General features: G+C 41.2%; 2 protein-coding genes across 2 annotated transcripts; both read left to right on the plus strand.

Moving 5' to 3' along the window:
- The first annotated feature begins 14,359 nt into the window (after positions 1 to 14,359).
- RIPPLY2 (ripply transcriptional repressor 2) lies at positions 14,360 to 17,687 on the plus strand. Its single transcript, XM_032806078.2, has 4 exons — positions 14,360 to 14,631; positions 14,819 to 14,894; positions 15,236 to 15,300; positions 17,506 to 17,687. The coding sequence occupies exons 1-4, from the start codon at positions 14,555 to 14,557 to the stop codon at positions 17,669 to 17,671; spliced, it is 384 nt and encodes a 127-aa protein (XP_032661969.1). The 5' UTR covers positions 14,360 to 14,554; the 3' UTR covers positions 17,672 to 17,687.
- Positions 17,688 to 20,144: 2,457 nt separating this feature from the next.
- On the plus strand, positions 20,145 to 89,193 carry CYB5R4 (cytochrome b5 reductase 4). Its single transcript, XM_075063825.1, is given in 17 exon segments — positions 20,145 to 20,232; positions 20,234 to 20,255; positions 22,691 to 22,844; positions 31,704 to 31,804; positions 33,655 to 33,739; positions 38,736 to 38,777; positions 42,078 to 42,132; positions 43,556 to 43,613; positions 43,756 to 43,849; positions 48,587 to 48,619; positions 49,451 to 49,573; positions 58,865 to 59,005; positions 71,332 to 71,484; positions 72,132 to 72,282; positions 77,498 to 77,584; positions 87,340 to 87,504; positions 88,557 to 89,193. Coding segments are annotated over 17 exon segments (1,572 nt in total). The 5' UTR covers positions 20,145 to 20,179; the 3' UTR covers positions 88,612 to 89,193.
- Positions 89,194 to 144,179: the final 54,986 nt, after the last annotated feature.

A 144,179-nucleotide genomic window follows, 5' to 3' on the forward strand; every position in this document is an offset into this window, starting at 1 on the left:
ATCTTTGGTAACCCTCATAGGGCTTTGGCCAGAGCCTGATGGAGTCGGGGGTGGGAGAGCCAAGCTCCCCTATCAACCGCCTTCTGCATTAAGAAGGGACTGACTCCCCGCAACCACTAGATGACACTTCCAACATACACTAACTAACATATCACATGAGGAACACACAATTAGTGACCACCTGTGAAAAATTTGGTGTAAGCAACTTATCTAGCATGACATAGGAACTCTGTGGCATAGGCAGGGATAGCATCCAATTTTCCAGGGCTGCACTCAACTGCCTTAACCATGAGTCTGTCCTTTCGCTTACTTCAGTTTTCTATTTTATTGACTATACACCTTCCAATTTCTGCAACAAATGAGACAGGGAGTCCTGCAGAGAACATCCTTCTTTGCTACACAACCCAAATTCATCCCCAAACCATCCTGTGCACAAGCAACCTTAATTCTGACATTTCCTAACTTTTGAGAGCTTGACTTTGCAACCTTACTACTATTCTTTAAACATAGTTGTTTTGTGAGTAACTTCCTAGGTTTGCAGGGGGGATATTGACACAAACACACACGAAATTCCATTTCATGACATCATATTGACACCCAGATGGTTCATCAGCAGGGTTTGACCTTTAGATCCACTTCATAGATTTCTGTCACTTGAACTAACAGACTAAGTGATAGCAATAGTAGTTGTCATCCTTTATATGCATGAGCACCAGAGGGGGATAAAACATACACTCTGCCAGTGGGTTACACAGATATTTGCTGACTGCCGAGGAACAGTGAGACTCAGGGATCTTTGATTCCATTCCAGGCTCTGGAGGGGAGTGTGTTCTAGTGAGCACAGACTCTTCTGCCTGTTCCCTCAAAGTTTGAACCTTTCTGCCACATCTTCTCCAAGCTATCCCTGTCCCACTCTTGTCTCTTCCCATCCCCACCCCTGGTTCCTCAATCCTAATCCCATTCTATTCACCTAGCCAGACTCACTCTCCAATCTTCAGGCTTCTCATCCCAGTCCTCAGCAAGTCCTTGTCTGACCCCTCCAAACTCCAAGTCCCAGTCTCCCCCTTGTTGCCCAATTCTTTAGTGGTTATTGATTATTAGTGATTTCCAAATAATTCTGATTTAAAGAGCTGGGGAACTGTAGAGTTCTAGTCACACAATCAGGCACAACAGAATCAAGGTTATCCCATTCGATATCTGGTTGCGAACCCTGGTGGGCACAGTCTAAACACCTCACAGTGAGGGTAAAGCAAAGCTTTAACAACTTTTATTAGCACAAAGCAGGAGTCAGCAATCTTTCAGATGTGGTGTGCCAAGTCTTCATTTTATTCACTCTAATTTAAGGTTTCACGTGCCAGTAATACATTTTAATGTTTTTAGAAGGTCTCTTTCTATGTCTATAATATATAACTAAACTATTGTTGTATGTAAAGTAACTAAGGTTTTTTAAATGTTTAAGAAGCTTCATTTAAAATTAAATTAAAATGCAGAGCCCCCCGGACTGGTGGCCAGGACCCAGGCATTGTGAGTGCCACTGAAAATCAGCTCGTGTGCCGCCTTTGGCATGCGTGCCATAGGTTGCCTACCCCTGGCACAAAGTAAAGACATAAACTCTCCAAACCACAAAAAAAATAGCACAAATACAGATTGAATGCAGTATCTTATGCCCTTCTCACATATATACTCACATATACTTAGGAATCTGATGGTGAGAGACAAAAATCCCACTCTGTCTCTGGCATTCCAAAGAGGCCCAAATGATCCAGATCACGACTGACCGACTGATCGACTGATGACCCTTCTTACATGGTGGTTTGATCTAGTATAGGGCTTCGGGCCTGTCATGAATATTCATTCAAATGGTCAGCCTCCCTTGTCCATATCCAACTTCCTCACCCTAAAAATGTTTGAGTACCTTTATCCTATAGGTTAGTATATTAATGATTTTAGCTTATTACCATATATGTCAATTCATTGCCAAGAAAAGTTCATGGTTAAGCATTTGCCAACATTTCATCCTAAAATATCCAAGCCTACTATTAATTCAATGATCTTGTGGGTACCTGGTATAATTTCATACAAACTTCTCCTTAAACACACCTTTCTCAGTTCCCTAAAACTTAGGGTAATTGTCAGGCCATTTATCTGTGACAAAGTTCATAGGCCTCTGAGCCTTATGCTAGGTTCTTAAGCTCATGCCTCACAGGACACAGGCCTGTAGGTTCCTTATGTTACTGCTGAGTAAAAGAAAATGCTACAGCTAGCTCTATGGGCTATACTCTCACTCCCAACCATTTCTCTAGTGTCCTCTATCTCCCAGCTCTGTGTCTCCAGTTTCCTCACTCATCCAGTTCCAGTTTCCACCCCACCTCCTGCTCCTCATCTGATTTCAGCAGGGCCACCCATGGGAGGGGGGCAAGTGGGACAATTTGCCCTAGGCCCCACAGGGGCCCCCACGAGAGTTTTTCGGGGCCCCTGGAGCAGGGTCCTTCACTCACTCTGGGGGTCCCAGAGCTTCTTCCGCTCCGGGTCTTCGGTGGCGGGGGGTCCTTCTGCTCCGGGACCCGCCTCCAAAGTGCCCTGAAGACCTGCGGCAGGGGTCCTTTCGCCCCGGGACCTGCCGCCGAAGTGCCGGGTCTTTGGCGGCAATTCGGTGGCAGGGGGCCTGAATCCTCTGGATCTCAGTCTCCCCCCACTGCTTACTCTTCTCCTCTCTGGTTCCTAGCATCAATTTCCATGCCCAGCCAGTCTCATTCTTTATCCATGGATCCTAGTCTCAGTCTCTGCCATAGCTCTGAATCTCCTTGTCCAGCCAGTCCCATTGTCCCAGCTCCCAGTCCCAGTTTCCCTTTCCTCATCCCTGCCAGATTCCAGACCCAGTTTCCACCTACATCCCAATCCAGGCTCTTTTTCTCAATCTATTCCTCTGATCCTTTCTCTGTCCCCTTCACATTTGAATCAGGGCAGGCTACTTCCTCCTCCACACTGCCTGGACCCAGTGGTAAGTGGTGGTGGGGAGATGAGAACACATGAGACAGGCCTCTTGTTCTCAGTTAAGGTGTCCGGACCTGGGCTCAGCAAAGCATGCAGCAGCCCAAAGCTGCAATTGCAGGGAAAGTCTTGCTCAGCACTGAGTTGGAGCATGCCCAGTATAGATCAAATGTTAGGAGAAGTCTCTATTGAATATGTGAGAAATGTGATTTTTCAAAGGCTTATAACTTAACTAAATTTAGGTGGATTTTTAAGGGAATAGCAAAACAAATGCCACCCTTTGCCAAATTTTAATTCTAAAGCATGGGGTCACTAGAATGCATTGAAGAAAAGATTACCAGAATTTTTTAACATGGGCTAAACAATGTATTTTCCCCTAGCCTCATTCTTGGAAATGCCTGAAATTTTCCAAAAACATTCAGTGTGAGGCAGACACCTAGCATGGAAAATTTCAGACCAAAGGGTCAAAGTTTGGCAAAATTATAAGCTACCAAAAGCAGGACCTCATAATGGGAAGTATTGGGCAACCTTAATAATAGGCACTGCAACCATCTGTGTCTATAATTATCTCAGGTACACTGGCCATACACAGTTGTCTTAACTAGGACAGGCTACTAAACTACTACTAAACTGTTCTACTAGTTCTAGATTTCTTGTCTCTATTATGCTATAACTCAGGGTTTCTGGGATTTGAGTGTGAAAATAAGTGTTCAAATTCTGCTATGATGGAGTTTAGAACTTGAGGATATCATTGTCTGAATCAACTCCTTCTCTCTGCAGAAACAGGCAGGAAAGAGCAAAAGCACCAGCGAACTCTGCCAGAATTCCACTTATGGCTCCTGCAGAGAAGCTACTATAGCAAAAGCCGTAGTCCCATTGTTGGGGGGGCACTAGCCTGATACTTGGGAGCGTGGGGTTCAATACCCTTTTCTGCACAGGCTTCTTGTGTGAACTTGGGTGAGTCACTTATTCTCTTTGTGCCTGAGTTCCTCATCTGTAAATTGAAGATAATAGCACTTTACTACCTCACAGGGTGTTGAGAGGATAAATACAATAGAGACTCTGGGGTGCTCAGGTACATTGGTGATTGGCGGCCATGTAAATACCTTAGATAGAAAAGTTCTCTCAGCCTTTAAAATGGTACCACTTGCTCTTCTACTAGCTCGGCTTCTTTCCAGCCACACCAGGCACTTGTTGGCCACAGCTGAAGAAAGATCTGTGTCTTGATCTGTGTACTGGTTGTTGGTAATTCCCTCCTGCCGGAGGTTAAATACCACATCACAGGTTCAGTGTCATCATATGTGTTCCATGTGATGCTCAGTGCTATAGCAAGGTCACCAGAGCAATAGGGGAAAGGAGAGGACAACACTGTCTCTGTCACTGACTTTCTAGACAGAGAGGTTATAAATGAGAAGAACACTTAAGTGAATGGACCACTGGTAGGCTAAAGTATGACTTGATGCAAATATCAGTGACTGTTATAAATCAGAGCTGGAGTGGGATGGTCCTTCTATTATCTAATTTATTATTCTTTTCTGACTGAATTTGATGTGTTAGAATTAAATGTATCTCTATTTCATTTAATGTGGCTACTTTCTCACTTTTTTAGGGATTATGGGGCAAAGTCTGCCACGCCACACTGCAGGCATTGAGGGCCCTGACTGCAGCAAATACAGTATGATTACACTGTGTGGTGGGCCAGGCACTTCTGCTGAGGTCCAACACCAGTGATTCACCGGTATTTCACCACCCTCATTATCTTAAAAGGTCAGAAACAAGCAAGGCATTCTTAGCTGCTATTCAGCACCAATGCTTCTGTTTGTTTTTCTGTATGTTATTTAAAGTGCCTATAATCCCATAGCAAATAATATGCCCATTTAAAAAAAAAGTGGTTTGTTGCATTAAACATTCTTGATTCTGGAATGTGCTGCTTACTCGTCTGGATGCATTGTCTTTGCCATTTGCCAGAGTGTGCCTGGGGGCCCACAATCTGGTGTTTGGAGTCATATCCTGTCACATATCCTGTGCATGCACTGAGGGGCCTGCAGTGCATGCACACATTCTCTGCAGTCCTTGGCCAGATACCCAGAGTAGCAACATGATCACCATTTAATTTTCAGGTGATCGACAGGTTTAAAACACTGTAGAGCAGGGATTCACAAGACACAAAGGAGAATTTTGTATCTCAAACTACGGATATATCCATAGGGGCACGTTGGGAAAGGAATCCTTTCCGCAGCTCCACAAAGCAGAGTGAAATCACTCTGTAGATATTACTTCATATTTATTGCTGAAGCAGACTCTAGAGCCTTAGCACCTCTACTGTGCAGAATGGGGCCAGTGAATTCTGCCTACCAGTCTACTCATCCTGTGTAATTGCACTCAAGCATCTTCATGGAACTTGACTCTATGGCATGAAGAGGGTGCAAGGATAGGTGGCTTCCTGAAAATTTGCCCCTCTCCTCCACGCAGCAGGGCTGCATCAGTTTTGTTTTTTCTGTGACCCTTCATACCAACCAAGTAGATGGAAGAACAGATTTTTGCCCCTTAAGCAAAAAAAGATAGACTTTAAATAATATTACAGTCTAACTCAAAATCCAGGTGGGGTCTTTTACATTGTCTAAGAGCAATATAACATAGGATTGAGGGGATGCAGGATCAGGCCCTTTGCTATCAAAATACTGAGGTGACAATTTTAAACCAATACAGACATCCGCTGTAGAAAGAAAACAGCGTATTAGGGCCATAATAGTAATACAACTATATCTTGTACAAAATGTACATTTTGTTCATACACCTCTACCCTGATATAACGCTGTCCTTGGGAGCCAAAAAATCTTACTATGTTATAGGTGAATCCGCATTATATCGAACTTGCTTTGATTCGCTGGAGTGCGCAGCCCCGCCCCTCCCAGAGCATTGCTTTACTGCGTTATATCCGAATTCATGTTATATTGGGTCATGTTATATCTGGGTAGGGGTGTATTTTGCGAAATCTTTTTAAAACTTTGCACTAAGAAGTTTAATTTTAAACCTGTTCATACCCTGTTCTAACTTAAAATAATAATACTTTGTTATTCCTGCCAGCTTACAGCTCATAACCTAATTCTGTGCTTATGCAGTGCCCCGTTATCAGAAACTATAAATTGTGTTGTGTTTATTGGATTTTTTTTAATTAATGGCCCGCCCTTACTCATACACCAGTGGTCCCAATGGCCTGATCCAAAGCCCAGATCAAAAGGCTTTGGTTCAGACCCAAAATGTGAATCAATGTATGGGTTACCTCTCATACACTCACAATTGATTTTACTAGTGTAGAATCTAGTCCATTGTATTCAGACTTATGTCTTCAAATTTTATGCCACTCTGTTTCTGGTACTTATAGATGCCAATTACCATAGTAAATGAGCACCTTAGAATCTTTGTTTCATTTCTCCTCATAACACCCCTGCAAGGTAGGAGAGTGCTGCTATCCAAATTTTACCCATAAGGAACTGAAGCACAGAGAGACTGAGTGGTTTGCCCAAACTCACAAAGGAAGTCTGTGATGGAAGAAGGAACCAAAGCAATATTTCCCAGTCCCCAGCTACTGCCCTAATCACTAGAACATCCTTCCTCTCAAGCACTTTAGAAATAAGCTTTAAACTTGTTATTTTTTTTAAAAATAAGCATCTTTACCAATGGAAAATCAAAGTAAAGGGACATTCTTCTGCTAGCCGGTAATGGAGAAGCACTAGGCTTTCTCAGATGGTCTATGTTAAAGAAAATATATGACGAGGTTTTCTCTAATACTCTGAGAGATAGACTGTGCAACCCTTACTCACACACTTATGCGTACTGTACTCACACAAATAGTCCCATTTAACTTCAGTAGGACTACTCATGTGATTAAGTGCTTGCAAACATGAGTCAGGGTTGCACAGTCTTCCACTGATGTCAATGGGAGTTGACACCACTCATCATTCTGCAGAAGGCATACAATTGGGTAGTGCATTGAAGTTATTTTATTATGGGTAATGGTCATGTTGATGCTGTACAACTAAAGGGTATGTCTTCACTGCAATAAGGGTGTGTTCTTAAGTCACATTAGCTAGTACTGGTTAAAATAACAATGAAAGCACAGCAACTCAGGGTTTTACTTAGTTTAGCAGCTTGCATTCAAGTTTATAGGGTTTATCTGGAGGATTGCAAAGCATGATGAGATAAAATGAACTCTGTCTTATCCTCTGGACCTGAAAAATATCACTAGATATTTCAAAGAAATACATAAAAATGTGTTTCTATTATTTGTATCAAACAATATGTAAAATATAATGGATGACGAAGTGGGTATTAACCCACGAAAGCTCATGCTCCAAAACGTCTATTAGTCTATAAGGTGCCACAGGATTCTTTGCTGCTTTTACAGATCCAGACTAACACAGTTACCCCTCTGATAATGGATTCTTGATGTATCAATATATTCCAACTAACAGTAGCAGGCGTATTGAAACAAGAGGTCTTGACTGATAGAGTTTATGCTACATTAAGTCAAAGGGCATAAACAGACATCTTGAATCAGGAACAAGTGTTGACTTATTGAGGGCACTGTCAAAGTCATAAATTAGTAGGAGAAAATATAACAACAGCAAGAGGGCAAGTAAGCTCCTTACAAGAGGTATAGCATCAATTTACAACCATGAGTAACTTGAGTGGATTGATTTGTTGATTGAGTCTTATTCTTTTTTCAAAACCAAAATTATCTTTTAGTTTCATTAATGGATATAGGGCCAAAACATGATTTCATTGTACTTAGTGATAAAACTTCCACCTCATAGGAAATTCTGAGCATCACCTAGACCTTAGCCCAGTTTTGGATACTTTAATAATATTCTGGAAATGTTTCATCCATAGAAAATGTTTGTCAGGGTGGCAGAGTTGGTAACACATTGTGTGCTGTTCTTTGTAAATTCATATCTTGTTTTCAAAGTATATAGGAAAACTGCATTTATTTCCATTTCTGCAAATAAAAAAAAAAATCTGATGCTATGTACTTTAAAGACAGTACCAGATTTTCAGTCAGGCATGTGTAATTGCATAATACATTTATATGCACCTCATTTGTACATGCAAATCCCAGATGCGCAAATAAATCAAGAACTTATATGCACTTATGAGTCATGACTAACCACCTAAATGGCCATATGGGTAAATAAATGCTTTATTTGTGTACACACATTGGATAGCTGCATGCATAAATTTGGCAGACACCTAACTTTCAAAATATGTCTGTAAAATTTTTATCAAAACTGGCAACATGAAGAAGGAACTGGGCTATAAACTACCAATTACTAAGAAAGTGTTTTCCCCCGTTATCAGGATTTCCCCATCTGACTCAGTCTCAGCCAATAGAAAAGTGACAAGTTAATTACACTGGACCTGATCCTTCATTTCTAAATTGATATAGATCTCTGATCACAGTGTTGGAACTAGCTGTGCTGCCGTACCCCCTGACTTGAAGTAGTAATGACAACCCAAACACATGGTTTCTACCTTCAGCACCCCCACTATAAAAATTGTTCCAGTACCACTGACTCTGACTATATAAATAAGATCTGTAGGATCAGGCCCATACATTTCACATGTAAATTGGTACAGAATACTTTACATAATGCTTTATGTTTTATTAATAATCAAGAGGTATCCATTGCTGTTCACAGAGAGGCTTCTATGAAGCCAGCTGAATGTTTTCTGTCCAGCTATTCCCATGTCCAAGTGTGATTAGCACTGTGTTGTCAGATCTTGCTCTGAGTCATTTGGGAACACGTTCCTTGTTTGTAATAGCACACTCACATGCCCAGACCTCTGTGTTTGCTCTTCTATGTGACCTATTAAAAGTATATTACATTACTGGGTGTTGAACTGCTAAAAGGTATACAAGTACTCCAAATCAATTTCAGTGAGTGAATTACCCTTTGCTCCTGATAAATATCTACTAAATTGTGTTCTCAGTTGTATTGGTGTGAATCCAGAGTAACTCTACTGAGTGACTTATACTGCCCTTGACATTTTTTAAAATTAAATTTTAACAGTATTTTTTACAAAAATTACACTGTGGCTGAATAAGACTGAATCCTATAGGTTTACATGTGCAGCTACTTTGAATGGGATAGCTGTTAATAGTAAATAAATCCTTAATGCTGACATATTTTGTATATTAGAGACTTTTGGAAGATGTGACATTTAATATAATCCCTGAGTATGTTTTGTTGTTATTTATGAAAAAAGTAGAAAAGCTTCATTTGTTAGTTTCTGTTCTTTCTGTTTTTAAAGCAGAATGTATTAGATCATGACAATTAGAATTACTCTATTAGACTTACCTTGGAGTTACATAAGTGTAATTGAGAGCAACATCTGGTCCAATATTCATAGTGTGTATTTTTAAAAAGCTGAGCTACAAATATCTGACACAGAACTAGTATCTGAGGCATACAAAGAGAAAAACTGTGTTAAATTGATTAAGCAAGAATTAATGAGTGACAGCCTCAATCACAAAAATTCTGTTCGCATTGCAGTCAGAACTATACTAGCTCCCACCAAATTTACAAAAGTTTATTTATGTTTGGTTTTGTTAATCATACTTGACCACTATTTCTTAAATGGTTGTAGCATGGTTTTAATGTAGGTTAGTGTCTAGCATAGACAAGACATTGTTCTATATATGCATTGCTAGCTAACATTCCTTTGCTTCCTTCTGTGCTACATAAAGGAGGGAAGTAAAGGGGCCTATGACAGGAAATGAAGTTATTCTTCCGTGGTTCGTTTAACAATGCCCAGTCACACTCCAGTTTAGGTGGAACCTTCTTGCCACTAGATCAGTCATAGTAAAGTATTGCAAACATAACGTTCTCTTAATAAATGGGACTTCATTGCAAAACTACAAGGCTATGAATAATCATGTAGCATGTAAGCACACAGTGGCAACAACAGCTGCTAGTCATTATTTTCTCCTCATCTCTTCAACACCTCTGTGTTTCAGTTTGCTTTATAAGTGATAAGTCACTCTTTTCTCAAGAGTTTTTCTCATACAGGATAGCTATTAAAAGGACTTCTAAACTCTGGGGCAACTAAGGGTCACTAGCAAAGGAACTGAACTTTGTTTTTTTTTTTATTTAAACTGTGCATCCTCTTTTCAACCTCTCTGTAGTTAAGGTGGCTCACCTTGGTAAATTACAAAATAAAAAATGCTGTGGCAGTTCATCTCTGCTGTTTTGAATCTTTTCTATTTTTCTTCTACAGACAACCTGGTGCCCATCTTTTTATTCTGTTCCAAGGCTTGTGTTGATGATTTTCTCAGAACTTAAGTGTGAGCTACGAAAACCAGTTCTCACTTCAGTCATGCAAAAATGTATTCTACCGTCAGATAGTCTTCAGGCATCTGATTTTATGCACTAACTATAGGTTGTTCCATGCTGACAATTTGTAACAGAGAAATAAGAGAGAGAACTTGGGTTATGATCACACACTCAGATAACTGCTTTATGCTCTCATCTTATCCAGTCCCCTGCTTGAGGATACAGGATAGGTTTCTATTACAGTGTAGTAAGAGCACTTTGTCTAGTTTAGTTTTAAGAACATAAGAACAGCCATAGTGGGTCAGACCAAAGGTCCACCTAGTCCAGTATCCTGTCTTCCAACGGTAGGCCATGTCAGGTGCTTCAGAGGGAATGAACAGAACAGGTAATCATCAAGTGATCCATCCCCTTTCTCCCATTCCCAGCATTTGGCAAACAGAGGCTAGGGACACCATCCCTGCCCATTCTGGCTAATAGCCACTGATGGACCTATCCTCCGTGAATGTATCTAGTTCTTTTTTGAACCTTCTTGTAATCTTGGCCTTCACAACATCATCTGGCAAAGAGTTCCACAGCTTGACAGTGCATTCTGTGAAGAAATACTTCCTTTTGTTTAGTTGTTTTAAACTTGCTACCTATTACTTTCATTTGGTGACCCCAAGTTCTTGTGTTATGAGAAGAAGTAAATAACATTTCTTTATTTACTTTCTCCACACCAGTCATTATTTTATAGACTTCTATCATATCCCACCTCAGTCATCTCTTTTCCAAACTGAAAGGTCCCAGTCTCACTAATCTCTCCTCATATGAAAGCTGTTCTTTACTCCTAATCATTTTTGTTGCCTTTTTCTGTACCTTTTCCAATTCGAATACATGTTTTTGAGATGGGGTGACCACATCTGCATGCAGTATTCAAGATGTGGGTGTACCCCGGATTTATATAGAGGCAATATGATATATTCTGTCTTGCTGTCTATTACTTTCCAACATTCTGTTAGCTTATTTGACCAATGCTGCACATTGAGTGGATATTTTCAGAGAAACATCCGCAATGATTCCAAGATCTCTTTTTTAAGTGCTAACAGCTAATTTAGATCCCATCATTTTATATGTGTAGTTGGGATTATGTTTTCCAATGTGCATTACTTCGCATTTATCAACACTGAATTTCATTTGCCATTTTGTTGCTCCATCACCCAGTTTTGTGAAATCCCTTTGTAGCTCTTCGCAGTCTGCTTTGGATTTAACTGTCTTGAGTAGTTTTGTATCATTTGCAAATTTTGCCACCTCACTATTTACCCCTTTTTCCAGATCATTTATGAATATGTTGAACAGGACTGGTCCCAGAACAGACTCTTGTGGAAGATCACTATTTGCCTCTTTCCATTCTGAAAACTGACCATTTATTCATACCCTTTCTTTCCTATCTTGTAACCAGTTACTGATCTGTGAAAGAACCTTCCCTGTTATCCCAGAACAGCTTACTTTGCTTAAGAGCCTTTAGTGATGGACCTTGTCAAAGGCTTTCTGAAAATATAAGTACACTATATCCACTGGATCCCCATTGTCCACGTGCATGTTGACTCCCTCAAAGAATTCTAGTGGCTTGGTGAGGCATGATTTCCTTTTACAAAAACCACATTGACTTTTCCACAACAAATCATGTTCAGCTATGTGTCCAATAATTCTGTTCTTTACTATAGTTTCAACCAGCTTGCCTGACACTCAGGTTAGGCTTACTGGCCTGTAATTGCCAGGATTGCCGCTGGAGTCTTTTTAAAAATTTGATTATGTCACATTATCTATCCTCTAGTTGTCTGGTAGAACAGACAACTAGAGGATAGCTGGTTTAAATGATAGGTTACATATCACAGTTAGTAGTTCTGCAATTTCACATTTGAGTTCCTTTAGAAGCTGGTTTAAATGATAGGTTACATATCACAGTTAGTAGTTCTGCAATTTCACATTTGAGTTCCTTTAGAACTCTTGGGTGAATGCCATCTATTTTAACCACTTCAACTTCATCCACTGTAGGAGGGGGAAAAAATCGAATAACTACATATGTTGCAGCGAAGCAGAGTTACTATGGGAATCTTATACTTTAAATGTTTGACTTCTTATCCTTAGTGAAATTGGGAAATTATATAGCCAGTGTTACTCAGAAGGTCAGACAATCACAGTGGTCCCTTCTGGCCTTGGAATCGACGTATGATCCATTGTGTCTTTTTTTTATGCTGAGAGCATCCTTTGCCTCAAAATTTGCTACATTCATACCCCTCTTAAAAGCCAATGAACAGCACCAGGCTATAGATGGTGTACACCTAGTGATCCAATACATGAAGTGATCTGAGCAGAGCACATTACAAATGTGCAGAAGGTTAAACACATAGATTAGATAATTATTTCTCTTTCATTGTAAGAGCTTTGCTTTCTTTTCTCACTTGTTAAATAGCAGAAAGATATTAAATCTGTATCCACATTTCTGACTTGGAGCTCTGGGAAAAAAAGTTACAGACCTAACAAACATTTACTAATTTGACTACACTTACCACAGAGCTAACAATATGGACATTTTATACATGCTGCTTTGAATTAAATAGTGTGAACTGCATTCTATCCACATCTGCCCCTGGACAGAACAGTGCTTGTAACTAGCACCAGAAAGCCAGTAGTCTCCCCCAAAGGGTGCAGACATGCCTCTTGGTTGTGTCATTGAGTATATTCCATTATTTTGGGGGCTGTGTGCTCCAGTCGGCTGGGCTGACCCGATATTGAAAGGAATGCATGCTATACCCTTTCAAAGGTGGCAAAACTGCTGTTGCAGCATGTACTCCCAGACCTACGAGGAACTGTGAGTTCCTGCTGTTTGAATCCCCCAAAAGTGTTATTATTTACTGGCTCTTCTGTTATGCTCATTGGTTGCAGCATCTGAACAGGTAACACACAGACGCAGTATTGAATGCAGCCTCACAACACCCTGTGAAGCAGGGAAATTATGTGGATTGTAGTTTGAAACTCTGGCCACTTAGTACCATGTGCTGTTACATTTTTCAAAGATATTTGTAGCTGTGCATTGGAATAAAGCATCATTGCCATATGAAAGAGAATGAATCAATGGTCTGGATGCATGCAGTGCTTTGGGGATGGTGGTTGGGCAGGATATATCCTATAATTTAAGACACTCCCATAAATTAAAAGAACTATTGATATCCAATGGGGAAATATATAAAGTGCAAAATATTTTCTTTCCCTTGGTTAAGAAGGTAAATATTCACTAATAATAGGTGAAGTGCAGTAGGATTGTACCACAATGCAAAGCCATTCTCACTGGACATTTCACTTTCTCCACCATCACTATGTGAAGTTCCTTTGTCTGCCTCTCAGCACTTTGTACTGCCCTTGAAATGTCATAATGCAATTTTAAAAAGTATATTTTTTACAAAGCTACACTGTGGTTAGATAAGATTGCATGCTGGAAGTTTGCATGTGAGAGCTGCTTTGAAAGGGATAGCTGTTAATAAAAATAAATTAATACATAAAGTAAATCAAATCATGACAGGTGAAATGTTTTATATATCAGAGACTTGTAGAAGAGATAGCATTTGATATAATTTCTAAGTATGTTTTCTTATGAAGGGAATAAATAAATACAATTTTAAAGGCCTCCTTTTTCATTTTACGTTCCTTTATTTTTGCTGAAGCAGCATGGACTAGATCCTGAGTAGTAAGTAAAGCTCCTAGACAAGCATACAAATATTTTTGCCCCAGAAGTGGTGGGTATTTTATTCCCCTCAGTGGTAGCAGCTAGGATAGTGCTTCAGTGCCTGTCGACACCAACCCTTATTGCAAAAAGTACACGAAACTGGGAGAGTCACTTAGTCTTTCCCACACTCGCCATTTCATAGCCCAGAAGCGTGTTGTTTTTTTTCATGAGAGCAGCCGTGTCTGTTCAAGTGTGATTAACACTGACTTGCCAAATCTCTCCCTGGGCCATTTGGGACTTGCACGCGTCCACGCTCCTTGTTTACCCTGATGCGCCTTCACGCGTAGCCTTTTTGTTTATCTGACTAACAAATGAAAGGGAGGGGGTGGACTCGTAAATAGTCATTAGCCGAGGACTATAAAAGACCCTCAGCCTGGGGCTAGCGGGAGAACTGATCTACTTCAGGATCATCATCGGCAAAGCAGCACCACTCCCTAGTCCGGATCCCGTGCTGTATCGGCGGAGCATGGAGAGCGCGTACATCTGCTGCTGCCCTTCACTTCAGGGGTTTAGCTCCAGGAGATGCTCCAAAGGACAACACGGGTATCCGCACTTCCTCCAGCTCAGCGAACCCACCGCGCCTTCCTTCCAGCAAATCAACTGCACTTGTGATCAGAGCCTGGTTTCCCAAAGCCTCTTCCACCCATCGCGCTGTGGAAACTGAGCAGCCAGTCTAGGGTTAGGTGAGTGTTCATCTGTACTTAACAGGCTGTTTCCTTGATTTCTGCAGGGCCGGGGAATTCTGGAGGCCTTGGATCCCTACCCAAAGAGATGCAGAGAGACAGCTGAGAAGAAATCAAAGTGTGGTAAGTGTCTCAAATCTGCCAATAATACTGTCCTGGCAGGGAGATGGAGAGGACCAAGCAGGTTTTCTTCCATCTGACACGTTCAGGGTACCCTGCAGGTCTGTGACTTAAAAAAAAAATAATTAAAAACCCCTAAAGCAACAAACTATTGATCTCCCAGACAAGGTCTGTTTGGAAAATAATCTGTGCAGCAGTAGTGAAGGGCATTTCTGAGGTTAAATGGCAATGTGTAGTTTAATAAACCAAGAATATTGAATACTAGAGTAAATTAGCCTGTACAGTTTGCCAGGTTATATTTAATACCTGTGGAGTAAGTTGTCTCCTCTTTTTTTAATTCCTAGCTGTATAGTCCATATGGGATGACAGAAGCTTCAGGAAAACTCACCCAGTATACACATCCAGTTAGGTAAGTTGCTATTCAAGGAATAACAGGCTCTCTAGTAACCCTCCTGATAATTAGTTTTACAGCTGTCATAATTCTGAAGCAGATTTTATGATCTTTAGTCTCCACTCATATCACCAAATGTTTTTGTGGTTGTATGTACATTGGCTGGATGGATGTACATCAGATAGAAACCAGTTGAGCAAAGAGTACAGCAACCTTTTCCAGAAATGTGTTGTACATTATAACCCCTGTCCAGCAAGGCACTTAATACCTGCTTACTTTTAAACAGTGTGAGTAGTCCTATTGATATCAATGAAAGTACTTGCATGTTTAAAGGTATGCAGGTGCTTAAGTGCTTTGCTGGATTGTGGCCTACCAAAATAAATGTTAAAAACTATCATAGTAATAATATCTTGCATTTATAAAGCTGCTTTTATTCCAGAGGGTCCAAAGGCATTTTACACTTTTCAAACAGAACTCTCCTCACCCATCCTGGAGGTGGAACTTGACAGCTGTTTGATAGCACACACCTCCAACAGCTCAGGTCAGGAAGTAAACAAGATTACTATAGCTGAAGCTGTAAGGGATGGATCTGTTGCACGTAATGAGAGCTAGTCATTATGGTATCCAGGTGATTTAGAAAGGTGGCATGAAATTGCACAAATTAATATTTTAGGTAGGACACAAAGTGCTCACAAACTTAGGCCCTGATTCTGTACACATTTGAATAATTATATTGACCTCAGTGGGAATACTTGCATGCAAGCATGTGGAGAGTCTCTGCAGGATTGGTTGCTTTACACCTAAGGGAACAGGAATGTTGATATCTACTTGGAATGAAAAGATATGATGTCAGAACAGCAAGATGTAGCCTAGTATAATTTATTAACACTGACTTTAGAAAGTATTTTGAATAAGTAATAAACCTCCTTTCTTATATCTTTAAATTTTTGCTGTTTATGGATGATATGTAACGTTATGGAATCATCTTGCACAGGGAAATATACTTAAATTGGTGTGGTGACAAAGTGCATCGGAGAAGTGAGCTGTAGCTCACTGAAAGCTCATGGCGGAAATGATTTGTTATCTCTAAGGTGCCACAAGTACTCTTGTTCATTTATCTTTGGAAACTTATCTCATTTCTTTGCCTTTTAAATTCACCTCCCATTTTTGCTTACAATTTGTTGTTATGATTAGTTGATAGTGTAAATCATATTAGTTGGATGTCCCTGCCAATAAGGTAGAAAAAAGTCTAATTGTCATCATTGGTGTTTATAATCTGTGGGCACAATATGTGAGATCAGTTTCAAAAACTAGACGTACCAGATATGAGTTGCATGTACTCCACAAGTGGGAAGAAAATATAGGTTTTAGTTTCATCTTGAGAAATTACTCTTGCTCTGAATGCTTTCTTTCAACTCTGTTTTATTGTAAATGTTTATAAACTTTGTTATATTTTCACAAATTAAAAACTGTCCACATAGTGTACATGCATAATAATGCACTGTAAATAATATACCACATACAAAGCAAACCAATATAGCTCTCAGCTGATATTTAAATTATATGATTCCCTTTTTCTCCATCTTTGCAAACATATGTGATATACTCTGGTGTAAATCAATACCTCTGTAGTCGGTGAAGTCACACAAGTGTAAACCTGGTATGAGAGGAAAATCAGACCTAATAATTTTTTTTTTTTTAGATTAAAACTATTGAGTTATATTGTAAATTCCATGGGCCTGGAATTCTCTTCTTACAACAGATTTACACCTTTTGTAACACCAGTAACTTCAGTAAAATTGATCCTGATTCTCACTGGTGTGAGAGGAGAATATAGCCCTTAATAACAAAGCAATCCACATAATACCTCTGGATCACATTGCAGAACTTCAGTTAATTAGGTAGCAGGGAGGCTGAATTACAGAAGTGGATCTCAGGATTCAGGTTAGTTTTTGATGCTACATTTTGTACAGTAGTATATTTGAGGCTTCTATTGGATCTATATTTTTGACAAATTTTAAATTTCAAAATACCTATCAGATCTTCAGATAAAAGAACTTTTCTAGTGCTGATTCAGAAAGTGATAGTTGTGTAGTTTGGGGGGAAGAGTTGGTGTCTGTTAGAAACACGGAAGACTTTCCTGTCCCCGGAGGCTGACAGACAAGAAACACAAAGGATAATCTCTAACAATAATAGATACACAACACTGTATATTTGTTTCAGACTGTTTTGGCCCAAGTCAAGGTGCTATGATTACTTATATCGAGAAGCTGAAGCACTTCTGAAAAACTTCCCAGTTCAAGCCACAATTTCCTTTTATGAAGACTCAGATAGTGAAGATGACAATGCTGAACTGGAGCAAGATTCGGGAATAGAATCTGATTGCTAACTATATGGAGGGCTAATACCACCTCTAAAATTTTTTAATTTAAACTTGATGTAAAAAATGTATCATAGTATTTTTAAAGATAATTTATTTGAATGTAAGTTATTGGTAATAAAATTGAAATATTTTGTACATGTTATAGTACATTTGTCTGCCTTTTGTAGTCTAAGGATTGTTTTTGCTTTTAGGGGAGGAAAGGAACAAATTTGGATTTCTTAAAACAGCTGAATAATTTTTATTATTCTCATGAAGCCTGACACATTTAATATATTAGAGTTCTAGCTCCTATACGTTGTAGTCCATAACTGACACATTCCCAAATTGCAGTTTTAAAACAAGTTCCCTGATTATTCTTTCCTTACACCAGTTTTATGATGATGTGACTCTATTGACTTCACTAGTGTAAAAATGGTGCAACTGTGTGGAAAAACAGGCCCAGTAGAGTGGCTACATAATGAAAAGTTTTCTTTACAGCTTAAGTAAAGCATATCAAGTAATTAATCTGGAACTAATATTCTTAGCCCTGGTCTACACTGGCGGGGGGGGGGGAGGGATCGATCTACATTATGCAACTTCAGCTATGTGAGTAACGTAGCTGAATTGACATACTTAGAGCAGCTTACGGTGGTGTCTTCATCCCGGTGAGTCAACTGCTGCCGCTCCCCTGAGGCACTCGAGTACAGGAGTTGACGGGAGGGTGCTTGGGGGTTGATTTATCGCGTCTAACCTAGATGCAATAGATAAATCAATCCCCACTGGATCGATTGCTGCCCACCAATCTGGCGGGTAGTATAGACATAACTTCAGATCATACACTGATGAAATGAAGTGCATACATGTGTATGGAAACAGACAGTTTAAAAGAAAAAGACATTTTTTCAGTGTAAACATGAGGAACCAAATTGTGCTGTCAGTCACACCCATGAAACTGGGGACAGAATTTAGGCTTGAGCACTGAACCATGCTCTCAGATACATGAGCTTATATTGCTGGATATAGTATAAAAATAGTTACTGATCATGCATGTAAATCAGATAACAGCACGAAGTAAGAAGTAAAATTGTGCTCTCACTAATAGGGTTCCACTGCTACAGCTAGAAGTAGAATTTGGCCTGACATATAGTAATACATGCCTGCAAATGTGAAGACAGCAGTAAATTAATGTAACTTATAGTCAAATAACCATTTGGGGTCCAAGTCTGCCACCTGCACTCATGAGTAGTACTGTGCTCAGTCAGTATTCCCCCTGAAATTACTCAAGAGTAAGGTACAACACAGTGTAATGATAGCAGAATCAGACACCTGATTAAATTTTTTTTTTTTTTTTACACAACTGGTCCATCCTCTCCATTTCAAAAGCCTTCAACATATGACCTGGCTGTGACTGCCTGAATTTGAAAGAGAACCTGAAACAATAAATATGAGATCCGAACTACCCCACTGATTTCAGTGTATGCTAATTCAGATGTCAATGATGATACCTCATCCCTCAACATTAACAGCTGTATTGTTCATCTAAGCATGTACGAAAGGAGTATTCTATAAGACAAGATTGCATAGCTCTGTGCGGGAGTTGGGTGTCACTAGTTTAATTTTCTTTCTTTCTTTCAAGAGTTTGGGAAACTGTCAAGCCTATTAGCAGACGCACTGTTCTTTCTCTGTTTTATACAGTACAAAATCACTTGAAAATTTACAATGCCTAATTGTGGACCTTAAAATTTGATTCAAGGCAGAATGTCTTTGCATCCTGCTGAGGTTTTCTCTCTCCTCCAGATCAATGCAAATAGCTCTTTTCTTCTACCTCTTCAAGGATATACAAGCTTACCTTTCTTATGACATCTCACTCGTGATAATATTTTAATAATATTTCACACTTATAGGGCACTTCCAATCTGAGGATTTCAAGCACTTTACAAACAGTACTGCTTTAAACCTCAAAATACTCTTTGGAGACCATGGGGGGGGGGGGGGGGACGCAATTCGAGTGAGATGTGCAAGGGAGCTCTTGGCCACTTTTAGCCGATTCCTGGGGGCTGTTTTACAAAGAGCCGGGGGCGGGAACACCTGAGTCAGTGGCTGTCCCGACCAAAAGGGTAATCCGGGAACCAGGGCACCCAGGCCCAGTCCAGGGTGAAAGGCGCATCAAGGCAAATTCAATGGTGAGGGGGTGTAGGTGAGCGAGCCGCAGCGCAGCACCCACAGCGGGGCGGCACGTGGAAGTTGTGCCCCACGACACAGCGCGGCGGGGAGGAGAAGGGTCTCGCGCGGGTGGGAAGAGTAGTAACTGCAGCACGAGCCTCTCTCTGCGCCGGGCTGGCGGGTTTGTTTCGCCCGGCCCCGCCCCGGCCCGGCCGAGGGTGGCGCGCGCGGCTCTGGAAGGTGGGGGTCGCTCCCAGACTCTGGGCGGCTCTGCCCCCGCGCGCTTGCGCAGGTTGACGCGCGGCCAGGCCGAGCCTGGAGCGGCGGCGGAGGGTGCATGCGCCGGGCGGCCGCGGAGCGGAGCGGGGCAGGATGCTGAACGTCCCGGCGCAGGCCTTTCCGCGTCCGGCTCCCAGCAGCGGGCGGCCGCGGCGGGGGCCGCAGCAAGGTACGGGCTGGGGGGTCTGGCCCCGTCTCTCTCCGCTTCCGGGGGGGTGGGGCGCTGCCTGTTCCGCGGGCTGCCGCCAGGTGCGGAGCCTGTGGCAATGCGCCGCAGGGGGTGTCGCCTGGCTCTGCCCGCGGGGGCCCCACAGCAGCCGGATAGGGAGCAGCCAAGCGGCGCCAGGACGCTGTGTGCACCCGAGCCGGGCCTGTAGTAATGGGCAGCGGCGGCTGTCACCTGGGGGGCCTGGAGGCAGCCCTGGACGGGCTGCTCCCCTGCCTCGTGTTCGGAACCATCTGCATCCCCACACTGAGGCCCTGGGGATCGGGCACCTCGCGTCTGTTCACACGCTTCGCTTGCGTTGCGTATAGTGGGGACAGCGTGCGGAGTGTCGATCAGTTCCTTTGAGACGGAGCTGGAGTGCAGCGTTAGGTGTTAGGGACTGGCAAGAACAGCTCCAGGATTTCCAAAAGGAAAGTGGCACGTATGGGTGTGCAGTAAGGAAAACCTCTGCTTAATGAAACGTAGTATAATTGGTCTTTGGGACTCATTGTCAGAAGATATAAATTCCATCAGTATAGCAGGATTTGGCATCTTATGTATAATGAAGACAGTCCACAATTACACTGTTGTATTTTTACTAATTTTATACGGTTAAAGGCTTTATCTCCTTGTGCTTCATGGCCAGAGCTAAGGAGGACACTTACTCTGTGGGCTGACTATTTTATAATTGCCCATTTGAAGATACTTGCACTTTCCTTCGAAGCATCTGGTACTGGCAACTGTCAGCAATAGAATGTAGGACTAAATAGATCGCCAGTCTGCTGGCAATTCCAGTGTTGACCGTAACCCATATGTATTATTTCCTGTTAATTTTCTTTATTAAATCTAAACTTACATGTAGTATTTATCAATAAAATTATATGAATTATGTAAAATTATCTTCTGGAATTTCGTGACTTAATTTTTTTACTTTAATGTTGCGTTAATGCTTTTCTTTCTTGTTTAATTTTATGTAGTTGGCAAGTATTGGTGGAACCATTGTACTGGGTGCTGTTTGAACATTCAAGAACATGCATTCACTGGCCTTAGGAGCTTATACTTGCTTGTTGCATTTTTGTTTCAAGTTTGTTACACTCTAATAATAGCAAATTGGTAGTAAGGACATGAGTGGCAGCGATAAGATCAGATTGCTACATAGGTTAGGTATCTGCACAGCCTTTATGGTTCCAGATAATCTGATTTCTCTTTAGAGAAAGAGGACAGTTACCAGTTCCTTGTTAGACTTTCTAGGTTATCTCAGTAATTATAAAGCATAGCTCTTCTGCTGATGTTAACTTCACATTTTGCAGCTCAAACTCTACATGAAGATGTTTATATCCAATAAAGCTCTTCTGTTTAGGTTCCCAAATACGGTGGGCCTGGCTTTCAAAAGTCCAGAGGACACTTGGCTCCGGTTGCCTTCAATAGGAGCAGGATGTGTTCAGCGTTTTTAAAATAAGGCTCAATTTATTTAGGAGCCTAACTTATAGGCATCTGCTGTGTGAAAATTTTGACCATGTCAAATTTAAATTCTGATTTCCTATGCAATATTCTCCAGTCCTCCCTTTTTCTTCATCTTCTCTTCTGTACACTGATGTGCTTTTTCACCTCATTTGCCATATGTAAGGCTTGAAAATTTGATCATTGGTTTAAACCTGCTAGGCACAGATTAGTATTAAAGGTGTTAAAGATCAATGCCGAGGTGAGAGGCTATCCTCACCTCCAACTTTTGGGAAAGGGAAGGTCCTGCTAGGATGGTATCCTTGGTTCTTTTTGGTCAGTCAATGACTGGTGAACTTAGAGATGTGTTTTCTTTGGGTCCTTGAATAGAGGAGGAATAGGTGTATTTATCTCTTCTTGAGCCTCCTAGCTGCTACGGAGTTTGGTGGAGATTCCTCTATCTGATGTGAAGGGTGTGTTTGTAATACTCTCTCTCCCTAAATTGTATTCAGGACTCCCTTCTTTCTGTGAGTACCTCTGTTTCTTTTGCTATTCATAGACTTCCCAGCCAGCAGCAGAATGAAACTGGTGTGACTCTTCACTACTGCAGTGAAGATTTGGTGTCTGCAGTCCAGTTTGTTGGCAAATATCCTCCCAGTGGGTGCTAATGTGGACAGTTGAAGGGTAAGAATTGAAAGGGCAAGGAGTTAGTGGAGAATGCCACTTACCTCAAGTGAGTAGGTAGCTGTGCTAAGTAGTTTCGCTTTGGTCCAGGGGGTTCCCAATAGCAGTAGAGAAAATAAACAAGAGCGTCATCACTGTATCTGTACCCTCTTTTAAAACAAAACAAAATAGTCTTTTGAATGTGCACTTTTCCAATAAAAGGTATTATCTCACCCACTTTGTCTCACACTTTTCCTTTAACGTTTTACAATGTTAGCATATATTTTACTTTTTAGGTCCCTTTAAAACCAGGCAGAAGTCTTATGGATTGGATTCGACTAACTAAAAGTGGAAAAGACTTAACTGGATTGAAAGGACGATTAATTGAAGTGACTGAAGAAGAGCTTGCTAAACACAGTAAAAAAGATGATTGCTGGATATGTATAAGAGGTGGGTTATTTACCCAAAAAATACATATAGACAGTATTTCTTCTCATTCATAAATTGGTAGTTTCTTCTCCTTCATAAGTTGGTAGATTGTGCATGTTTTACAACTTAGGCCAAATCCACTTTTGGCATAAGTGGCTATAGCTCTGTTTAAGTTAAATTGTTTAAGCCAGGAGTGAAATCTGATTTTTAGTGCACAGATTACAGGGATGCCCATTTACCTTATTCCCTCTTCTGCCCACTAACCTTAAATCCATTATAGATTTTTTCCTCAACAGAAGACATTAAAAAGGTGCCTCCAAAACTAGAACTGCAGCCGTGGTAAATTCTCATGTTGTCAACTGTGACTTGCAAATTGTGAACCCTGGAAGTTGGTTCTTACAGAGCTAATGCATGTTGTGTAGCTGAGCTTCTTGGAGGAAGTGTGCAGCTTGAACGGTAGTATCAGAATGCTTTGTGCTTATGAAACTATAAAGCCTCCCTAGCTCTTGACGGGGTGTGGTCAGATATTCCCTTGCAATAACATGACAGGTTGGATCACAGAAACCCCCTTTGGGACTGCCACCTGGTGTGCCGAGACTACCTCTGAGCCTGTTTTCCCTGGCACCTTGAGACTTCAGAACCTTGCCTAGTTTGAGCCAGACACGCAGCCTGCAACAGACACAGACCCAGGTCTGAACCACGTCCCCCAAAAACTGCAGGCTTAACTGAAAACAGCTTAAGAAATGTTCCTGTCTCCAACACTCAGGTACCCAGCTCCCAGTGGGGTCCAAACCCCAAATAAATCCATTTTATCCTGTATGAAGCTGATACAGGATAAATACATAAATTGTTTGCCCTCTATAACGCTGATAAAGAGAGATGCACAGTTCTCCTCCCTGGTATTAATACATACTCTGGGTTAATTAATAAGTAAAAGTGATTTTATTAAATACAAAAAAGTAGGATTTAAGTTGTTCCAAGTAATAACAGCCGGAACAAAGTGAATTACCAAGCAAAATAAAATAAAACATGCAAGTCTAATACTAATACAGTAAGAAAATGATTACAGATGAAATCTCACCATCACAGATGTTCCAATAAGCTTCTGTTACAGACTAGCCTCCTCCTAGTCTGGGTCTAGCAGTCACTCACACCCCTGCAGTTATTGTCCTTTGTTCCAGTTTCTTTCAGGTATCTTTGGGGATGGAGAGGCTGTCTCTTGATCCAGCTGAAGACCAAATGGAGGGGTCTCCCAGGGTCATAAATAGATTTTCCCTTGTGGGTGGAATCCCCTCCCCCTCCTCTCTCCTATGCATAACCTAGCTGCAAGCTGGAGTTTTGGATTCACATGGGGAAGTCACATGTCCATGCATGACTCAGAACTTTACAGATGGCAGCCATTGTTCACAAGCTACCTTCAACATCCCAAGTAGACTTCTTATGTGGATTGGAGCCTTCCAGGGTTCCATTGTCCGATAAGTGTTTCTTGATTGGGCACTTAACTTGCAAATTCTTTTCTTAAGAAGCTGACCAAATGCCTTACTAAGGCTACTTAAAATCAAACAAGTATACAGACAATATTCATAACTTCGAATACAAAAATGATACATGCATACAAATAGGATGAATAAATTCAATAGATCATGACCTTTACAGAGATATGTTACATGGCATATGTAACATAAAACATATTCCAGTTATGTCATATATACATTCATAAGCATATTTCCATAAAGCATTATGGGGTGCAACGTCACAAAAGTTTTAGTAAGATTTAGCCTGTGCTTGCTTTCAACGCAGCCATCCTGGTGAGGTGAGACCATGTCCCTTCCTAGGTCAGTCTATGCTAGCTGGTCTCTTGAATGTTGGGGTGTTTGTCACTATACTTTGGAATACCCCACTTGGTGGGTGTTTTGTATGGAAATCTTTTTCTCCACCCTTGCTTCCCTCTAAAGCATTCACACAGAGCTGAGCATATTTTAGTCCTGTCATATATTTGTATATTAAAATGACAATGCAGTTTCTTACATGGGATCAAACTAAAACCAATATGAAACAGCAAGATCAATATAAAAAAGTTGGTAAAAGTATGAAAGTCAAAATGTTGACATGCAGACAATCTTTATCTTGTCAGAGTTCAAAAAACACTAACAGATGAAGGAGCGTTAGTAATAACTTTTAGTATTATTGTCTTTAAATTATTTTTGACTTACATGATATTCTAAGGGAGAAGTAAGCAGGTGTGTAAGCACATATTTGTATCCTTATGTCTTCAGTATAATAATGCAAATTACAGTTGTTTACATTTAGCTGTAGCAGATGTCTGTGGTAACTAATTTTTTAAAATGACTTCTACTGAATGTTAGATCAAACATTCCAGTAAAAGCACCTCATCTTTGGCCTCGTAGTAATTAAAATAAATGTATTGTGAAAACCAAAGCTCTTGGTATAAGCAGTGTTCTTCTGGATATTTGATTGCTAGTATGCATCTCAGTGATTAGTTGAAAATAGCATATTGAGCCCTTAGTTGTTTGTTTGTATTTCTTTTCCTAACCATTTTTCTCCAAAACTGGCAAAGCATATGTTTGCAGACAGTTCAGTAATTCTTTATAGACCTCAATCTTCATAAACTCATTTAACATAAGTGTGATATGGGGCAGCAGTGCCTTCATGGAAATACCTGTAGTCCTTTACTTTCTGGGCTAGAAGAGGTGGAATTGTCCTGGGGTAAAGCACTACTTCCTTGAGAAGAAGAGAAAAAGTGCTTTGTCACAATATCAACTTTTTTGACTCTTTAAGGAGTAGCTTTGATATACTCTGAATGGAGCTTATGCCATTCAAAAGTTGGTTTGGAACAAAGCAGAACAGTTTACTGCCACATGCTTGATCTTTGACATACTTGCAAAAGTATAGTGGTAGTATAGTCGAAAGAAAGCTTGAGCACCATGGTATCTTCTGCATCTCAAGCTTCTTCCTGAAAGAACCTCTTCCTGTAGTCAGTCCAAAACATAACTGCAAAATCTTTCTTTCCTGCTGTTCTGACAATCCTTCCCCATTCTGGCTTCCCTTCTCCTGAGCTGCTGGGGTTCGGGGCTTCAGCCCCCCGGCTCTGCTCCGCTTCCAGTTTCAGCCTTGCGAGGGTGAGAGGGGGGCGCACCAGTGCTCCCCATGGCTCTGCTCCTGATTTCAGCGGGGGTATGCTGGGTCTCAGGGCTTTAGCTATGGGGGAATGCTGGGATTGAAACCAGTGCGCCCCCAGCTAAAGCCGTAACCCCCACTCCCCCATAGGGCTGAAGCCAGGAACGGAGCCTCGGGGCTGAAGCCAGGAATGGAACTGCAGGGCTGACACCCTGAGCCCCAGTGCTCCCCACGGTGCTCCTGAGGGTTAGAAGCCCCAAGGCCCCCTGCAGCAGAAGCTTTGAGTCCTCGAGGCAGCACATTGTTTGCTGGGCTGGTGTTTTGGTTTTATTTTGTCTCCACTGCTGCCTGATTGATTACTTTCAGGTCCACATGGTTCAGGCAGTGATTTAGTCGTAGCTATTTTTAGTAAAAGTCATGGACAGGTCACGGGCAATAAACAAAAATTCACAGCCCGTGACCTGTCCATGACTTTTACTATACAGTATACCCCTGACTAAATCTTAGTTGGGCGGGGGGGCACGGCTGTGGAGGGTCGGGGGGCCGCTGCTCAGGGGAGGATGCAGGGGGGCTGCTGCTTTGGGGGGGCAGGAGCCACCGAGCAGTGGTTGATCCGGCTGCCCCTGGGGCTGCTCACCTACTGTTGCTCCCACAGGCCCCGGGACTGCTGCTCAGGTGGTTCCTGGGGCCAGCCACACCGGCCGCTGCTCTGTCAGTCCTTGGGGCCAGCTTCCCAGAGCATCCTGAGCAGTAGTCGGTGCGGTTGGCTGCGGGGTTGCTCCAGCAACGGCCGGTGTGGCTGTCCCCGGGGCCACCTGAGCAGCTTGGGCAGCCCTGGGATCAGCCACAGCAGTCAGGGCAGAAGTCACAGAGGTTGCAGAAAGTCACAGAATCTGCGACCTCTATGACAGACACGGAGCCCTACACATGCTGGTGTCCGATTGACTGATAAGTCCATAACTCTGGTGTTCGGATCTTTGAGGTTCTACTGTATTTGCTTGGCACACTTCACCTGTGTAGCATATTGTACTCAAGGACTATAAAATATTTAGAGTTATGAAAGTTCCTGAAGCTGTAACCACATCTCTAAGTACGTACATGATTTGTAAGAACTTTGTATTAGTGCTGTATGTCTCATACACTGTTTTGGGTTTTTCATGTATGATCATATGGGCCTAATCAAAGCCCACTGAGTGAATGGGGGGTCTTTCTTTTGTCTTCTGTAGGCCTTGGATCAGGCTCATGTGCATGAGAAGAGATCATTCCAAGCATAAGTGATGACAGAAAATAGAATGAAGAACAGAGTGATAGAAGGACACAGAGAAATGGAGGCCTGGAAAGAGCATAGGAAGTGAGAGAGGAAAAGGATGACGATGTAGTCTGTGGCAAAAATACAAAGAGCTTTGAGAGGATGGATAAAGCACATAGACTTGATACCAAAGAGGAAGAATGCTAAATAGATTTGGGGAAGGAGTGTGTGTGGAGGGGGGCAGGGAGAGGTATCAGTGGAGGAGGGAAGTTGAGAATCGGTGTTATGACAGTAGTGGAATTGTCAATTCAGATGGATTGGGAGGAAAGGCGGACTTTAGTGTTTGATTCTCATTGAGATGGAAGTTGGACATGCATATGCAGAATCTTGTAAGACAAATATTAAATTGAATGGGAGGGGGCAAACTTGGGGCAGAGTGGTAGCTTCGGGAGTCTGTCAAGCTGAATGTAGCAGCAGCATCTAGCTCAGGGTTCGGCAGCCTTTCAGAAGTGGTGTGCCGAGTCTTCATTTATTCACTCTAATTTAAGGTTTTGTGTGCCAGTAATACATTTTAACCTTTTTAGAAGGTCTCTTTCTAGAAGTCTTTAATATATAACTAACCTGTTTTTGTATGTAAAGTAAATAAGGTTTCAAAATGTTTAGAAGTTTTCATTTAAAATTAAATTAAAATGCAGAGCCCTCTGGACCGGTGGCCAGGACCCGGGCAGTGTGAGTGCCACTGAAAATCAGCTCACATGCCGCCTTCGGCACACGTTCCATAGGTTGCCTACCCGAATCTATCGCATAATAATAATGTCCTAATAATCTGGGTTTTCACTGACTAAATGTCCTTCTTGTATGCAGTGTTCACTACTGCACAGAAGATGGTGTAGTTAGCAAATCCAGCAGAAAAATCATCTTTTATAAACGCAAATATCAAGGTGCACGTTCGGCATTTTCATTGTTTACCCGTTTTACTTTTATCAGTTTTCTTATGCTTATTGAATTTATAATTTTATCAAACTATCCATAGGCAGCATTCTGTTTTTCTATATCTGTTTTATGCAAGGAGCATCCACTCTGTGCAGACCTCTTGACATATTGTCACTGAAATTGATAGTAAAAGCAAAACAAAGTATAAAATACTAAACACTGTGAATAGTAATATGATTGGTACTTAAGGGAGGGAGCTTTTCCCCCCTTAACATACACTGATTTGCACACAGCAGAAGAAATATAATTTAAGTTAGGAACCAGTAATACGGGCATGTGTACTTAATACTTTATAATATTTTGCTTTTATATATAGCCTTCCATCCAAGGATTGCAAGTCATTTTACACATAATCAATTAACTAAACCTTAGCATCTTTGTGAAATGAGTATACTCATTCTGTGGGCTTCTCTACACTGACAGGTTTCTGCACAGTGAAGCAGCTTTTTGCACTCAAACTGCAGATGTGTACACACTGCCAAGCCACTTTGTGCACAGAAAATCCTCAGTTGCAGTGCTGCAAAAAACCACTTGGATGAGAGTCATAAGGCTATTTGTGCAGAGGCTCCAGCGCTCTATTGCCAGTGTAGATACTTGATTGCTTTCTGTGCTGTGATTGGCCTCCGGAACTGTCCCATAATGCCTCAAGTGGCCACTCGGCTCATTGTTTTGAACTCAGCTGCTCTGGAGGGATGTGCCCCTCCTCTTTCAAAGCACCAGTTCTGGCAGCTGCATGCTGTGCTGATCTGTTCCGGGACACACAACAAACCATTAATGTGATATGCTCCTGCTGTTAAACACAGAGGCAGGGGTGTGTGTGTGTGTGTGTGTGTGTGTGTGAGAGAGAGAGAGACAGGGAGGGAGAGAGATTGCTGTGCAGAGAGCCCAGGGAGGGAGGCAGGTGCTGATGTTGGGGTTTCCCCCACCCCCTGCCTCAGGACTGGTTGTTTCTTGCCGCTGTCTGAACTTACAAGACAGTCTGCTGACACACACTCTCTGTCCCCCAAAACACACTGTCTCTGTCTCCCTCTCCATACACACACACACACTCCCTGTCTCACACACTCTCCTCTCTGCCAGCTGCTTTTCAACTGAAGTGGAATGTAGTAGGATGCCCATGGAACAATGGGATTGGGAAACCTGCATCATGTGATGCTGTGCCTTACCCATAAGGCATTGCAAACCCTTCCCAAAGCACTCTGCGGCCAGTTGCACAGTGTGATAGCTACCACAATGCAGTGCTGTATTTGCTGTTGCAAGAGCTGCTAATGTGGATGCGTTCCAGCGTCACAGGAGCACAGTGTGAACACGCAACAGCGTTTTAATTCCAGTGCTTTAATAAAAGTGGTATAACTTGTGGCATAGAATCTTGCCACTGTAGATGTACTCTGTAGATATGAGAAACTGGCACAGAAGTTAGTGACTTACTTATGATCACACAGTGAGTCAGTGGTAGATTTTGACAAGAATAGGTAGAGGCCTGTGTGGATAGTGATTTATATCCACACTATTCATGGAACCTCAGGGCTTTTCTGGGAATCCCAGCAGTGAAAGGAGCAGAACGTGGGGCTGCCGCTCCTCTGGCGCTGCTGTACCACCCCTAGCCCCACCCCCAGCCCTGCCCTCCTCCCTTCCATGCAGCTATCTGTCTCTCCTGTCTCGGGGCGTGCGCACTGCTTGCACACACTAGCATGATCTAGGACAGCAGCTGGCGAGCTTGGTGCCTGCACCAGTGGGTAGGGGCTAGAGGCGGTACAGTCACGCTGGAGGAGCTGCTGGCATGGGGCACTGGCTCCTGGGAGTGGCGGCCTCATGTTCTGCCCCTTTCACTGCTGCAGTTCCCGGGAGAGTCCTGCAGTTCCACAGATTCCGATTTATATCTGCAGATATAAATTTGTATCCGTGCAGGGCTCTTTTAACATATCTACTGTTTGGGTTGTGAGCCATTAAGATTATATTCTCCACTCTTTGAATTAATAATATGTGCAAATCACAATTTTTATTCAATATATGCTAGAATAGGTTAAGAATGTATGGCATAAACTATCTTTGGCTATTCTTTGTTAGTTTCTTTCCATGCTAAGGTTTATATTATAGGCGTAAAGGTTACATGGGTGTTTCTATGCTAAAGGATCATTTTCAGAGGGGTTAAACTTCCTCGAACTGTATCTTTCAGGTGTAAATCTTGGAAATAAATGGCTAAAAATGGTTCAGTTTTTGAGGACAAGGAGTAGAACAATGTTTCTTGGGAGGATCTGTATTTGAACAGCTTTGATGTCTTAGCAGGGAGTGACTGGAAATTTTAAATTTGTTATGGACCCTAGGGCCTGATTTTTCAGAGGTGATCTGGAGTAATGGATGGGCAGGACCTCTAGAAATCAGGCCCTAGATTGAAAGTTTGCTTATTGGTGGTCTGCTGAAGCGCTACGTAGATTTGAAAGTTACAGCGGTTTAAACAGTATTCTGTATATGCAAACTAGTGTTTATTGAATAAGATTTCATTGGCTCTGAGCATGTGTGTGAATGTAAAAGGTGTACTGGAAATGTTTTGGAGGATCCCTTGCCTCACTGAGTGCATGTCATACAGGACTGAACGTTTTATTGTTAAGCAAGTAGCTGCACATACATGAATTACTTCTGTTTCTGTAATTTTTCCTAGTAAAAAACCCTAGTAAATGCCATATATAAAACTTCCACTAAAAAACGTTAAGATTGTGAATTGAAGCACTCACAAGTCTGCGTGCAGCAAAGTTATGTCTGTATGCATTATAATAGCTTTAATTACATGATCACATGTAGCTTATTTTCTTCAACATCCCTGCTTTACTGTTTGCACAGGTTGAGTGGTGAATGGGGTAGTATTTTGTAGTTAAATAAGGTGGTGAGGTTATTACGTGGGCAGGATGTCATGTTGCTGAGGGTATGAAGAAAGTCAGTTTGTTTTATTTTTTTAAAGCTTAGAAAAATTAAATTCTATGTAAAGGCATCTTCCAGGCATTCTTCTAAGCTAGGCATTTTTTGTCACAGAACAAATTTAGTCACTTTTAAACAGTCATCTGTTTATATGTTGGTTTTAAAATTTAGGTCTTAATCCTGCCAATACTTGAGCAGTTGACTAACTTTAAACATGAGAGTAGACCCCATTGATTTCAATTGGACAACTCATGCTTAAGTCTTTGCAGGACTGGGATTTTAGGCTGCCTGATATTACTCTATTTAATTAAACAAAATAGCTGTTGTTTGACATGTAGCAATTTGGAGTTTTCCAATCTGTTTCATTTTAACATTTTTTCCTTGTTCATTATTGTATTATTGAGGATTGAAGTATAGTGCAGTGGTGTTTCATAATATTCTTTAAGCCAAGATCTCTGCTGTTTCCCACGTCTGAAGAACATTGAAATATTTTAAAATTAAAATTTGTTTTCTCAAAATAAGTTAAAGTACACATTTTTATGTAGAGAATTCTTTACTATGATTTATACCTTCATTTTTTGATGCAGGGCTTGTGTATAATGTCACTCCATATATGGAGTATCACCCTGGTGGTGGTGATGAGCTAATGCGAGCAGCAGGAGCAGATGGCACAGATCTCTTTGATCAGGTAAGAATACTGGAAGTAAATGACACTCACTTTGTTAAGTTGTTCTGAAAATTGCACATTTTCTGAGTTTCTTAGGGTATTCGGTGCATGGAGAGTGGAAAAAATTTATTAAAATGTTCAGGACTTGGGTTCCAATACAGTAAAGCCTGACCATTCTTCCATTTTCACTTTGGTGTTTTAGACTATAGAGTTGGAGTATTTCTCATAGCTAAAGCTGGGAAGAACTATTGAAAATCAAAAATCCTTAGTTTCTCAAATCCTTTTATAGCAGGAAACTTGCTATTTATCTTGTTTGTAGATCTGACTAATTATCCTCTGTGTTCCCACTTTTTCCACTGCATTTAACTTCTTGTCCTTGATTTCAAAGCCCTACATATCTCCTCTAGACTTCTATCATGTTACGCCCCATTTCCTCTTCTCCACTCACATTATTGGTCTTGGTGCATGGTTTGTCCAGTTGTCCCACAATGGTTTCATGCCTTTTTTTTGGTACTACTCCTTATCATGTAAACTGTCCCAATTCTGGTCTGATAAATCACTGCCTTTTCTTCATTCGTATGACTCCTTAAAATTAACTGCTTCTCTGCCTACAAGAATGTAATTCAGCCATGATAGTGTATATGTACCTAAACTGTATGATCTTATTGTTATATATCTTCTACTTCTTCACTATCTCCTTTCCTGTTCTTTGTTACTCTTACACATCATCTCTAAACTAGTTTTAGCTCTCTGGGGTGGGGACAGTATTTCCTATTTGTCCTTCAAAATACCTAGCACGTGACTTGAGTCATGTAAACATAATAAAAATTTACAGTAAATAACTATTCAAAGAATCCAGGAGTAACTTTAAAGACTGCTGAATCCAGATACTTGGAAAACATGAAATATAGTGTACAAATTACAGTATCTCCCATTTTCTGAGAGTCTAGGAAAGAGAAATGAGCAGTCGTCTTCCAGTACAAAAGACAATGAATCAAAATGAACATGTAAAAAAATCAAACTCTGATTAATAAAAGGTCCTTAGATATGTACTAATACCTTTGTGGACCTGATGCTCCTGCCTGTGTTGATTAATGTAGCACAGGGGTGGCCATCTGAATATGGAAATTGTATGGCGGCACATGAATGCTTGAAAAACTGGGGTTAGGGAGCGGGAGGGAGTGAGGTCTCCAACTGGGGGTGCAGGCTCTGGGGTAGGTCCAGGAATGAGGAGTTCAGGATGTAGGAGGGGGCTGGGGGTTGGACTGCGTGGGGGTGGGGAGAGGGCTCTGGCTGGTGGTGCGGGCTCTGGGGTGGGGTGGGATGAGTGGTTTGGGATGCAGGAGGGGACTCCAGGCTGGGACTGAGGGGTTCGAAGGATGGGAAAGGGCTTCGAGCTGGGGCAGGAGGTTGGGAGGAGGTCAAAGGTGCAGGCTCAGGAGACGCTTACCTCAAGCAGCTCTGGGAAGCAGCGGCATATCCCCCCTCTGGCTCCTGTGCGGAGGTGCGGCCAGGTTCCCAGCCAATGGGAGCTGTGGGGGTGGTGCTTGGGACAGGGACAGTGTGCGGAGCCCCCTGTCTGCCTCTACATGTAGGAACCAGAGCTGGGACATGCTGCTGCTTCTGGGAGCTGCGCAGAGCGATGGCATGTGTGGAGCAGGACAAGCCCCAGACCCTGCTTCCTGATGGGCCAGATGTGGCCCATGGGCTGTAGTTGGGCCACCCCGATGTAGCATCTCAAAATTTAACAAGTGTGTTTGAGTCACCAAAATAAAAACTGAGCTTCATTTTCTCACTTTATAGTCTCTCAAATGCAGTCAGAATTATAAATATTCTTAAATATATGATAACTACTCTTTTCCTCCATGCAGGTTCATCGTTGGGTCAATTATGAATCCATGTTGAAGGAATGCCTTGTTGGAAGAATGGCACTCAAACCTCTTGCTGCTACTACAGGTTAATTTTATAAAATGGAATATTTTAAAATCAAATACATTAGAAATTAGATTATTTGAAAGTCTTGGGACACCTGAAACCCTTGTTTGAGTGTTGGCCCTCTGAAGTGAGGGAGAAGATTTAGATACCCATATCAGACTTTCCCAAAGCCATCTGTCTATTGATGGAGGTATATTGTAAACATAGACTTCTATACATAGTATCCCTCTGTTTAGCTCCGGTTTGTCAGTCACTGGGAAACAGGCAGTTCAGACAGGTCATCTTTTCTTTTTATCACAAGATGCTTCTTTTAATTTCCCCACATCCTGTGCCAGCTCTGCTGGGGTACTCCCTTTGCATAACCTGGAGCAGTTTGTAAAGTCTCAACTCCTTTTCATGTGGTATTTCCATGAGATTATGTTTAAAGCCCAAGATGTCAATTATGGGCTCATGCTTCTTAAAATGTACTTTGTATTTTATTAATCAGTTTGAATAAGCTAACTTCATAGGTGGTGGTGGTGTTTCTCTGCCTGTGCTTTTTGGAGTTAATTCAAGCTTTTAGGCTTCTTTGGTCTTTATATGGAAAAACATATTGGTTCTGCCAAAAATATGCTTGCTTACAGAAATCCAAAACTGATCATTGCTGCTTTCGATCACTGGATGAGATAAATAAATTGCCTTAAAAAGTGCTGGTGTGGATTCCCAGAGGCTTCAAAGTCTGTTTTATTCCTTTTGCCTTCTAGTAATGATCAAGTGGCTAGTAATAGCCCCTTTCCCCTGGCAAAAAAAAAAAAGAAAAAATGCTGAACAGCAGGCACTGTTTTTGAGTAATAAATATGAGAAAAGTATATGGAAACAATGACAGAATTAATATGTAAAACTGATTTTTTTTGTGACTTTGGTTTTAAATGGCATTTAATTTACATTTAAGCAATGAATCTCTCATGTCCATCTCTAGTATGGAATGCTAACGGCATTGTAATCAGGATGTTATTAGTCCTTTCTAGACCTGACTTAAGTTACATTCTAAGGCCATATTGTTTAATTAACTGTGTGCTTTATATCTACATTACGGAGGAGAAAACAGGAGACTGTGTTTGAGTGTTATATGTCAGCTAATTCCACTGTATAATTTTGTACTTAAATTCTGGAATATGTGAATGAACCAAACCAAACAAAACCAACTTCCAAGCGAATGGAGTTGAGCTGTGACAGATGAGTTGCTGCCACTTACATTAATAACCTTTTCAGAAGTACGTTGGCATAATTAAAAATAAACCAACCTCAGTGGTATCTATTGGATCAACTGCAATCTAAACTTCCCTGCAGTGGGAGGGATGCAGGTGGAACTGATGAGTTTCAGCCAGTCAATGAGTAAAATACAAACATTGTTCATCAACCTGCAGGCTAGCTTGCTGTGTTAAACAGCTGTGGCCACTCATCTGTTTGCTCCAGTGCAATTTCTTTCCTGTGTTTGGCTTTTCTCCTTGCTTTCTCCACCATGCCATGTGAAAGCTTGTCCTTCTTAGCAATATCTGCAACATAGGACTTCACTTTGCAGTGGGTCAGCAGTATAAAAATGAGTAACTTGTCTATTTATTTGAAAGAATAAAATGTTAAATATTTTATTTTAAAATGGATCAAGGTGTATTTGCTGAATCTTTATCAGTACAAATAAGTAGCATTAACAGATCTGGTTTCCACAATCCATTTCTGTTTATAATCATATAATATTAGGGTCTCTGATAAATACCCTCCTTCAAGGCTATGTTTGACATTTGAAATATGACAATATTCTCTTTTTTAAAAGTGAATATAAAATAAAAGCTTTTCAGAAGGAGCAATTTCCTTCCGGGGGAAAAAATCATTTAATGCAGACTTCCAAAGCAAAAGGTTATTTTGCTGTTCTTGTCAATTAATAAGTTAGCAAGAATATCTTAGACCTTAAAGTGTCTGAAAGTTAATATACAGTTGAGAAAATTATCTTGCCAAAAACCTTTTCTTTGTGAAGTTGGTGTTATTTTTCTAGTCTGTTTAGAGTTCAGTTGTGATCACAGTTTGATGAGTAATGAAAGTACTGCTAGCCCTTGGCAGCAGAGGGCAAATATTAAAATCTCTCCTGGTTTTATCCCAGTTTTCTAGACAATGATAAAATAGACATCTATTGTGTGTATTACGCAGTTCTGAAGGGGTGTTGGAGTACTCACAGATGGGATAAAAATTAAACACTTATGAACAAATAGAGGCTGATGGATTGCAGTTGTTCACTGAAATTACTTGCTGAATTGTCATGAATAATTCTTGCTGTGTAGCTTGTTTGTGAGCAATTCATGACTTATTTGAAATCTGATCTGCTTGGTCACATGGTCTCATTTTGTTCCCTGACAGCACATCTCTTAGAATCAGCTTTCTGTTAGAAATGCTCTTGGAGAGGGAAATTAAATTTGCTGTCCATGAATAGTGTAAACTTTAAAATTTGCTGTTTCCACAGATAAACCTGTTATTAAACATGTTTGCTAAAACGTTGCTGGAAAGCAAGAACACAGGGTGGAAAGTTAACTCGTTTTAAAATGTGAACTAATAGCAGAACATGTTTGCAGTATTTATCCAGCTCTTGAAATGGCTACATTAGCACTAATTTATTAAATTAGACTGTATATTGTAGAATTGGTAAATTCCTTCACTACTTCTCTCTCCGTCTTAAATAAATAGAAAGAAAAAAAGGAAGGAAGTAGTACCTATTTGTAGCATGTACCCTGATTCTACATAGCAATATGTGTGGTTTATGAAGTGGTTGTAGAAAAAAATATAGTGTGACCTCCAAGAAAGTTTGCTTTAGTCTGGGATGTTCAGATGACATTGTGTGCTGTTTTGATCATTTTCCTCTGATGGTGAGAAATGGATGACAGAGGGTGGAGGATGAATGCTCAGACAATGGCTGAACTAATTTGAAATAATAGAATACAACAAATATATCAAGTATAAAAGACTTTGGAAAATCTTGAGTTCATTTGAAATGTTTTAGAGCAATAATGGAGAATGATCCTAGAAGACAAATTGACAGTCTTAAAAACAGAAACATGAGTTACAAACAGGAGTATACTTGTTTTAAAATTGAACAGTCTATCTGACATATTTTCTCAAAGAAGCTAACAAATTATCTGTTTAAGCCAATTGTATTACCTGAGGTGGTTAGCTACAGTTATGATCAGTAGTTTATATTACATTTTTCTGAAAAACCAACTAATGATGCTACATAGAGAGGCTCTTTGGGGTTAGTTTTAATACATTAAATATTGAATATATTAAAACTGGGACTAGCAAATACACATGCTAGTCATAAGCCTTACCTCTTTTTATGTTGTATCTCCTTCTCCACTCCCTTTTCAGTTATTTTTCTTTAGATTGTGAACTCTTCAAGACAGACACTATCTTACTATATAATTTTACAGAGCCTGACATTCCTTAACTATTACAGTATAAGTAACAGCACCCTTATCCTTGGTGGGAGGGATAGCTCAGTGTTTTGAGCTTTGGCCTGCTAAACCCAGGGTTGTGAGTTCAATCCTTGAAGGGGACACGTTGGGATCTGGGGCAAAAATCTGTCTGGGGATTGGTCCTGCTTTGAGCAGGCGGTTGGACTAGATGACCTCCGGAGGTCCCTTCCAACCCTGATATTCTGTGATTCTATGAATCAGTACTGGAATTCTCAGACCAAATTTGTTTTCCAAATCTAAACATCACACTTTCCCAAGATGACTACATATACCGTTTATATGAAAGATGGACTGTCTGTGTCATGATGTAGCAAGTATTTGACCAGACCCTACCCACACCATTTTGTTTTGTATCCTTCGCTTGTAAAGCCATTACATTTTTAATGTGTCTCTGTAGATGTCATGTAGTGAAAATGTAAATGAATAGGGAAAACAGTTGTCTAAGGTTAGCTCAAGTAATGTTTTTAGTGAGAAGAACATTTTTCTACTTGTGATCAACAGTGAAATGCTTGTCTTGTAGGTTGTGATGTTGAAATCATTTATTTCACCCTTAAAAAGATTTAGAATAAGGACTGTAAATTTGAATGTTTAATCCAATAAGTATCTTTATTATAAGCAGCGCTATCAGCCTATACTTAACTTGCCCAATACTTTCCATTATAAGATAGTGTTTTCAGTTATAGATAACTTTGTCAAACTTTAACAGTTTAGGCTAAAACTTTCAATGCTAGGTGCTTGCGTCACATTTTTGAAAGTTTCAGCAAAAATCGTGTAATTGTTTTGAGAATTAGAGAAAAAATACATTGTCTTGTAAATGATAAAAATTCTTACATCTATGTTATTGAGAAGCTGTAGCGCTGCCTTGCTTTGGATCAAGGTCTTGAAATTGGTCAGGGGAGTCACTCTTGTGGCAGGGATGTTGTACCTTTTTGTGCTTTTTCCATGGGAAAACGGCTTATTTGTTCAAGTTAAAACCTCAAAAAAAATTTGATTCCATACATGCTTAGTAGATCCTTGTTAGTTTGGCAGCGAAATTCTCTGCAGATTCCATCTGTGCTAAATATGATCCATCCCAGGACTTTTCCTGTAATTGCCTGTGTAACCATAATTCAGCCCCCTTGTGTATATGCGTTATAATAAAGTCTTTAAATACACGGTCACACATTTTTTTTTCCACGGGATCTCTGCCTCATTAGTACACTGGCAACCATAATTCTGACATTTTCTAACTTTTGAGAGATTGTCTACGAAACCTTAATTTACTTCTAAACGTAGTGTTTTGCATGCAATATAAAAAATAGCTAAAGGACTGAACATTTCATTTTGGCTGTTTTATTTCTTGATCTTTGAGAAATGTTATTCTGGTTAATCTGTTTGAAGATTGTGTCGTAACTTGATTCTTGACTTTTCATTTTTCCATAACCAAAGCTTTTTTCAGTCAAACATATTTGAGTACTGTGTCTTAACCGTAGTACCTGTCTGGTATTTTAGTCATTGTTGGCTTTCTTGCGTCTTTGCAGAGATTTGCTGCACTTTACCTGAAGAGAAGAAACTCTTAAATGGTAAGTTTTCAGATGGTAAGAATTTGAAACTTAAACTAAGGAATGTCCAAAGAAGTTAATAAGAGAAGCAAACATCTAGTTTGGGGGGTTTCAATTTGGCAGTCATGACCCTTCAGGGGCTCACAAGGTGGTTACGTGGGAGTTGTGAGCTGTCATCTCTATGGGGCTGACAGCCCCTGACCCTCATTCAGTTAACACCCCCATTTTTATTTTATAAGCAGGGTCACACTCAGAGCTTGCTATATGAAAGGGATCACCAGTACAGAAAGTTTGAAAACCACAGCTAGTTGGTGAACTCTGCATTATACATTTCAATCTATGGTGTTGTTGCGGTAGAGACTGTTGGAGAACTCTGAGAATTACAGTTCACAAAATCTTAGGTAGGATTTGTGAATTTAGCACTGAAAGATGTTTCACCCTAGAGAAGTCTACTTTTGGGTTCTAAAATTCTAAGTACGGCTATAAAAATACAGTCTTAAATTGAGATGATATCAAAAATGAGTTCATCTGCTCTTGCTTGCTTTGCTGCTTTAATGATGCTCTGTCCTCTTGTTTCCATTTGTCATCTCTTATTTGCATATTGTCTTATAAAGTGCCTTACAACATTCCAAAGTAGTTCAGAGTGATGAGTTTGGTAGGGCAATGACTCTGTAGGCAAATAGAACAGGCAGAATGCATTCTGCAGTAATTAGTTTATTCACAGCCTTTGGAGCCTGTTTTATTGACACAGAATGTTGGCTGGAACATAAGGTTTATCAACAACTCTTGTTAGAAAGTGCTGTGGGACTTTTAAGTTGAAAGTGGAAAAAGGGAGTAAACCCAGTTTTAATGATCATGTGAAAAATGTCCTGCTTAACAGTTCATCAGCCTTCCTGTCTCATTTTGTTCATTGGAGTATCAGGTATGGGTACAGCTATAGTGATCCAAATTCTCTTTTGCCTGTGCACTACCTTCTGCCAACTGTGAATTGTGGCTTGTTAAAGTCATACCAGACATCTCAAATGACTTCACTAAGGCATTAAGGGGTTCAGCTTCACTAATACAGTACATATATTACAGTACCCTGATACATGTGGAAAAGTAGCTTACACCGTGAATAGGCCCATTGAAGACAATTACATTACATACTTGTGGAGTAAAGTAGTAGTCATTGTTAGCAACTGTGGTGCAGTGGGATTTCATACAAGTGGATGGATAATTTAGAGCATGTGAAGTGCAGAGTTGTCAAGGAAAATTCCATTTTTACAAATTAAATATCAATTGTAAGATATTTAACTCTTATGGATAAAAACTGTGTTCCATAAACATAATTAGAAAGATCAAGATTAACATGATAAAGATTTTTTTTAGATCATCTGCAAAGTTCTGTTCTTGCTGTAGCTTCATTTGTAATCCAGACAAATTCATTTTTGTTATATATGCATGGAGTTACAGAACCCACAGATCACAGCAGAATTGTTACCTTGTTTGCTGGAGTATATGTAATTCTCACAACGATATAATTTCTAAACTAAATAGGTAATGCTTCTAACTTTTATAACTAGAGTATGATTTCCCCCTCCCCAATTTATAGGTTGTTAGAAACAGAGTTTTTAATAATATGGTATCAGTGTTTCCATGAGGGCCTCAGTTGGGGAGCAAGCCTCAAATTTGGTGGGTGGTGGTGGTTCTTCTGGAGGAATATTTTTTTAGCCCCAGTCTGCTGTGGTAGCTGCTGTATCACCTGTGATATATACACAGTTCAGGAGCAGTGCATAATGTTTTGCATTTATTTTGCACATGGTGTTTCCTCCTCAGTTAGTCATAGGTTTGTAAGGCCAGAAGAGACTGTTATGATCTAGTAGTTTGATCTCCTGCGTGACATACACAACTTAATTTCACCCAGCAACTTCTACATGAAGCCCAAAATATCTGGTTGAACTAGAGACCCTGTTACAGGATATTTGGTTTAAATGGGAAAATGAATACATTCCCTAGTTACTTATCCTTGTCTGGTATGCATAACCATCTCTGGTTCATATGGTTTGTTGTTTAATGCATCTGAAACTGATTTTGAAATTAAAAAATGGGCAGTTCTATTTGGAAGGGAAGCATGATAGATCAGAGCACGCTCTGTTCAAGGTAATCTTTGTTCTTATCATGAAAGTGTGTAAGAAAGTACTGGCTATGCATCAAGCTAATTTTAGTAAAACATCACATTGGTTGCTCAGGGGAGTGATCTTGGTTGGGATAAAATCCTTGCTCTTGTTTTGATAATAACCAGCCATCCACAGCAATAACCATTCCTTCCCAACTCTATTTTTACCCTTCCACCTAGTCTATTACACTAGAAATCATGCCCTCCACTTGGTGTCATGGACCACATAACATTTCAGGCTGTTCATTTTTTGCCGTGCCGACAATGACGCAGTTCAGCTTCTTTTTAGCATCAGTGTTTAGGAAGGAGAAATGAAATCACTTTAACCTATGGTCTCATTTCAGACTGTTGCCTGAATATTATTCTGTCAGAGATCAGTATTGTTGCTCTCCAAGCAAACTGAATAGTGATTGTTCTCACTGTTAGTTTCTCAGACTTGGTCAAGGTCACTGTGATTAAAAAGTAGAAAAAACACTAAAATGAAAGCTGTTTATAAAAGCAGCTAGCTGAATACTACAAAGATCTCTAGCAAGATGCTTAGTGTAAAGCAAGATGCTTAGTATAAAGCAAGATTTAAAATGCCTGGAAGTCTCTGCTTGGCTTACTGAATTAGTGTATGATATTAAGTTACATACCTGAAAGTCACTCTATTTTATTTTTATTTTATTTTATTTTTGGAACTCTGTAAACAAACATGTCTAAGTCTTGTTTGGGTAAGTTATCAGGGGCTAGCATTCTAATGCTTTGAAGAGTAAATAAAGTAAAATATAAGAGACAGTTAAGAACATGCTTATACATATAGCTACAATTACATACCACTGGTTTCCCAGAACATATTGCACAAACACATGCCAATTCCAGTGTAACTTGGGAAGCTCATACACTAAAGGTTTTTATGGTGTTTCAGTAGCATGGAACTCAAATATGTGAATTGGAAGCTAGTTTTTGGGGTGCTTGGAACTAATTTCTCAGGGTGGGCAATTGCTAAAAAGCTTGTGACCAATGGAAGTGCAAACACCAGGTATCAAGGAGCTTTAGCTATTGCATGCATTTAATTTTAAAACTTTCTGGATTTCATTCCTACTAGGAATAGATGTTAACACTCTTGGATGGGTGACTATCAATGCAAATGTGTTAATAAATTCTGTTGGGTTTTTTTGTAGGCATGCTTCCTAAAAATAAAGTATTGGATACTTCTTCCAAAGGTTTAACTCCAAGGTATTGATCTATATTTTTATAGTACACTTTTTGTACACATTTTGTTAAATAGTGTATACTGTTAGCAAATGCAGAGTGCACGCTAATCCATAAAGCTAAAAGTGCTTTATGTAGGTGGGTATGTATCATTTTCACATCTTATAGATAGGGAAACTCATGCGCAGTTAACTTAAATGTTTTGCTCAAGGTACCACAATGAGTCTGTAGAAACTTGGAAGAATAAAATGTACTTTTAGTGACTTTGCACTAGCCTCTGCCCTATGCTGCCTCCTACATAAATAGAAAGTTAGTTCTTGATTTAGGATTCCTCCCTATTTGTGTTTTTCTATAATGCAATAACTATTACTTACTTCAAATGTAGAAAAATTCAACAGTATCCAGTATTTATTTTGTTAAAGTATGGAATTTTCTGATACTACATTTTTTTAAAGGACGATGAGTAAGTACAGTATGCACTTTGAACTATACCCACCAATGTATGATGCTGTGGAAGTGCCCTGTGTAGCGGTACTGCTGGAGTTCAAGATTGGCTCCAATAGGCTTGTGTAGATTGGAAACAGAATGCAGTGGAGTATACGTGAAGTGGCCAGTGGGACTCTGATTACATTGATCTAATTGCTAAAAGCCCAAGGAACAATGACTGCAGGGGACTATTTGCCAGTTGAGGTTGATTCCATTCCCACAACCACTTTATTTTTCCGCTTTTCCTAGTCCACCTCAGGGTTTGTGCAATAAGTTGTGAATCCTATCATTTGGTATGGGGGCTAAGGTAAATAGGGAAGAGAGGACAACTCGGACAGACTACAAAAAGAACTAATCTACTTGGAAACATTCTCATTTGTAGTAAATGTCAGAGTTTTTCTTTTTTGTCTTTTAGTCTAAAAGATGAGTATGATAATGTAAGATTAAACTCAAATTCTTGTTGGAACTTAAATACTGTATATCTAGTACTGAGACATCCATCCTAGAAAGGTGACAGGATCCATGGAAATGAAAATAGGGGTGAGAGTAGTATTATTTATTCCACAGGGCCAGAAGAGTCCTCTGATTTCTATTCATCCAAAGAATGAACTACTCACTTTACTCAAATGTCTATAATCAGTAACCAGTTTCTTTAAACCAGTAATGTGCAATTGTATGCACATTCATACAGTTAGTACCAAGTTTATGCACATTCTTGCTTAATCGTACTTTCTAATAATATGATTAATTACTATATGCTAACTAGTGATGGATAACTAGAGTTCCTGTTTTTTAATGTTGAATATCCTTTCTTAAAATAATCAGTTTTAGACTTCTCGTCAGGATATAAAAGTATATATTTGGTATATTATTTCATAGAAAGATCTGTTTGGAAATTCTTGTTATTTAAATGTCTTTTTGTTTGCTCACAAGAATAATTCCTTTTTTTAATATTTTACAGCTATGATTGGTTCCAAACAGATTATTTGGTCACTGTTGTCATATATACTAAACAAAAGGTAAATGCATTTTATCAAAAGAAAAGAACCATGAAATCTTACTGTGAATGTCACCAGATATGTTCTATGAGTTCTTCAGCATTGTTCTTATTTTCAAAAAGTATTTGAAATTAAATTGAAATAATTTCCTTTTCTATATAAGGGCATGAATTCAGAAATGGTGATTGTTGACCATCAAGATGGTAGACTGAGAGTAGACAGCATTCTGAGGGATTATTCATATCTCTTGCATATTGGTAAGTGCTTTAGCTTTGCTTTGGAAAACAGTAACATTGAATTTTATCATTAGTTTAATTTTACTCCTTCTCTCCCCTCTCCTAGTCTAGTAGTTAGTGCTTTTGTGTATTTTTGTATCTTATGCTTCTACATTTCCCATCATCATTGTCATGTTCCTATTACGCCTCTGGCGTTTAGCACAGTGACAAAGCTCCTTTCCTTTCCTTTCTGTTTCTGGCAAGTCTTTGAATGGTTCCCCAGCTGTGCCCCAGGTTTTTAAGCTCGGCTTCTACCAGGGCGGATTTGATTTTAAATCAAATTGATTTGAATCACTAGTCAGGAAGACTTGATTTAATCATGGATTTCTACCATAAAAGTGCATTTTTGTTGGTTGTTATAACCTTAATACATATTCTTCACAACTCAGAGATAGATGTAGGTTTCATTTTTAGAAGGTACACAGTATACATTTTTAAACTGATTTATTCTGAAAACTTTTCAGATTAGTTTTACAGCTATATGACAAAACGAATGATTGTTTGGTTATTTCATTTACCAAAGGTAATTGAAGCAGATATTTATGAAGTCATTGGGAGGTGAACTGTCTCCAGTTCAACAGGTTAATCATTAATATTTTGAGGATTTTCTTGCCATTCTGAATTAGGAGGAGAACATCACCAGACAGACATTTAAATTGTTTTATTTAACTAAAACAACAACGTTATGTATTCTGGATTTTTTTCCCTTCAACAGCAAGCATATAACATTTTAACAAAACAAGCATATGAATTTTTGCATTTAGTTAAACATTCAAGTTTTTTTAAATCAGGTTTGTTTTTGTTAAAGTTGTTTTTAACTAAAATAGTTAAATATTCAAAAAACAAAAATTAAATCGGCTATGTCAGCCAGGTCAACATGAGAAACTTAAAATATTGGCGTCTGCAGCTAACTCAGTTGTCTTCACCTTCATTTTCTTGTTTGTTCATAATGAGGAAAAGAGAAATAAGTTTTCCTGCTTTTTCAAGTCCCAAACAATTTCTCAATTTAGAACAAATTAGTCCAAAGGAAGAACATATTCTTTCTACACCGGCAGAAGAAGCTACTGCTGTTAAAAGTGAGATTATCACTTCATATCAGTCCTCTTGAATCCAAGTACTTAAGTGGCTTCCACCAGTTCACTGGTGTGACTTCTTTAAAACATCAGCAAGCATATATTTCTTGAATGGTTCGCCCTTAGCTCTGAAGTTTAATTATAGGTGGCACTGTGGGAGGATGATTGCTGGATGTCCATGTCATAGCTAAGTCCTCTTCTTCAGCAGTTAAGATTTGATCCTGGGTACCGAGTTGAGAATATGCAGAAAATGAGCTGGAGATAGTGCTGTCCCTTTTTGTTTTTTTTATGTTTGTAATTTAACTCTGTCATTGCATATTTCTCTTTAAGATCTCAACTACTTCCTTCCAAATTTCAACAGTGTCAGCAATAAACAGCCATTTCCCTGCATTTGTTTAAGGCTACAGAAATAGGCTTCAAAGGTATACTACAGCAATAATGTGTTCAACATTTCTCTTAAGCTCAATGTTGAGAACTTTGGCTGTGACAGTGCCATCTATTTTTTCAAGATTTTGTTCACAAACTGTCATGAGATTAGGCCAGTTCTTGATGTAGTGCTCAAAACAGTATACTACTGAGTTGCATCGCACTTCTGATAGGAGAGTTAGCTTGATTCCTCCCACTTTTTTCAGAGCAACTGCTGCAAAGTGGTTGTTATGGAAGTATTTTGCAATTTCAACATCATTAGCCTTTATTTCTGGAACACTGAAGTCTTTGGCTAGGAGGTGCATCAAATGAGCACTGCAGCTGTATGTTATTAGAATGGGACTCTCTTCACACTCTCCTACATTTCTTCTCAACTTGGCTAGATTTTCAGCATTGTCTGTGACCGAGCTATGTACTAGATGTTAGAATTTTTTTCACAGTTTGTTATAGCTTTTACTGCTACTTCTTGTAAGTATTCTACTGCGTGTGCATTTCTTGATGTATCAATTGTTTATGTGCAGAGCCCCCCGGACTGGTAGCCAGGACCCAGGCAGTGCAAGTGCTACTGAAAATCAGCTCATGTGCCGCCTTTGGCACATGTGCCATAGGTTGCCTATCCCTGCTCTAGACCTTTTGCACACTGCTCAATTTCTCTTTCATACACTTTATCCAGCAATTTTCTTGCGACATCTGCTCTGTTGGGTGGACTGTGTCCTGGTCTTAATGACTGAACCATGTTATTGAACTGTGTGTTCTCAATCATACCGAAAGGAGTGTTTGTTGCATAAACAAACCAGTCAATTTTTCCATCAATTACCTTTTTGTGATCTGCTGGTTCTTATCACAAACTTATCTGTGGTTGTTTCTGGATGGTGGAGTTTTTTTTTTCTTTTTGGTACAGTGATATACTGTGGCTATGTGTCACACATGATGTGACTGAAACACTAGCATTGGCAGATAACTCTGAAACTATAGAAAATGATGGTGATCTTGAAGTTGGATAGTCTTCGGAATCCTGTATATTGAGGATGGAGTCTCCTAAATAAAATAAAATAAGTCAGTGCAGTTATTTAATTGTTATTACTGTACTGCTCATTTAGTATTACTCACTGCATTCACTGACACTCAGTACTATATTAAAGGTGAAATTATAAAAGGAAGGTCTGCTTATTTCAGTTATTTATTTTGTGTCACAAGTACATCTAAAATGATACTACCATAGAGTAACAACTATATTTTTTACTCAAACATGAGAATTTAAGAATAGTCCAGAAGGAAGACAGGCAGTCCTTAAGAAAGAAGTATAAAACAAAAGAGTTTATCAGCCTGAAGATCCTGCATGTTCAGACATGTTCCTTTTATCATTGTCAACGCAGCTTCCTCGTGAGAAGGAACACTTCTCATGATGTTGTTTCATTAGGGAAACCAGGCCTTGCATTTTTTTGTTGCACTGTTTGCATTTTGCACGCATGCCTATCTTACCCACAGGTAGAGGAACGTCATTAAAATATTCCCAAACTGGGTCTCTTTTACGGCCTTTTGCTTTATAGGTTTTCCATTCTAGTGAGAAAATGGTATGGTAGATCTCAAATCAGTGAAGTCTACACAGAAAGACCTCAATAATTCTGGAATATGCTGTTCAAACAGTTTCACTTTTGTTTCTACTGCCTGTCCCTCCCTTCTCACATTTATCTCCACACTTCTTCTCCTTGTCCAGATCTGTTCCGCCCCCAAAAGTCTTCTGTTCATTGAACTTCTTGAAACTTTGCACTTTTAGAGAGAGATAAGGGATTGACTCTTTGTACACATATTTGCAGAGGGACAGTAGAGTTGAGGTATGTTATTTCTCATCTCTTTATTATTTTATTTAAAAACATTTTTGCTATTAATACGCATTTTTATTTCTGGAGACACAAATCCACAGTTTGAGAACTGCAACACTAAGTATCTCTGATGGTATCTTCAGAATCTAGACTGAGCACTGAGTCCCATTGAGTAGATCGAAAGATGAACCTAAATAATCTGTACAGAAGCCCCTGGACCTCCATAAGGTTGGGTCCCTAATCCATGAACTATTGGAACTCATTTACAAAACTTTTCTTAAATATTACATGAATATATTTGTCTCATACTATAGAATTAGAATTTATAATCCCTAGTCTGTGATGAGATATCTTTGAGCTATAATGTATCTTAATTAAAATTATCTTTAGATAGGTTTTTCTCTCAAAAATCCAATTATTATTATTATTATTATTATTATTATTTTTTTTAATCATTGAATGTATCCACCCTGGCTTCCATAGCTCTTTGCTGTGTTGTTTTCAGACGGCCTCATTTTTGCTTGCCTTCAGGTGTCCATCTTACTGCTACTCTGGTGGTGGAAGCACATGATTGATCCATCTCCAACACCTCCTGGCAATGATAGTGCTCAAATCCTCTTGGCTGTACTGGGTCAATAGATCTTGGTTTGAGATTATTCTGAGCCAAAAGATATGGAGGATTTTTCTGAGGCAGGTTGTATGGAATGAAGATAGTTTGGACATGTACTTTCTCATTCACCAGCATTCTGCACTGTAAAGTAGTGTTGAAAGTACACAGCTCTGGTAAATCTTAAGTTTGGTCTTCGTGTTGTATTTCAATGATTTCCAGCCTGTATTTAAGCTCCTGAAGTTGTTCCTGGCTTTATTGATTTTGTTCTGGATGTCCTGACTACATTTCCCATACAAGATGTTAATTTATATCATAATACTCTGGAGTAAAGTAAATGGTGACATTTGTCACCTTACAAATATTAATTTACAGTGAATGCTTACCTTTTTGCCCTCTCATCTTTGATCTTAAAGTTACTTGAACTATTCATGTACATAATGTCAGCCAATTAAGACATGAAAGGGATTTAGTATCTAGAAGCTAATTTGGTTACATTGTTAAACTTCTAACAGGATATTGGTAAACATAGACAAATACACTTAGCATCTACACTGGATTCCCATTACTATAAATGAATGGGTTACTGATTGCTAGTCTAGGACATCTCTTTGAAATTCACATACAAGTGAATTGTCTGGATACAATTGTAATGCCTCTTAAGTTGTTATGGGTCATACGCAGGTTGGCTGGTCTGTCAGTGTCACAGATGCTAATAACTATAGAAGGAGAAAGCAATTTGATTTCCAATTATATCTTAATAAGAGAATGTGCATTTTCTTCATTTTAGAGCTGAGTTATGCAGTTCAAGAGGACATTACCGGTAAGGTGTTTCCTCCTCTTCCCCCTGTTCTCTACCCCATTAATGTCAAACCATGAAAACTTAAGTCTGTCTACTTTGTTCTGTCCTTCTCCATCTGGCTAGCCCGTATTCAACAAATAAATGATACCCTTGCCTATGAATAATGTTTTGACGCAGCACGCTATCTTGAACAGTCAAACAAAACTTAAAATTAGACCAATATTCAGTAAAGTAGTTGGAGAGCAAACATGTGTTTGTGAATTTTTTAGAAGCGTTCTATTTAAGAGTCATGTAGGGCCAGTTGCCTTCCTGAACTGTCAGCTTTCTTGAGTCATCACAGTGGATGCTAAAGTTTTAAAGTGAATACATCTAGATGCCTTGGAGATATTTAAGATAGAATGTCAGCATTATTCTGGTCCCGAGAGGTATCTTTAAACTGTGTTCCTTAGTGATTAGAAATATGTTTTATTGTATATTTGCATACAGGACTTTGCATTAGATTGGATTAATCAGTTTTTTAAATTAATCTGCTTGTCACTTATGCATTACAGAAAAGGTTGTACTATGTATCAGTAATTGGTAACTCTGAAATCATGAGCATTAACTTTTTGACAAGATGAGCAAAACGTGCTTACTAAATATACAGTAGATACTCTATTAGTCATGCATACTAAGCTATTGTTTTTAATAATATACTGAAGCAAGTCAAGGAAATTTGACATTTTAATGTAGCAGAACAATTTTGTATATTTTGAGAGGTTATTTGATACTAGTCCTTGCTGAACTTAATTATAATGAAACTAAATAAAATAACTTCCTTCGAAATTTCACCAGATTTTTTTTTTTTTTAAGTACACATTGCTGAAAAAGTGGGAAAGGTGGAGATTGTCCTGAAGAAAAAAGATAATATTCCTTGGAGTAAACTGGGACAGCCACTCAACAGTCATAATTCATTTATCAAGTGCACAGAAAGAGGTAAATAGTATCATTTGTTATACGGGACAGTGCGTTTCTCTTCTCAACCACATTTGGGGCAAGGACCTTCCAAACCTATTTTACCAACTGGTCCAAAATATGATTTCCAAGGAATGGGGCACAGATCTGTGTTGTCTCCCTTTGCATTTTATAGTCAAGCCTTCAGCCTAATGTGAAGAGATTTTCTGGCTGAGAGTATTACTCCTGAGGAAATTTTGCACCAAAAAAAAAAAATTATGTGCACGATATTTTAAAATGCTGCAAAATTCTGCAAGTTTTGTTCGTCAGTAAATAAATGTAGCTTTACCATGGCAGTGGGAGCACAGGCCACTGGCTGCATTGAGATGGGAGATCACCCTGAAGCCCCCACCTCCCCCAGTACAGGGACTCAGCAGTGAGGCTGCACCCGACTATGACACAGCTTTGGAAACATGCTGGGGCCCTGCCCCTCTGCTCCAGGTATACCAGGTGTGGATGAGCTGGCTCAGCCCTGCAGGATCCAAATGTGGAGGGGCTTAGTGTGGGGGGGATCCAGGTGTGTATGGGGAGAGGTTGCTGTGTGGGGCAGCCTGGGTGCGGGTGGCTCAGAGGGAGATCTGGATGCACAAGGGCTCGTTGGGAGGTTCCAGGTACAGGGGCAATGCGTCTCTGCAGGGGATCCAGGTGAAGGTGGTTGGGTGTCAGCGGGGGTGTATGTGTGTCCCGGGGGGGGGGCTCATCGGGGGGAGTCTAGGTGTAGAGGGGTAGGGCTTGTCAGGATGATGGTTTGATGGCCCTGCTTAACAGGGAAGCCCCGGCTACTGCTGAGGGGATGCTGCATACTGGGCTTCCGCTTCCCACCACAGTTCCCCTATCCCTTTTTCTTTCCCATTTCATCCCACTGCCCCATGTCCCATCCCTCACTCGCACATTCTCCTTCCCCTGCCCTATTCCACCCCCTTCCTTCCCCACTACCTGTTTCCCCCCCACACCCGCTTACCCATCCCCACCGCAGGCACTCACTGTTGCACAGAAAACAGGAAAGCTCCCAGCACACACAAGGGGATTGCGACTGGCACTAGGACCCAGGAAGTAGTGTTTAGCTGCAGAGTCAGCAAAGCTGAGGTGCAGCCTCCTTCAGCTGGGCAGCTTTGCACTTGCAGAAATGAGGGGGCGAGGGCAGTGGCATGTAGCCCCATGCCTCTGTTTTGGGGGGGAATCCCTCCCCCCAAATTGCACCTATGGTCGTTCCCCTCTGCCCCACCCCCGCACAGCTTTCCTTTGCTTCCCTGCCATTTTCTTCAGGGAAGCGCAGGTATTTTCTATAGGCACGCAGTCACATAGGATTCCCCCAGGAGTAGAGTATGTAGAAGCTTTGTTAGACAGAGCTCAACTGAAAGGCTTTCTGTCCCAGGGCAGAATTCGAGACCTTTCTTATCTGCAGAAAGGACATGGGAGAGCCAGCAAGTGGCAGCAGCTTGGACCATTCTGCCAGTGTTGGATCTCATCATAGTACCTCTGCTTCATAGCCACTTGAGAATTCCTAAGTGGACACTGACATCCCAGTGAAATAAGCAGTGCAGGGAACGTTGCATTTGAGTGATGGGCGACCTCTGGGCCTCTTGGTTGTAGTGGTAGTCTAATGGTAACTGTCGGCTAAGGAATGGATTTCTAAATGCCTTCAACTCAAACTGTGGTTACTACAGATACATCCCTTTTGGGATAGTGAGATCATGTTAATAAACGCTGTGCCCATGGAACTTGGTGTTTTGAGGATGGGACTCAAATTGTCCTTTTTTCTTGAAATCCGTCTTGCCAATGCTTCAACTGTTTTGTGGTGTGCTGATTGGCCCATATTTACCCCTCTGCATGCCCCTATTCAAAAGTTACTTATTTTGAAATCATCTTGTTTCATTTGGCAGAAAAATGCTAAGTTATGGATTAAACAAAGGTAGATTAGTCTCTTTGAAGCCTCTTTGCCTCGTGCATGTGGTGCTTTACATTTTGATCCTTCCTATCCCAAAATTAAGAGTCTGGTGTCCTGGAATATTAATGTGGTCTGACTAAGCCAGTGGAAAGCTACATCTGAGGCACTCAGTAACTCTGAGCTTATGTTTCTTATGCGAAAGCTCATTTTCCTGGTTGTAGTGAGTTCAGCTTCAGAATCTGTTGACTGTTCCTTCCTGGGATCAGATTTCATAAATATAAGAGATGGTGCTCGTAGCAAGAAAACTTGTCTCAATTTTTTAAGTGGAGATAGCGCCGATTAACCAGGTTATCCACTACCTGGAATATAACCTGAGTTGTTAACCTTTATTTTTAATATTTCTGAACCATACATTATTAAAATAAAATGGGATGTTAAAAAATTAAGAAATATCCTCACAGGCCCTAGTTATTTTACATATGGTCCTGTGAATGAAACCAGGGTAAGAGTAACTGTCTGCTGGTTGCAGAGATCCCAATCTGAATCAGAACAATTGCAACAATTTTTGAAGACATATTCCACAAATGTACCAAGACACAAGTGTTTTTGACTCATGCATGATATATGTAAAGTAACACGAGGTACAAGTTGTGATAAATGAAGGGCAGGGGGGAAGTAACTCCCTTTTATGGACACCCAGCCAGCCAGTAGCTATAAAACCCTCTTAGTAGCTGTTCTCTAATTGCTCTACCTGTAAAGGGTTAACAAGTCTCACTGCTATGCACAGGTAAAAGAAAGTGAGTTGGAACCTGGCCGAAAGAGCCAATGGGAAGGCTAGAACTTTTTAAAATTGAAACGACTCCCCTTTTGTCTGTCTTTTGTTCTGTTGTTGAGGTTGACAGGACAGAGCTATGCTGTAAGAGCTTGGGCCCAGTATGAAAAAAATCATCAGTATCATACCTGGAAACTACTCATTTAAAAATCTCCGATATGTAAATAGGTCAGGAAGTGTCTAGGAAGACGTGATTAGGTTTATTCCTTTTATTTTGTTGTGGCTTCTGGATTCCTCTGTGCTAACCCCCAAATGTTTTTGTTTGCTTGTAACCTTTAAGCTGAACCTCAGGAAAGCTATTCTTGATGCTTAATCCTTGTAGGTTTTTTTTTTTAAACCTAGCAATAGCTTAAGTTCCTAGATGTATTTTCGTTCTTTTTATTAATGAAATTTACCTTTTTTAAGAACTGAATTGGATTTTTGTGTCTTAAGAGGCTTGTGGACATGTTGTTTAATTAGCTGGTGGCAATAGCTGATTTCTTCCCCCTCCCCCCTTTTTCCTCTCTTCCCTGAAGATGGGGTGAAAGGACTTGAGGGTACTCCACAGGAAGGAATTCCCAAGTGCGCCTTCCTGGGTTCTCAAAGGGGTTCTGCACTTGGGTAGTGGCAGCATCTACCCATCCAAGGTCAGAGAGAAGCTGTAACCTTGGGAGTTTAATACGGGCCTGGAATGGCCAGTATTAATTTTTTGAATCCTTGCGGGCCCCCACCTTCTGCACTCAAAGTGCCAGAGTGGGGAATTATCCCTGACACAAGTGTTCCAGGTAGTTTAGTTAATCAGAGCTGTCTCCACTTTAAAATTGATTTTTCTTTTTTTCTGTGAGGAGTTTTCTGGTTATTCTGTGGCTTTAAATTGCATTGATTTGGAAGAAGCATGCTGTCTGTGGGTTTCCCGTTTCTCGGGTTGGAAGAAAGGGAAGAGAATATTAAAAACAATTTTAGGAGTCTCAGAATAAAAGCTTCTAAACAATTCTGTTGTAGTTTGCAGAAAAACCTTCAAGATCCAACCCCCTGACTCTCATAAACCTAAAATTTGAGCCCCTAAAGGAAAAACTTTTGAGTTTTTCTTCCCTTGACTTAGTTCTAAATAGCCCTTTCAATCTACATACATGGTGGTAGTAAGTAATGTCCCTTACTCTGAAATGCCCTGCTTTTGCTACTACCTCTAAATGAGCAAACTATGACATTGTTAAAATAACAATGTGGGAAACTGGTACTTCCTTACAGTGTAAGGGATTCTGTTCACTCTTATGAAGGATAATCTCCCTGTCTTTGAGTGTAAAATTATCTGTGGGTAGGCAAAACCATTTTTCTCAGAGAAATAAATTTCCTAGAGAATTATTGTTTTTACACATCTGAATAATCTAGACCAGTGGTTCCCAAACTTGTTCTGCCACTTGTGTGGGGAAAGCTCCTGGCAGGCGAGGCCGGTTTGTTTACCTGACGTGTCTGCAGCTTTGGCTGATTGCGGCTATCAGTGGCCGCAGTTTGCTGCTCCAGGCCAATGGGAGCTGCTGGAAGCGGCATGGGCTGAGGGACATACTGGCTGCTGCTTCCAGCAGCTCCCATTGTCCCAGAGCAGCAAAGCACGGCCACTGGGAGTTGCGATCAGCTGAACCTGTGGATGCAACAGGTAAACAAACTGGCCTGGCCCGCCAGGGGCTTACCCTGCACAAGCAGCAGAACAAGTTTGGGAGCCACTGATCTAGACTTTCAAATTAATTAGTGATCAAGTATATAGATAGTAACAAGCAAACTTTGTGTAAGAGGTTCAGTAGTTCTTTGATAAGAAGATCTGATAAATGAAGTTAAAGTTTATTCAAGGCAGATTATTCCTAATTGGGCGGCCTACAGAAATTCTTGATCAGAAGTGTAGTAAAAGAGAATCTCTGAGTATGAGATACTATTTGATATAGCCAGTTATTTTAATAATACATCTTTTGATTTAATGGGGCTATAAAAAACCCACCTTTATGTACTAATAGAAAACTTTAGGTAAAGAGATAGCTTCTTTGATCAGAAACATGGAGCCAAGAGGCTTAACCCCTAATTCTGCAAAAACGTACCCATATGCTTAGTTATGCACAAAGTTATGCACTATGAAGTGGGTTGTCTGGTCTGCAAGGCCACTTTGTGGCATACAACCATTTTCCTCTTCCCACGTGTAAGGTGAAACAAAATGCATTTTAATACAGCTCAATGCAAGATCATACATCTAGGAGCAAGGAATGCAGACCACACCTAGAGAATGGGGTACAGTATCCTGGAAAACAGTTACTCTGCAAGGATTTAAGAGTCATAGTTGACTGTAAACTCAACATAAGCTTCAGTTCAGTGCTTTGGCAAAGAGGACTCATGCCGTCCTTGAATGTATAAACAGGAGTAGTGAGCAGGAGCAAGGAGGTGATTTTAACTCTGTAACAACATTGATAAGACTGATACCAAAATACTGCTTACAGTTTTGGTGCCCACATTTTAAGAAGGAATTTTGGAAATTTGCAGGTGGTGCAGGAAAGGGCCATAAAAATGATTCCAGGACTAAAGAAAATGCCTTATAGCGAGAGACTTTTAGAGCTCAATCTTTAGTTTAACAAAAAGAAGATTGAGAGGTGAACTGATTAGTTTCCAAGTACCTTCATGGGGAGAAAATACCGCGTAGTAAGAGGGCCCTTTAATATAATGGAAAAGGGCCTCACAAGAACCAGTGGCTGGAAGCTGAAGCCAGACAAGTTCAGATTAGAAATTAAGCACCCATTTTTAACAGTGAGAATGAATAACCAGTGGAACAAACTGGCAAGGGAAGTGGTGGATTCTCCATCATTTAGAGGTTTTCAAATCAAGACTCGGGCACCTTTCTGGAAATTTTTTAGCCAAGCACAAATTACAGGGGTAGATAGCTGGGTGAAGTATAATGATCTGTGTAGTGCAAGAGGCCAGACTAGATGATTGAGGCCTTTTGGCTGTTACAATTTATTAACAGACTTGGCGAGAGAGGAAGGTCCAAGAACAGTGTAGTTTAGTAGCACATAAGGTGCTGGATTGGGACTCATGTGACCTGGGTTCTTTTCTTGGCACTATCACTGACCAGCTGTGCAGTCTTCTGTGCCTCTTTCCTTTTTCCATCCATTTTCTGTCTTGTTTTAGCTTGTAAAAACTTAGAGTAGAAAGTGTCTCAGTGGGGTTTAGAGCTCAGTTGAAGTTTTTATGTGGTATTGTAAAACGAATAATAATCTTGGGATTAAATGCTGGATTTGGACCAAGATCTGTGATCAATTCCTGGCTTTGCCATGGGCTTTGTGTGACCTTAGGCATGAGCCACTGAGGTTATGTCTACACTGCAATTAGATTCCTGTGGCTGGCTCATGCCAACTGACTTGGGCTCACAAGGCTCAGGCTAAGGGGCTGTTTAATTGTGGTGTAGACATTTGGACTCGGTCTTCACCCTGAGCTGTGGGACCCTCCCACTTCATAGGATCTTAGAGCCCAGTCTCCAGTTTGAGCCCAACATCTACCCTGCAGTTAAATTGCCCCTTAGCCTGAGCCTCGTGAGATTGACTCGGCTGGCATAGGCCAGCTGTGGGTATCTGATTGCAGTGTACACATACACTTAGTCTGTTCCCGAGTTCCCAGTTTGAACACTGAAGTAATACTGCTTTACCTCACAGGTCTGTTGTGAGAATAATACCAGAAATGTTTGTGAGGAACTAAGATTCTGTGGCAAAAAGGGCTATTTAGCCATTTGAATACATGGGGGGAAATTTTCTTCAGGTTTTGAAATGGAAGCAGCGGTTTGAGCTTTCAAATAAGATTTAGCAAGCAGGTCATTCCTCCTTCAGATAATTAGGAATTCTGTGGCACAGTACTTTATTTAAGAGATTAACTCACTGTGGACAAACTCTTGACTGGAAAATAACTTTCTGCTTAACTAAAACTTGGCTGGAAACCATGGGATAAATGTAAGTTTGTTCCAGATATTAATCTTTGAGGTAATATTAACTAATCAGGTAACACGTGTAAATGAGTGCAACAAAAATGTTTTGAAGAAAATTCCATGAAAATTAACTGAGGAAGTAAACAACTTTTGGCCTCTATAATGTCACACTCAAAGAAACTATTGCATTTTGGGGATTTATGATCTTAATGCAGAGCTTTCCAGATGCTTCTTATGAAGGTATGTGGAATCTATAAAATTCTTGGCATATATTGATGTCTTTCAGTGCAATTAGTGATTTATAGTGTCTCCAGGAAAATATGGAGGCACTGACTGCATCTCCTTAGTTAACGTTATGTTCTGACGTGGGCCTAAAATGGGGCATAAATTCTTGTGTTTGTTTTTATATATATAAAAAGTTAGTGTGGAAACTTCACTTGAAGTTTTGTGTATGTTTTAGTTTCTCTTCATACGCTTTTAATAGGAAGTATTCAAAATTGATCTCTTATTGCAATTTGTGGAAGTTTCGCTTTTTTGTTGACGTATTGCTAAAAATTGTGCAACTGCAGAAAACTTGAGAGCTGAATCTTGAGTAGATCCTGATAAAGGACAATTTTTGAAAATTTTCAGCATTATAAGTCGCTTTTTGCCATTTTTTCCTCATGATTGAAAATTTATACACAAGGGGTAGCCAATGTATAAAATCTTTTATGTTGTATACATAAAATCTTGTCCAGCAGATAAAATTCTTCTCCATCAGCCGCTACACCTTTCTAGAAGATTTTTATCCTACAAAAGAGTTTTTAGATGCAGTACTGACTGAGAAGGTTTTGTGTGCTGGAAGACAGCTGCTGCTATCTTGCTGAACCTTGAAATGATCATGTCAGAATATCAAACTCCTTTTTTGCCTTTTCAGATAAAATGATGTAGGAATCCTGCTCATATACCCAAAGCATCAGGGGTTTTCTTTTCACTCATCCAAAGCAAGCTGTTATAGGATATATTAGACAGAAACCATGAAAAAACATTTTATGATAAAGATGTGCGGTATCTCAAACATATTACATTTTTAAGCAGTTTTCTATAGTGATAATCTCCATATTAATTGCTGTGTGTTAAAGTAACTCAGTACAATAATATATGCTGCAAAACACCATAGAAAATGGTGACATGTTTCAATAACAGTAATATGTAACTAGCAAATGAGACTCTAATTTAGCCTTATTACAAACTTTGAAAATTGCAGAGCAAACTGGACAGAAAGTATCCTGCACATACGTTTGCAGGTAAAATTATGTGGTCAGATGTTCTTGGCTTTTTTACACATATTTGAAGTTCCTTGAATATAAAGCAATTTGGGGACATGTACGCATACAGCTCAGCTGGAACAACTTGCTTTAAATGTTTTTGCTTTAATCCAATAAAAATGTTCTTTTGCAATAAAACCCTTTTTCTGTTTAAAAGCTGTTGCTTTTACTACTTTTCAATGAAATTTCCTGAGACCCGGAAAAGTGGAGGCTTTTATCATTAGTGGTCTGGATGACCTGTTCTGTAAGGAGGAAAAGTGCTTATACTGTAATGGTAAAGTGCTTAGATTTAGTGGCACCAAGAGCTATATGAGGAGTTTTTCTGTGCTTACAGGTTACATACAGTTTTTGCATGTATTTACTTATTTTTAAATGAAAATGGAACCTAAGTTTTGTATCTGTATTTTCCTTGACAAACTAGTAGAAACTTCTTGTTTGAGCTGAGTAGCAATAAAGCGCTGCAATTGACCAGCTTTATCCTGATCCTGCAGTTACTGGGTGAATGAAATTGAGGGGATGCTCTTCTAGCCCTAGGTAGGTTGCACTTGCGTGGCACACAGTCTCAGGGCCAACAGCCTTCAGCACTTACATGAGCTTTTTTGGTAAAGATTAATCTGCTAACAGAAAAATACTCAGTGCCAGGATGACCAAAGCAACAGTAAGGCCCACAGCAGAGAAATTGCAATACAAATAAGTCTCTCTTAAAAGTTAAGGTCAGCATTAATCCATTAATGCTATTGGATTGCTGCTAGAAATGCAAGATTCTCTCCAAATACTTATGTAAACAGATCTATATGTGTTCTGAATATACGGGAAGCTGGTTTACCAAATGAAAGCAACCTCCTCTGCTAGTATGATGAGTCTAAAAGAGAAATTTCAGATACATTATTCTTTTCACCTTTGTTTTGCTGGCCATTGACTTCTCTCCTCTTTCTGCACTTTCCCAATTTTGTGCCAGCTGATAACCCAAACTCCTTTATCTGTTTTTAAGAGTATAACATAGGAATATATATTCAATTCCCAAACCAAAATATTTTTTATAAAATCTCTAACACAAAAAAAAAATCCACCCTGCAATTTTTAGTGTTGTATATGAGTGAAATGTACATATTTTAAAAACTTTTTATGCTGACACCACTAACAGGTGCAGAAGACTAGAAAGCCAAGATTAGATTTATCACAATGTAGAAACCCCATAAAAATATAGTTTTCTGAATCCTTTTGCATGTCAAGCCTAACTTTGCTGCTTTACCAGGCATATTTAAAAAAAAAATACAAAACAAAACAAAAAAACCTATCAATCGTTCTCTTTTAGGGCTCTACTACAGAAAGTGCAAACTGATTTCTAAAACAGAAGTCACCCATGACACCAAACTTTTCTGCTTAATGCTGCCACAGAGTACTCATCTCCAGGTTCCTGTTGGGCATCACATTTACCTCAAACAAATCATTGCAGGTAAGAATAGCTGAATCTGTCCACTAATATTACTTAATAAAAGTCCTTTTTTCTTGATCATAAGCAGTGTGACAGACTGACAATTTCTTGCAATATCCCGAATGAACTTTATTGAATTTAAGTAAATCTTATTGGGGTTCAAGCAGTTGTGTATATGTTACTGTGGAATTATATGTATGTAACTTTTCTAGGAGAGTGACTAATGCAGTCTCTGGAAGGTATTAAAAACTTCAAAGAGGTTTTTAGATCAATATGTAGGAAGTGGATTTCCTAGGAGGGTAACTGGGGATAAAGGAAATGCAAATGACCTACTTTGAATCCACCCTTTTGAAACTACTACCTTAGGAGAAAAACTAATTACCTGCCCCTGGAAACTCCAGTTCAAAGATCCCTGAATTGTATAAAGCAACCGTTCTCAAATTTTTGTATTGGTGACCCGTTTCACGCAGCAAGTCTCTGAGTATGACTCCCCCACCCCTTATAATTTTTATTTTTAATCTATAACACTATTATAAATGCTGGAGGTGAAGTGGGGTATAGGGGTGGAGGCTCACAGCTCATGACCCCCCCCCCCCAATAACCTCGTGACCCCCTGAGGAGTCCCGACCCCCAGTTTGATAACCCCTGGCATAAAAGGTGGACAAAACTTGTTATGAGTGTGCTTATTCTGAGCTGATGCAGTGATGCCACCCCAAAAAGAAACCCCTTGGGTGGGGTTTGGAAGGACTGCTCCAGCCAGAATCCATGTCAAGGTTGGAGTGATCTTTAGTAAGCTTATTAGTGTTTGTGTAAGTTCTTTTATTGTTTTTAATGTGCTTTCTTTGTAGTGCTTTTACCTTAAGAATAAAATAGGCTTGCATAGAAAGAACTGTGAGGTAACTTATAATTGTTAACAGAGAAAGCAAGCTGCTGTCTCTGCTGAGACTAACACAATGAAGCAGAAACAGCAATCTCTGCAGTCCAGTGGCACCTTAGAGATTAACAGATTTATTTGGGCATAAGCTTTCGTGGGTTAAAAAACCTCACTTCTTCAGATGCAACAATGAAGCAGGGAACTGCGCAGCCTGGAAATGCCCCCTCAGAAGAGTCTCCACCCTAGAAAAGAAATGGCTGGGGAGCTAGAAGACTGAGGCAGGGGTACCCTTGCTGGATGGCTGAGGGAAAACGCATGTGCAGTGACCAACAGAACTCAAATCCAGTTTTATTAATAAAATAAACCAGCCTGTTAAATACCTGCAAAAAGTCAAGGGAGTCAGTTACTCTGTTCTTTTGTATGAACTCTTTTCGTAACTATATCATTTAGTTCTGTTTGTCTGTTCCCATTGTAAGAAATCCAGCATTCCAGTTAAATAATCTACAAGTATCTCCATTCTAGAGAGTGGGTTTAGCATTGAGTGCTTATGTAACTTTTCTGAACTAAGAGGTATACAGTTATTTTAGGTAATGGATGAAAACGACTCCTTTAATTGGAAGAGTAGCAGTAGGGAGTACAAACAGCAGTCGCTGGTGGTCTTATAATCTCTGTCCAGCAGCAGCTATTTTTCTCACCACGGAGGCATACATTCATTACTAATGAAAGGTACATATTTGGGGGTAGACAGCCTCTGTCTTCAAGTGTCTCCTCTGCCACTAGCAGCAGCTGGAGGTTATTTCATTCTACCTGTGGGGCAGCTACTTTAAAAAATCAGACCTGAAGGAGAGGTACCAAAGCAACTAATGGTAACTAACAGCAGCTGAAAGAATAGAAGGCTTAGGGCCTGTATCATCTTTGCCTTTCCCCTCTCAATGTCTGCTTGCAGTGGCAGAATCTGGAGGTCACAGCCTTTTCCCTACTAAAAGAGGGAAGGGAAGATAAAAAAGCAAAAAGCTCCAAGTGGCCTGTTGGTACTTTGTAGCTGATTAGGAAACCAAAGTAAAGGGGCCAGCCTGTTCTCGGAACATCTGATGTCCTGTGCTCCTCCTGAAAACTGCACCTGTAAACACTGAAGCGAAACATGGGTAAAAGTAGCCAGAAAACACACAACTAGTTACAATGGAAAGTAGTTTTTATTCCACCCCTAGATGCATATTCTCAGATTGGCATAAGGATGTGGAAGATGAAGACCTTAACCCTTCCTGATCATCTTTCAGGGTGTTAAGAGATGGACACACCTCTTAGATTGAGTGGGTTGTCTGGCAAATGTAAATAAAATTAAATTTTAAAAAATAGATGCTGAGTCATGCGTTTACAAAGTTTGCAAAGCTAACGTCACTTATGTGGCTGTACTGGGCCTTCATGGTGTCAAAGATGGACAATCAGATACAGCCTGCAGATCTAATATATGAGTGATCTGGATTCTGTAACAGTCAAAGGGAAACAGCACAATTGCTTTCATCTGCTGTCCATTACAAGGCCTCTTACAAGGATTAAAAAGGATTAAAATCTTGCAAAGTCAAGTGTTCTTAAGTTAGGAAGTGCCAGAATGAATGTTGTGTTCATGCAGTCTTAATTTGGCCACCTTGTGTGTATGCGTTATGACACAGGCCTGGTCTGTGCTAGAAAATTAGGTCGACATAGTGTGTCTCTCAGGAGTATGAAAAATCCACACTCTTGAGAGATGCAGTTAAGTCAATCTAAGTCCCCATGTAGACAGTGCTAGAATCCCTCCCATTGGTGTAGGTGGTGTCTGCGCTGAATCACAGCACAGTTTTAAGTGTAGACAAGCACACAGTCTTTAATTACATGTTGACATACTACCTTTTTTTTTTTTTTTTAACCAGGACCCATGGTTCATTGAGTGCACAGGGTTGAGTTGCTCTAGGGATGAATCAAGGTTGTGAAGTGAAGGCTATTGTCTGTAGCACCCCTGTTGCATTTGTTACAGAAGTTGGAAGGCTTGTACTGAATGAGGCAGGGGACTGGAAGAAGAGAAAGGGAAGTTGAATGCCACCCTGGAGACTTGGATTTTATTCCTGCTTCTGCCACAGAGTTATGTGATGCTCGGCAAGTAAAGTACACCAAACTTTTCATAGGTAATCAATCTGTGTGCAAGTGAAAACTGCATCATATGATATATAAGCTTCATGGGGCCAAATTAAGGCTGCAAAGGCAATGTTCACTACAGCATTTCCTAACTTTAGTGCTTGACTCTGCAACTTTATGTTCCTTATTAAATCCTTCACTTTGTATTTCCTACTTTTGATGTATTTGTTAATAGGGAGGAACTTTAAGTAATGTTAAATTAAATCTTTTTTTTAATTTCTTTACATTTTGAGAGAATCTTTTATGTGTATGCTATTTAAATAATAAAGCACTTACTCATTTTAGGGCTTCTATTTTGGAGAGTTCATTAATAGCAATTTGTGAGTCTCATGGGCATGTCCAAAAACCTGGGCTTTTGGGGACTTTCATTACAGCTTGTACTGGGAAGAGAATAATCTCTTTATAATATTCCTTAGTTTTCTTGTTGTAAGGGTTGTGATACTTGGGGGGTTCACCCAGACCAGTAAGGGGTTGTCACCACCTGCTCTGTAACTTTGGGTGCTTCTGTGCTGTGCAATTTTGTCTCAGAGCAGTCTGGTTACAGTACAGTGACCTCACCACCAGCCTGGTTAATCCTTGCAGCATGACACCAACAATCTCGACTCTTCCCAATGATATTTCCTTTGCAGTGCTCAGCCCCTCTCACTGTAGCGCTCACGAAACTATCAAGTTCCCTGTGCCTCTAAAGAGACACTACACAGTACCAGCCTGCTAGTTTGGCTGTGGATTTTACTCTTCAGTTTGAAACACTGTGTTATTAAATCAGTATGTTTGTGACATTCCCCTCTGGTGTTGTCTGGGCTAGTGATCTGCTAGGCCACTCTAATCTTTGACTCTGGGAGCCAGCCTTACCCTGCTCTGCTGTGAGAATCCCCGCTCCTGGGCTGTTCACGCCACAGCTTCTGGCATGTAAGCTGCTCCCAGCTACTTGCAAGTGAATGACACTAGCCAATATCTCTGGTCCCAGAAACAACCCTAGGAACATCTGTCTTGCAGTGTCCAGTTATGCCCACTGGACGCTGCAAGCTTATATAAATTCTTCAAATTAACAAAGAAATTGATATGTACCAGGCTTGTTATCCCAAGGGGAGCCTCTGAGACACTTGAAACCAAACACACTGCCTCAGGTAAAATAAACAAATGTATTAGCTATAAAGGTAGATTTTAAGTGATTGTAAGTCAAAGCATAACCTGTCAGATTTGGTCAAATGAAATAATAGCAAAACGCATTCGAAGCCCATCTTAACACTTTCAGTGTCCTTACAAACTCAGATGCTTCTCACCACAGGCTGGCTGCTCTTCAGCCAAGCTCTCCCCTTCAGATGCTTTGTGGCAGTGGTGTCTGTAGATGTAGGCTGAAGAGAGAGAGCATGGCAAAATCTCTCTCCCTTTTATCATGTCCTTTCTTTCCTCTTGGCTTTGCCCCCACACCCCTTCAGAGTGAGGTGAGCATTACCTCATTGCAGTCCCAAACTGCCCAAAGAAAGGGGCTGACTCCGTTGAGGGTCTAACAGATTCTTTTGCTGCTGCCTAAGCCAATGTCCATTGTTCCTGTGAGGCTGGACTGGGTTTGTCCCATCCACGCTCTGACGAGGTGTGAACTGCCTCTCTATTCTTGGAGAGTTTTTGCATGGACTTGCTTTAAGCCATGAGGATACATTTTCAGCTTCATAACTATATACATGAAATTATAATCTTACCGTAACAATTACTATAACAACCATGCTCAGTGCATTATGAGCCTTCAGAAGACACCCAACATGACAAACTTTGCATTGGATACCACACAATCATTTTATAAAGATGAACATGGGAGTGCTGCATGTTCTCCCGAGGTACAGAGCGTCACAATGTGTTTTAACAAAGACAGCTGTTTAAGTGATATCAAGTAGAAAGAATTGGGATAGAAATGGTTCCAAATAAACGAAAGTAAAAATTTGCTTCTAAAACTTAACAAACTAGAGTCTTTTGTTCAAAGTAGTTTCCTCACCATCGTTATTCTTGCAGCATGGCTGGACAGTTCTTAGCCAGGTTCCAACACAGAACTCAGAGTGCTTGGTTTCTTTGTCTCTTCAGATGAAGGATGCCAAAATGTTTTTTCTCTCTGCTTATATCTTCAAAGTTTTATCTGTAGCTATGTCCACACTACGCAGTTTTTAGCAACGAAGCAGAGTTAGTGTTGTCGGCAGGAGAGCAGTCCTGCTGACAAAGCGCTATTCACACTGGCGCTTGTCGTAGGCAAAACTTTTGTGTTTCGGGGTGTGCGTGTGTATAACACCTCTGAATGACAAAAGTTTTGTCTTTCACTTGCCAGTGTAGACAAAGCCCCAGTTTTTAAAATCAGGAATCCTCCTGGAGTCTCAGCTTCCTGTATCCATCATGGAGCTGATGCCATGTTAATTTTTGCACTCGCCTCCCCCTGTTGAGATAGTTAAGTGGCTGTCAATCATTTGATTGCTTTGTGTACCTTTATGTAAATGTGCTTTCATTGGTTTTTTTTTGTCAGTTTACACTGAAGACACATTCAGGCAGATGGGATCACATTTCTTTGTCTAGGGTGAAGTGATGTAAGCCCTGTCTGCCAAATACATTATAACTTTTCATATATCACCCCTACGTACACCATGCAGTGATACTAGTGACCAGCATGTTACCAGTTCTCATATGATACCTTACATGACATCTTTTAGAGGCAGCATGACAACAATGAGTTGGTCAGGCCAGCTGACTCTTACTGCTACATGCTGGGGTACCCCTTGCTCTCTGCCATGTGGGTGCTCTCAGGGTCACAGCACTACAGTAAAGTGCTCCTGGGAACCTTTAGTGTGAACCAACAGGGCTACATGGACCAATTAATGTGCAAGACATATGTGCACTTTAGAAATCACACCCCTCCTGCTTTGTGTAGACAGACCCTTATTACATGTAACCGTTCCCGGTGTTTTTTCAGTGTTTATTGAATAAAAAAATTGCTTTTTTGTATTGTGGGTTCAGTATTCTTTTGGTCTTTGTTAGTTAAAACCTAAAATCAGAAGGCCTCCATGGCAGTTGCCGTAAATATGTGTTTTATTGCCATTGTCATCTTTGAAGCTCTGTATTTCACTACTCAGAGCCATATTGACCAATATATTGCTAGTAATTAAATTGTTTGCAAACAAAACATGTTTTAATGCAACTTTGCTGTTACTGCAGCTTCTAAATGACAGACTTATAACTGGGTAACAGTTGGAATAGGGACTCATGTCTATAATTTCCCATTCTTTAAAAAGGTAAATGTTCAAAACCATAGCCTCCAATTTGTAAGAAGCATAACTAATAGATGAAAAGGAGCTGTAGTTTTGTTGCTTATTTTCATGTGACCCTTCTTGAGAAAAGTAAGAATTACCATTTGAAAAGAAGCAGTGTAACTTACAGTGCAGACTCAAAGGAGTACAGTGGGAACTTATCTGAACCCACTCTGTTTTGATTACTGTTCCTTGTGGGCCCCTTCTCTGCAATAATGTTAGACTTCTGAGGCAAATCAGTCATCAAAGGTAGCCATGACAACCAAAGCAGATAGTGATTCTTCCCAAGTATGCAAATGAACTGGAGTGTGTGAGGGGCTGATTAGTTCTGATGTCATGATGTTACTGCATAGCAGGCAGCAGAGGTGCCCTCTTTGGGGGGAAATCAACATACAAACACAAAATATGTATTGGAGATCAAATGTTAATTAGTGGCTGAAATTTGGTTCAGATTCCCTGTTGCATATTTACTAAAAAGGGTTCTGAAAAAGGTGAGACGGTGATGTAAGGATTCTGAAAAAGAGATGATTTTGATGCTTCCTTAACTATGCAAGACCATAATGATAGGCAAGGTCATGATAAGAATATTTTAGGTACAGTAATGGGTAGAGAATTGCTGAATCCTTTACTTCATTCACTCCTTGTAATGGATTTCTTAAAAAAATGCATCATGCCAAAAAAGTGCTTCTATTTTAAACGGCAACAGAAAAACACATTTTTTATCTTCTCTTCACAGCATTTAGTTTAGCTTTGTCATTCACTGATCAGTTTTATAGTTGGAGACCTGTGTCAGTGTTGTTGTTTGGAGTGATGAAAAAAGCCTGCCTGTCTTCCCCGTAATAAATGTTGCATTGAGAGATGAAGGGGAAGTTGATAATTCCCAAATTTATTACTTCCAAGTAGGGGAAAAAAACCTCAAATTGCTGTATGTTGATGTTTCCTAGTTCCTGCAACCTCTTAGGTTTTTCATAAACAGTAAGGAAGTGATGACCATTAAAACAGCGCCACAGGGAAATGGATCATTTGTTGCTAGATAAAAAGTGAAGGTATGATACTTACTGAAGTTAAATGCCAAGATGCATTTAGATTTTTGCATTCATTGTGATTTACAGTGAGTCTTTATTTCTTTCTGACTTTATTTCCTCTATGCGGAGTGTTTGATTTACTAGACTTGTCGCTGAAGACTGACTGTTATTCAAGTAGTAACTTAGGGTTGGCGTTTTGACTTGCTGAGAGAATAGAGTGCGGAGCCGGTTCTCAGGGTGGGGGCAGCATGCGGAGCCCCGTGGCCTCCCTGCCTAGATTCTGGACCCGCTGTTGGCTGCTTCTGGTGTAAACTGCAGTGCTGGAACAGGTAGGCACTAGCCTGCCTTAGCTGGGCAGCACTGCCAACAGGACTTTAACAGCTCAGTCAGCAGCGCTAACCAGAGTGACCCAGTGCCTTACGTGCCGCGACCCACTACTGGGTCGTGACCTGAACTTTGAAAAACACCCATCTACACAACAGTTTTGATGGGTTGGTTGAGGGTTTGATTCCTTTTATTCCTCTGATTTTTATAGTTGCACCCTTTTGCCCAATTCCCTCCATTTTGGGACCACCTTGTCCATTTCTACCGGACTTGGAAGCGAATCTCTGTGGACCAATGGATCTTAGAGATCATAATATCGGACTGCACCATCCAGGTTTTGACCGTTTCCCCACCTCTCTTCAGGCCTATCTCTCACAAACTTCTTCTAAGACAGGAGGTGGACTGTCTTCTGCAGCTAGGAGCGATAGAGCTGGTTCCTTCTCCGTACTATGACAGGGGGTTCTAAACAATATATTTCCTACTACCAAAATAGGACTGAGGTTGGAGGCTGATCTGAGATAGCTGAACAAGTTCATGAAGCCTCAAAACTTCCGGATGGTGACTCTAGCAGCTTGTGACAGGGTCAGGACAGATGGGTACAGGAGAGTGTTAGAAGGCAGATATATTAGTCTCAGATTAAGTAGATCCCTTTTCCCTGGGTAAGGTAACAAGGGCAGTTCCAGAACAAGCAGGAACTTGCTGGAACCAACTAAGACAGGCAGGCTAATTAGGACACCTGGAGCCAATTAAGAAGAAACTGCTAGAATCAATTAGGACAGGCTGTCTAATCAGGGCACCTGAGTTAAAAAGGACCTTGCTTCAGTTTGTAGTGTGCATGCTAGGAGCTGGGAGTAAGAGGTACTAGGAACCAAGAGTGAGAAGACTGGAAGACTGAGGAGTACAAGCTATATCAGACACCAGGAGAAGGGTCCTGTGGTGAGGGAGGTGTTGGGAGGAGGCCATGGGGAAGTAGCCCAGGAAGTTGTAGCTGTTGCGCAGCTGTAGCAGGAGGCACTATAGACAGCGGCAGTCCACAGAGCCCTGGGCTGGAACCCGGAGCAGAGGGCAGGCCCGAGTTCCCCCCAAACCTCCCAACTCCTGGTCAGAGACAGGAGGAATTGACCTGAACTGTGGCTTCTACCAGAGAGGAAGGTCTCTGGGATGTTTCCTGACCTACATAGTGAATCTCTAAGGCGAGCAAACCCGCAAATAAGTGCAGGACCCATCAAAGTAGAGGAGGAACTTTGTCAGGCAGCTATAATTCCTACACTAGAGGAAAAGGATTGGTTTTTGTTCCTCGGCCTACAAGACACTTACTTCCATGTAGCCATACACTGATTGCACAGGAAATACCTGTGATTTGCTGTGGGCCAAGATAATTTCCAGTACAGAGTGTTCCTCTTTGGTCTGTCTTTGGTTCCAAGATGTTTCTGAAGTTTCTAGCCATAGTGGTGGCTTATCTTTAGCAGGAAGTGATTCTCATTTTCCCTTACCTCGATGATTAGCTTCTCAAAGGCTGCTCTTTCAAGGCAGTGTAGTCATCCAATCAGAAGGCTCTTGCTCTGAAAGTTGGGCCTACAGCTGAACATAAAGAAATCCACATTAGTACCAATGCAAGGAATTCAGTTTATTGTACTCAGTGACAGCCGGAGCTTTCCTCCCTTTGACAGATTTGTGACTGTCAGGACTGAGAGACTATTCAGGGAAGCTCTCAGACATCAATAACGACCTGGCTTCAACTCCTTGGCGATATGGCAGCATGTACCTTTGTGTCCAATCATGCAGGGTTACACCTCTGCTGCTTCCCAGGTTTGTTGAGAACTGCCTATTCTCTGACCAAGGATGTCTTGGATGGACAGTTGGTGGGTCCCCTTGCACGTAAAGAATTGCCTGAACTGTGAACGAAGCAACTCCATATCTGTGATGGTGTCTCCCAGAACTGTTAGTGACTCTAATAACTGAAATATCCCTGTTAGGCAGGGGTGCCCACCTCGGTACCCTGGCAGTTCAAGGCAGATGGATGGTCCACAAACCAGTCTCCAAATCAACCTGTTGGAGCTCAGGGCAGTCAGAAACGCTTGCCTTCATTTCCTACCCTTCATCAGGACAAAGCAATCAGGGTCATGATGGACAATTTGTTCTGCACGTTTTCCGTCAACAAGGAGGGAGGAGCAAGATCCCCCTCCTTGTGCGTCAAAGCTGTAAAACTCTGGAACTGGTGCATAGCCAACCACATCCAAAGTTCAGGAGCCTACCTTCTAGGCATCTGGAACACCACTGCAGATGCCCTCAGCAGACAATTTTTTCCCATGATTGTGAATAGGAGCTGAACGTATTCCAGAGATGGGGATGGCCAGAGAGAGATCACCTGAAATGGATCACTCATAGGGATCACCTTTGTCTGGTTTATCTTCATCTGTCCCTCCACGATTGCAAGTCGATGCCACACCATTCTCTTTTGTTGCATTCTTTCTATTTATGGCCAAATAATTTTGTCATGGGATTAGCCCAGTGCATTTTTGGTCTGTCCAGTGGTCGCTTGTGAGCTCTGGGGATCCAGTCACTGATGCGGGTTGTCCACCTATTGTCTTGTCTGTGGACTACATGATCTGCACTACATCGGTCACCTCTGTATGCCTTCTGATCTCCTCATTCGGTATATGATCACGGAGCGATATCTTACACATTTACATTTCCGTTGTTCTCTGGGTGATTATTCTCTGGTGAATTTTTCTTCCTCTGCTTTCGCCATTGACCAGCTTTCTGCTCCGTATATCATTGCTGGCAAAACAGTGGAGTTAAACAGTTCTTTCCTTTTCTTCATGGGCAGTTCATCATCTGTTAGAGACGCCTTTATTTTGTTGAAACTTGCCCACCCCGCCTTTTACCTCCTCCTGCATTCGCCTTCAAATGAGTTGTGTCTGCTCAGCTGCTGACCCAGATAAAAGTATTTGTTGATCTTCTCGATTTTTCCCATTTATAGTGATGATTCCTTCTGTACAATGCTTATTCCACATTCACTTCATCTTCAACATGTTCACTTCCAACCTGATATCGTACAAAAGTGTTTGCAGTTGCAGCAATTTGTTCTCCAGTTCTGCTGTCTCTTTTGCCAGTAGTACACAATCATCAGCAAAGAGAAGATGTGTTAACTGTTCATCATCAATTCTGATTCCTTCTTCCCAGTTCAAATTTCTTGAACAGTGACTCCAGTGGTGCTGCAAACAGCTTTGGTGAGATTGTCACCTTGTCTAACTCCTCTGCTATAGTAATAATGCAGGAGACATTGAATAATGTTATCTCTGAGCAATTGCGGTTAATTTCTTCCGGCAGATTGATGTACCTCGGGTCAATTCTGATTTCATTGAGTGCGTTGAGTACAGCGTTAATCTCCACATAGTCAAATGCCTTTTTGTAGTCGTCAGGTGCAATACACAATGGTACTTTGGCAGTTCATCGAAAAATAGAAGGCATACAAACTGAGTGGATGTGATAAATTGTTGAATACCCTGAGTGGAAACCAGCTTGTTCTCTGCTTTCATGTATTTCAAGATCCTTCATAATCTGAGTATGACGCGGGTGAAGACTTTATACACTTGTGAGAGGAGTGTGGTTGGATGGTAGTTGCAGTCCAGAAGAACTGAGCCTTTTTTCATCAGTAGTTTTGTTTTCGATTTCTTCCATGCATCTGGAACACGCTTGCTATTGATATAGATGGTGAACCGTTGCACCAATGCTTTGAAGAGTGTATCTTCCCCTGCTTTGCTACACTCTGGCCAAACATTGTCCACTCCCAGACTCTTCCCTCTCTTTTTATGTTATGAACTGAGTATTCAGTTTCTTCCCACATAACATCGGGAACAACTTCTGTAACCTGCTTCCTTGATATGTACGCTGGTGTACAGTGTACTAATAGGGATGCTGTTAAATGGAGGAAACGTTGCCTTGTGCAGTAACTGTAGTTCTTCAAGATGTAGGTCCCTATGGGTGCTCTACTACTGCCCTCCTTTCCCTCTGCTTTGGTTGTTCCTTAGAGGATTTTCTTACTTAATAGAGAAGAACTGAGGGAGTTTTGCCTGCAGACCCATGTATAGCCTCGGTGTCTGCCATGAGGAGGCATAGGGCATGTGTGAAGGCTGAACAGGAAATGCTAGCTAGAAATCTCCAACCAAGGGCACGAGAGACAAATGTGCATCTGAGGTGGAGCATCCATAGGGACACATCTCAAAGGGTGCGTGTGTGTGGTGCTTTGTGTTAAGATAAAGGGTTTTTTTTGTTTGGGTTGTGGGTTTATTTATTTTATTTTTGACATAAAGTAATTTTTTGAAATAGGATGGAAAGGCTCTGAGTGTGGATGCAGCTACATCAACACATTTTACCCTGTGTAGTAGGCTTAGTCCTTGAACTAGCTGGAGTTAGTAAATTAGCTAATTTAGTAATTGTCATCTTATAAGTTCATATAAATCTGAAATAGCACTTGGCTATGTTTACTTTTGTTTGTGTTTAATGCTAAAACCTGTCTTATTAAAAAACTTAAAAATTTGAAACAGCTGCTGAGAAATTATAGGAGTAGACAGGCTGCTTAATGAATATGATCACATTAAAATCACTTGGTATGAGTCTTCTTTTGTGCTAGAAGTTTCATTTTGTGCTTTTCTTCTGTTTGCATAGGTACTGAGATAGTGAAGCCATATACACCTGTATCTTTTTCTTTGAAATCTGATTTCAAAGAACCATCTCACCATGATAATACACACCTAATTTTAATGATCAAAATTTATCCCAATGGACTTTTCACACCAGAACTTGACCACCTGCAAATTGGTAAGTGTTTTCTTGCACTAAATCATTTTATATGTATGTTTTCCACCACAGGCTGTTCAAGTTGGTACTCACTTACATATGTGTGTTTTCTCCTTTGTGCCCTTGTTACATTTAATATTTGAAATCTTATTCCTTTAGCCGTATCCTACGTAGTTTTGTTAGGAACTGTGTGGTGTAAAATATTCACATTGGGGGTTTACACTTCCAGAGTTTTCCCTACATAATTATAGCTAGCTTATTGTAAAGTTTCTTTCTATGTACATTATTTACGATTTCTCTGCTAGTTGGAAAAAAACAGGTTTGTTTTTGTGTGATTAATGTTAGCACAAACCTCAGTGCCTGTTGCTCCAAGTGGAAGACATACTTTTGACTTTGTCATCACCAATTTAAACCATGGCTCTGTGTGTATTTATACGAAAAAAACCCAAACACCGTACCAAAACATTACATTGCACATCCAGTTTTTCTTTGGTGACCGAATGAGAGAAAATAAACCACATGTGACAGATATTAGTCATGTCAGTGCTGTTCTTGAAAATGCTCAGATTCTACAGTGATGAGGGCAGCATAAGAGTTTGTATAGAATAGATCACCAATATTCTGACTTCCACTTCAGTAACGTTTACTGTTCTGTTTTTGTTATATAGGAGACTATATTTCCGTGAGCAATTCTGAAGGTAGCTTCAAGAAGTCGCAAGTTCAAACTTTAGAAGATCTCTTTTTATTGGCAGCAGGCACAGGCTTCACACCAATGGTTAAACTACTGAACTATGTTCTGACTAATGTTTGTAGTCTGAGGTTAGTATACTCCTTATGGCTTAGGTACCAAAAGAGATTAATTTTTAATGAGGAAGTAGAGGATAAATGACTGAACTCAGTTCTATAGGAATAACAGAAAATGCATTAGGAAGCATTGTGCCTTGGTGTATTGTAAAGCCTGATCTGTTTCAGGGAAACTTTTCTCTCATCTGTGGACTTTGGGAGCTCAAGCGTAGACGGTGACTGGATACTGCTGGTGTTTGTCATTGATAGCAGATGATATATAACTATCTCTTGCCCAGTGGAATCTGAAAGATCGGCATCTTAGTTATCTGGAAGAACATTTGGATAGTACTACTAGTTAGGTGTGTTGGGGATACCTTATCCTTAATTCTGAGAAAACAAGGCCTTGTTGGAGGGTAAAGGTAGTTATGGAGGTGCTATGATTCTTTTGCATTCCCTGCTTATTCACTACTGCTCAGCAAGTCCGCTGACAGTGAGGAACTCTGGCATTACTTTTGACTTTTTCCTTTCCGTAGAAGACCATGTTTCATACATAGTGTGAAAACCATTTTGCATGCATAGGCTCTTCTCTTATTTATGCTATGAACTTGCTAAAGGAATCCAGAGTCGCTTATTGTGGTGTTCTCAACAGGGCTTCTGTCATCTTGTTCAGAGGGCAGCAATGTGTTCTTTCACTGATTTGAGTGACTAATTATTTTCTACTTGTCTTCTGGCTTTTATAAGGAATGCCTATAAAATGCTGGATTGACTTTAAGTTGATACCATTGGTATTTAAATGGGTGGTGGGCCATGTGTATTTCAAACAATTTACTTAAACTTGATGGTTCTGAGCACAATTGGCTCCTTATTACCTGTCCTTCATATTTCTTAAAACTCCACTTTCTTTTCTAAAAGTGGCAAGAGTGGTGCTTTTAATTTTTATATCTTTTTATTGTGTGGACTGTGACGCAGGATGTGTAGTATAAAACCAAATTACATTCATAACACATTTTTCCTCTGTATAGTATTCTAAAAATGTCCATGTTAAATAGCTCCATCTTTGGTCCCCAGATTTGCTTATGTTCAGATATCTTTCTTTTAATATAACAGAGAAAAATACCTTTAGATCTGACAGTTTAGCTGTACAACATACTGTAACGTATTTGACAATGATACAATGAATTGCCAAAAAAGCCTTTGTAGAATTGTGGCTGTTAGATTTGAAGGAACTTGCAGATTTAATTATTTGATGCTGATTTCTCACAAATGTGAGTAAAAAAAAGACTGCTTTTTTAGGAAGAGAGAAGGTGGTAGAAAATCAGGACTTGCAGTAAAACTAAAAACACTTTATCTTTCCAAGTGAATATTATCACAGTCCTAAAAGTTATATTCTAGAAATGCACTTCGGGCCTAATTAAGAGTCTGGCAACCTTTTCTTATTTTGTCCTTTGAGATCAGAGTATTTTGCAGTTTGACTACCAGTAAGACCACTACATGCTCCACTGCTTATTTTCAGAAATAACACCACTGGAGAATGATGCCTCTAGGACAGGTTAGCTAGTGTTTGATATCCTTCCCAGAATTGAATCATAGCCTGTTTTCCCATTTGCAATCACTTACAAGTACTGAGAAGTATTGTGGCAGGAGTTAGCATCCCCAATGCCTTACCAACCAGGGAGCACAATAGCATTTGTTCCCAAGCCCTTTCCTCTGCCAGAAGCCCTCATTGTCCAGGAAGGTTTTCAGTAATTACTGGCCAAAGTAGCAGATGCTGAAGTGGGACGCAGCATCAACATGTTTGATGGTGCTTAATTATTGTAACAAATTTAATTTTTTTCATTTCCAAGGAAATTGAGATCTGGGGTTTTATATTGAACCTAGTTTGTTTTGTGCCAACCACTCAACTAGCATAAAAATTATTTCTAAAATCTCTTTTTTGTCCCCTAGCTGGCTATTTCCCAAAACGCTATATACCACTGAAACCCTCTGTTGAAATGTGTGGCATCTAGAATTCTTGGAACTCTTCCCTTCTCCATTTAACTCCAGTGATGAAGTAGACGTGACACAAGAACTGTTTCCTTTTTTCCCGGAAGCAGAAAATGAGCTTGCTGTTATAGCAGATCATTCTCTGCTTAAGTTATGTTTGGCTTCAGTCAGTATTGGAAAGAGAGGTTTCCCAGAAATGTGAAGTATGCCCTAGCTGCAACAGAGAATATGAAAAATTGCACAATGCAGAATTTTTAAGGCTGGATATATGCAAAGGAGACAATAAAGTTCCTCTTTCTTAAGGGCTTGTCTACATGGGGAAATTAACTGGCATAGCGGAATATCTCCCTCTTTGGACACTCTCTTTTATTCTGGAATAACTCTAGCACTTTAAATTCACACCCTATCTTATTCTGAAGTAATTTCTCTACATAGGGAAGCCCCAAGAGTACCTGTGATAGGTGAAAGGGCGGGAGAAGCTTTCCTTTATGGTCACCCAGCCAGCCACTTAACTATAAAATCCCTCTTGGTAGCTGTTCTCTACTTGCTTACCTGTAAAGGGTTAAAAAGTCTGACTGCATACATAGGTAAAAGGAATTGAGTGGGTAACTGGCCAAAAGAGCCAATGGGAAGGCTAGAACTTTTTAAAATTGAAATAAGACTTCCCTTTTGTCTGTCTGTTCTCTGGAGAGAGGAGACGCAGAGCAGGAACAGGGCTGAACTATGCTGTACGAAGCTTTAAGCCAGGTATGAAAAATCATCAAATCATACCTTGGAATTGCTTATCTGAAACCCCAGATGTGTACCGGTAAGTAAATCAGGGAATGTCTAGGAAGACGCGATTAGGATTATTTCTTATTGGCTTGTGGATTCCTCTGTGCTAACCCCCAAATGTTTTTGTTTTGCTTGTAATCTTTAAGCTGAACCTCAATAGCTATTTTGATGCTTAACTTTTGTAATTTTTTTTAAGATCTAGCAAAAAGCCTAAGTTCCAGATGTTTTTTTTCTTTTTTTGTTTTTAGTAAAATTTACTATTTTTAAGAACAGGATTGGGTTTTTTGTTTTTGTTTTTCATTTTTTCGTGTCCTAAGAGGTTTGTGCATATGTTTAATTAGCTGGTGGCAACAGCTGATTTCCTTTGTTTTCTTTCTCAGCTCTTTCCCGGGGAAAGGAGGGGGGGGGTGAAAGGGCTTGAGGATATCCCACATGAAGGAATTCCCAAATGCTCCTTCCTGGATTCTCAAAAGGGGGGGTGGGGTTTGCGCTTGGGTCGTGGCAGCATATACTCATCCAAGGTCAGAGAGAAGCTGTAACCTTGGGAGTTTAGTACAGACCTGGAGTGGCAAATATTAATTTTTAGAATCCTTGCGGGCCCCCACCTTCTGCATTCAAAGTACCAGAATGGGGAATCAAACTTGACAATACTTTTGGCCCAGATTACTCACTTTATTCTTTCTTCATTGTATTTTTTAGTGTGCTGCTTGGTCTTAGTTTTACATGCAAAGGATTAGGATCAAGATTCTGAAGATGCATTTTCATGGTCATATAAATTGCCACTGAATTGTAGTTTATTTTTAAACTTCCACATAATTCTACTCCAGCGTGTAAGCGTTTAATTTTTTTTAGAAATGAAGTCTCTAGACCTTAAAAGATAAGTGTATAAATGTGAACCTAATATAAATCAATACTGATGTCTGCCTGAGCCTGCAGGCTACCTGATACAGTAGGAGTGAGATAGGTGTGAACTGCCTGACTTTTGTCAATAAGATGTTAAATCTGGAGTATGATAACTTAAATATCTAAATTAACTCTTTAGTTGCAAGCTAAGATGATTGCTTGTTGTTAGATAGTAATTCAAATCTCTATCCCTCCACCAGATAGACTTTGTCTATATATGTTTGCATCAGTTTAGTTAAACCTATTGAGTAAAATCCAGTTGCCAAAAAATATGGAATGTGAGTGGATTTAATAGATTTTGTTACCTACATGCTGGACTAGTAATTTATTTTAGATTTTTTTTAGTTTTAAACCTGTTCCTAATCGGTTTTATGCTAAATTGAAATAAACCTATGGTAGACTGAAGTGTCCACAGAGCCTTTTGTACCATTTTAACTAAAGTGTCTTAAAATTGTATCTTAATTTAAATGGGTGCAATTCTGCATGTAGGCAAGCTCTTAATCATTCTGCCCCTGCCCACAAGGGAGGGAAAGAGGGAATGCGTCCCTCCAGTGTCAGAAACTTCAGCTGCTTTCTGAATACTTATATGCCCCAAACTAAAACCATCTTTCCTTTTCCTGGTTGCCAAAAGCCTCTGCCCTTTATTCAGCTCCCATCCCCTCCAGCTTTCTCAAATGGCTTCTGTGTTGCAGTTACCTATCAATAGAAAAATCTGTAGTACATTAAAATTTGAGGGCCATGTAAAATTTCATGTAAAAATAAATGACGCTTAAAAACACTTTATTGATTAAACTAAACTGGAGTGCTGTAAGAGGAGGTAGTGCAGCATTATATAGGTCTAATCTACCACAAGGACATGGGGGGCCTTGATCACTGTCGTCATCTTGTTGTACCAAGTCTCCCAGAAGTATAGCTGCATTTTATGGTAGATAAAATGACTCTTGTGTCTCTGCTATTTCTGTAATGCCCATTAGAATAATATCTGACCACTCAATATATCTGTAGTTTGTAAATTGTTCTGGGGTCATTGGGATGACGGATGTTATATAAACTGCAATTTAAAATGAAGGGCATAATGTACTGGTACTGTGTTCCAGTGGGAAGTCATTGTTGGACTGTTGGGTTAGTGTCTCATCAGCACTAGTTTTCACCTAAATATCTTCAAAACCAGACTGCCTTAAGACCAGGTAATATACTGTAATTTATAAAGCTAATGGCAAATGATGAAACCAGACTCCATTATCACCATTTTGAAACTCAAAGTTTATCTGTACAACATGGAGTGTATAATGTTCAAATTATTTAGAGGTGTTCAGGGTTTTACTTACATGACATTTATTAGAATATCTTATTCAGACACTAAAGAACAACTTTTAGATAGGTATATAGTACTGTTACTAAAGCCTGTGGAATTCCTAAAAAATTCATCATTCTTGTCCTTAAGAGAATATAAGTCTTAAATAACTGCATAATTAAATGTGTTCTGGAGATGTGCAGTATTTTCTTTCTATGTAATAGTTGCTACACATTCATATGTAGTTAAAAGCTTGATATTGAAGTTGTGTGTGTTCTGTTTTGTTTTTTTAAGGACAGTGAAGTTGATGTTCTTCAACAAAACAGAAGATGATATACTTTGGAGAAACCAGCTGGAGCAGTTGGCCCTGAAAGATAAAAGGTATTAAATAGTTTGACAGAATTTCATTTATAAATTATTTATTTATATTATTTAGGTGCTCTAATCAGAGTCCAGGACTCCATGATACTTGGTGCTGTACAAAAAAAAAAACAAAGATGGTCCCTCGAAAGCTTACAATCGATGGATATTAACAGACGGGGGAGTACAAGGAAACAATGAGGCAGTACTGGCCAGTATGATAGACAGTGGTCTCTGTTCACTGGCAGTTTAACCATTGTGAAGGTTTTTTTGTAGTCATTATGGAAAGGGAGAATTTCATGGAAAACTTCGGAGGATGATATGCTAGTTTTTGCAGATGTTTATGGGGAGCGCCTCCCAAGCATGAGGGACAGCATGGGAGAAAGTGCAAAGGTGCTTGTTTGAAAATGTAACAAGTGGGTGATGGAGACTGGCATGTTGGACCAAGTGAAGGTGGAAGCTGACATCTTGATAGTGTGTGAGACATCGCAGGGTGGGGATATGCCTGGAAAGTGAAGACAAGTAGTATGTGTTTTAGGCAATTGAGAAAAGGGAGCCAGTGGAAGAATGCAAAAAGAAGGTGTTGATATGGTCAAAGTAACAGGCTAGGGAAATGATCTTTGCAGAAGTATTTTGAATTATAAAGCAATCATAAATTCTACCATGTTTACCACTTATCTGGAGAGTGTAACTCTTTTTTTAAATGGGTGAGTAATATAGTGGACATCATCAATTTACCACCACCACAGTAAGGGTAGACGGGATGGGTTTTTAAGCTTGCGCTGGTAAATTTTCCTCTTACTTTAGCTGTTTATAACATGAGCTGTTTAACATGCATATGTGCCTTTCTTAGTAGGGATAGACTTAAACATATGCTCAAATATTTAGCTTTTTTTTTTTTAATTTAGGCTTTTGAGCAGTTGAAAATCAGTAGATAGCACCATGCAATCTGCCAGCTAGGCATGAATCACTAGTAAGTTGTCCACAAAACACTGCTGTTCCATGAACCATGTTTCAAGAATGGCTTTTATAATAATGTCTGTACACTACTCCATTTTAAACTAGATGTTCTGGTGATGTTTCTAGAACTTGAAAAGTAAATCTGCATCTTGGAAATGTAAGATGGGAAACTGAGTATACCCAATTTAGGCTTAATCAGTTTTCACCTTTATTTATAAAATTTCAGACAGAATTATTGTCACAGTGTCTGAACATATATTTATGCCAGATGATAAACATATAAGATGGATTTGGTTGAGGTCCCCTGTTACTGTATTCTGGAGCACTGGGAAGTTCTCCTGTACATCAGGCTGGCCATCACTGCCTCTGATCCCTGGTCTGGTTCTTCAGGCCAATTCCTTCACTTTCTGGCCTGGTATTCCTCCAGCTTGGGCCCTCCTTTGCTTATATTCTCATGCATGTCCACATCACCTATTCCTTAACTTTTCTCCAATCAGTGTTAAGCATTTGTCTTATGTAACCCATACAATACACATACACAAATTTTAATTTAATTATCTTTAGTTGTGTCTATAATTTTCATTTCATTATATTATATTGTTATGTTGGAAGATTTTAGGTAAAAGGGAAACTTAATTAGTATAATAAACACACAAACCTGTAATGACCAAAGTCCCCTTTTCTGGGAAAACCCAGGAGCAGGGTGACATGGAAATACATATCAACTTTGTCCTGTCAGAGTAGCATTATTTTAATCTAATCAGCCAATCTATGTAAGAGGCGAAGAACTGGCAAAATCACAAGCATTGCCAAGCAAATTTAGGCTGAGGCCTTGGCCTAAATGTCACCTCATCTAAAGTCATTCGCTATCCATAATTATAATTTATTAAAGTATACCTAAAAGCTCTTAACCTTACCATTTAGCAATTCTTCATCTTAAACTTAGTGTCTGTGTATATATATATATATCTCATCATAACCCTTCTATTTGGGGGCAGGGGACTGTTAAAGAACACTGTGACTCCAAAATGTCAATGTTTTTTTTGTATGCACTTTTGTGGTAATTGTGTCGGTCCCAGGATATTAGAGATACAGGGTGAGTGAGGTAATATCTTTTATTGAACCAACTTCTACTGATGAGAGAGACATGCTTTCGAGCTTACACAGAGTGTTTCTGCTCACCAACCGATTTCAGCACCTTTGCCTCAATCTGCAGTCTCAGCCATCCACAGCAGTTTAGATGTGCCTGAGGCTCTTGGGCCACATGTCCACTTGCATGTAGGTGGTCCAGTATGCAAGGTTGCACCTTCATTCCCTCCAAATATGGCTCAGGACAGCTTAGTGTCCAACTCTTCATACCTTGAGCGGATTGATCTGTCTTCCTCAACTGGTCTTGGACTCCTTGTAGTGGTGGACTAGTCTAGAGAAGGTTTGCCAGGGCATTCACTTTGCCTGGCCCTTGCCAACGGCTCAGTTGTCAGTGGTGCCTCCCTGATAGTTTGGGTCACTGGAAGCTCAAGGTCTGAGGTCAGAGTAGGAGTCCTTGCAATGCATGTCGTGCTCTTCTGGACTGTATCAGGGGCTCAGTGGTTCAGATACTCTGAAAATATCACCACAGTGTATTATGTGAAGAAGCAAGAGGGAGCACGCTTCAGCATGGTCTACCAGGAGGCAGTCAGGTTGTGGCAGTTCTGCACCAAGGAGAGTATCGCTCTGATAGCTATCAGAGGGGTAGCCGTGTTAGTCTGGATCTGTAAAAGCAGCAAAGAATCTTGTGGCACCTTGTAGACTAACAGACGTTTTGGAGCATGAGCTTTCGTGCATGCATCTGACGAAGTGGGTATTCACCCACGAAAGCTCATGCTCCAAAACGTCTGTTAGTCTATAAGGTGCCACAGGATTCTTTGCTACTGTGATAGCTGATCACTTGCCCTGGGGTCCAGAATCATCTCATGGACCGTCTCAGCAGGAATTTTTCCCAAGTCACAAATGGTCTCTGAAGACAAGTGTCCTTCAGGTAATTTTCACAGTTTGGGGTATTCAGATAATTGATCTGTTTGCTACAAGAGACAACAGGAAATGTCATCTGTTCTGCTCTTGAGGGGGTCTTGATCCGGGCTTCCTGTCTGACACATCCCATCTAAGCTGGCAGTCGACTCTCCTGTATGCCTTTACCATAATCCCAATCATTCTACAGGACATCCACAAGCTGAAGACAGATTGGGCCAAGCTTGTTCTCTTTGCTCAATGTGACTGAGGCAGTGATGGTTCTCCAGCCTTCTCGCACTGTCAGTTCAGCCTCCCATACCATTTCCTCTCCACCCTGACCTACTCACTCAGAATCATGGCTGCACCTTGGATCCCATGCTCAGTTCCCTACATCTCATGATGGGACTGATTCATGGCTGAATGAGGCAAAAGAATGGTGTTCGGTGGCTGTTCGAACACGTCCTACTCAACAATAGAAAGCCCTCTACCAGAATTGCCTATTCAATTAAACAGAAGTGGTTTTTAGTGTGGTTATTGGCCCTTGGAGTTCAACTAACACTGGCTTCTATTCAGGACATTTTGGAGTACTTGCTGCACCTTCAGTCATCTGGATTTACGCTTAGCTCATTAAGGGTGCGTCTGGCAGGTATATCAGTGTTTCATCCTCCCATTCGGGGAAGATCAGCCTTCTCCAATACTATGGCAGCAAGATTCTTACAAGGGCTTCTTCGTCGTCTCCATCATCCGGTCCAAAAGCTGGTTCCTCTGTGGTCCTCTCCTTGACGTGGTCCTGGTGGCTTTAATAGGCCCTCCATTTGAGCCCGTAGCATCTTGTCCCTTTCCACTTTTGTGTCAGAAGGCTGCATTCTTGGTAGCGATAACATCCAGAACGAAAGTCTGTGTTGCAGGCTCTAATGGTAGAACCTGCTTGCACACAGTTCTCTAAGGAGAAAGTGACTTTATGACTACACCCCAAATTTTTGTCTAAAATGGTTTCTCAGTTTCATTTTGAATCAGGCTTTATATTGACCTGAGTTCTTAAATAAGTTACATTCATCTCTGGAGGAGCAGTGTCTCCATACATTAGATGTCAGGCAATTTCTAGCCTTTGGTTTGGACAGAACTAAATTGTTTCATTCTTTGCCTCACCTGTTTGCCATATGCAGATTGTAACAGTAGTCTCTAAATGGATAAAATCCTGTCTCAAAACTGCATATGCAATAGCTTCAGCTATGGCGCCTGCGGGTGGAGGCAGGGCGCAGAGCTGCCTAGGAGCAGCTGGGACAGGTCGCCACTTGCAGGAAGCCACCTGAGGTGAGTGGCCCCCAGCCCCGCCCACCTGGACTGTAAACAGGCATTTCAGTGAAGATCAGAAATGCTGGTTTATAGAGCTTTCTGCTTGGTAAAGTGCCAGATAAAACAGCTTTTACTGTATCATTATTGCAGTGTGAAAAGGGTTTCTCTGGAGTCTGGACCTTGGCTATACTTTAATGAAGAAATTTTCACTTTGATAAAAAAATAATTGACTACCCCTGATTTATTTTTTGATTAAACAGGAAATATGTGTAAAATAAGATAATCGTCAGGGATGTGTTTCTTTAAACTTTTAAAGTGGGAGATGGGATTTAATGTAGCAGAAAAATGAGTTGAACATTAACTTCAGGGGGTTATTTTGTTCTGATGTTCTCTTGATTAATTAGGACTAGAACATTCTGAGGTCTAGAGAATGTTATGTGCATAACAATCTGTTGTAGATTCTTGTGGAGAGAGGGTAGTAGTAAGCTTGACTCAAACAAAGTTTTTTTCTTAAGTTGAAAATGCCAAATATGGTGTCGCTTTAACAGTGACATTTTCCTCCATGTATATTCAGAATAGTATTTATTTAGTACCGAAAATGTGTTTTACTGCCTTCTACTTTCATTAGCGCTGAAAAAGAACATCTGTATGGAATAGCAGATTGCAGATTCTATTTCATTATATGCACCTTCAGCAGAATTGTTCAGTTAGTTACACACCTGTGCAAATCCTTTGAAGGCAGTGGAATTCCTTTCCACAGGAGTTAAAGGCATAACATGGCTTGAAGAACTTTATAAATGATATGGTGTATGAGATGTAAAGAACCCAGATGTCTGTCAGAGACCAGGCAGAATTTTCAGGGCTGGTAATAAGAAAAATCATTACTTTTAAAACATGTTTGTTATAGAAACAGTTGTGACAGTCAACCTCACAATGCCATTTTAACAGTGTCTTTTCAGGGAGGACAATTGCAGTTTAAGCAGATCGGGGTTGTGCCATGACGTTTACTGCAAGTGTATATTCTAAGATGCACAATGCAAGGACTATTTTTGCAAACTTTTCGTGACTGAGTAGATTGATCAGGGTATAGAATGGGCATGGGGGAAATTCTTTTTTTTTTTTTTTGGTAGATTGGGTGATTTTTCTTCTGGAGCTCAGTTTAAGTGTCTTACAGCATTAGTTGTTATCTGTACATATAAATTATTGTGGATCATGAAATACTAAATATATATTATGACAGCAATTAATATATTGATAAATTAGTAAAAGCCAATTTAAGTTAAAACAAACTTTTTAATTTACAAAAGTATAAACTTATACTTAAAATGTTCAAAATAAATATTTAGGCAACTTGTCAATGAGTAGCTTTCATTTCAAATATTTAAATGTTCATAGTAATTGGTTATAATAGCTATTGAGAATTAAATAGAAAATACACTCCTTTTAAAACTAAGTAGCAGTTTGATGAATAACTGATTTACAAACTTTCATACTATGATTGTTTCATTGTGGAGATATATTAGTTTCTACCAGGTTAAGGTTGAGAAAACCTTTTAATGGAAGGTTGAAGTAAGCTTTTATTCATGGACATTTTACTAACTTGTGCATTTTAAATGCAGAATGGATTGGTTTACAAATGGCAAATTAGTTTCACAAGGATGGTATCTACTTATAAAGTGATTGCTATGAAGTTTGCAACTTGAACAGTAATCCTGTCAATTATGAAATGTTAGAAAGTTGAAACAAACCTAATGAAATGCTCAGGCAAAAGTTTAACCTGGAGTTAAGGCACTTCATTTTGGTGGGGAGGGAAGACCCTTGAGAATGGGAGTTTTCGAGGGGATAAAACCCACAAATGAGGTCTTGGAAATCCAAAGTTAAAATTTTACTTATTATTTCTGCTTGTAACTGTGAGATTTGGGGGGTCAGCCAGACAAGTGAGGGGTTCTGTCACTGCCTGCCTTGTAACCTGGGAATGCCTTAATGCTGTGCTACAGTGGCTCACATCCCTGACACCAGTAGCCTGCTCGCAAGCACAGGCCTCACCCTGGCTTCTATCAGACTAGTTACTCCCTGTAGGATGACACCATCAGCCTTTGTAGTCCTGAGCCTCCTCAAATCCATCCTTCCTGAATTCTTAACTACCAGACACTTGTACTTTCGCCCTCTGGTTTGCCACCATCAAAGGTGTGAAACTAGCCCCCCAGTTATCAGTTCACTCGGGCCCCCACACTCCACAGAACTTACATAACAAACCCTGCTTGGGGTAAAAATAAACAAAAGGTTTATTTAATAGAAAAAGATTCAAAGATGAAATGATGAGGGAGAGCAAAGATACAAGTAATACAGTAAATAAACGGATGCATCTTCAGGCTTCACACTTCTGTATTAGATAAATTTCCTTTTCTAATACAGGTTGCCTATTGCCTTTGAACAGTTTCACAGCTTACACCCTAGTCATGGAGAGGATCCAGTATTCACAGACAGCCTGCTGCCTTTGAGACTGTCCCTCAAGTTCTGGAAGAAAACTCCAGTTTTAAGCCTCTTATTTAAAAGGCTCTTTTCTCTTTCTCCTGGCATGGAGACTCACGGTTTTGGGCAAACATCTGGCTTAGTAGGTGCTACTCCGTGTTTGATAACTCACTGTCCTACTGTGAAGTGAAGCCAGAGTTTTAGACCAGATTTCTTTCCCATCCTGTGTTGTCAGGTAGTGACTGTCTTGACAGTTAGCCTTTAGGGATGGAAGAGGTAAGTATGTCATGGAAGTCATTAGCTCTAAGATGCATCAGAGTGGATTTATTATAAATCAGTGATTTATATCGCCAATTTAACCATGATTTCAATGAGCAGGTAAGAAACCTTGATTTAATTAATCAATTTTAATATTGTTTTGCATTTGTACTTTATTTTCCAAAAGAGAAGTTGATTCTCATTGGTTGGTAACCATCTAAACATGATGAATTGCAACTAAAATTGGTGCTTCTTTTTGGTAGCCAGGAGGATACATTATATCTAGATACATTTTTTTTGTTTTTGTTTTGTTTTGTTTTGTTTTCATCAAAAAGTTTAGTTAGTAATTGGATATCTAACTTAATGAATGCCAGTGAAAATGAGGTACGATCAGAGGCTAAAATAGGGAAAGAACAAGTTAAAAATTACTTAGACAAGTTAGATGTTTTCAGGTCTCCAGATCCTGATGAAATACAGCCTGGAATACTCAAGGAGCTGACTGAGGAGGTATCTGCACCATTAGTGGTTATCTTTGAAAAGTCATGTAAGATAGGTGAGATTCCAGAGGACTGGAAAAGGGCAAATATTAGTGTCGATCTATGAAAAGGGAGATAAGAACAACCTGGGGAATTATATAGACCAGTCAGCTTACCTTCTGTACCTGGAAAGATAATGGAGCAAATAATTAAGCAATCAGTTTGCAGACACCTAGAAGATAATAAGATAAGTCACATTCAGCATGGATTTGTCAAGAACAAATCATGTCAAACCAACCTAATAGTTTTCTTTGACAGGGTAACAAGCCTTGTGGGGGAAGTGGTTGATGTGGTATATCTTAACTTTAGTAAAGCTTTTGATACTATATCACATAACCTTCTCATAAACAAACTAGGGAAATACAGCCTAGATGGAGCTACTATAATGTGGGTGCATAACTGGTTGGAAAACTGTCCCCCAAAAGTAGGTATTATTGGTTCAGTCAAGTTGAAAGGGCATATCAAGTGGGGTCTTGCAGGGACCGCTTCTGGTTCCAATTCTGTTCAGTGTCTTCATCAGTGATTTAGATAATGGCATAGTGAGTACACTTATAAAGTTTGCGGACGATACCAAGCTGGGAGGGGTTGCAAGTGCTTTGGAGGATAGGATTAAAATTCAAAATGATCTGGACAAACTGGAGAGATGGTCTGAAGTAAATAGGATGAAATTCAATAAGGACAAATGCAAAGTATTCCTTCCAAAGTGGAGTAATCAGTTGTACCCATACAAAATGGGAAATGACTGCCTAGGAAGAAGTACAGTGAAAAGGGATCTGGGGGTCATAGTGGATCACAAACTAAATATGAATCAACAGTGTAACACTGTTGCAAAAGAAGTAAACATCATTCTGAGATGTATTTAGCAGGAGTGTTGTAAGCAAGACACAAGAAGTAATTCTTCTGCTCTACTCCGCGCTGATTAGGCCTCAGCTGGAGTACAGGCAGTCCTTGACTTTACGACGTTTGACTTATGACAAACAGCACTTAGGACATTTCTGAATTGACACCCTGATTCAACTTATGACAATTGGTTTCGACTTTATGACGCTCAGTCCTTCCAGGGAGTGTATTGCGGTTCTGAGTTACAGTGTTTCAACTTACGATGCAATTTTCAGGAGCCAATTGTGACGCAAGTCCGAGGACTTATGTATTGTGTCCAGTTCTGTGCGCTACATTTCAGGAAAGATGTGGAAAAATTAGAAGAAGTCCAGAGAAGAACAGTAAACATGACCTATGAGGGAAGATTGAAAAAATTAAGTTTGTTGAGTCTGGAGAAGAGAAGACTAAGGGGGGACATGATAACAGTTGTCAAGTACATAGCAAGTTGTTACAAGGAGGATAGGACAAGAAGCAATGGGCTGAAATTGCAGCAAGGTCAGTTTAGGTTGGACATTAGGAAAAGCTTCCTGACTGTCAGGGTAGTTAAGCACTGGAATAAATTGCCAACGGGGGTTGTGGAATCTCTGTGCTCTTAGATTTTTAAGAGCAGGTTAGACAAACACCTGTCAGGGATGGTCTAGTTAATACTTGGTCCTGCTATGTGTGCAGGGGACTGGACTAGAAGACCTTTCGAAGTCCCTTCCATAGTTTAACTGACATTTGTTCATATTCTTAATTTTTATGTTAGAAAATGGTGAATGATGCATTTCTTACTAGGTGATTCATTTTTTATTTGAGGTTTGTGTCAAGTTCTATTTGGATAGAAATTCAAAGTCAATTAAAAATGCACAAGAACAGCGTTGTAAAATTGTGTTTATTACTTAAAATATGCTGGATACATAAGGAAAAAGAGTTTATCAAAAATGTTTCAAAACACATTTTGCATGCAAAATTAACCGATTTATTAAAGAAAAGTATGGAACCGACTGTTTCTGGCCACTGTGTGGTTCAAGATTTAGAACTAGTAAAACTCAGCTATAAATATACACTATGCGTAAGAGGAAGTAGAAAACATCTTTGTCAGCTTCCAGTTGATTTCTCAACTTTGAATGAACTAGTCATTCAACTGAACTAGTTGAATAAAGTGAAATGAAGAAAATGTTCTTTCTATACCTGCAGGAGATTACTGCTGTCAAAAGATGGTTTAGCACTTCAACAGACTCTGGTTCCAGGTGCTAAGCCAGTAAATTCCACCAGTTCAGTGTTTGACTTTCTTTAAAATTTGTCAGCAAACATATCTATGATTTTATCTACCCTGAGCTACATTGATAGTGCTAGAGATGTTTGTATGGAAGCAATATATTTACATTTCCTCCTCTTTTGCAGGTTTGAGGTTCAATTTATTCTCTCGGAGCCAAAAAAAGAAGGGACTGGCAAACAGGGAAAAATATCTTCATCTCTCCTTTCTGAGTTTGTGAAAAGAAGCAAAAAAGACTCCAAAGTACTTATTTGTGTCTGCGGTCCAGCACCTTTCACAGAGCAAGGAATACAGTGAGTGTAAAAATAATTATTCCTGTGCCTGAGGTGAACTATATAATTTTACCCCCTTTTAGAATTTCTAAAATGGTACTTTGAATTTTCCTTATAGGCGAGTAAATCCATTTTTGTAAATGTTTGTGTTTTATTAAGCAATAGATAATTACAAAAGGATAGAATACAATCATAGGGAAAATGTTGTTTTTTAAACTAATGTTGCATACTATGTGCCATTCTTTTTAGATAATATAGATTACTAAAATGTTATGACTATATTATCTTAAAACTTATAGAAACATGCATTCATGCAAATATTAACTACAGCCCAAGTTTCACTAAGTTGTTTAAGCTTTTACTCTTAGCAAAATATGACTTTCCAGTTATTTTTTGTAACTACGTCACATGTTTTGATAGATCTAAGTGTTGTTTAAGAATTTTGAAACTCATCACTTTTTCCAAATGAGATTGTCTCTGATGTACTGGGATTACTGAAAAGAGCTGTCTAAGTGATGCCAATTTCTGATAGCGTCAGCTGAGTCGGAACTGAATTTGAAGAAATTGTTCTGTTAAAATCCTGTAGAAACATTAAAGTTTTTGGTGCATTTATATTCATTTTATAGCTGTACTAAAAATCTATGGAATATAAAAAAGAAAAGATGCAAAGGAAACAAGCACATCCATCCTCAAACAGTGGGCCGAATATCAACACTGGATATATCTGTTGATGTCAGAGCAGTTTCATAGATCTAAAAATATTTAATCTGACCAATATATTTTATCTCTAATTTTTTTTTTTAAGATTTCAGTGGGAACTAAACCTGAGATACTTCAAAATATTACATATTCTCAAATAAATTTGTTAGTCTCTAAGGTGCCACAAGCACTCCTGTTCTTTGTATGGACATGGAGTTTGTTCTTAATGTATTTGCATAGCCAGACTGATTTCAGTAGGTTGTCTTCTGGAAAAAGAGAGACACTGTTGCTGAGCTGCAAACTGTTTAGCTTTACTGTTCTGCAGTTCATATTTCCTTACATGCGAAGTAACAAATTTGATTACTGACTTTCAGGTTTCTGCAGGATCTTGGATATTCCAAAGAAGAGGTCCATAGTTTTACTGCATAAAACAATACAAGGATATGACTGTTTAATTCATCAATCTTCTTTATTTACATTCATAAATAAGTTTAAATTCTTGAAAAGAAAAATATTTTGTATGCATTAAAATTTGACTCTTGGTATCAAAATATTTCTTGAATGGTATATGCATTTGGGGTAAAGGAATTTTATACTGTTTTCTTGCTTTTGTATTTTTGCTAATACTTACAGTTCAGCTAGGATATTAATTTATTGCAGAGGCAAGTAAATGTGAACAGTGCATATTAGATTTTTAATTTTGTTAGCCTATAACTCTTTCCTCATAGCTCTGATTTATTACCATCTTAAGTGCTGATTATATAGATTTTTACTTGAAACACTTTTCTTTACTGTAAAATGTCTTAGCAATACTGTCTGAATTTATATATTGCACTGTTAACTCAGGTAAATGATCACCTACACTATGTTCTTATTGGTATCATGAAACCGTGTTTTATTTTTAAGTGATCAAAACATGTTCTTGTCCTTGTACATAATATTGATAAATAAGGTGCTCATATGTATGGCAAACTGTGAGTAAAGATGCACTAAGTAATAAAAAGGTAAATATTGGATACTTGTTAAAATGCACATGGTGAGTGGCGTATCACTGTCATAAATGATAAAGTGGAAGACGGATGGGAAGAATGATCAGGTGGGCAGGGCACTAGCCTAGGAGTTGGAGACCTGGATCCAAGTTCATGCTGCACCATAGATTTCCTGTGTGCCTTAGGCAAGGCATTTAGCCACAGTTCCTCACTTCTGAAATGAGTATAATAGCACTTCTTTGTTTCACCACTGGTGTGACGATAAATACATTTGATTGTAAGATGCTCAGGTACTAAGTGATGGGGGAATATATAAATACCTTAGATTATGACATAGATTGCAATACGTTAGATTGTTTGGGTCTGTGCCTCCGTTCTCCAGTTATTTAAGGTTAAGTATTGGGTGATATGACCATAATTTACTACAGAGTGATATTTTGGAGAGACAGCAGAGATAATCAGCAAAACTATTTACTTTTGCCTGGTTTTAGGATTATATGGAGCCCCAGCTATTGCAAGTAATGTTGCCCATACAAAAGCTTCTCTTGTGGCTTTTAATATTGTTGACATGCTACTTTACAAATCTGAATGGGTATATCTGTCCTGCTTCAAAATCCTTATGAACACCAGGCTTGCAATGGAAGACATCCTTGATTTCAGCACACATGAAAAGGGAGCATTAGGGGTGACAGTGATGAGTTTGCCTTGATGGCCATGTTTGCTGTTAGCAATAACAATAGCAAGGCCTACTGAAGAAAATAATATAGTAGCTGAAAACAGTCAGGCGCTTGCCTGGTTGCTGGACTAATATTATGACCTTGCCTAGAATAAGACAAGTGCTTGCAGAGGTCTGGGAAAAATGCTTACAGATACTGTTTCTGTATGGAGTGAGATGGGCAGTTCTCTGTTGTATGGCATGCTACAATAAAGAATTTGATAGTGAGATTCTTGCTGGTCGTTGCCTGTCTCTTTGCGGTCGGACAACAAAACCTGAGCCGACTGGGATAAGAGAGATCCCCGACAAATTTGGCGACTCCGTGTAGGACTCGTCCAACTCTCCGGTGACGGAGTCTGTCTCCAAATGCAACGCAGCGTGCATCCTTCGATTGAGAGGAGCCTTGCCTAGGAGTCGGATCTCACATCAGTGATAAGGCGTTGTCTCATGAACCAGCCTGAGCCCATTTAAATCCAGCAACATCCACCTGCCCTTTGAGCAGAAGTCCAGGGAACTAGGTAAGTGAGTGCTCGATACAGGAAATGGGACAAGGTGTCAGTAAATGCCCGGGGGACGCCCCATTATCTCTCATTCTGAGAGATTGGAGTGATATATCCGGGACAGCCGGATTGTCCAAGGCTAAGATGAGAAATTTGTGTCGGATCCAATGGCCGTCATTTACCTTTCATTTGTCCCCGACTAGAGACTGGCCGGAGTGTGGAACCTTTTCCACAGATAGGATGAACTTCTTAAGGGGTATTTTGGTTGATCTTAGGCCGAGACAAATGGATTATTTGTTTGTGTGGTATAATTATAAACCCATGGAGGGACGGGTAACTTTTAAAGCTGTTTGTTTGGAGAGCTTTTGTAAAAATTCCCCACCATATGCCCCAGAGTCACACCGGGAGGAGAACGACTTTGTTCTTGTTCGTCCCCCTGTCCGGCAGAGTGCAAGGATTCAAGAACAGCAGGTTAGGGACAGTTCTGATTCTTCTCTGTCCCTGGGGAGGGCTCAGGATGATGTTGCCTTCTCCTCAGAGGGATCAGGCAGCCTCGTTCCCTCTGTGCAGCCTTCAGCCAGCCTTTTGCAAACTTGGCCAGAGGCTACATCTCAAACACTTCCAATATTACAGCAGCCCTCATCCTCGCCCTTGCGGACCCCCTCCAGGTCACTTAACCCCATAAGGGAGGATGTTTCTGAGACATGCCTGATATTACAAGCCCCATTGAGAATTTATCCGGTTCCACTGGTTGATGGGGGACATGCAATGGTTTTTACCCATACCCTGTTTGCAACTTCAGATTTGTTTAACTGGCAGCACACTATGCCTCACCTACAAGACAATCCTGAGGCAGTGGAAAGAATATTCCACACAATCTTTTCCACTCATGTGCCCGCTTGGGCAGATGTAAATCAGTTATTAGACACTCTCCTGACAGAAGATGAAAGACAAAAAGTAAAAGAAAAATCTGCAACTCATTTGAATGCACCTTGGCCAATTGATAACCCTAAGTGGAATCCCAACAATTCAGTTCACAAGACAAGTTTAAATAATTTTTTGAAAGTTGTTTTGAAAGGCATTTGGGACACAGGGGAAGCTACTCCAAATTGGCGTAAGGTGACTGCTTGTGTTCAGCGTCCAGATGAGCATCCCTCTGACTTTTGTGCTCGACTGATTTGTGAAGTTAGAAAGCATGGGAATTTGGATCCTGAAACTGATCATGGAAAGGATATACTTAAACTGGTTTTCATATCACAATGTGCAGAGGATATTGCTAAGAGATTTAGAGAGCATCCAGATGGTATGCAAGGGAAAAGTTTGCCTGAGGTAGTTAGCATAGGTACTAGAGTGTTTAATGGAAGAGAGGAGAAGGAAAAAAAAAGAAAAGAAAGGAAAAGCAGAAGGTTATAGAGGAGCAAGTGTCACTGTTGGCAGTAGCAATGACTGGGGGAAGGGGAAGAGGTCGTGGATGGAACAGAGGTGGATGGAATGGAAAGGGAAGAGGAGGAGCAGCGAGAGGCAGAGGATGTGGAGAAGGAATTAGAAGTGGTGGTTGTCCTTATTGTGGTGCAGAAAGACATTGGAAGAGAGAGTGCCCAGTGCGCCCTAAGAAGGAGTATAAGCCAGAGGCAGCAGGGCAGTTCGCAGAGAACAGCGAATGAAGGGAGGCGCCGCTCCCCTGGAGTCCTGAGATTTATGAGACTGGACTTGTGCAATTTAAATGTGATGTCCGGTTCCCTCTGATTCCTCTTAAAATAGGGAACGAGACTTTTGAACTGTTAGTGGATACCGGTGCTACTCATTCAGCTGTTCCCGAGGGAGCGGCCCCAAAAGAAAACATTGAAAAATGTGTGATAGGAGTTACTGGAGAGACAGAACGATGTTTTATGACCAGTGATTGCATGGCCACTTTGGGCCCTTTAAATATTCAGCATTCCTTTTTGCTTATGAATGGAACAGTAAACTTGCTTGGGCGAGATTTGCTGTGTAAATTGCATGCTCAAATTTTTTGTAATCCGGATGGCATCATTCTAAGTTTCCCATTAGAAAAGGCATATTTGTTAGCAGGGCTGGAAGTTCAAGGATCTGGTAAAAGCCTCCCTGTGCGAATGCAAAATGAAGTTAACCCTATAGTGTGGGGAAGAAAACATGCAGTGGGACTAGTGAAGTCAGCTTCCTTTTTAAATCCGACAGTGATAAGTGATGAGCCTCCTCCTGCCCAGAGATGATACTCTTTGAAATCTGAAGCTGTTCAGGGGCTAGGGCCTCTCATACAGGATCTAAAGGAGAAGGGAATTCTGGTGCCATGCGTGTCTCCTTGCAATACCCCTGTTCTGGCTATTAAGCCTCAGCCTGGGCCAGATGGAAAACCAGTGTATCAAATGGTTCAGGACTTAAGACTGATTAATCAATATGTGATCCCAGAACACCTTGTAGTGCCAAACCCTAGCACTATATTGGCAATGGTGCTGCCAGACACAAAATGGTTTACTTGTCTAGATCTGGCAAATGCTTTTCCCTCTGTACCAGTTGCCCCAGATAAACAGTACCTTTTTGCATTCACCTGGGGAATACCAGCTGCAGCTGGGCAAAGGGGAGAGAAACAGGAAATTCCAACCCCAGGGCAACTTACATGGACTAGAATGCCCCGAGGGTATGTGGAGGCACCAGTAGTGTTTGCTAGAATTTTAGCAGAAGATTTAAAAGATGTCCAGTTACCCTGTGGCTCTACTTTGGTAACTTATGTTGATGATATCTGAGTGCATCAAAAACAGGAAGATAATGAAATTGTTTCCATCTATCTACTTAATCAGTTGGCAATGAAGGGACACAAAGTCAGCCCCACAAAACTGCAATGGGCAAAACAAGAGGTGAAATATTTGGGTTGTACTTTAGGGCCTGGAATTCGTTGCATAGACCCCCAGAGGGTAAAAGCAATTTTAGATATTCCTTTTCCCACAACAAAACGAGGAATGAGAGGCTTTATTGGAATGACTGGATTTTGTCCTTCATGGATAGTGGCTGCAGGTGAATTATTAAAGCCGTTACATGAGTTACTAAAGAAGGGGCAGAGGTGCCTTTACATCCAAGTGCTGAGCAGTTAAGAGCCTTTAGAGCACTCAAGGAGTCCCTTGTTCAGGCCCCCGCACTAGGGCTCCCTAATTATAACAAACTCTTTGACTCGTATGTACATGAATCTAAAGGAGTGGCACCTGGAGTGTTAACACAATTATTTGGAGGCTATCCTCGACCTAGTGCTTATTTGTCAGGACAATTAAGCTGTAGCTCAGGGGCGGCAAACCGTGCCAGAAGTTGGTGTGCTGAGTATTCATATCACTTGTGACTAATGTAAGGTTTCGGGTGCCGGATACACTTAATGTTTCTTTAGAGGCTCTTCTCACATAGTCTATAAGTTATATATAAACTAGTGTTGTATTGTAATATAAACAAGGTTTCAAAATAGTGAAGAAGCTTCATGTTAAAATTAGAAATAAAGTTGATCTTATGCCGCAGCGAACACCTCAGTCTGCGCGGTGTCTGGATTCGGGCACATTCTAGGCCGGCAGGGGCTGAGTGGAAGCCTGCAGCCGGACCGGTCGGTAGGGAGGCGGGGCCAGCGGAAAGTCTGGCGAGCCAGAACGGCACCAGAGCACGCAGACGCGCCTGGCGGGCAGGGCAGGCCGGAACCGCCCAGGAACCAACAGCAAGCTTCAGCCACTGCCAGTCAGGGTTCCGTCCGCGCGGCTCCCAAGCTGGATCGGCTGTCAGACCACGCTTGCCCATGTGCTGGCTACGGTTCCCGGCCGCTGCCAATACAGGTGGGTACCTATCGTCCTCGGTTTCTGGCCATCTGCTCCTTCACTGGACTGGAGCTGAGAGGGCAAGTTGGACCGACAACAGGGCTGGGGTGAAGGTCGGGCCAGGAGCTAAAATGAGGAAGGGACTCAGGTGGGGACAGGGAGGTTCGGGTTTGGGGGCACTTACCTGGTCCCTCCGCATTTGGGATGAGGGGTGCAGGGTGGTAAACGTGAACACACAGCACCACAGACCAAGGGTGGGGGTGGGGATGTGCGGTGCATGGATTGGGGGGCAGGTGGCAGGTAGAGGGCTGGTATTTATGGGGGTGCCAGAGTCAGGGCTTGGGTCAGGGGGGCGTGAAGGACTCAGAGGGCGTGGTACAGGGCTCAGGCTTGTGTGTGGGGGGGAGGTCAGGCAGAGGATCGGGTTGATTGCCCCCCCAAGACACCTCCAATCCACTCCCTTGTACCCAAAACCTTGCCTGAGGGGACGCCATCCCCACTACGTCTCCGCCGCCCTTGTGTCCCCCTGAGCATGCCTCCCAGGACCCTACCCCCTATCTTCCCTGACTGCCCCAAACGCCGTATCCAACCCCCACACCCCAGACAGACCTCCCTGGACTCGTCATGCCTATCTAACTGTCCCGCCCCTGACAGGACCCGCAGAACTCTGGACCCATTAAACCCCCCGTCATCGCGCCTGCCTCAACCCTTTCCACACCGCTGGCGACCGGACACACCCCCCCGCAGAAACTCAGCTATCCAAGCCCTCACCTAGGTCCTAGGTCCCTGACGTCACCCGCCCAGGAGACCCTGCCACCTAACTGCCCCCCAGGACCTCCTTGCTCCTGTCCCCTGACTTGCCCTGACCTATCCCATCCACCCACCCACCGCACCCCCCACATCCCCGGTACTCCGATTGCCCCATCCACCCCCTGCTCCCTAACTGCCCCCTCCAGAGACCCCCGCCCCAACCACCCCTGGGGATCCCAACCCCCTCCAACCCACTCTGCTCCCTGTCCCCTGACTGCCCCCAACCCTTATCCAACCCCCCCTCAGCCCCGAATTCCTTACCATGAGGCTCCCTGCTCATCCAGAGTTTTGTTGCTGCCGCACGCGCACAGACCCACCCCACCCCGCCCCTCAGAGCGCTGTGCGCGCGGCAGCAGGGCCCCGGATGAGCGGGGAGTGGTTTTCCCTCCCCACGGAGCCAAACATTGCCCTGTGGGAGCGCGCAACCCCGGCCCCCAGAGCTCTACGCGCATGGTAGCAGGGCTCCGGGGGAAGGGGCCACAGGCTTGCTGCGCTCGGCCCGGCGCTCCGGCCATGGAGTGCGGATACTGCATCTTGCCGCGTCGGCAGGATTTTTAATGGCACACTGGAGTATCGGCACGGTCCGGCGTGCCATTAAAAATCAGCTCACGTGCCATCTTTGGCACGCGTGCCCATCAGTTCCGACCCCTGCTGTAGCTTGAGGCCATCCAGGCTAAGAAATGTTGCAGCAGCTGCTCTCATTGTGGAAAAAGCTCAAGAAATAGTACTAGGACACAGCCTTACAGTGCATACGCCTCATGCTGTGGTCAGCCTGTTAAATTCACAGCAGCATAAGCATCTAACTAACCAACGGTTGTCAAAATATGAAATTGCTCTCCTAATGACTCATGGGGTAACCCTCAAACGATGTGTCACTTTAAACCCAGCTTCTTTGTTGCCCCAGGAGGGAAGTAGTGGATATGTGCATGATTGTTTGCAGGTTTTGGACTTAATTTCCATCCTTTGCCCTGACCTTACTGATGTTCCCCTCCAAGACCCTGAAATGGAGTTGTTTGTGGATGGATCTGCCTTTGTCCGTGAGGGAATTAGATACTCTGGATATGCAGTTACTGATTGCAACACTGTATTAATAGGGAAAGCTCTTTCACCCAGGGTGAGTGCCCAAGCAGCAGAATTGAAAGCCCTGACTGCAGCCTGCCTCTATGCTAAAGGGAAGAGGGTCAATATTTATATGGATTCAAAATATGCTTTTGGAGTGTGCCACGCCACAGGTGCAATTTGGAAGGAACGAGGTTTCATTACCTCGTCTGGAGCTCAGATTGCCCATGGAAAGGAAATTGCTGAACTGCTTCAAGCCATTCAGGCTCCTAGGGAGATTGCGGTGATACACTGCAAAGCTCATACCAGGCAGACTAGTCCAGTTGCAATGGGAAATCGCTTGGCTGACAGGGCAGCAAAGGCAGCAGCCTTACAAGGGGCCCAGTTGGTTCTGATCTCTCCCTTAGCTCAATGGCAATTATAAGCTTCAGATACTGAAAAGGCAACATGGGAAAAGTGGGGTGCAAAACTTAATTTGGTGGGAATCTGGGAATGTGATTGTCCTATCAAGCTATCAGCGTGAGGTACTACAAAAGGTTCACAGTAACACCCATCTAGGAGCGAATGAAATGGTTCAAATCATTCTTAGGCAGTTTGTATCCCCTGGATTAAGTGAAATGGCTAGAAGAGTAGTGGAAAGTTGTATTCTTTGTCAGCAATGTAATCCTAAGAGAACATACTAACAAGCACCACCTGGTGGGCGTAGATGGGCTCATAGGCCCATGCAGCATATTCAAATTGATTTTACTGATTTACCTTCTTCAGAAGGAAAGAAATATCTGTTAGTGATCGTGGATGAACTTTCAGGATGGGTAGAGGCCTTTCCCACTGTCCAAGCCACAGCCAAAGCAGTTTGCAAGGTGCTTCTTAATGAGATCATGCCAAGATTCGGCCCTCCTGAAAATATTGATTCTGACCAGGGAACTCATTTTACAGGAAAAATTTGCAAGGAACTCACTGCGGCAGTTGGGACAAAATGGGGCTTTCATGCTCCCTCAGAGCTCAGGCCAGGTGGAGCGTATGAATGGAACTCCTAAAGACCACCCTAACTAAGCTGTGTAAGGAACTTAAGATGAAACCGACTAAAGTTCTTCCTTTGGCTTTGTACATTGTCCAGACTACCCCGAATTCTAGGACTAAGCTAGCGCCCTTTGAGATACTTTTTGGACACGTACCACCTTTTTTTACTGCTCTGGTTTCAATGCCTAGTGACACTGATCTGACTTGTGAAACAGAAGCTTATGTAAAAGCATTGCAGCAGCATTTAACAACATTACAAAAGTACTCAGCACAGTCTCAATCTTTACCATTGTGGGAAGCTGTTCATTCTGTTTCACCAGGTGACCCGGTGTGGATCAAAACTTACCGAAAGACTCCACTTCAACGCCAGTGGCCAGAACCGTTTGATTCTATCCTGGTGAGCCCTACTGCTATTCAGGTTAAGGAACTTCCCACTTGGATTCATCATACCAGAGTCAAACGGAGCCTCGCTAGGGAGCCTGACCTGGTAAAGGGTTCCCCAGAAGCAGATGGCATTGGACTTCGAGGAAGCCACGCACATTCACCCCACTGCGAACCGGGTGAGCCAGAAGCAGACAACCTCTGTGTCGAGGACAAATGGACTGCTACCCCTTTGGGCGACCTGAGGTTAAAACTCAAAAAGTAGTATACTGGTGCCCATTCTCCAAGGAATGGTAGCGAATAGTCACCTGGGGAGCTGGTGGACTCATTTATGTATTGTTTGTTGTTTTTCTTTTGTGGTGGTTGGATTAACTAGGGGATATGAACATAATGCCTTTATTCGCTTTCCTCATGAAATGAAAGCCCATATGCCAGCACTGAATAACATTTCGTGTTGGGTATGCTCCTTAATGCCAGTAGATAGTCACTGAGGTCTTCCCATGATCCCCATACCTCTTAGCCCTATGAATATGACATGGATTCATTCATGGAAGGACTTCTCAGGCATGCAAAACCTAACCTGAGCAGATTCAGGAATCCAGATTAATAGATACCTTACGGTGTGGAAGTGGCCTGGTGAGTGGTGTTTCCTGGGTTCAGGAAATGTGCCTGTAGGAGTTAGCAATTGTAAAGCCTATTTTAATGGAACCCATTTTGGTGAAAGACGGGGACCTGATTGTACTTTTGTACAAGGTTTACCCCGACCTGGAAAGTCCTGGTATATTTTCCCTGCTAACTTTTGCAGCTTGGTATGGATAAACCTCATGTGTTTACCAAAATACGTTGCATTGTAGCACCAGATCTATCGCACACTAATTGCACCGCATTGCTGGCGTATTCAAAGACCATTTATATACGCTGCATAAAAAAACATTCTTTTAATTCTTCGGGTACTGAGTACTCTGTGTGTCAGTGTACTGATAATGCTACTAATAGTTTTCACGGTCTCTCTGCCTGAACTGGATGGTATTACAAACCCCAGTATACTGCATCTTTTATATCTAATCCCTTGTTTGGAGTCTATTGAGTGTGTGGAGAAAAGGCTTATTTAAGCTTGCCTGACTCCTGGAAGGGGTCATGCTATTTGGCCTGGTTAGAACCCCCTGTCCTATATCGAGATCACCTTCCTTCTGGACGTTTAAGAAATGTGTGAGGTGCCAAAGAGGATGTTGACTGATCTCGACCCCTTACCAGGAAAGCACTTAATGATTGGACAGGAACCTATGCAGCCTTTTTCTTTGCATGTGGAGGTGCCACTTACCATATAGGGCAAGGTATAATGAGATTACAAGAAGTGTTAGAAATAATAGCTAATATCACTGATGAGGCCCTCATTGATCTGGCTACCGATCAAAAATGGCTTAGGCAAATTGTTCTTCAAAATAGAAGGGCCCTGGACATTCTGTTAGCCTCACAAGGAGGGACATGTGCCTTCATAGGACAAGAATGTTGCGTGTATATTCCTTATGTTTATAATGCCACATGGGAGAGGGCAAAACATCTTGAAAAAATTGCAAGAGATCATGAAGGAAAGCGACCAAGCAGGAGCTCCTGGTGGAATGATTTATTTAGCTGGTTGCCTGATGGAGGTGGATGGCTGCATAATTTGCTTAAAAGTGCTGTTATTTTTATGTGTGGGTTACTACTGCTTTATGTAATCATAAAATGTGGGTGCTGTGTAACTGCTCGACTATGTAGAACAGCCCCTAACGTCAGGCGACCTTATCATGTAATCTAAGTTGTGTTCCTCGAGTCCCCTTAATGGGTCCTCTAGGAACAAAGGGGGGAATTGATGAGTTTGCCTTGATGGCCTGTTTTGCTTAGCAGTAACACAGCAAGGCCTACTGAAGAAAAAATATAGTAGCTGAAACAGTCAGGCGCTTGCCTGGTTGCTGATTGGATGACCTTGCTAGATAAGACAGTGCTTGCAGAGTCTAGGAAAAATGTTTACAGACATCCCCGACAAATTTTGTTCCCACAGCCTTACTGGGGATTGCAGGTCAAAGTAAGAAGTAGCCAAGGGTATTTGGAGGAGGACTAGTGAGTATAATTGCTCAGTTTTGGAAGAATGGGGCCTTGCTGGTGTTACTTCCCAGAGGCCCCTTCCAACATCTGACTGTCTTTAGACAGATGAAATAAAATATTAACTTTTAATTTGTGAAAATAGAGGTGATTTTGATAATTTGTAAATAAGTTGTCAGACTACCTGACACTTGTAGATATCTATATTTCTATGTCCTCAGCATTGCTAATGCCACCCCCTCAGAACTCAGACCACTTCTTTGAGGAGTGTCTCTGTGCGTGCTCCACTTTAGGTGTCTTGGCGCCCTGTGCTTATAGTCAGAGACTTGTGGTAGCAGTGCCTCGATTGGCTGTGCATATGCAGCATTCGTCTCACGCTGCTCCGAGTGGCTACCCTGCATGCGCAGCCAACTGCCACCCAGTTCCTTCTCTACCACCCTTGGTTTCTGTTCAAAGGACAGCAGCACCATTATCTACTCTGTGACAAAGTTCTGTCCTTGACTCCGTGGGTCCTGTGTTTCCTGGTGGATTTTTGCTAGCCTCAGAGGCTCACTGTGACCGTCCATGTAGCCCTTCTCTCTCTAGAGGCAAGGGTCACAGCTTACTGTGCCATTTTCATCATAAGCCAACAACTGAGGTGAGGAGAAGCAATCCTCCCTTGCACAGTCTCTGTTGTCTCCCAGTCTCAGTGATTAATCAGGGAGGGGACGGGGAAGCCTGGGCCCACCCTCTACTCCGGGCTCTAGCCCAGGGACCCCTAAATTAGGAACTATGGTAGCTGACTTTTTGGAAATAGGATGTGTACAATTTCCTGGGCCACTTCCCCACAGCAGCCCCCACTCAATATCTCCTTCACCGTTACCTCAGGGCCTCCTTCCTTGCACCTGATATGGATTTGTGCTTCGTTCCTCCAACAGCATAGCTCCTGACACCCACACCTCACTGACTAACTGGGAGGCTTTTAACTAATTCCAGCCAGCCCTTCATTGGCTTCAGGTGTCCCAATCAATCTAGCTATCTCACTGCCTTCTAAAAGGATCTTAATTGGCCCCAGGTGTCTTGATTAACCTGGCGCAACTGTCATTTGGTTACCATGGTACCAGGGATTTGTTTAGCCTGGGGCTAACATACCTGTTCCTCAGTACTTTACTGTAACCATCTGGCCTTGCCCCATCACAACTCTCATATTCCTTTAATCTCTGCCCTTTTCTCAGTTAATTTTCCTCATTGTTTATCTCTCCGTTCACTTTTTTTTTCCCCCATATTTTAAAAAAAAAAACTTTTCCCCTTTTCTCCCTGCCTCAGACGGGCAGTTGCTGAAGAGACATTAGACTGGGACTATTCACATTCTTTATTCAGCTAGCCTCTCGGACATGCCTGGCTCTCCAGGTTTCAAGCGCTGTCTGACCTGCAGACTCTCAATACCAGTGACAGACAGCCACTTGCATTGCATCCATTGCCTGGGGGAGACAAATGTTCCCCCAAAGTGTCCCTACTGCAAGAAACTCACAGCGTGGACAAGAAAGGCCCAAGACCTCCAATTAAAACTTTTAATGATGGAGAGATCCCTCCAACCCACCTGTGACCCCAAGTCCAGGGCACCTCCTCACCAGTCCTCACTCTGCTTCGGAGTTTCGGTTTAATCCTCTGGTGTAGAGAAGGAACTGGGTGGTGGTTGGCTGCGCACATGTGGTAGCTGCTCAGAGCAGCCAACCAGGGCACTGCTACCACAAGTCTCCAACTAGAAGTGCAGGGCGTCAAGACACCTAAAGTGGAGCACTCACAGGGGCAACCATCTCGAAGAACCTCAGTTACTACACAAGGTGTAGTCTGACAAAGTGAGTATTCACCCATGAAATCTTATGCTCCAATACATCTCTTAGTCTGTAAGGTGTTACATGTCTCTTTGTTGCTTTTTACACAAGGTGAGTAACCTTCTCTTGTCAATCTCCTAACTCAGTCAGGAATTAGCCTGTCATTGAAAAGTCTTTTCACTTGACTCTGCCAGAAAGACAAGATTAACATCCTCTTTATACTGTCATTTGTCCATACATGAATAACCTATAGTTATTTCTGACTATTTTCCTTACACATGTACTCTCTTCTCAGAATTGAGTCAGCCATCTTCTGCCACTGCACAGTGTTTTGATTTTAGTGCTCTTAGCGAACCATCCTTGTCAGCTTCCCAAGTGGAAGTTTGGTGTCTGGACCCCAAAATACTTAAGACTTCATTAGAATCCATCATATCAGGCTGACTGTCTCCTTCCCATAACTTCAGATTCAGGGCTTCCTCTCCCCATTTTCTGGGCCTGTAGCATATCAATTCAATAACAAAGGCCCAGATCTTCGTCTGCCTAAATACCTTTGAGGATCTGGACCAAAATTCTTACAAATTTGGAGGAGGAAGCAGGACCGTAATGAAACAGTTAATGTAATGTTGATACTGTTGTGATACTGAAACAAGAAGCAGATAAAAGAATGTGAGGATGTATACTACCTGACACTAAGGTGACCACCTGGACAGTCCTGAAATGCAGAGTTCAAGTCCCGGTCTTTGTCTGAATGAGTTTGGGACAGCATTTATCATGGATTCCCTACAGCACTGTTCTGCACCTGCCTGAACCTCGGGTGATGCCAGCCTCTTCCCAATGTGGGGCAGTGGGCTGAAGTGGGCCATAGCTCCTTGCCATAAGGTTCTGCCCCTGCTTCTCTCTCCGCACAAAGCCTCACCCTCTGGCCAGGCAACAAGCTGGAGCCAGGCAGTAGTAAGAGCTGCCCCGGGAGCCCAGGACATTGTGGGGAGTCCCAGCCCCTCCACCTGCCCTAGGCGGTGCACTGTAGGGGGCAGGGACCAGGCAAGGGGCTGCTTTCGGGCACCCCATCGCCCGGTGCAAGGCAGGTGGAGTGTCTGGGTTTCCCACAGCCTCCTGAGCTCTCTGAGCAGCTTTTACCACAGCTTCACTCCAGCTTCCAGCGTGGCTAGGTGAGAAACCTTGAGGAAAAAGGAGGGGCAGGGGCGGGGCTCCTACATATGTCCCATTTTTGCCTTTTGAAAAGGTCACCCTACCTAACACACAGGTGACATGGCTTTTCCTGGGCTGCAATTCTGATCTCCAAGGATGTTTACCAAGGGCTGTAACAATGTACAACAATAATTTAACATACCATTATTTGTCAGAGAGAGTTGCTTTTTATTTATCTTAATGTCCAAGAAGGCACAGAGCTCTCATCCTGTACAATAATAAACTAATATTCCATGACATCATCAAACCTCAGCAGAACTAGTTAAGATATATTTTAATTTTTACAGAGAGCAGCCTTTTGATCTTCTCCACAGTGCTGAATACATGTAATAAAATTCAGAAGTATTATGGTATAAGTTAGCAACAGATAGATATTAACATTGTCACAACTGTTTGACCTATATAGCAGTGCTGTATAGAGAATTCAATATGTAGAGTGGCAGAAATATTATAAATTAAGCCTGACTCACCAACTACCGCTAGTGTCCTTTGCATGTAGGAATTAATATGAGCTTTCTAATCAAGTAGATTTGTACAAATTTTTGCAAGACAAATGAGGCTCCCATTCCAGCTCTCTCTCCTTACATTGCACCTCCAGTCTTACCCAGACTGTTACCCAGACAATTAACTGTTGTCTATCTAGTTCTCTGTAATCATAAAGTTTATTACCACTTGATCACTTCATCCATTTTAAAGAGACTTCTCTATAACCCCTTTGATTTACCAGCATTGTTTCTTTGTTTGAGGTCAGTGGGCACAATATCTGCAAAATGGCTGTTGCCAGTTTATGAACCATTCCAGAGAATTACACTTACTCTTCAAATTGTTAGGTAAGTCTCTCTAGAATTAACATTCTATTCTTGAATAGATAGAATCAGCAAGTTTCATCCCCTTTCTCAACAGTGTGTGCTGGTGAGGATCTGTAGTTCAGTGTTACGCATATTCCATTACTTAATAACTGCTGCCCATCGGCATAGGTACAGAGATCACACGCCTGTACCATTTCCTTAGCTATTCTCATTTGTATTCATTTAATAAGCTATTTGCATATAATTAGGGCTATATTGAGTCAATCTTTTTGCAGAAGCATACAGCTGCTTTTGTAGCTATCTCTTATGACTCTGCCATTAGCATAATAAGTGCACATGACAAGGAATTTGCGCTGTTCAGTTATTGAACAAAATGTATTGTAAATGAGTGTATTTGTGTCTAATTGAGTCATGGTGTGTTTTCCCCATAATTTCCTTTACATGTGATAAAATAATGTGTGGCATAATTATAAATTGGTTAAGAACATGAGATTTTGATTAATTTTCTTCAGGATTTCCAGGGGAAGTACTTGATTAAGGTAAAGAGGATAATTGCATTGGCTGAGATGAAGTATGAAAGAGATATTTGAACTAGCATATTTATTTCTTTTAATGGAGCCACTTGCCTATCTGTGTTGGTGTATGCAAATAGATTGAAGAGATTAATAGAAAGTGGATGTATGCTTTAGAGAACGTCTAGAAATTATAATTGCTAATTGATACATGCACTGCTCTATATAAAATAACCAGACATTTGTGTAAATAATGTTATATGTATAAGAAACTACAAACAGTTGGTAAAAGGAAAAGTTTATACAAAACCAAAATTCTAGTGTGTCTGGATGAAAGGGTTTTGCTTACCTAAAAATATTTGAAGGGATTTGTCAGAGAGATTAGAGGTGAGTGCTGACAACTATAAAGTCACACAAATATTAGGATGAACTAAATGGTTTTCTCTATCTGTCATCCTGAAAATGCAGGGATTTTCCTGTATTATATACGGTATACTTTATATTATATGTAAACAAAAAGAGGGAGAGGGGATGCTTATGACAGTCCAGTGCATTACAAGTATGTGTAAAAGAGTGAAATCAGACAGCTGGATATTGTGACTGACTATGTGGAAATGTTCTCTAACAGTGAGCTCTGTTGATGAAGTGTTTACCCTGGCTAAGTAGTGAAAGAGCTATTGCTTGAATCTTTTAAAAACCTAAACTGGTCATTGCAATCCAGATAATGGGACAAGCTGAACTAATACACCTTTTCTATTCTCTGGTTCTGTGATAAAGAATTCTAACTTATGATTCATCACAAATCCAGTGAGTTTAAATTAAAAATCAAAGGAGCAAATAACACTTGGGCAGCAAACAGCCATTTTGCTTCCTAATTATGCTCTAATGATTCAACTTTGCTGTCTTGGTTTTTTTGCACTGGGCATGACCTGCAATTAGATGAGCAGCAATACCTTTTGGGGTATATAAATGTTTCATCTGGCGCTTATTTGTTAAACGTGAAGCAAACACCTTTTTGAACAGGGTGATGGATGGGTATTACCTATCTTTGTTGCATGATTGCTTTTTCCATTCTTAACAAATGTTTTGAGAGGAAATAAGATTTGATACTGTACACCAATAAAATAGCATAATAAACAAAAGGAACAAACATTAACAAGTTTAAATATCCAAAGGCTCAGATCTTTGGCAGTATTATTACAGGATGCTGGGAGAGTTTTAGAGTAAAAAATTTCATTGCCACTATCATAATGACACTATAAATTCATGGTACATCCACCCCTTAAATACCATGTGCAGTTCTGGTCACTCCCATCTCAAAAAAGATATATTAGAATTGGAAAAGGCAAAAAGAAGAGCAACAAAAATGATTAGGGGCATAGAATATGTTCCATACGAGGAGAGATTAAAAGAACTAGGACTGTTTAACTTAGAAAAGAGACAACGGGGGTGGGGGGATGTGATAGAAGTCTAAAAATCATGAATGGTGTCAAGAAATTGAATAAGGAAGTGTTATTTACCCCTTCATATAACAAGAACCAGGGGGTCACCAAATGAAATTAATAGGCACCATGTTTAAAACTAATACAAGAAAATACTTCACATAGTGCAGAGTCAACCTGAGAAACTCGTTGCCAGGGGATGTTGTGAAGGCCAAAATTATAACTGGATTCAAAAAATAATTAGATAAGTTCATGGAGGATAGGTTCATCAATGGATATTAGTCAAGATGATCAGGGACGCAACCCAGTGCTCTGGGTGTCCCTAAACCTCTGATTCCCAGAAGCTGGAACCAGACAATAGGGGATGGATCATTAGATAATTGGCTTGTTCTGTTCATTCCCTCTGAAGAAATTCCAACTGGCCGCTGCCAGAAGACAGGATACTAAGGTAGATGGATCGTTGGTCTGACCCTTTATGGTCGTTCTTATGTCCACTAGTTTAGTGTAGCTAGCCTAATTTAAGTCCTTCTATTGTGGATAGTCTGATTATTTTTGTCTTACTTTATCCCATATTATCCAAAAATTGTATCCATAAATATCTTTGGTATGCCTACACTGCAGCTGGGATTGTGCTTCCCAGTGCATGTAGACACACATGGTAGCTGTGCTTCAGCTAGCGTGCTAAAAATAGCAGCGTGGCCACAGCAACACAGGTGTTTACTTGGGCTAGCCACCTGAGTATGTACTTGGGATCAGGTGTGATTGAACTCAAGTACTTGAGTTTTTGCTGGCTGTCTCAAATATTTTTTTCCTGAATTTGCAAAATTCTGTATAACTGCTTCTTAACAGTATAAGGATTGTAAATGGTTTTCAGCAAGAGAGAGTAATAGTAATTGTAGTGCATGGTTACTGATCTCAAGGGTCATAACCGTGGGACTTAATCAAGGAAGGAGCTGTGCACACTTTAAGTTCAAAGCACTGTCTACTGTTGAAGTCACTTGAAAGTGATGGTGCTCATTTCACAGGAATGCCCAGCACTTTGCACCCCAGAGGGAAAAGGAAAGGTCTTTCTGTGTTAGGTGGAGCCAGCCTATGGATTTTATTATCACATTTTGCCACCTTTCCTCAAATGCCCCTAACCCAGATGAATTTCTGGGCAGGTAGGTATATAGCCACTGCTATTTTGAATGATGCCAACATGTACATATGAAATTCTGTGTGCACCTCCAAATCTTCCACTATACCTTTTGCTTTGGTTTGTGAGGCAACAATAATTCATCTCCATTTTACATATGGACAGATGGAGCTATTGACTTGTCCAAGATCACACAATACATCTAGGGAGAGCCAAGAGTAGAAAACAAATTGTCTGACCCCCCCATCCCTTCACCACCACCCGTCATTTAACTTCTTGACCATATTGCCTCAATGTCTAGTTTCTGTGTTTAGTTGATAATTGAAAACCTTTTAGAGCACAAACTAATATGAGCACAAACTAGCCACCCTAGTACATGCCATCAATGTTTCAGTGTCCTAGCTGAAGTCCAAATCTGCTCAATCCTTTAACCAAAGCTACTATTCCCAGTCCTTTCCTTCAGAGACCACATGTATTTTTAATATAATTTCTCCTCCTCCTATCTCGTCTCCCCCCTGCTCTTTCCTTCTTACTAGCACAATTTTGGATTTAACAAGCTCAAGCTTCAACACAAGCTTAGGTGTTTGGTTCCCATGGAGACAGTTCGTCATCCCATACAAACTGGAAGCTGGGGTGCTGTGGCAACATAGATAAGAACTTCATTTAGGGTCATTAGAATTGTCAAATCAATGCTGAACAATGGCTTATTTTGTCCTGTGTCTTGTCTCCATCACGGGGCCAATGGTGGCTGCTTCAGAAAAAGGTGTAGAGGTATCCATAGTGCAAATAACTGCAGTACGTTAAAATTGCAGAAAATTTTAGTTTATGTATTAAAGCAAAAGTGATGATAGAGATAAAATGAAGTTTTACAGGCTTTCCTCCATATTTAGTCTTCTATTGTTCCCTATGAGAAGTCTACATATGTTTATGGTGAGTGCTGACAGTCTGCCAAGTGTTATACCAGAGACAGAAGGCATGGCCTAACTAAAGAAACTCTTTAAAGTGTACTGGAAGACCAGAGATCAGTTCAGTCACAGTGAATTAAAATAAAGTTTTATTTTCTTGTGGTGGGGGACACACCCACACCACTCTGGGATGAGAAGGGGTTAAGATACTCCACTGATTACAACTAAGAGGAAACAGCCTTACCCTGCATAAATTGCCTGGCTGCCAAACTTGAAAAGGAGGCTCTCCAATAACTACAGCAGAACTGGAAATGAAAGGAAGAGTATGGTTAGAACAGGAGAATTACAGAAACAATTTCCATATGGGAGTAGAAGAAACCTTGGGCTGATCCCCTGAGCTCCAGTACCTCTTACTGCAAGACTATCCTTGCTGTCAGTACACTCCCCGTAGGGCAACATCTTATAACTACTGTGAAAGTGCAGCTTGCCAAGAGCACGCCAACTCACTTAAAGTGTTGTTCAGCACACAAAACCTGTTACACTCATATTCGTTGGTCTTCACTGAGTGAAGTTTAAGGTGTTCATTTCGACCTGTAAGGCCTAAATGGCTTGGGTCTGGCTACTTCAGGAGAAGAGTTGAGTCAGTAGAAGAGCATGAGGGGGGATTTTAGGAGAGATTGGAAGGTCTTGTTTTCAGGTATTGGCACAATTAAGGGTGAGTGTAAAGGAAACATTTGTTTTGAGTGGGTCCAGTAAATAAGGGTTTGTTTTAACAGACTGCATACACAGGCACCTTTTCTGCATTCTGGGCCCTTTAAAGAAATCTGAATAAGTAATACTGCAAATAATAGGACAATAAGGCATGTGTTTCAGCATCAAATTAGTTAGGCAAAAGAAAGCCAAAGATCAAACAGTGCCTGTTTGAGAACAGAATAAAGCACAGAATCACCAGTTTTCTGAAGAAACTCTCATCTCCAGTGAACGACGAAGATATCACTTGAATAAGGACAAATAATTATCTTGTCTTTGTGACGATAAATTGATTTTTAATAGAGGCTTAAGCAGTTCTTATGAAAACACTAAAAACTAGACTCATACTAATGCTGATGTCAACCACAGGGATGCAGAGGAATCCAGTACAGTACCTCTTCATTTGGCCAGACATACTGAGTTACAAGCCAAAAACTGGAAATGGAGGTCATATGAGATGATCTGGCCATAAAAAATATTCATGGCTTAAGAGATTAAATGAAAGATAAACTGTTGCAATTGTTAATGTATTTTCATGGTTCTGAGTGATTTTTAGCTCCCTTTCTGGGCGTGTTAACGTAAAGGATTAGATCTTCAACTTGTGTAAATTCTCATAGCTCTGTTGAATTCAGTGAAGGTAGTTATGCCAATTTGTACCAGCTGATGACCTGGGGTAATACTTTTTTATCCTTTATCTTAGCTTTGGAGACCAGCTCAGGCCGCTCACTAGAGATTTGTTATTTTTTTCCTTTAAAATGGAGAATATAACACAGAACCTAAGCCTGCAAAATATATATTTATTTATAATATCTTACAAAATCAATATAGGGATTAATTTGGGACTCCTGACAATTGGAGATCTGCTTTCACATAGTCTGATCCTGGGTATTATACTGACATTTCAGTAAAACATTCAGTTGTACTACATAACCAGTTGTTTTAGCATCCACATTGTTGAGCAAATTCAAAACTTCAAATAAGAAAAGAAAAAACTCTCACTTACTGCAGCTGTTAAGGGCTCACACACACTCTGGTTCAATGACATAGTACACCTCCTGAAGATATTAGGCCTCCATATTTGTTTGTTCCTTTATGTTATTTTCCCAGTCTCAATCCCACTGACCCTGTAAAATTATAGGAAACTGTATTGAGATCCAACCCACACATCAGTCGCGGTTACCCCTGCCAGCTTTATCTTGTCCCTGCAGGGCTGGATTAGATCTGAGCCCTGCCCTCTATAGAATTCTCTACTGACTGGCCAGAAACTGACAGCCTCTAATGTGGAGGGGTGTGTGTGTGTGTATATGCAGGAATGTCTGTCCTTAATGAAGCCTTCCACACCAGCTTAAAAACAACTATTGAGTAGGGTAACAACTTCCTGCACACCCTCTGGTGTGCAAAGAAGTAGTTGCTATTTCAGCAGTCACTCAAGGCTGCCATCTTGTCTGAGAGCATGTAGAAACAGCAGCTGTAATTACAGCAATAAGGACAGGTCTACACTATAAACTTACATCCGTTTAACTGTGTCACTCAGGAGTCTGAAACATCCACACCCCTGAGCAATGCAGTTATACTGACCTACCCCCAGAGTAGACAGTGCTATGCTGATGGGATAGCTTCTCCTGATGATGTAGCTACCGCCTCTTGCAGAGATGGATTAACTACACTGATGGGGGAAGGTGTCCCATCGGTGTAGTAGCATCTTCACTAAAGCACTACAGTGGCTCTTCTGCACCAGTATAGCTGTAGCTTTTTAATATAGACCTGTCGTAAGTGTTTTTAGATGATGTCATGGGGTACGACAATGACTGCTGGACTGGCTTCTCCTCCTAGTCTCTGGGGATTAGCTCAAGGACGACGTTCCCCCGTCTGCGATTTGAACCCCCCAGCTCTGTCTCTGCTTCTGCTGACAGTCTCTCCAGGAACTGCCATGTCCTCTTCATGACTCAGCCCTCTGGCTGTGTCACCTTCTGTGTTTCCCCTTTCCTAGGGTCAGTACCTCATAGTCCTTTCATCCAGCCACTTCCCTCAAATGCCCTCCCATCCACGGTTTGCACCCTGTCACTTTGCTACTCAGTTGTAACAGCCAGCTAGGAGCTTCCTCTTGCTCTCCGGGTCCCTGCCAGCAACTGCTCTGTCCATGGTGCTAGCACCTCTTTGACCTGAGAGGAACCCAGTCTTTATCCCTGGAGCCACAGGCCGCAAATGCCTGACTGGCCCTGCAGCTCCTTTTACATGAGCCCTGCTGAGCCCAAATTGGTTGCTCACCGCAACCTCTCTCTGATTGGTTGTGTCCAGCACAGCTGCTCTAGGCCACTCAGAGAATTCATCTTTACTGCTCCCTCCTGGGGTTAACTCCTTCCATGCTGGTGTGGGGTAGACACCCCATCACAGTGGAACACCCTGAAATAAGAAGGAAGGGGGCTTACAATTGCACAGAAGCCACTTATGCTATTTTGGTAGGCTTGCCCTTTGGAGAGATCATTTATCCAAAAATAATTTAAAGGCATTCATTAATACAGGTGAAGATTATGCTGAAAATGGGCCCTATGTAATCATATCAGTTATTTGTCCTGTATTTTTCAAATGAAAACGTCATATATTTTCTCCTTTATATCTTTTCTGTTGTATACAGATACGTATATTGTATATTTCTGTTTCTTATGGCAGTTCCTACACATTTACAGAAAAGTACATTTTTGCATTATTGTTGATGACTAAATAATAGAGATTCCATTTTTACTGGCTATCAAATATGAATGTGAGTAATAAATAAAATTTTGTTGAAAATAAATGTTTTATACTTATTCCAGTATCAACTGTAGCATAAAGTCTATGAATTAAAGAACATATAATATCTATAAAATACCTTGTCTTTGAGGTATTGGAGATTTTTATATTCATAAATGTATCCTATTTCTACTGAAATCGTAATATGTAGGAAATTGCCCAGAGGACAAATGAAAATCTAGTTTTGTCCTAACATTCATTAGTTATTTGCAGATCATGTATTGACTCATTTATGCTAATAAAGCATATTGATTGGTTTTCTTTAGAAAAGTATCCATGTGTGATGTGCACATTCAGCTATTACAAGCTGTCTAATGCTAACATTGTCCTCAAGTATTTTAAATTATTTGGTTGGTAGAAACCCTAGTGTTGCTACTTTTCCAGTTATATAATACACAGTGATGTGAAAGATGTTATCGTGGAAAGCAGATATAAGAAGATATGATGAGCAGGCCAAAGTGCTTGAAACCACTATGGCTTATTGTTAAAGTGGCCTAGTCAGCAAGCTGTAAATTGGCCATTCAGCAATTTCAGCTTGACCAAGGCAGGAGGGGGCGGGGTTGGGTGCCACAGAAAGGGCAGCTTGATCCCACGTCCTTCCTGATAAGAATTGTGTTGAAGATGCTGATACATGCATTTTAAAAGAGCAGGATATACCCTCAGAAATGTCTATTGGGTCTCAAGACTGCAGACTCTGGGAAAACCTACACCTGGTTAATCAATAATCAGAAGGAGCCTCCTGCTTGCCTATTGGAACTGTTTGGTTGACAAGTTTTCTTTTAGGGACATATTGTATTACTAATGTATAAATAAGGGGAAAAAGTTTGAGATAAGGGGGACTGTTTGGGACTAATCTTGTTGCAAACGTGTGTAAGTGCTTGAGACTAGTAAAGTTTAGCTTTAAGTGAAAGCGTTCTTGTGTTGTCCTGTTTGTGCCATCGGTCGGACAGCCGTGTCTCCCCTGATTTATTTCCTGACACCTCCTCGCACAAAGTAAAAGTTATCAAGAACTTTGGGTTGAAAGAACCCCAGGTAACAATAGCACAGTTCATGGACAGTAGGTGGACCGCAATCATTACTGAATGGTACCCGTGAGAATAGAAAAGACCACCTGGGTCGGCCTCCAAGAAGATGGGAAGATGACATTGTTAAACGTTTCAGACGAACATGGAGAAGAAAGGCAAGAATGTGAGAAGAATGGCCAGTGTGTTGTGATCAGCGCAGTCTTAACAACAGCTGAAAACCGAACGATCCAGGTGATAATAGGAACTATGCTTCTCTGTCTTACCTGTGTTATACCGCATACTGGGCTTTTTTTTTCTACTTCTCTGAGTATTTTCTCTTCTACTTTTGAGACAAGGGGGAGGCAAAACCATCAGAATCTGGCCCCTGACCCAAGATGAGACAAAAATGAGTGAGTGCATCCTTCACAGCTAGCACTCTCAATTTGAATTCTGTGTAGTCAAGTACCCAGAGGTTTCTCAAGGACAGGTAGGGATGGACAAAACAGGTTGGCAAAGCAGCTGAACTCTGCAGCATTCTCCCCTGCTGAGATCGCGATCTGCGGCAATTCAGCAGGAGGTCCTTTCCTCTGAGCAGGAGTGAGGGACTCTCCGCCGAATTCCTGAACCCGCCGCCCCGCTCCAGAGTGGTCGCCCCAAGCACCTGCTTGCTAAGCTGGTGCCTGGAGCCGGCCCTGGCTAAAACAACATGGAAAACCAAGTCTCAGTTCTCGGCACGTCCCTTGATCCCCACTTTGGAGGCAGCGAGGCATTCGAACGACGAGAGGCTGCAAAGAATCTCAGGTGCTAGATCACCGAAAGGAAACCAGACAACTCTCTGTGTACACTTATAACTGCAGAACACTGACGAGGGAGGAATCGATTAACCATCTCATGGAGGAAAAGGCAAAATCAGCATGCGATGTGCTGGGTGTTTGCGAAACACAACGAAAGAAGGAGATGGAGGTCAGCTGGAGGGATGGAAGCACAGTCATTTTAGGAAAAAGAGAAGGCACGAGGACAGTTGGAGGAATCGGATTCATCATAAACTAAGAATGCTCTTCGAAAATTGTCTCATGCCATTTGAAGTCATTGCGTATTGGAGTGCTTTACCTCTGATTGAACCAAAATAGTACCCTCAAAATCATCCGGATCTATGCTCCCAGAAGTACGTACGAAGATGATGATGTGGAAGGATTCTATCAGGAACTGGAAGAAACCTTTGTTCAGAGTTCCACATATACGATTGTGATGGGAGATTTTAACGCCAAGGTTGGAAGAGAGAGAGAGAGAGAGAGAAGTACGGTATTGGAGAATGACTAGCTATATTGGCAGAGACAAGTAGAATATTTATTGATAACACCTGGTTCTAAAAGAAGGCCAATAGAAGATGGACCTGGATAGCACCAAATGTGAAAACAAAAAATGAAATAGATTACTTTCTGATCTATAGATGACAGATTATGCAGCATATTTCAGTAGTGCCATCATTCAATATCAGTAGCGATCGCCTACTGAGAGCTAGACTCATGTTCACTGTGAAGGTGGAGAAAAAGGAACTATGTACTGAGAACAGAAAGCACCAACCAGTAGCTTTCGACAAGGAAATCCTGAAGGAAAACATTTCTAGGGAAGATTGGAGCCTCCTGGACTACTGCAATGATGATTATGAGAACTTCAGTGACAGACTGAAACAGTGTGTGAAATGAGCTATACGTGAAGGATCAAGAAGAGCTAGCAGCAGAATCCTTGGAGAATACAAAGACTTTATTGGAGAAGAGGAGGAAAATTTAAAAGAAATGGTAGTGACAGGCTTGAGTACTCCCTTCTCTGCAAGCTCATACGAATGAAATTGAAGGAAGACTTTGAGAAATTTCAAACCGAAAAGCTCCTAAAGGCTGCTAAAGATCGTAAAAATCTCAAAAAATGCAAATGAGAACTGTTGTTGTATAGGTCATCGTTATCGGCTTTGAAGAATAGGGACAGAGAATCAGTAACTGATCGAACAGAAATGGAGGCAATCTGCAGGGATTTCTATACACAGCTGTTTGCATCTCGTATAGGTGTCCCAATGCCATCACTTCAACAAACCGATGATCACATACTCCTGGTTCTCATTCTCTGGGACTTAACTTGGGTTGACAGATGTGGCTCACTGTCATTTTTAAAAAAAGCACTTTATCATGTATTAAGGATGTGAGAGCCTTCACCTTGTGTACACTAGCAAGGGTTGCCAGTGCAGCTACTCTGCTTATATCGGCAAAAGTTATTTTACTGCCATAGCTATGACAGTTAGGCTTATTACTTTTTTTTTAACTAACATACCTATACCAGCAAAATGTTAAGTGTTAATTTTTAGGGTTAATGTTGAATCTCTGACACAATTATCTAAAGGTGATTGCAAAGGAAATAAAAATTAAGCATGTGTCCCCTCCCCCCCCCATCCTCTCTCCTCCATTTTATGATGTATAAAGAATGTGTGGAAGAATTGTCTACCCTGGACAATTCTATGGACTTTAGTAAAATACTTTTGCATCACAGGACACTGAAAAATGAGTAAAATAAATGAGTAAAAATGTTTAAAATTCTTAGTTTATCATCTATTTAAATCTAGTTCCTAATGAACATTATAGAGAAATGATGCCTCTTACAGTAATGACCCTTTTATTTAAGGTGTGAGAACTTTCAATAAATGCATAGATTCTAGGACTGAAAGGGACCTTGGGAGGTCATCAAGTCCAGTCCCCTGCCCTCATGTACCATGAGACCTCCAAGAGGTTTTCCAGCAAAATCAGACCACCAGCCTTAACATTCCTGATATTTCTCATGAGGTGCTCGCATGCAGGACTTTGCTTATATCAGGACAGTGAACTTGAACTGAACTCTGTTTGAGAGAGAGTGAGTGTCCTCTGTTGCGAGGTAGATTAGCTGCTGTATTTTGTACAAACTGGACCTTTCTTCGGGGTATGGGTCTTCATTCCCAGCTATGAGTTGCTGTAGTCCTACATGAACAGCATGAATATGTGGAACACTGTGGCCAGGATCTTGGTTTGAGAGATTTTAAGGCCAGAAGGAACCATTGTGATTATCTAGTCTGTGCTCCTATATAGCACAGGCCATAGAACATCCTCAAAATAATTTCTAGAGCATACCAAAACATCCTGTCTTCATTTAAAAATTGTCACTGATGGGGAATCCACTCCTTGGTAAATTGTTCTAATGATTAATTACTCATTGTTAAAGGTTTGTGCCTGACTTTCATTCTGAATTTTTCCAGCTTCAACTTCCAGACATTGAATCATATTATACCTTTCTCTGATAGATTGAAGATCCTGTTATTAAATATTTCTTCCCCATGAAGCTACTTGTAGACTACTCAAATCACCCCTTAACCTTCTCTTTGTTAAGCTACATAGATTGAGCTCCTTAAGTCTGTCACTATAAGGAAGGTTTTCTAATCCTTTAATCATTCTTGTGTCTCTTCTCTGAATCCTGTCCAATTTATCAACATCCTTCTTGAATTGTGGTTACCAGAACTGGACACATTATTCCAACTGCATTCTCACCAGAGCCAAATATAGAGGTAAAATAACCTTTCTACTCCTATTCAAGATTCTCCTGTTTATGCATTCCAGGATCATTCAGTTGTATTGTTCTGTTGCACCCAGTTTACCAAGCAATTCAGTTGGCTCAGTATCAGTGATGTGTCCTCTTCATTATTTATCACTCTCCCAATTTCTGTGATTTATCAATTAATCAGTGATTATTTTGTTTTCTTATAGGTCAGTGATCAAAATGTTAAATAGTGTAGGGCCAAGAACTGATCTCTGTGGGACCCCACTGCAAACACACCCACTTAATGACAATTCGCCATTTATAGTTGCATTTTGAAACCTACCAGTCAACAGTTTTTAATCCATTTAATATCTGCCATGTTAATTTTATATTATTCTAGTTTTTCAATCAAAATGTGCAGTACCAAGGCACACACCTTACAGAAATCTGTTACATAAGGACTATTACCCTTATCAACCAAAGGTATAATCTTATCAAATAAAAATATATCAAGTTAGTTTGACAGGATCTATTTTCCTTAAACCCATAGTGATTTGTATTAATTATATTACCCTCCTTTAATTCATTGAGTCCCATATCAGCCATTTCATTATTTTGCCCAGAGTTCAATGTCAGGCTGACAGGCCTATAATTATGCACAACATTAGCTTTCTTCCAGTCTTTGGGAACTTCCCCAGTATTCAAAGGCTTATTGAAACCAACATTAATGGTCCAGCAAACTCTTTTAAAACTATTGGATGCAAGTTATCTGGACTTGCTGATTTAAAAATATCTAACTTTAGTAGCTTCTGTTTAACATCCTGTGGAGGTACTGGTGGAATGGAAAGAGTGTTATCACCATGTGATGAGACTATATCAACTGTGTTCCCAAAAACCAGAACAAATACTTATTGAACACTTCTGCCTTTTCTGCATTATTATTGATAATTCTACCGTTTCCATCTAATAATGGGCCAATAACATTGTCAGTATTGTTTTTGTTCTAGTATATTTTAAAAACTTTTTTATTGTCGCTAACGGTGTTGGCCATAGATTTCTCTTTGTGTCCCATGGCTTTCCTTATCATTTTTCTACAATTTCTAACTTATGATTTATGTTCATTACTATCAATGTCCCCTTTTTTTCAGTGGTATATATTTTTTTAAATTGTGTATAGCTGTCTTCACTTCCCCTCCAAACCAGGTCAGTTTATTTAAAGAGCATAGCCTTCTTTCTCAATTGTCTTTTTGGGCATCTAGTAAGATGTTTTTAAATGATTCCAAATTATCATTCACATTTTTCCTCTCTTTTGAGTGGAAAAATGTGATTAAATTTTTCCTCTCTTTTGAGTTGGCTCATAATTGTTTTCAGCGCTGTGACATTAGCCCTGTTAAAGCACCAAGTATACATGTTACTGGTCTGGACTTTATTCTGCTTGCACATTATAAATTTGATCAAGTCACAATCACTTGTACTGAAGCTATCATTAATTTTTAGTTCTGTGATCATCTTCTCTTTGTCTGTTAGGATAAGGACATAATCTTCTGGCCAGCTGCAGATGAAAGTAGGTTTTTTTTGCTGCCATGGTTATTTGGGCATCCAGTATCATTGAGAAATTCTAAGATTTCCCAAAGGTACAGATTGACACAATAGTCTGAGCAGAATTATCTGGACTAAATAATATCACAATAGAGAAAAATAATAAATACTCAATTACTGAAGGTGAGCTACGTTCACTGCCCTCATCTATATAATAAATGGTTGTCATAATAACCCAGGAAGAGTTCAAGGATGCATGCGCAGAATAGCAAATATCTGGAAGATGGTTATGGTGATTTGTGTAGTCCTCAGAGGGACCTTGATCTCTGCCTACTCTTCAATTATAGCATCAGCTAAATAGATCATGCTGAATGAAGGGCGCTGGAACTTTTGTAAAAGTGGGAGGGCCAAAGCCAAAGTGCCCCCCTCCCTCTCAGTGGCTGGCTGCTCTGGTGGTGAGCCAACTACCCTCATTTCTGGCACCACCGCAGCCTCTGGTGGGTGAAAGGTGTAATTGCAGTGCCTCCCCAGCAGAATCTATTATTCTGGGGGGAGGACGAATCTGTGCGGGACATGAATTCTCGTGTTCATTTTGTTAAAAAGTGGGGGCACTGCCCTCCCACTTCTAAAAGTGGGGGGACCATGAGCCCCTGCCCCTCCAGTTCTGGTATCAGTGTTCCAGATGAAACGGGTACCTGTAAAATCAGAAGATGTGGGAATCTCCCTGCAGAAGAATGAACAGAATACAGTTTTTAAGTTTGTCCCCTGTACTACCATGCATGTAGTCGTATTTCTAAGACGTGTATTAAATCTTGGAAGGACAGCCAGCCTCCTAAAAATAATTGTATTTTTTTCTCTCACATTGACCTGCCATCTACGCTGTATTTTCAAATTAATTTTTTGCACTCAGGAGAGAGAATGTATGGCTCAGAATTTATGTCCTTTAACAAGGCAACACAAATTGGAAAATGCTAGTAAAAATGCATAATTTATTGACTGCAGTGGAAGTTTCTCTTGGTGGAGCCATTCTACCCTGATTCTGAGTATGACAAAAATGCATTCGGAAAAGTGTGTGGAGGCTGAGCTCTTTGGAGCAGAATGTGATAGCGATCAGAATCCTGTAATTAGAGGGCTTTTCTTTGAGTATGTGTCAGAATGTATTCCCCCTGTACATGTATGTGTTCCTCATCTGCATGGGATCAGAGTCTTTTGAATAATTTTTTGTTGGGGTTGCACATGCACCCTGTGCCTCCTTGTGCTTCTGTGTGAGGGCATAAAAGCTGGAGCAACCATGATATCCTTCAGTTCCCTTTTTGCCATCTATGGCAGCCTGATGGAACCTGGCCTGTCTCTGACCTGCTACTCTCCTTTGAGATTTCAGAATTAGTTTCCAACTGCTTAAATCTTCTATAGTCATACTCCCGCTTCCTGAATGTGTGGACATTCCAAAAAGACAGAAAAAGAAAAACTACCTCTGACTGCAAAACTGAGATAATGTTACTACTTTGACAAGTCTCTTATTCAGCTGTAACTACACTTGTCCAAACACAATTCTGATACCTGAATGTTGTGTCATTATTAATTTTTATCTTATTACAGCAGCACCCAGAGGCCCCAGCTAACATCAGGGTCCTCATGTGCTGAGTGCTGTATAAACACACGCTAAGAGACAACACGCTCAACCTGTGGAACTCTTTGTCAGAGAACGTTGTGAAGGCCAAGACTATAACAGGGTTCAAAAAAGAACTAGATAAGTTCATGGGGGATAGGCGGCCATTAGCCAGGATAGGCAGGAATGGTGTCCCTAGCCTCTGTTTGTCAGAGGCTGGGAATGGGCGACAGGGAATGGATCACTTGATGCTTACCTGTTCTGTTCATTCCGTCTGAAGCACCTTGCATTGGCTGCTGTCAGAAAGAGGATACTGGGCTAGATGGCCTTTTGGTCTGACCCAGTATGGCCACTCTTATGTCCCCACTCTGAAGAGAGAGGGCTTTTTGAAAATGTTGCCTTGTAAAGGACTTTGTCTCAATTTGACTCTGTTCCTTATTCAGGGCCAGCGCTGCCATTAGGCGACCCTAGGTCGCCTAGGGTGCCAGGATTCAGGGGGTGGCATTTTGTGCGCTCCCCACGATGCCCGCGGGAGCTTCCAGTTCTGCTAGCGTCGTGTCGCCAAAGAAGGACCTTCTGCCGACTTGCTGCGGAAAACAGCGGCATGCAACTGAGCAGCTCAATGACTGCCACTGTCGCCTGCGGCATTTCGGCAGCGGGTTCTTCTTGAGCGGCACGATGGGAGCGGAACCGGAAGCTCCCGCACACCCCTTGGGGAGCACACAAAATGCCGCCCCCCAGATTCTGCCTTGGGCACCAGAAACCCTGGCGCTGCTCCTGTTCTTATTATGTCCACTCTCTTGGGTCCTGCTGGCAAAGAACTTGCAAGATATCTAGGGCTAAGTGATATCCTTGTACAGTTCAATTGTGCATGTCTTTGATTCTTGACATCTGTTTTTCAAATATACTTTTCCAAATGATATTGTACCTAGTAAAAATCAGTTTCTCACTGGTGATGGGGAGAACAGACCTATTTTTTGAAGGTGCGATTAAAGATTCATAAATGCACTGGGTGTATATTCCAATATTTCTATATGTATATAGGATCAACCGTAAAAAGAGACATCAGTGAAATAAATGGCAATTTGTTGGTTAATGTACTAAATATGTTCACACACGTTCTGCACCCCAGAGAACTGTAAAAATAGAATAAATAGTATAAAATTGTGTATTGTGCATGCATATATCAAAGACACTTTTCCTCAGTATGGATTCTAGAGGCCTGATTCACAGCCCATTGTAGTCAGTGTTTTTTTTCCATTGGTTGAGTTATTTGAATGCAAAAGCAGCTTCTAAAAAATTTCTTTATTGAGCATAGGAAAGAAGCAGAGTTTTTTCACTGGATAAAACAATTGCTGAACAGAATTTAACCAAATTATCCTTGGCCTGAAACCTCTCATGCTTGTTCCTGTCACATTTGTCAAAAATGTATGGGCTTGATTATATCATCTTATAACGAATTTTACCTTGCATACAACAATAATTTGATTCTGTAATGAAAAGAGCTGTAATTATCTCAAATGGAAGATGTCAGAGTTACACAGTTCAGACCCCTCATTTTCATGGAAGAAAGGGGTCAGCTGAATATATATATATTTTCTCATATTTTAGAAAATACAAACTTTTTACTAGGGCTGTTGATTAATCGTAGTTAACTCACGTGATTAACTCAAAAAAATTAATTGCATAAGAACATAAGAATGGCCTTACTGGGTCAGACCAAAGGTCCATCCAGTCCAGTATCCTGTCTACTGACAGTGGCCAATGCCAGATGCCCCAGAGGGAGTGAATCTAACAGGCAATAATCAAGTGATCGCTCTCCTGCCATCCATCACCTTCTGACAAAGAGAGGCTGGGACACCATTCCTTACCCATCCTGACTAATAGCCATTAATGGACTTAACCTCCATGAATTTATCTAGTTCTCTTTTAAACCCTGTTATAATCCTAGCCTTCACAACCTCCTCAGGAGTTCCACAGGTTGTGTGCGATGTGAAGAACTTCCTTTTATTTATTTTAAACCTACTGCCCATTAATTTCATTTGGTAGCCCCTAGTTCTTACGAGAACAAATAAATAACTTTTCCTTATTCACTTTCTCCATACCACTCATGATTTTATATACCTCTATCATATCCCCCCTTACTCTCCGCTTTTCCAAGCTGAAAAGTCCTAGCCTCTTTAATCTCTCCTCATATGGGACCCATTCCAAACCCCTAATCATTTTAATTGCCCTTCTCTAACCTTTTCTAATGCCAAGTATTTCTTTCTGAGATAGGAAACCACATCTGCGTACGCAAAAGTCCGAGATGTGGCATACAGGATGTAATAAAGGCAATAAGATATCTCCGTCTTATTCTCTATCCCTTTTTAAATGATCCTACATCCGTTTGTTTTGAGTGCCGCTCACATGCCGTGGATGTCTTCAGAGAACTATCCACGATGACTCCATATCTCTTTCCGGATTAGCTGTAGCTAAATTAACCCTACATATTGTAGTGTGTAGTGGCGTATTTTTTCCAATGTGCATTTCTTTACATATTTAATCTAAATTAAATTTCATTTGTCCTTTTGTTGCCTCCAATCTACTAGTTTTGTTGAAATCTTTTGAAGTTCTCACAGTTCGTTTTTTGGGTCTTACTAATCTTTGAGCATCTTAATCATCTGCAACTTTGCTGCCGTCACTGTACCCCTTTCTCCAGATCATTTATGAATACGTGAATAGGATAGGTCCTATGACCGACCCTTGGGGAGACATCACTATTCCCCTCTCATTCTGAAAATTACCAATTTATGCACCCTTTGTTCCCTGTCTTTTAACCAGTTCTCAGTCCACGAAAGGATCTTCCCTCTTATCCCATGACAACTTAGTTTACGGACCCTTTGGTGAGGGACCTTATCAAAGCTTTCTGAAAATCGAAGTACACTATGTCCACTGGATCCCCCTTGTCCACAAGTTTGTTGACCCCTTCAAAGAACTCTTATAGATTAGTAAGACATGATTTCCCTTTACGGAAACCGTGTTGACTTTTGCCCAACAATTTATGTCTTCTTTGTGTCTGACACTATTATTCTTTACTATTATTTCAACTAATTTGCCCAGTACTGACATTAGGCTTACCAGTCTATAATCGCAGTTTTAATCGCACTGTTAAACAATAGAATACCAATTGAAATTTATTAAATATTTTGGATGTTTTTCTACATTTTCAGATATACTGATTTCAATTACAACACCGAATACAAAGTGTACAGTACTCACTGTATATTATTTTTATTACAAATATTTGTGCTGTAAAAATAATAAATCATATTTTTCAATTCACCTCATACAATGACTGTAGTTCAATCTCTTTATTGTGAAAGCACAACTTACAAATGTAGATTTTTTTTGTTACATAACTGCACTCAAAAACAAAATATTGTAAAACTTTAGAGCGTGCAAGCCCTCTCAGTCCTACTTCTTTTTCAGCCAATCACTCAGAGAACCAAGTTTGTTTACATTGATGGGAGATAATGCTGCTGGCTTCTTATTTACAATGTCACCTGAAAGTGAGAACAGAGGTACTTTTCATAGCTGGCTTTGCAAGGTATTTACATGCCAGATATGCTAAACATTCATATGCCCCTTCATGCTGCGGACACCGTTCCAGAGGACATGCTTCTATGCTGATGACACTCGTTAAAGAAGAATGCATTAATTAAATTTGTGACTGAACTTCTTGGAGGAGAATTGTATGTCACCTGCTGTGTTTTATCCCATTCTGCCATATATTTCATGGTACAGCAGTCTCGGATGATGACCCAGCATGTTGTTCATTTTAAGAACACTCACTGCAGAGTTGACAAAACCCAAAGAAGGTACCAAGGTGAGATTTCTAAAAATAGCTACAGCACTCAATTCAAGATTTAAGAATCTGAAGTGCCTTACAAAATCTGATCAGGATGTGGGGTAGAGCATGCTTTCAGAAGTCTTAAAAGAGCAACACTCCAATGTGGAAACTACAGAACCCGAATTGCCAAAAAAGAAAAATCAACCTTCTGCTGATGGCATCTGGCTCAGATGTTGAAAATGAACATGCGTTAGTCTGCACTGCTTTCAGTAGTTATCGAGCAAACCCATCATCAGCATGGCCGCATGTCCTCTGGAACTATGGTTGAAGCATGAAGGGACATAGGAATCTTTAGCGCATCTGGCATGTAAATATCTTTCAACGCCGGCTACAACAGTGCCATGCAACTTACAAATGTTCTCACTTTCAGGTGACAATAAGAAGCTGGCAGTATTATCCCCTACAAATAAAACAAACTTGTTTCTCTTAGCGATTGGCTGAACAAGAAGTAGGACTGAGTGGTCTTGTAGGCCTTAAGGTTTTACGTTGTTTTATTTTTGAATGCAGTTATATTTTGTACATAATTCTACATTTGTGAGCTGAACTTTCATAATAAAGAGATTTCACTACAGTACTTGTATTACGTCAGTTGAAAAATTTTTGATTTTACAGTGCAAATATTTATGATAAAAAATATAAAGTGAAAACTGTACACTTTGTATTGTGTGTCTATTTCAAAATGTGGAAAACATCCAAAAATATTTATATAAATAGTTTTCTCATATTAATAGCATGATTAATTGCAATTAATTATTTTAATCATTTGAAAGCCCTAATTTTTACATGTTTGTATAACTTACATTTGCAATGTGTAATGACTCTCAGCCCAAAGTGCCCTGCCCACTATGGACCTGATCCTGATCCATATGGATGGATCCCTCTGTGTGGCTTTGCTGACTTCAGCTGGGCTATGTGCAGGTTCCAGGGACCTGACTCCAAGGTTCAGCTTTCAGGAATGGGCTCTATATATGCAGGGGCGGCTCTAGGTATTTTGCCACCCCAAGCACGGCAGGCAGGCTGCCTTCGGTGGCTTGCCTGCCGGAGGTCCCCAGTCCTGCGGCTTCAGCGGCAGCCTGCGGGAGGTCTGCCGAAGCTGTGAGACCAGCGGACCCTCCATGGGCATGCCGCCAAAGGCAGCCTGCCTGCCGCCCTCGCAGCGACTGGCAGAGCACCCCCCCCATGGCTTGCTGCCCCACGCGCGCTCTTGGCATGCTGGTGCCTGGAGCCGCCCCTGTATCTCACCACTGAAATGCAGCCATTGTTGGAGGGGTATGCAGCAGAAAGATAATAGGGCACCATACAGTGCAGCATTCTCAGCTGGGAAAGACAGCGAGGGCACAGTAGGGCAACAAGGCTATGTCAAATCTATCTAAAAGAGGAGATGCAGGATCTTTATTGACCATGCAGAGCAGAAAGGACCCCTATTCTTTCTGTGTTCCTTTCCTTTCCATGTCATTTGAAGACAATAATAAGCAACAATGGTCTCATATAATGCAAGCTAAATTTACTTGGGTAGGAAAAATTTGACGTATATGTAGTCAAAGCAGTTGATTTGCAATTTCCTTTCTGGGACATGTTCTAGCTCTTTCACAGCTAATTCCTCATATATTGTTGAATTACTACTCTGTCAAGAAACACTCTGTTCTGTTAAATAGACCTGACAATATAAGGTGAATATCTTGTATGTGCTCCCTCTGACTGTAATTATTCTTCTGAAGTGGCTAAATTCTTAAACTCACTTAATCAGCTCCTGAACCCATTCTTGAAGCTGAAACCCAAGTGTGTGGATTTATTGTTATGCAATCACACCTTCTGGAACATATCTGTTCCAATTATTCCTTTCTCCCTGTATGCTCCTCTGTTACTAAGATCCTTAACATACTAGAGCAGACCTGCCGAGAGCAAATTTACATTGCCCCTCACTTCTGTTCCCCAGTTACAGCTATATCACTAACACAATATAAATATTTTCATTTTCAGCAGTGGTTTTTATTTTGTATGGAAAAATGGTGTTTCCTGTGGCACTCGGCAATAACAACACTGTGCTGACACAGGCAATTGTGTAGGGACCTTAGTATCGATCAGTATACATCAACATGATACTTAGGTACTGATGTGCCTATTGCCATAATACCTGATTTGCATTTCTGCACAGTTCTACTGCACTTTGCATCGTATCTCTTCTTTATTCTTATTTGTGGCTAGAGCTGTATATTTAGTTTTAGGGAAAGGTTAAATTAGATAATTACTCCTATGTTTTGTGGGGAGGGGGCAGATTTTCAGAAGTGCTTAACATCCAGAACCTTCCAGGGTACTTTTGAAAATCTGTCTGCTCAGTTTTGGCCTGAACTGGAGATGAACTGTTTTGAAAATTTTGGCTTTAGAAACCCCTTCAGTGCCTCACATAGAGCATAGAATCATATGACTGGAAGGGACCTTGAGAGGTCATCTAATCCAGTCCCCGCACTCATGGCAGGACTATGTATTATCTAGACCATTCCTGACAGGTGTTTGTCTAACCTGCTCTTAAAAATCTCCAATAATGGAGATTCCACAGCCTCCCTAGGTAATTTATTCCAGTGCTTAACCACCCTGACAGTTAGGAAATTTTTCCTAATGTCCAACTTAAACCTCCCTTACTGCAATTTAAGCATCTTGTCCTGTCCTCAGAAGTTGAAGTTAAAAAAAAATTTTTTTTTCTCCCTCCTTGTAACAGCCTTTATATACTTGAAAACTGTTATATCCCCACCCAGTCTTCTCCTCTCCAAACTAAACAAATCCATTTTTTTTTAAAGATCTTCCCTCATGTTTTCTAGACTTTTAGTCATTTTTGTTGCTTTTCCCTGGACTTTCTCCAATATGTCCAAATCTTTCTTGAAAAGTAGCATCTAGAACTGGACACAATACTCCAGTTGAGGCCTAATCAGCATGGAGTAGAGTGAAAGAATTACTTCTCGTGTCTTGTTTACAACACTTCTGCTAATACATTGCAGAATGACGTTTGCTTTTTTTGCAACAGCGTTACACTGTTGACTCATATTTAACTTGTGGTCCACTATAACCTTCTTGGTAGTCCGTCGATCCGATGATCACAATAACCAAGCATGATGGTTTTGAGTAGACATCCAAGTGTCCAAATTTATTTCCTAAAAACCCGTGGGGAGAGGGAGTTGACAATTACTGCTGTAGCTTCTTACCAGTATGTGCCTGGCTATCATCTCTACAGTCTTCTCCAAAGAGAAAGCTGTGCTGTACTCACTCCTGAGTATGGACACTGAGATTCGGAAGCTGGACAGAGGAAATATAAACTTGGAAAGCACCAAGTCTGCAACTTTTTCATCAATTAGGTTAGACTAAATGCTGGAAGCTTTTTTTTTCACCTCATAATGGCTGTATATTGTAATTATTTCTAGCAAGTAATAGGTGTAAGTCTGTCTGTTTTTACAGATAGGCAATATCCAGAAACAGCTGTCTCAAGTGATGTTAATCATATTCAGCATAGAGTCTGGTTGATAGCAACGCTTTGACTAATGCTGAATTGGTTCTAAAATAATATGGTGTATCTGAATCAAGGGGGTATTTGAAAAGGCAGACAACTGTAAAATTAAATATTTTGTAGAGTCATTAGACTCAGCAATCTCTTGTGTTGCACACAAATCCTTTTACTTTAGTAACACAGCTTCAGTAATAAACAATGGGACATTGTAGTCACTCTCCTCTCAAACTGTAATAGAAGAAATCTGCTATTCATTACCATAAGCTTTATAGCATGTTCTTTTGGTTAAAAATGCTATTTGTAAATGTTATGACATTCTAACAGCAGCAATGAAAAGGCAATGATTAGCTTTCTGTGAAGGAAAAAGATTGCATTTAAATACAGCATGAGAGGTAGAGTGCATTGCCATGCCCTGTCATCACATGGTATATCAAATGTAGGGTCCCTCATTCAGCTTCTTGCTTCCAAGGAAGATAAGAGCAGAATACTTCATTTAATAGGCTCCTAGGAGTAATGATTCCTGAGTCACTTACCCCTTAAATCATTAGCTATAGTGTAGTTACTTAGATGTTCAGCTGCCAGAAAGGACAGAATTTGAGATCTAATCCAAAATGACAGGCCCTTAATCACTTGAACTGATGGAGTTTAGTATACACCTTTATGGGCTGTGAACAAAACATCTTTGGTAGAGGTTAAGAATATAAAGGATGGCCATACTGGGTCAGACCAATGGTCCATCTAGCCCAGTATCCAGACTGCCAACGGTGGCTAGTGCCAGATGCTTCAGAGGAAATGAATAGAACAGGGCGTATTTGAATGATCCAGCCCACCTTCCAGTCCCAGTTAGAAGTTTTGGGACACCTTCAGTGTAGTGTTGCATCCTTGACCATGTTGGCTAATAAGCATTTATGAACCTATCATCCATGAACTTACTTAATTCTTTTTTGAACCCACTTATTCTTCTGGCCTTCACAACAGCCCATGGCAATGAATTTCACAGGCTAACTGTGCACTCTGTGAAGAAATACTTCCTTTTGTTTGTTTTAAACCTGGTGCCTATTGATTTTACCAAGTGACCCCTAGTGCTTGTTCTATGTGAAGGGGTAAATAACACTTCCCTAGTCACATTCTCCACATCATTTGTGATTTTATAGACCTCTATCATATCCCTCCTTAGTTGTTTCTTTTCTAAGTCCCAGTTTTTTAATCTCTCCTCATATGGAAACTGTTTCATACCCCTGCTCATTTTTGTGGCCCTTCTTTACCTTTTCCAGTTCTACTATATATTTTTGAGATGGGATGACCAGAACTGCATACAATATTCAAGGTGTGGCTGTGCCATGGGTTTCTGTACTGTATTATGATATTTTCTGTTTTATTAGCTATCCCTTTACTAATGAGCCTATGGTTTTGGAATCAATTTCTGCCCCTGGCCCACCCCAAAAAAACAAGTTTAGCCACTCACTAAGCATGTTGCAAGACTAATCTTTCATGTAGCCATTTTCATAATAGATTGGCAGTCTCTCTCTGCTACCACTTGCTAGCTATTCCTTCAGGTAACAGATTCTGAGGGAGGAGAGCTAGTCACCCCTTATTTGTGGTCTCTGACTGTAGAAATATGTATTTATTACCTTTTATATGGGCACTAGAAGCTTTAGAAAGTGATATAGCTCTGCTTCTGCCCCATGTCCCAAGTACCTCATCTCTGAACATGGGCAAGTCAAACATTGCTTAGGCAGGTTGTGGAATCTCCGTCATAGGAGATTTTTCAGAGCAGGTTAGACAAACACCTGTCAGGGATGGTCTAGATAATACTTAGTCCTGCCATGGGTGCAGGGGACTGGACTAGATAAACTCTCGAGGTCTCTTCCAGTCCTATGATTCTACTGAGAACATTACAAGGTGCAGGAAAGTTGTTAATGTGAATAAGTGTTGTGCAAGTGCATCAGGAAAATATGCAACTTTAAACCTATTGTGTAGTCTCTTGGTACATTTTATTTTACTGTCCTCCTCTGTTCATGTTAGAGAGGATGGAGTGGGGAAGATTAAACAAACTATTTTATTGTCTTATATGTACGCTGCCAGGTTGTCAGATGACTCATTCAGATCCTGACTTGAAATATCGTGCTCAGAATGAGCTAGAACATCCCTGTTTTTGTTGGAACATTTCTGCTAATTCCAGCAAACACAGCTTTACCTTTATTTTACATGCTAGGTCTTCCCCCACCCTACATCAACAGTATCAAGTAAAGACTATAATTAAAATACTGCATGCGATAACAAATGTTTTCTGAATAGGAATGAGATGTTTGGCAGTGAAATAATTTTGTTCAAAGTGGTGGTGATTTTTGTAACATGCCAATATATTTTCTCTTAAAAAAAAAAAAATAACAATGAAACTGTAAGCCAGGTGTCCTCCTTCCAGCTGGGTGGCAGTGTCCCATGCAATGCAAAGGATGTTTGTCCTCAGTAAATATATCTGATGAATGCAAAATAGTAAGTTTGTGAAGAGTGACTAGAAATATCCATAAGATTGCAATATATCAGTAAATACACTTTAATATACAGTGGGAAACCAACAACATTACCCTGTGATTTAGGTGCACAGTTACACTATTTTTCTGGTTATTTTTTTTTTTTTTTGTGCATAGTGTGTAAGGGTCTGAGCCAAAGTCCATTGAAGTCAATGGAAAGATTCTTATTCTCTTCAGGGGGCTGCAAACCAGGCCCCCAGGATAAGATTTTCTAAAGTGTTCATTATTAGCCTAACTCTGGCCCTATTGAAATCAATATTAAAATCTCATTGAGTTCAATGGGAGCAGAGTTAGACATACTTTAGTTGGCCTACACTTTGAGCTGGGGGTGTAATTTATAGCTCTAGTCTCTAGGAGACATATTCACACTAGCTCTGATTGAGCTAGCACACTAAAAATAACATAGCCGTGGTGTGGGAGGGGCTAGGCACCTGTCACATTCTGGAGTGCAATCCAGACCAGTGAGGGGTTGTCACCAGCTGCCTTGCAGCCTCACAATGCCTTGCTGCTTTAGCTCCCAACTTGGGCCCCTGACAACAGCATACAGGTCACAACTTGAGTGTCTGTATATAGCTGCAGCTTGCCAGCAACACAGACCACAGCAGCCTTGGTTACTACCTGCAAGATGACCCCCAATACATTCCCAGTCTTGAATTTTCCCCCAGAATGTGTTCTGCCTGTCCTGGACAGTTCAGGTATCATAAGTCCATTGCCCCACTAAGGGGTCAATATACAACTGTTTGCTACTTTAATTGAAGTTATCCAATATTTCACTTTGAACACAACACTGGATTAGTTTGGTAAAAGAATAAAACAAGTTTATTTAAGTACAAAGAGAGAGAATTTATGTGAGGACAAGTGCAAGGCATTAAAGTCAGAAACATTTACAAGAGAAATAAAGATAAAACACTTTCTAGTGCTAAAATTAAACTTGATTTGGTTCATGGTAAAATCCTTAGCACATGCTACCAGCCACAGGGTGCGCCAAACTTCAGCTCAGGATCTTTCCCAAAGTCAAATAACTGGTTCCTTTGTCATCTTAGGTAAAAGAGAACTAGATAGGGAGAGATACATTGGGGTGGTTTTGCCCCTCACTTGGAAATGCGTTTTCCTGATGGTTACTCTTAAAGTTCAAGTTCATTCCCGCTGGGAGACTGGAGTAATTCAATCTCATGGTAAGAGTTCCCACGTTGTTGTTTGCTAAAAATGTAGATTGATCTGTCCCCCTTCTTTGCCAAAGAATATGCCACTTGACAGGTCATTGCCCATCAAGTTTGATGACATCTGATTATAGGCATCAACTTGTCTTTGAGAAACAGGTTTATCCATTCCCCAGACTTATCTGGTAACCACATTTCAGTCATAATATCAGTTTATGATCATAAATATCCATGCAATATTCCTACATGCATTTCACTATGATATTATTGAACAGTGAGTTATTAGCTTTCAAACGATACCCCACAATGCATATTTTATAAAGATTACAATAGTGCAAATACAGGGGTGCATTTGGTCATGCTACTCCAAGTATGTGCCTGTCCAGGATGGTAGGCTCATACTCGGGGTAGCTAGCTCCTCCCACCAAACCATACCACTGTAGCTACACTTTATTTTTAGCACACTAGCTCCATAACAACTAGCATGGGTATGTGTTCTTGAGCTTGGAACTGGAGCACTCAGTCAATGTGTAGATTTACCCTAAATGAACAGCTCACAAACCATGTGCAGGATGAGAGCTTTGTCTATAACCAGAGAAATGGATAAATTCTCAATAGCTATTTTGTGCTCTCTATAGCTGACTGCAGTTGACACACATGTACTTTGTACTCTTCACTGAGACTTTTTGGTTCATTCTTGTTGTTTTTCCTTAATCTAAAGTTAGTCAATTTACACAGAGTACACATTTTACTTTGTGTAGATGGAAACAACCCTCTTCAATGCTCAAATTAGAGAGAAGAAAGCAAGCAAGAAGGCCTAGAGAGCCAGTGAGCATCTACAGGATATGTAATTTACAAGAAAAAATTACCAGAGATTCAGGGGCCATAGAGAATGGTAAATGACCTTCATGGCCATGTGAGGAACAGGGATTGGTGTACAATTCTTACACACAAAGCATCTTGGTCAATTGAAAAGTATGATTGGGTTCTGTTAGTTTTTATTTTACTTAATGAATATATTGACATTGTTACCCTTCTGAGGATGCCAGCCAGGACAAGAACATTAAAGGAAGCCAAGGTTGATGGAGAACAGTGGGAAGGATTCATAGTTATGAAAACCATTATACTAACTAACATAGCCTCTGACGCCAGTCAAACAAGATGAAGGAAAAGAATAACAGCAGCCTGACAGTGCCTGGGACAATGTGTGCTAGGAGTTAAATGGCAAGGGAGAAGGATGAGCAAGTGAGTCAGTGAATCAATGAATAAAAAAAGAAAGTCGTGGGCGATGTCCTTACTAGGTTAAACAAAATTAATGGCAAAGGGCGTATATTGAGAGAAGATGGACAAAAGTGCTAGGAGACTGGGGAAAGAGGCTGAAAACTAACAGCACAGAAAAAATATGGAATGAATTACATTAATTTTAAAGTTGAAATTGTGGGAAACATTTTATTATTGGATCAAGGAAAGCAGACAAAAATATTGCTTGTCTTTTCATTCAGCAGTGGAGAAAGAAAGCTAATGATGGTGATTAAGGCCAGTGGCTTTATTATTTGTGGGTGCTCAGCCCCCCTGAAAATCTGACTACAATTGTTCAGAACAATAATTTCCATCACAAATGCTCATAAAGGTTAGAACAACATGTACCGTGTTAGGTCTTTCATCTCCCAAGCCCTAAGTGAAAATGTAGCTCAAGCTACAATGAGTTAAGTTTGGTGGTTTCCACCTAATTCTTCTTTGAGTGATGGTCCCTATATGTATTCCAAAGGTGAGTGCACATGTGTGTCATGTTCCTAAGCTGGAAGAGCCACACATGCATCCCCTTGTGCTCGCAGCCGAGGATATAATTGGCTGTGCAGGTCCATGCCTCTCCAGTTCCCTCTTACTGCTACATTGCCTGAGTTGGAACTCCTGTTCCTTCATGCTCTGAGATTTTACTATCAGAGTTACTTTGTCCATTTGTGTATAGTTATTTATAGTTGTAGCTAGTAGTTGTAGCATTAGTAGTAAGTTAGTTAATCCTCCCCACTGGAAACTATCCTCCCACTTTCCCCAGGACCATGTCCCACATTCTGGGGTTTAAGAACTGTATCCTGCCCATACTCTTTTCTGTGAGCAGACACACCCCTGGTGCTTGTCATTGTCTTGGCAAGGCTCATATTGCAGCATGTTGGTTGATCTGCAAGTTGTTCCCGCCTCAGACCCAGGAAGCTCGAAAGCTCTACCTCTGTAAGTTCCTTATGGAGGAAGCAATGCAGCCACAAGCACATTCGGATGTGGGACTGTCAGAACCGCTGGTACAGTGATCAACATCGGTGGTGGGCATCCTTCCAACTACTTCCCAGGACGAGTCAGAGCCATGGATGCTACCTCAGGTGTTTCCATTGTCACCCCTTGAATTCCTGGATGCTTGGAGCCTCTCCTCTCAGCAGCAAAACTGGTGCCTCCCTATCCAACCACTCCACTCCTCTCTGGACCTCTGCTCACCTGCAAGATCCCAACTCTGGCAGCTGAGCCTCTTAGGGTTGCCAACCCTTCCAGTTTCACCGGGAGCCTCCCTGAATCTGACCTTATCTCTCGGAGGCTACTGAAGCCAAATTGGGAGATTTTAGGCACTAAAAGTCCAGTGGCACAGCAGGGCTAAAGCAGGCTCCTTGCCTGCCTGGCCCTGCAACCCTGCTGGAAGTGGCTGGCACAGCCCTGTGGCCCCTGGGGAGGTACAGGGGGTCTCCACGCTCTGTCCTCACCCCAAGCACTGACTCTGTAGCTCCCATTGACTGGGAACTGTGGCCAATGGGAGCTGCAGGGGTGGCGCTTGTGGGCACGGGCAGCGTATGGAACCCCATGCTCCCCCCACCCAGGGGCCACATTGTGCCGGCCGCTTCCAGGAGCAATGCGGGGCCAGAGCAGGCAGGGAGCCTGCTTTACTCATAGATTCTAGGACTGGAAGGGACCTCAAGAGGTCATCGTGTCTCGTCCCCTGCCTCATGGCAGACCAAATATGTTAGCACCACCCTGATAGACTTTATCTAACCTACTCTTAAACTATCTCTCAGAGATGGAGATTCCACAAACCTCCCTAGGCAATTTATTCCAGTGTTTAAACTACCCTCGACAGTTAAGACTTTTTCCTAATGTCCCCATAACGCTCCCTTGCTGGCAGTTAAACCCATTGCTTCTTGTTCTATCCTTAGAGCTAAGGAACCATAGTATTGTTCTCCTCCCCTTATGACCACTATTCTTTTAGATACCTGAAAACTGCTATCGTGTCCCCTCTCAGTCTTCTCTTTTTCCAACTAAACAACCCAATTCTTTCAGCCTTCCTTCATAGGTATGTTCTCAAGGACCTTTAATCATTCTTGTTGCTCTTCTCTGGACTCTCTCCAATTTGTCCACATTTCTTGAAATGCGGTGCCCAGACTGGACACAATACTCCAGTTGAGGTCTAACCAGCACAGAGAGAGCGGAAGAATGACCTCTCGTGTCTTGCTCGCAACACACCTTTAATGCATCCAAAGAACAATCGTTTTGCTTTTTTTGCAACAGCATCACACTGTTGACTCATATTTAGCTTGTGGTCCACTATAACCCCAAGATTCCTTTCTGTTGTACTCCTTCCTGTGGAGTCCCTTCCCATTCTGTATGTGTGAAACTGATTGTTCCTTCCTAAATGGAGCACTTTGTATTTGTCTTTGTTAAACTTCATCTGGTTTACCTCAGACCATTTCTCCAATTTGTCCAGATCATTTTGAATTATGACCCTATCCTCCAAAGCATTTGCAATCCCTCCCAGTTTGGTATTATCTGCAGACTTAATAAGCGTACTTTCTATGCCAATATCTAAGTTATTGATGAAAATATTGAATAGAGCTGGTCCCAAAACAGACCCCTACGGAACCCCACTTGTTATACCTTTTCAGCATGATTAGGAACCATTAATAACTACTCTCTGAGTACAGTTATCCAGCCAGTTATGCACCCACTTTATAGTAGCCCTGTGGAGGTGCGGACTCACCCCTGCGATGCCTCCTGCTGGTCTCTCAGAGATTTAGCTCTTTTTCCAGCTCCAGAGTGCCCTCTGCAGCCAGTGATCTACTTGTTTTTTGGCCCCCATGTCCCTCCCAGGACCCAGTGCCCTGTTAGCTAGGGTGCTGCCCCCTGGCAGTAACCTCTTTCTCTCAGGGTCTCCCCTCATCTGGAAACCCCCACCCACTATCCCCACCTTGCCTCAGTATCAGGCTACTGCCAGTCATCCTCTAGATCCCATGCCCTAGGGCAGACTGCAGTATCAGTCTACTCATCACTGGCAAGGTTGGGTTTGGACCTGCTGCCTTTGCCTGCCCCTGGGCTGCCCTCTGCAACCCCCAGTACCTGTTGGCCTTGTGCTAGGCCACAGCCTGAGGCTTTCCAGGCTGGAGCTTCCCAGCTCCTCTGCCCATCCCCTGCCTTGCTCCACTCAGGAACCCTATGTCTAGCTCCCTGCAACCAGGCCCTTCTCCCTCTACAGGCAGAGGGAGACTTACTCTTCTGGCTTCCCTTGCCTTCTTATAAGGCCCTGTTGCTCAGTTTGGGGTGTGGCCCTAGCTTCAGCCACTTCTCCCAATAAGCCAGGGTTTTACCTTGCCCAGCCCCAGCCCTCTGCAGGGCTTTTCCAACCCTTTCCAGGCTGGAGCAGGTCGTCACCCCGCTACAAGCCCCATATAAGTTGTATTTGCCTAGTTTATTGATAAGAATATCATGCGAGACCATATCAAATGCCTTAGTAAAGTCTAGGTATACCACATCCACTGCTTCTCCCTTATCCACAAGACTTGTTATCCTTTCAAAGAAAGCTATCAGATTGGTTTGACATGATTTGTTCTTTACAAATCCATGCTGGCTATTCCCTATCACCTTTCCACCTTCCAAGTGTTTGCAGATGATTTCCTTAATTACTTACTCCATTATCTTCCCTGGCACAGAAGTTAAACTAACTGGTTTGTAGTTTCCTGGGTTGTTTTTATTTCCTTTTTTATTTTCCCTTTAGCCCCACTACACCACCGCCTGGGAGCTGCCTGAGGTAAGCACCTCCCATTCACACCCCAACTTCCTGTCCCAGCCTTGAGCCCCCTCCTGCATCCAAACTCCCTCCCAGAGCCTGCACCCCAACCCTCTGCCCTTGTTATACCTTTTCAGCATGATTGGGAACCATTAATAACTACTATCTGAAAGTGAGTGAGGGTATGGGAGAGTTAGCGACAGCGTGAGGGGGGGCAAGGCCTCAGAGAAGGGGTAGGGAAGGTGCAGGGCCTCAGGGAAAGGGCAAGGCAGGGGCAGGGCAAGAGTGTTTGGGCTTGTGTGATTAGACAGTTGGCAAGGCTAGAGCCTCTCCTGCCATTGCCGGACAGGTCCCTGCAGGCACCGCACCGAGGCTTGCCCATTCCATCAATTCCCCCAATACTGGAACTATCTTCTGAGTTGGAGAAGTTTCCTGAGCCAGAACCCTGCTCCTCCTCAATGTCTTGGCAAAGGTCCGACTCACATCCCTGACTGACATATGACCCAGTGGCACAGGTCTGGTACCAGTACTCGTGGGGCTCACCATACCCCCAGCAACTCTCCCCTTGGCCATACTATTGACAGCTCTTATCAGCCCTCCCAGGCATCCTCTTATACTACCCAGGGTCCTTCTCCAGCATCATCTATCTCGCAGGAAGAGGTCAAAATTGAGTCAGTACCGCTGGCTCCACTGCTCCCTACAGCCACTTCCTCCTCACCGGACGAGGCAATCATTCTCCTCTCCCTCTCTCCGCCAGATGATCACCACCAGTACCAAGACCCACTCCAACAGGTGGCAGTGGGCCTGGGGATCCCACTGGAGAAGATTCAATAATGGCAACACCAGCTCCCGGACATTCTTCAGCCTCAGGGACCATCTAGGTTGGCGCTCCCATCAATGAGGCCATCCTTCTTCCAGCACAGGTGCTGTGGCACACCCTAGCCTCCTCTGCCCTCATGCCTAAGAGGACAGAGCAGAAGTACTTTGTGCCTGCCAAAGGGGCAGCTTTTCTTTTCTCCCTGCTTCCCCCAGCTCTTTTGTTGTCCACGTGGCAGCTGAACAGGTACGCCAGCAGCTGCAGAAATCGTCTGGACCTGTTGGGGAGGAAGATGTCCTCCTCTCCGGCAATACATAGCCAATTATCAGGCTGTGCTAGCCAAATATGATTTCAACAACTATGCACGGCTAGCAGAGTTCCAGGACAAACTGCCACCAGAGCAGCAGCAGCAGTTTCAGGCACTGGTGGATGAGGGACACTTGGTCACCAAGGTGTGTGGATGTGGCTGACATGGCCTCTCGCTCCCTCGCTATGGGAATCATCATGTGCCAGGACTCGTGGCTCCAGTCCTCCGGCTTTCCCAAAGAGATCCAAACTACAATTGAGGACCTAGCCTTTGATGAGAACAAGCTGTCTTCCAGCAAAACTAACAAGTTCCTTCATTCTTTGAAGGACTCCTGGGGCACATTATGATCCCTGGGTATCTATACCCTGGCCCCATACTGCAGACAACAGCAGCAGCAGTTCTGTCCCTGCTCATATGCACCCTACCTGGTCCATTACGTTTGCAAGAAGGAATCCCCACATCGTTCCCAGCAGTCACATTTCCCCACTTCTCTGCCCCCTTGCACCAGCAACCGAAGTCCCAGTTTTTACATGACTATCAAGACTTATGAACCTCTCCCAATGCCACCCATGGAGCCCCATGTTATCATTGGGGGCTGTCTTGCCATATTTCCCACAATTAGGGCAAGATCACCATGGATGGTTGGATACTGGAAATCATACACCATGGATACTCCATAGAATTTCTTTCCCTTCCCCTGCCTCAGTCCTCCCCACCCACTGGACAGCCCCAGAGGACTGTTCCCATCAATGCATTCTCCAACAAGAAGCAGATGTACTTCTTGTGAAGGGCGCCATAGAGCAGGTACTGTCTCCCTACCTAGGAATAGGCTTCTACTCCCCACACTTCCTCATCCCGAAGAAGGGTAGAGGGCACCGCCCCGGTCTTGACATTTGGCTACTAACACCCTTATCAGAACATCCAAATTCCATAGGGTGACGCTGGCATCTGTCATTCCATCTCTCCCCAACAGGGCCTTGTTCGCAGCTTTTGAGATGAAGGACACCTGCTTCCACATCGACATTCACCCGGCCCACCAGAAATTTCTCCACTTCCAGGTGAGGCAGCACTACTACCAATTCTGAGTCCTCCCTTTTGGCATAGTGACAGCTCCGTGAGTTTTCATGAAGGTAAAAGGTGTTTTCAACAAGGACTGAATTGATATTAAACATTTACAGAAATGCAGATGCTTAGAAGAAGGGGAGGGCTAACTCAGTGGTTTGAGCTTTGGCCTGCTAAACCCAGGGTTGTGAGTTCAGTCCTTGAGGGGGCTATTTAAGGATCTGGGGCAAAAATCTGTCTGGGGATTGGTCCTGATTTGAGCAGGGGGTTGGATTAGATGACTTCCTGAGGTCCCTTCCAACTCTGCGATATTATAGACCTTGTTCTTGTCTTGCTTACATAGATTTTACTAGTGTAACTCTAAAGACTTCAGTGTAAGTGAGTTCAAAGACCTACTGAAGTCCTAGCATGGATCAAAGTGGTTGATCATTCTGCATTCTGAGAAGTTTTAGTTTATAATGTGTATAGAGAGTCTTGATGTATTAATTAAAATGTGGCTTCTTAGATCATAAAACCACTGAATTCTGAATAAGACTGATGAGACTCAATATGAGGCAAAGGCAGCAGAGAGTCCTGTGGCACCTTATAGACTAACAGACATTTTGGAGCATGAGCTTTCGTGGGGGAATACCCACTTCATCGGATGCATTAGTGGAAATTTCCAGGGGCAGGTATATGTATGCAAGCAAGCTAGAGATAACGAGGTTAGTTCAATCAGGGAGGATGAGGCCCTGTTTCACCAGGAGAAACTGGTTTTGTAGTTGGCAAGCCATTCACAGTCTTTGTTTTATCTGAGTGTGTGTCAATTTGCAGATGAGACTGAAGCTCTGTAGTTTCTCTTTGAGTCTGGTCCTGAGGTTTTTGCTGCAGGATGGCTACTTTAAGTCTGCTATTGTTGTTCCAGGGAGTTGAAGTGCTTCCTGGGTTTTGTTATTGCCATTCTAATTTGATATTGTGTCCATTTATCTTTTTCCATGAGATGTCTAGTTTTGACAATGTACTAGCAGAGGGCATTGTGATATGATGGCGTATATTACATTGGTGGACGTATATTACATTGGTATGATGGTGATGTGTGGCTGATCTGGTTGGTCCTTGTGATGTGTCGTGGTTAGATATGTGGGCAGAGTTGGCTCGAGGTTTGTTGCCGGATGTTCCTGAGCTAGAGTTACTATGGTGCAGTGTGCAGTTATCTGGTGAGGAATATGTTTCAGTTGGCAGGTTTCTGTGGGCGGGACTGGCCTGCACCCAAGGCTGTGAAAGTGTGGGGATAATGTCCAGGATGGGTTTAGATCCTGATGATGTTTGGAGGGGTTTTAGCTGGGATGGCCAGTGGATCCTGTTGTTTTCTTTCTTGGGTTTGTCTGCAGTAGGAGGCTTCTGGTAAACACTTCTGGTTCTGTGATCTGTTTCCTTATTTCCTCATGTGGGTATTGTAGATTTGAGAATGCTTGGTGGGGATTTTGTAGGTGTTGGTCTCTGTCTGAGGGGTTAGAGCAGATGCGGTTGTACCTCAGTGCTTGGCTGTAGACAATGGATTGTGTGATGTGCCCGGAATGGAAGCTGCAGGCAAGAAGGTAGGCATAGCGGTTGGTAGGTTTTCGGTATAGGGTGGTGTTAATGTGACCATCACTTATATGAGGCAAGACAGAATGTGCAACCAAATATGAATACCCCTGAGCACTATATTTGTGAATTTATAACTATCTGGGTAAATAGTAAGCTTGTTATTGTAGTTCCCCTATATATTTGCCACCTAGAGAGAGATTTTTGTACCTAATTATAAATACTCTAGATAGCTTCTTCTGAATGTTTTTACTAACTTTTCAATCATCTTAAAATAATAAAACATACACAGCCTAAATTTTTTTTTCAGTCCTATAGCATCCTGGCTGGTGAGAATATAGGCACAAATGATAAATAATCTGTTTTTTAAATGTCATCTTCCACACAATGAAACAATTTTGTCATGAGTTTTTAGATGTACATAAAAATAAAAACTCAGATCTGCAGATTCCCCAGGATTAGTTTGCCTCATTTTTTTCCTTTAGAGAAATAAAGAGTTTGGCACTAACCATGTACTCAAATTACAGTAATGATACTGGGAATGTCCCAGAAATTTGGACTGTGTAGTTTAGTGAGGAAATGAATAACAGGGGATATAACAGTGGTGTACAAAATAATGAATGGAAAGAAGGCAAATTGGATATTCCTCTATTTGCTTTCTTATAGTACAAAGTCAAGAAGCCAGGCAATGAAATTGAAAGGCAACAAATTTAAAACTGATAAAAGGAAACTCGTTTATTTTGCATAATTAATCTTTGGAATTCATTCCATACAATCCCACTGAGTATAAGAATTTAGTAGGATACAAAAAAAATTAGACATTTAGATTGATAATGAGAACATCCAGAGTTTTGCATTATAAGGGAGATATATATATATATAAGACTATAACTGCTAATGCTTCAGAGCATAAGCCACCATTAACTGATGTGATTAGGAGAAAAAAATCCATCAGTATCTAAATCCATCATTGTCTGCTTTCCTCTGAAACATTTGGTATTGGTCACTATCAAAGATGGGATACTGAATTCGTGGTCCACTGGTCCAGTTTTTAATTCCTAACTATTATGGTGTTCTAATGAAGTTCAGCATAGACCATTACAAAGGTGTAATGCACTCTGAAAGGAACAATTTAAATTATTCTGATACATATTGATGTGCTCTTAATTAGTTGTGAGCACTCAGAAAAATGATTTAATCATCATAATGGATAGCTCAATGACGCTGTCTGCTGAAGACAGCAGTAGTCCAAACTCCGCTGCTCCAAAACCTATTAAGATGTTAGGCTTTATTAAAAAGTTCAGAATATTCTTTATTAGAGAATAATATACAACATATTATAATGACATTATATAAACTGATGGTGCAGTACACCTTCACTTTGAATGCTTCTGTCAGCTTCAGTCACCTCATTTCGAGATAAAGAGCCGAAATAAAACAGCATCCAGAAAAAGTCAACAAAAAGTATCAAAGGCATGGGGGCAGGGCCGCCTGGCGGGAAGGGGGGAGCCAAGGGGACAATTTTCCCCAGGCCGCGCAGGGGTCCCCATAAGAATTGCAACTTTTTTTTTAATGAAAGGGGCCCCCAAAATTGCTTTGCCCCAAGGCCCCCATATCCTGTGGGCAGCCCTGCATGAGGGGGTTCCAAGGAGATTTAAGAGACCAACGGACAGAATCTCATTTACACTAAGCTCATTTATACCACTCTGGCAGTATAAAGGGGTCTTAAGGTGGGTATAAATTACATTACAATTAATTTTCTAATCACATTTAAGTTACAGTTATGTTTACTTTATACTGCCAGATCAGCATAAAAGAGGCCTTAATGTAAATGAGAACTAGGCCTGATTCTCTGCTGTATTGCACCAGATTTATATTGCTGTAACTGCATTATAATCAGTAGCGTTGCACTGGCATAAAACTAGAATAACAGAGTGGAGAATCAAGAGTGTCTGGTTTTGTAAAGTTTTAGCGTTAGAGAGATGACAGAGGTATATATAATATTAGCTGCCATTGAAGTCGATGGGAGATCTGCCATTGACAACCAGCAGCCAATATTTTAACTTCACTATTAAGCAGGATGCCCTTTCCAGACAGTCATAATAACAGAAGGCTTCATCACAGGACTCTTACCTTTGAACACATGGCTAAATGTGTAAAGCTAGAAGAAAGCATAGTTGGAAAATTGTTACAAAATTCTACCGCGTGCCCATCTGTGTCTGTGGTTTGACTCTTAAAACAACCTGAAATAACTTGTAAGACTGTTTACACTTTTTGTGGCATACTGATCATTTTTTCCCAAATGGGTGTCTCATACAATTTAGATGTTCTGCATCTGTGCATATCCCCTGGGATGAACCGAAAGAGACTCATTAATCAATTTAAGCTATTTCAGGATATAATTTTGACAGCTGAAAGGAAAGTAGCTTATTAAGGGATCTTTTTGCCCATCTCATATTATTTTTCTTGACTAAATTGTGGGTAAAATTCTTTCATTTTTTAGCTGAAAAATAAAAAATTGATTGAGCTTTCTTCTTGTGATGTTTAATGTTATCTTTGGACACATTGGTTTTACAGATGGCATCCTCATACTGCCTTCCCTATTCAAAGACAGTACACGTACCACAAAATACCACCACTCACATCATTATCACTGTTAAAACATATTTTTGTCCCTTCCTGTTGTTAGAAGCTTGTGTATTATGTCTAGTTCCAGATGTAGCCTTATGTGCAGTCAGGGGCGGCTCTAGGTATTTTGCCGCCTCAAGCACGGCAGGCAGGCTGCCCTTGATGGCTTGCCTGTGGGAGGTCCCCGGTCCCGCGGATTCGACGGCACACCTGCAGGAGGTCTGCCGAAGCTGTGGGACCAGCGGACCCTCTGCAGGCATGTTGCCAAAGGCAGCCTGCCTGCCGCCCTCGCAGCGACCGGCAGAGTGCCCCTCGTGGCTTGCCGCCCCAGGCACGCGCTTGACGTTCTGGTGCCTGGAGCCATCCCTGTGTGCAGTTATATTTTCTCTGGACGTGAACGCAGACAGGTTGAATGTTGGCCTGTTCCCTCTACACCGGCGTTTCTCAACGACTGGGTCATGACCCAAAATTGGGTCACAAGAATGTATGAAAGGGTTGTGAACAAACTTTAAAAACAGATAATATTCTGCATACAATTTTCTTTAAATAGATGCCACTTGTGCTGCACTGTACGTTAACAAGTTATTTGAACATGCAGGTGCCACCAATTAGCCAATCAAATGCAAGGCATGAAGAGTTATAGGAAAGACCACACTGGGGAGCAGGGGTCTCGTGTCCCTGTCCCCTAATTGATTACCTTGGGAAGGGATGCAGTGGGAACTATTGGCCAGCCCACCTATTGCTGCCATGTGCATGGTAGCTTTTGCTGGTGCCCAGCTGCCTCGCAAGCAGCGGAGGACATGTGGCGGCTTTGGGGGGAGGCAGGTGAGAAAGCAGGAAATGGAGAGCTACGGGTGAGGAAAGCAAGTGCAACCCAGCAGGAGGGAGCTGCCTGGATCTCCCGCCCAGCCCCAGCGCCGTCCCTGGGTGCCACTGGGCAACTTTCAGCACCCTGGGTTCATCATCCAGCCTTAGGCTGCAGCAGTTCCAAGAGGGAGGATGCTACCGAGCAGCCCCTTCCTGACCCAAGGCAGCTGGTAAGCACCAGGAGGTTAGGGAGGAGGTTTATTCCTACCTCACAAAGCAGAAGTGGATACTGCAGTCCGGGAGGGCTAGAGTCCCGGGGGAACTGAAGAAAGGGAGCCCTGCAGGGTGCCTTGGCAGCCAGTGCACCTGGTGCTCTGCAATCGGGGGGCCCCAGGACCTCCTGCATATACCTGTGCAAACTTTGTCCAGTGCGCTGGGTGCTCGAAGTGGAGCCAGGGTTGGCAGTGCACTACACTGCAGCGCTACATCAGTGCAGCTGCAGCATGTCTGGTGAAGACATGCTATGTGGATGGGAGAGAGCTCGCCTGCTGGCATAATTACTCCACCTCAGCGAGAAGCAGAAGCTGCCTATATAGCACCGGTGTGGACAGTGTGAAACTTGTAGCATGGGTGGGGTGGGAGGGGCTATTTCACCCCTGAGCAACGTAAGTTATATGAACTTAGGCTGTAGTGTTGACTTTCCCTTAGGCACTCATTGGGTTAGCCAGCAGATGAGTGATGGTTTTGAGAATGCCAGTGACGGCAAAATGGTGAACTTAGAGGCAGTTTGGTGCCTAACTACCTTTATAATCTGTCCCTTTGTGCACTGGAATCCTGTCTCTTCTCTAGCATCTGTTCTATACCCCAAAGAGTTTGTTATGCAAAGACAAATAAGCCAGATCCTCAGCTGATGTAGATCAATGCAATCATTGGCTTCAGTGGTGCAAAACTGATTTTAACTAGCTGAAGATCTGACTAAGGCTTTGTCTACACTGGCAATTGAAGGACAAAACTTTTGTCTTTCAGAGATGTTAAACCTCCCTCCCCGCCCCGAAAGACAAAAGTTTTGCCACAACAAGTGCCTGTGTGAATGGTGCATTGTCGGTTTGTTGGGGGTGGAAGTATTTTGTCGGCAAAAGTGCCGACAAAGAGCGGCTCCACTGCCTGACTTTTAGCGACATGGCTGTGTTGACATGGCCGTGTCGCTAAAAGCTGTGTAGTGCAGACAAAGCCTGAGTGAGTGAAGTGCAAGATCATCCTCACTGTCCCTTATCTCTTTAGTAGCACTCCTCTAATTCTTTTGTTAGATCTGTCCTAAAGCTATATAGAATAGTTACTCCCTTAGTAGTAGTTTTTATGGCAACTATACTAAATAAATCCCAAACACCTATTATCAAGGCAAGAATAAGACACTTCACTGAGTGAGAATGACTAATTCCATGACCTTGAGCAGAATCTAAGTTTGTATTTTAAAATAGATTTCTAGCTGTTATTTCTCCAAACACTGAACTGAACATAACTGAAATTGCACCTGCTGAGCAGTGAGCGAGCAGTCACACTGTTGGGTTCGTAGGAGGAGTTTCATCCACTCTCCTTCAGTCCAGCAGCAGAGTGAATGGAAGAGTAACTTCAATATCTTGCCCGCTTCCGCATCTGCATTTTCGTGATTTCTCTAAGGCCACGTCTAGACTATGCGCCAGATCGGCACGTTAAAATCGATTGCTCGGGGATCGAAATATCGCGTCTGGTCTGGATGTGATATCTCGATCCCAGAGCATGCTTAGATCGATTCCGGAACTCCAGCTAGACGACCGGACTTCCGGATTCGACACAGCGAGCCGCGCGGATCGATCCCGCGCGGTGAAGACGGGTGAGTAAATCGATTTTAGATATTCGATTTCAGCTACGCTATTCTCGTAGCTGAAATTGCGTATCTAAAATCGATTTAATCTTGTAGTGTAGACCTGGCCTTTGTTACCCTATCCTGGGTTGATAAGAGAAAGAGAGAGAGAGAGAGAGAGTGCAGAATGGATGGGTGTGTAGAAAATGAGATCATGTCTGGGGTGGGCGAATGAGAGTCTGAGTGTGCATTTACAAACAGATACTAGATGTACTCAGCAGCTTGAGCAATAACAGCTGCAAGAGGACTAAACAGTATTGTGATGGGTCACCTGGGGCTACTACTGAGCCCTCTGTTTGACTGATCTGGGCTCCCTCTCACACTGTGATGCTGTGACAAGCTGCAAACCTCTCCAGGTGCT

The sequence above is a fragment of the Chelonoidis abingdonii genome, chromosome 3, assembly GCF_003597395.2.
Source record: "Chelonoidis abingdonii isolate Lonesome George chromosome 3, CheloAbing_2.0, whole genome shotgun sequence".
Lineage (NCBI taxonomy): Eukaryota > Metazoa > Chordata > Testudines > Testudinidae > Chelonoidis > Chelonoidis abingdonii.

Excerpts from the sequence above, each read along its gene's own strand:
- RIPPLY2 (XM_032806078.2), top strand. The coding sequence starts at position 14,555 with ATGGAGAGCGCGTACATCTGCTGCTGCCCTTCACTTCAGGGGTTTAGC. Across the intron at positions 14,895-15,235 it reads TGAGAAGAAATCAAAGTGTG|CTGTATAGTCCATATGGGAT; the intron begins GTAAGTGTCTCA and ends TTTAATTCCTAG. Across the intron at positions 15,301-17,505 it reads CAGTATACACATCCAGTTAG|ACTGTTTTGGCCCAAGTCAA; the intron begins GTAAGTTGCTAT and ends TATTTGTTTCAG.